This window comes from Geotrypetes seraphini, chromosome 1 (assembly GCF_902459505.1).
Source record: "Geotrypetes seraphini chromosome 1, aGeoSer1.1, whole genome shotgun sequence".
NCBI classification, from domain to species: domain Eukaryota; kingdom Metazoa; phylum Chordata; class Amphibia; order Gymnophiona; family Dermophiidae; genus Geotrypetes; species Geotrypetes seraphini.
The window spans coordinates 469,953,232-470,097,410 of NC_047084.1; the positions used below are offsets into that span (position 1 = coordinate 469,953,232).

The 144,179-nt window shown below is 43.2% G+C and overlaps 1 protein-coding gene, 1 non-coding gene and 1 pseudogene across 2 annotated transcripts; 2 read left to right on the plus strand and 1 right to left on the minus strand.

Annotated features, from left to right (window-relative positions):
- The first annotated feature begins 14,382 nt into the window (after positions 1 to 14,382).
- On the plus strand, positions 14,383 to 99,232 carry LOC117350303 (rho-associated protein kinase 2-like). The gene is made up of 14 exons (XM_033924545.1): positions 14,383 to 14,412; positions 16,696 to 16,809; positions 17,881 to 17,913; positions 26,937 to 27,061; positions 27,739 to 27,816; positions 35,141 to 35,263; positions 45,446 to 45,538; positions 61,199 to 61,402; positions 76,117 to 76,256; positions 81,376 to 81,500; positions 89,517 to 89,596; positions 92,003 to 92,068; positions 95,584 to 95,706; positions 98,925 to 99,232. Exons 2-13 carry the CDS (start codon positions 16,794 to 16,796, stop codon positions 95,689 to 95,691), a joined length of 1,191 nt encoding a protein of 396 aa, XP_033780436.1. The 5' UTR covers positions 14,383 to 14,412; positions 16,696 to 16,793; the 3' UTR covers positions 95,692 to 95,706; positions 98,925 to 99,232.
- TRNAE-UUC lies at positions 38,703 to 38,774 on the plus strand. The gene has a single exon. It is a non-coding gene; the product is annotated as a tRNA-Glu (tRNA).
- Positions 99,233 to 138,543: 39,311 nt separating the features above from the next.
- The window catches only part of LOC117368800, a 7,983-nt pseudogene continuing 2,347 nt past the window's right edge, over positions 138,544 to 144,179 (minus strand).

Sequence of the window (144,179 nt, forward strand, 5' to 3'; positions counted from 1 at the left end):
CCCCATTTTTGATCACAGAAATGTCCACATTGAAAATATTCAAATCCAGACCATTTAGACTTGGGAGTGGCCAATCATTGCGATGGACTTACCACACAGATGTCAACAGAGCAGTGGGACAACTTAGAGGGCACTACTGTGAACTTCACATAAAGGGTGCCAGATGTACATCTTACGATAAACCCCGTATAATACATATGGTGAGCCCTCCAAAACTCCCCCAAAACCTACTATACCCACCTGGCTATCACCCCGATAGCCCTTATGGTTGCAGGTGGCACCTATATGGAAGGGTTTTGGTGTCCTCACACTTTCTACATAAATATAGTGGTTAGAATGACTCATGGGCCTGGGTACTTTTCTCTATGGTTCACTAGTCCACCCACCAGGTTACTTAAGACAGCTGTGTGATGCTCTACTAGGCTTTCCTGTACCAAGTGCTGCTGTTCTAGAGACAGGTATACTCTTTCAATTCAGATTTTTGGGGTGTAGGAGTGACCAGTGGGGAATTGTGGGGCGTCATACCTTAATGTATCCAGAGGTCATCTGGTTAGTTTGGGTCCCTTTGTGGCACATAGACACTTCTAAATAGATCTAGCTCAGACCGTCTAAGTTCCATTAAGGATGTCTTGGAAATGGTTCGATTATCACCACAAAACATCCAAGTTAAGCACTCCCATAACACACCTCCCAACACGCCCCCTGAAACTCTGGACGCATAGCGAGCAAAACGCCTTGCTAGACATCCAGAAAAATGGCTTCGAAAATTGGCACTTGGATGTCCCGGCAATTAGTATGTCCAAGTGCCGACTTATGACAGTTTTTGATTTATGAGCCCCATAGTTTGTACTTTCCTTAACAGTCATGTGTGCGGTAAATTGTGGAGAACTGAGAACCAGGAAGACGTATTTGAAATGACCATAACTAGTTCCTATTTCTATTACCAGCCCCAAATGGAAATGCTGCAGATTAGAGAATGACACGGTGACAAAATTCATCACCGTTCTCGTCCCCGTGGATAACCGCGGGAAATAATCCCATGTCATTTTTTAGTGTCTATTTCAGCCTCAGTCCTTCTACACCAGCATTCTTCAAAGCAAAGCTTGAGGGTCAGTGATTGTGGTCATTCATATTCTGATTCCTCCCTCTCTCCTTAAAGAATGACATGAAGATGGTTTCCCGCGGTTATCCGTGGGGACGGGAACGGTGATGGATTTTGTCACCGTGTCATTCTCTACTGCAGACTTCTGGCCCACCATTCTCCTATATCCTGACAATCACTGCCATTGTTCCTGTATATGTTTCCATTGCTTTAGCAACAATGAAATATCAGTTCTTAATTTGTTCAGCTGTAATTTCTTATTATGTCCTTCCCTCATTTATTGAATTACCTGTAAACTGTGCCGAGCTCTATCTTTATGGAGATGATGTGGTATACAAACTTAAGGTTTAGCTTAGTTTAGTTTAGTGTGTCACACCTTTGAACATTGTCTGTCAGATAAGTCACAACAGCAAAAAGATAGATAACTACTCGGTTAGATATAAACAATAATTGAAGAATGGCGTGAGTTACTTTGAGGCATAATGGTATATTTTAAAAATATTGAAAAGAAATACAATTCTGTGATAACTGTTTTAGTGTTCAAAGTTTTTATTAAGTTTCATAATACACAATACAAAGGAAACAAACTGTTTTAAGCAACTTGTTTTCTCACTTTCCTTTCAAGCTGTGCATTTTACTGCCAGTAATAAAGCATGCAATAGGACCGCTTTCTGTGCCACAGATGCACTCTAGAAATTGCGCTGCAGGTTATAAGTAGTAGCTTTGCTCAGATTTGATGAGTAGGTGTTGAATTACATCACTGCCAGGAAGTTCAAGAATTCAGGATGGGCGCACCTCCCCCAGTTTGGCCTGAATACAGGTTTGAATCTGTGAATCCCTACAGGAGGGAGGAGGAATAGGGCAAATCAAAAGGCGGTGAAAAATTGAATGTTAGATTGGTGAAAGTTTTCTCTGATCCGTTTTAGATTTAAATTCATTGAACATCTGATTCTATTTATTTGCTTTGGTGGCATTAGTTGGATTTCTCCTGCCCTTTTACTGTTTGTTAATGTTTCCTTGAGTTAACTTTTGTTAACAGGTTCGAGTCCCTCAGGGGAATGACCCGGTATATAAGACTAAGGATTGGATTGGATTGGAGATCATAATTATGTCAATATTCAAATTTCTGAGCTATTCAAACGAATCTCAGATTATGTGAATCTTCAGACACTAAGGCCCATATAAGACCAAAATACTATTTAAAAGTGGATTTAAAACAAAATTAAAGGCACCTAACAAAATGATGCCAGAATAACGGAATAACTTTCAGTTTTTGGTGGGCTCACACCTTCCACCACAAGTGTAGTAGTTAGTATGGGATATAGGCCTAGGTCCCCTTTTCTGTAGTCCACGGCACTAATCACCAGGCTACTCCAGACACCTGCTTGCTGCTCTACTAGGACTGGATATAGCATCTGCAGCTGGCATACAGGCAGGTATGTACTGTTTCACGGCAGCAGGATTGTGAGGCCCATGAAGTCTGCTTGGAATCAGAACCACGAGAAGATTACTGCAGCTAAGGGTCCTGGTTTTCATTCATTTGCCTTGCCTTTAGTATGAAGTCTAATTGAATATAGTGTGGTGCAATTTCAGCTAAGCATGGATTGTGCATGATTACTACTGAACTAATTCGCTCTATGAAATCCAGTTTATGTGATGATTTAAGATTTGAATATAAAGGTTAATGGACAAAATGGGGGGGTTTTGTTTTGTTTTTCTCCACTTTGGTTTTCTCTTTCCTTTAATGTTGTGTAGTTTTGAGGGGTGATTCCTTGAGCGGTGGGCTTTTAAGAGAGGTTCTGAGGTATGTATGGAGCATGTGTAGAAGTTATTGGTAGTCTTTGTGCCCCCTCTTCATTATTAAATTGGTAGTGGAAATCACCCATTATTATACTGTTGCCCAATTTGCCAACTTTCCTAATCTCTGAAAACATTTCTTCATCTGTCTGCTCATTCTATCCCAGGGGATGGTAATCGGGGCCGGATTTAGATGAAAAGAGGCCCTAGGCTATTCCACTTATGAGGCCCTTTCACCTCCCATTTTTAAGTTTTTTAAATTGCATGAGAGATAATAAAATACATCATTACTGTGATATATATCAATATGTTAAATGAAACATGTTGTTATTGGTACTAACCTTTATAAAAAATGTGACACAAATAATAAATAAAAAAAGTCGAGAACACTTATTTGGACATTTATTCTCAGCACCATATATAGTACTTGTAACAATAACTAATCAAACATAACACACAACATTGCCCCTTCCTATGTCCATAGTGCCCCCAGTGCGCCCTTCCTCACCTAACCCCCCTCCGATGCCCGCCTGCCTCCCATCCCCCTTCCATTGAACACCCCCCAATGCCATCCTGCCTGCCTGCCTTCCATTAAACCCCCCACCCTCCCTCCGATGCCAGTCTGGGCCGCCCTGTCCTGACGGATCCACGTTTTGCCTCTCTCCCCGTGAGGCTGGGCTTTGCCCAGCTGTTTCTGGACTGATGTCTTTCCCTCCCCGATCCTCCTCCCAGGGCGAGAAAAAGAAAGGGAGAAGCCGAGTCGGCGCCCCGTTGCGGCCGGAGCCGGTTCCGATCCCGAAGCGTAGAATTTCTCCTTATTTTCGGTTCAGTGTTTTAGTGTTCACTGTTTTTAGAATAGTGTCATTTTAATTTTGCTAACAATTTGAATGTAGGCCCCTCTTGATCTTGAGGCCCTAGGCTGAAGCCTAGTTAGCCTATAGGAAAATCCGGCCCTGATGGTAATATAACCCTATCTTTATAGTCCTTCCCTTCATACATGGAATTTCTATGCATAAGGATTCCACACTGCTATCTGTGTCGTGCAGCATGTTTATTTTCTTTAATTAAGTTCCCTTTGTAACATGTAGCGCAAACCCTCCCCCCCCGCTCCAATTTGAACTACTCTATCATTGTAATATAATTTGTAACCAGGTAACAGTGTCCCATTGATCGTCCTTCTTTTACTAGGTCTCAGAGATGCCTATTATATCTACATCATCATTCAGTGCTATACTGTATACTCTAACTCTCCTACTTTATTTTTTAGACTTCTAGCATTTGTATACTGTACAGACACTTCAAATTGCATTTTTTTCCTTGTATTTACAGGCTGCTGAGAAGATGACAGGGATAACTTGACATCCTTACTCTGCTTCCCACTTAAGCACTATTGACTTTCTTTTACTATTTTTGAAACCTCTCTATTGGGACTCCCTAAATGTTCTGATTCAACAGTATCCTTCAAGGATACTCCACACTGAACCATCTGCTCCTGGGCAACTGTTGGCTTTCCCCCCATCTTAGTTTAAAAGCTGCTCTATTTCCTTTTTAAATGTTAGCACCAGCAGCCTGGTTCCATCCTGCTTAAGGTGGAGTCCATCTTTTCAGAATAGGCTCCCCCCCTTTCCCAGAAGGTAACCCTGCACTATCATCTCAACCATGCATTGAGACTTCTGCCTGCCTCTTGGGTCCTGCTTGTGGAAAGGGGAACATTTCTGAAAATGCTACCCTGGAGGATCTGGATTTCAGCTTTCTACCTAAGAGCCTAAATTTGGTTTCCAGAACCTACCTACTATATTTTCTTATGCCATTAGTACCTACATGTACCAAGACAGCTGGGAACCTCCCCAGCACTATCTAATATCTTATCTATGTGACATGTGATTTCTGCTACCTTCGTACCAGACAAGCAAGTGACCAGGCAGTCGTCATATCCACCAGCCACCCTACTATCTACATGCCTAATGCAGACTAAGCCAGACTCTGCCTGCCTGCCAGAGATTATCTCTAGCAGAAAGTTCAAGTTTAAAAACTATAGGGGGCTTTTACTCTATAGAAAATAGTTAAGTAAAGCTTGCTCTTTTAAGATCTAAAACTATCTTTACAAAGGAAACTACAGTTTAGCATTTATCCCCCAAATTAGTAAAGCTTAGAGCAAAATAATGTATACTTACCCAGAGAAATATCCTCTCCTCTCTGAGAAATATATCCTCTCCTTTCCTCTCAAATATGTCCTCTGCTCCTTTCCTTTCCTTTCCTCTCCACTCCTCTCAGAAAGGCAGGTCTATCTTGGGCCACTAGTCCTTAGCTAGCCAGCCACTGAATATTGACTTGGCCAACTAAGCCTGTGGTGGCGAACCTTGACCTGGATATTCAATGTTGGTGGACAGATACAGCCCTGGCATTGAATATCTGGGATTGCTGTGGACCACAGAGAGGTAGCCAAGCTGCCTCTTATGGTCTCAGTATCAGGCAGCATAAATAAGATAAAGTTTTTCCTTTTGAACTTTTAATTATAAATGATTGTAAAACAGTGATAGCTTCAGAGATGCAATATAATGCAATACAATATAACATTTATTTGTATACTGTAAATACCTCAACAAAGTTCATTGCAGTTTAAACATTAAAAGAAGTGGAGACAATGTCCAGAATTACAATCTTAAAATCGAGATTGAATTTACTTCTCCCTTATCACATGTTCAATAAACAAATAAGTTTTCAAAGCCTTCTTAAAACTTTTATAATAATTTTCTGAAGTCATATGGTTGTGATTTTTGATTCTAACTTACACACACAACTTCTGGTTCTGAAAGCTTTTCTCAAACTGTGGCCCTCTTTTATTAAGCCATGGTAGAGATTTCTACCTTGGCCCGAGGCACTAAATGCTCGAATGCTGCTCTGATGTTCATAAGAATTCTTTGAGCATCAGAGCATTTAGTGCTCCGGGCCACAGTAGAAACCTCTACTGTGGCTTAGTAAAAAGGGATGGTGGACTTTTAAGGAGGTTAAGATGTCCCTCTCTGAAAGTGACTTTTCTGTTATACATTACTGTGTTCTATTCACTGAAAATGCTTCAAAGAATACATAATGCTACAGAACACCCATCGACTAGCTTAGGTTATAGAGAACATCTTACTGTAGCCTTGGTACAAATGCTTTGGCTAATGCAAACCTGCACAAGGAAATTAAAAAAAATAAAAAAATAAAAAAATCAAATGTTTGATCAAAAGGGTGTTCTTTCATAGCCTAATACTGGGTCAAAATGGTTCTCCCATTTCAATCATAGCAAATGTAGAAACTCTGTCTACAGTAAGGGAACAGCCATGAGAACTGCAAACAAAATGAAACTGAAAAATGTAATCTTTATGCAATAAAAGTCTTAATAAAACATATTAATGGCAGATTGCAATGATACATTTATCTAAATCTCGATTTAAAGCTCTAGAAGTTCATGGACCAACCAAGAAATTGCCTTTAATTATATGGCATTGATGGTAACTTTTACACGGTCCATGTTTCTAACATTGTTTGCTTTATGGTTCAGACTGACTTGAATAATTATCTACTGCAGGCATTTCCAGTTGGCATCAAAGTTGGTAGTGGCATAGTTTGATAGAACTCCTGACACAGGCATTGCTTGCCAAAATGCAGCTATGTTGAGTCTTCACATTCTGTGCTACAGACTTTAGTTGATATATTGAATATTGAGTCATCATGTTCTCCGCCATAAACATTGATTGATATATTTAACAATACATACTTTTGGGTTTTTAAGTAGATCCTTTGTTTTACGTCACTCTGTTTTGCTACCATGTTTTGCCCTGACATGGGCTTCCTCAGAGTGAAAGTGTAAATGGTACAAGGCAGCTGATGTAAATCCAAAATGCAAATCCCAGACTGCTTCAAAACTTTGCAAAGACAATGAAGGCTCCACTGTGAGGGGGTAATTCTTTATAGATTGCCTAAAGATAGGTGTTGGGATGATGTTTATGTTTACATTTATTTAAAACTTGATATACTGCCTACCCTTTGTTAGATCAGAGCGGTTCAAATTACTTTAACAATGTATATTAAAAGAACAGGAATTCTGTAAATAATAGGAAAGACTTAAGTCAATCACACTCAGATCCCTTCTCATAACCTCCTTTCTATACATTCAGGGCCTGATTCTCTTTAGGACGTTGATCTCGGTGGACTTGTAAGAGGCAGCTGCTGATCGCATGTCAATCATGCATCGGCGTCCTAAAGAGAATCGTGTCTACATCGCTGAACAGACGCCTTAAATGTAGGCCAGCATTGTACAGGCCTACATTTAAGGCATCTGTCTCATGCCTATGGAGATGCATAGGGACGCTTAAGCATGCCTAAGGCCACTTCTGGGTGAAACCACATCCACACCCTGCCTTAAGCATTTAAGAGAAAAGTGGTCAAGAAAATGATCTGACCAAGCTGCAGGCATAATAGAAAGATTAGAAATATTAGAAGAGAAAGAGGAATGAGTAATGACCACATCAAACAAGTGCCCTGCTGAATGAGTCGACCCAGGAACCAACTGCTGAGGAGAACAATCATCAAGGAAAGTCAGAAGACCATGAGTAAGTTAATTAGAGAAATCATCGAGATGGATATTTAAGTCACCCAAGAGAAGAAGAGGTGAAGTAAAAAGCGTGTTTGTCACGTTGCAGGTCTTCGCAATCCTCCTGCGTCTTCACTACTCTGAATAACTTTGTATCGTCTGCAAATTTAAACACCTCACTTGTCGTACCAATTTCCAGGTCATTTATAAATATGTTGAAGAGCACGGGTCCATGCACCGAACCCTGCACCACTCCGCTCGTGACGCTTTTCCAGTCCGAGTATTGTCCATTTATCCCCACTCTCTGTTTCCTATCCGTATACTATAAACTGCGCCTAACTTTAAGAGTTGTTTATAGGCTAGCACTCAGCATTATTTTCATTGCCAATTTTATTAGGTGCCATATATCGAAACTAGTCCTAAATATAAATTTGTGTGTTCAAGTTTACAGAATTAGAGGGTAAATGCATGGTTTGATACAAAGGGGTTATGCCTATGTACCCCCTATGCAGTCAGAATTTTCTCATTAAGAAAGTTTTTTGATTGTCTAACCCATGGAAAGTAAGGGGTTAATATTTGATGTGTAGTGTCAATGTTAGTTGATAATTTTCCTCTTTCTTGACTGATTTCCCCTGTGAAGTGGACTAAAAGATGATATTTATGTACGAGAATTGCCTTGATTTTGTTTTCTTAGAATTAATTATTGCTGTTTGAAATATCACCCTTTTGGGAATGGCAATAGAAAAAGGGGATGGGGGCTTGATATACTGCCTTTCTGTGGTTAAAATCAAAGCAGTTTACATATTATATTCAGGTTCTTATTTTGTACCTGCAGCAAGGGAGAATTAAGTGACTTGTCCAGGGTCATAAGGAGCTGCAGTGGGAGCTGAACCCAGTTCCTCAGGCTACTGCACTAACTATTAACAACACAGCTCTCTTTATTGCTTTATGGAAATGGAATGTCACTCTCCTGATAATATCTACATTTGGAACAGAAGAAGGAAGAACATGATGCAGATTCCTGGTGTGTAATTAATGGAACGAACTGTGACAAGCATTTGGCCGTACTTCAGTTACTTCCCTGTCTCAGTCAAACAAGCTAAAAAGCAGACATTTTAAGCATGGCAGAATCGGAACAAATACAACAAAGGAAGCTAGCACCAGAAAATGAAATCCTCTGCCTTAGGAAAGTTCAACACATGATTTTTAAGGATGTACGTTCATTAGTTTCTTTTTAAAAACACAACAATTGCCATACTGAGACGGACCGAAGCTCCATCAAGCCCAGTGACCTATTTCCAACAGTGGTCAACCCAGGTCCCAAACCCCTAGCTAGATCCCAAGTAGTAAAACAGATTTTATGCTGCTTATCCTAGGAATAAGCAGTGGATTTCCCCAGCCACCTCAATAATGGCCTATGGGCTTTTTGTTTAGGAAATTATCCAAGCCTTTTTTAAACCCTGCTAAGCTAACTGATTCCACCACATTCTCCGTCAACGAATTCCAGGGTTTAATTGCACATTGGGTGAAGAAATATTTTCTCTGGCTTGTTTCAAATCTACTACTTAGTAGCTTCATTGCATGCTCCCTAGGCCTAGTATTTTTGGAAAGAGTGAACAAGCGATTCACATCTACCCTTTCCACTCCACTCAGTATTTTATAGACCTATCATATCACCCCTGAGCTGTCTCTTCTCCAAGCTGAAGAGCCCTGGCCTCTCCTCATAGGGAAGTCATCCCAAACCTTTCTTCTCTGTACCTTTTCTAATTACACTATTTCATTTTTGAGATATTGCAACCAGAACTGCACACAGTATTCATGTTGCAGCCGTACCATAGATTGATAAAAGGGCATTATAACATTTTCATCTTTGTTTTCCATTCCTTTCCTGATAATTCCTAACATTCTACAGTGGAACGTTGGTTTAAGAGCATAATTCATTCCAGAAGCATGCTCGTTAATCAAGTTACTCGTATATCAAAGCGAGTTTCCCCATAGGATGTAAGGGAAACTCACTTGATTTGTTCCACCTCCTCCTCCTCCTTCCTGTGGCCACCGGCGCTGCTGTAGCTTACCCCCCCCCCCCCCAAGGTCACTGGCACTGCTCCCCCCCCCCGCGATCTGGCATACCCACGCTCACATCCCCCCCTCCCTCCCCCCTCCGCCACGATCTGGCATCCCCCACTCACCCACCCACCCAAACACATTGTCTTACCCCCATCTGGCACCGGCACCAACACCAACGCACAGGATGTGCCAGTGCCCGAAGATCTGCTCTCTTCCTCTGTTCTCGGAGAGAGCGAGAACTAGAAGGCCTTGAGCATGCCCAGATGCTCAAGGCCCAGCACAAGGAAGAGAGCAGATCTTCGGGCACCAGCACCGGCATGTCCTGAGCATTGGTGCTGGTACCAGATGGGGGTAAGACAATGTGTTTGGGTGGGTGGGTGAGTGGGGAATGCCAGATTGTGGCGGGGGGGGGGGTACACATAAATCGAGTCAAGCTTGGTTTCTGAGGTGCCGATTTTGCAAATATTTTGTTCATCTTGCAAAACACTCGCAAACCAGTGCACTCGTAAACCGAGGTTTGACTGTATTTGCTTTCTTAGCCACCACCGCACATTGGTCCGAGGGTTTAAATGTATCCTGAACAATGACACCTAGATTCAGTGCCATAGTAAGGTGGGGAGGGGGAAGTCCGCCCCAGGTGCCATCTTGCTCGGGGCACTGGCACCCCTTCACCTCTCCGCTCCCTTCCCGCAAGCACGACCCCTTTCCTTCCCCGTACCTTTTCAACTTCGGCACAAGCAGCCACCAACTTGTTGCTCACGTCCGCTTTGGCGCGCTCTCTGATGGCACTTCTGGGAAACATGCTCTATTTAGTGTTGCCATGAAAAACATTTGCGCCGTTTAGTGTGCCAAAGCGAAAAACGTTTGAGAGATACTGCCATAGGAATTACCTTAACAGCTGCACACTAATATGCTTCAGAGCACAGAATGCTTTCTGGAATGCAGGGAGCGTTTGTGCGATCAGCTATTCCTAATTTCTGTCTACTGTCTCACTCTACAGAAAAAGGAGAATTATAAAAGACAGAAACAAAAAAAAAAGGACCGTCTCAAAGAGAGGGTTGGGGCAATGGGAGGTTCAGATGAAAGACAAGTACGGTAAGTGGGAGGGACAGAAAATGCAGGGAAGCAAAGGCTGTAAACTATAGATAACATCTACTAGCTTTCTCTCCATGTAACACAACTTTTTGATTAGTAAGAATTGTTTATAATTTCGTATAACATCCAGGTGGAATTACAATCATTACTACAGAAAGTGGCTATGTGAAAGTTGATACTAGTAATTATTTTCCTTGCACAACAGCTCCCTCTGCTGTATGATCTTATTAGAGTACGCAGGAAGATGGAGGTGATTATATTTTATTACGTGAAAGATCACAAAAGATAATTTCTTAAAATTATAGGTCATCTGGTGTCAGATGCTCTAAAATCGCCATTAAAATCCTGTGGGTTGCTGTGGAGCCGATAAAATGTCTGATTTGAAAATGGCGATCGATGTTGAACCAATTTTGCTTGCTACTGTAATCCCATCTGATCAGCCGTTGGAAAAATTACTGACATATGTGCAGAGCCGGCAGGGGAAGCTCTAACAGCTGAGCGGCAGAGGAAACCCCCGAAGCAGCCTCCTGCTGCTCAGCTGTTCAGGACAGAAAGACTTTTTTTTCCATTGAGCACAAATGTTGTTTGTACGTTCCGGTTCAGCAGGAACTTGTCTAAATTTGTCTTGAATCCCTGGAGGGTGTTTTCCCCTATAACAGCCTCCGGAAGAGTGTTCCAGTTTTCCACCACTCTCTGGGTGAAGAACTTCTTTACGTTTGTACGGAATCTATCCCCTTTTAACTTTAGAGAGTGCCCTCTCGTTCTCTCTACCTTGGAGAGGGTGAACAACCTGTCCTTATCTACTAAGTCTATCCCCTTCAGTATCTTGAATGTCTCGATCATGTCCCCTCTTAGTCTCCTCTTTTCAAGGGAGAAGAGGCCCAGTTTCTCTAATTTCTCGCTGTACAGCAACTCCTCCAGCCCCCTAACCATTTTAGTTGCGCTTCTCTGAACCCTTTCGAGTAGTACTTCTTCATGTACGGCAACCAGTGCTGGACGCAGTATTCCAGGTGGGGGCGTACCATGGCCTGGTACAGTGGCATGATAACCTTCTCTGATCTGTTCGTGATCCCCTTCCTAATCATTCCTAGCATTCTGTTTGCCCTTTTCGCCACCGCCACAGCTTAGCACAAGAATTATTCTTCAGTTGTCAATGAAAATATTCTAACAGTTTTGATGAAACAATGTTAGGTCAAAAAAGCAGCAAATTAATCCCCCCCCCCCCCCTTTTTTTTTTTTTTTTTTTTTATGAAGCCGCATTAAAGTTTTTTTATCACTGGCTATGGCGATTAAAGCTCTGACACTCATAGAATTCCTATGAGCATCAGAGCTATTACCACCGCTGCCGATGATTAAAAAAAAAAAAACCCTAATGTGGCTTAATAAAAGGGGAAGGGGGATTGTTATGGATTAAAAATCTGAGAAATCTACTAAAGGATCTCCTCTCATTTTCTGAATTTTATTTCAGAGACTTGGGAAAAAACTGTGGTTCAATCATACTCACAAGCAACTGGAAGCATTAATAGAAATGCAGTGAATCCCAGTTCACCGGCTGTTTCTTTTGCTGATCTACCAGGCAGTGTCAATAACCGCTTGGATGAAACAGAACCCCAAGCACCTTGTGTTATCAAAACCATCGCCATTGATGAAGAAACCAAAAAGAGTAAGCAGTTATTGTAGATCTAAATGAGTGGGGCTTACTCAAGCTAGTATTCTGACTGTGAATAGATGTTTTTAATAGCTGAGAAACACCCCTGGCCCGGATTCTCTATAGGGTGCTGATATTAGCGGCGGCCTAAAAAGCAGCCGCTGATGTCAATCGCATGACGGCGCTCTAAAGAGAATTGTGCCTCTGTGAATGATAGGCGCCAGAAATTATAGGCCAGGATTTACCAGGCCTAAATTTCTGGCTAGAGAATGATACGGGGAGAGATTTTCCCATCCCGGAGAGTTCTTTTCCTGTCCCTGCCCCATTCCTGCATGCCCTGTCCTCATCTGCACAAGCCTCAAACACTTTAAAATCATAAGTGTTCGATGCTTGTGTGGTTAAGGTAGAGCTTACAGGAATGGGACAGGGACAGGGACAGCGACAAAACTTGTGGGGATGACACTTTATTTTATTTTAAAAATGAAAAAACAATCAAATAGAATGCTCCTTAAATCCTCTACAGCAGGGGTGTCTAACCTTTTGACTTCCCTGGGCCGCATTGGCTGAAAAAAAATGTTTCTGGGCCCACACAAACGCGCAAATGTGCAGCAAGACAGAGGAAGAAGCCGGTAAGGCGGTAAACACCTAGGGGCAGCAGAGGAAAACACTGCATTGCCCTTGACCGGGGCGCACAAAATAATTCACTGGGCCGCATGCAGCCCTCGGGCCACAGGTTGGACACCCCTGCTCTACAGTATCATGCATTCAGGTACCACATAACAATGGGAAAGAAGTACCACAGGTTTAATTTTTAAGAAAGTGGAGAAAAGACCTCAGTGTCATGGTGGATTTATTAAAAGATTCAATCCTCCATACAGAACAGCTTCAAAAAGGATTTTGAAGATGCAGACACATCCTCGGTCTAGAAAAACTCCACTCTATGCAATTGTTCCCCACTTGAGTAAAAATGTTGATCATATGAATAGCATAATAACTCTAATGGCTATATAACTTAAGTCCTCTCAAAACTCAAAGCAAAGAAAGAAACAAAAACTTATCTGCAGCAGGAATTTCTTCCACAAGTTATGTGAGCAGGGTGCAGCAAAGAGGTGTTCACACAGAGTCCAAATGTATCCAAATCCAACCTATACTCATCAACAGACCCCCTTCAGCAAACTTCCAACTGAAGGCCTTGAGCATGCGCAGATGCTCAAGGCCCAGCCCAGGCAAGAGGCAGGATCTTCAGGCACCGGCATCAGCACGTCCTGTGGGTTGGTGCTGTATGCCGGTGCCAGATCGGGGTAAGGGCTTCTGCGTTCGTGAGCGGGTGGAGGGGGGGCAATGGCGGTTCTCTGAGGTGGGTGGGATGGAAGGGTGCCAGTGGCCTCGGGGGTGGGGGGTGAGGTGAAGCAGTGCCGGTGGCCTCGGGGGGGAGGGAGGGGGAATGAATCAAGTGAGTTTCCCTTACTTCCTATGGGGAAACTCGCTTTGATATATGAGCATTTTGGTTTACGATTATGCTTCTGGAACGAATTATGCTCGTAAACCAAGCTTCCAGTGTATGTGTAAGCTTGAAGTCTTTTGGTGGTCCTCAGAGTTTTGTCTTATTCACACTGCGGCCTTTCACATGAAAAAAGTTGGAGACCACCTTCCTACTGCATGGCCTTGGGGCACCAAGATGAAGGCCCCCAATTATAGAATTGCACCAATATTGGTTAAATGTTGTTCACAAAAAGTTTGGTCCCATTTCAAGAATGCTGCTGGCTACTCTTTAACTTCTGTAAATACATATTGATCATATATTGAGTTATAATAATAACTAGTATTTAAGCCCGTTATATTAACGGGTGCTAGAATAGATGTGTAGACTTTTAGCACAATGGGTCGCGGAGGCGTTTCTTTCTTTCTTACTTTATGTTTTTTATCTCTCTCCCTGCCCCCCTTTCTTTCTGTCTCTGTCCCCCTGTGTGTCTCTTTCTCTTCCCTGGCCTCCTGTCTTACTGTCTCTCTCCCTGGCTGTCTGTCAGTCTTTCTTTGTTTCCGTATCTTCTCCCTTTGCAAGTGTGGGGCAGTTGTAGGCGCGCAAGCGCAATCCTTCCAGCCACGGACATACGGAACATGCAGGTAGGAATGCGCATGCACCGCTTAGGGTTTTATTATGTAGTCATTAAGCCCGTTACATTAACGGGTGCTAGAATATATGTCTGTCTGTCTGTCTCCCTCCCGCTGACTCTCTCTCTCTCCCTAGCCCCCTTTCTCTGTCTGTCTTTCTGTCCCTCTCCCTGCCCCTGTGTCTTTCTTTCTTTCTGTCTCCCTCCCTCCCGCTATCTGTCTGTCATTTTTCCCCATTTCCCTGTGCAGCAGCATTTCCATCCCACTTCCCTATGCAGCATTTCCATCCCACTTCCCTCCTATCCCTCCCCTTTCCTATGCAGAAGCAGCAGCGGTATTTCCCTTCCCCTCCAAGTCCCTGTATAGCAGTAGCAGCATTTTCCCCACTCCCCTTTCCCTTCTCTTACCGCGATCTGCTCTTCTCTTACCTGCTCTGTTCGGCCCCTCCTCCTTCTTTTACTGCCGTTGTTCTGCTGATCTGGCCTGCTCCTGACCCTCCCACCGCCGACAAACCTCCGGGCTCCAGCCGCATAGGCAGCTCTTTAAACACGCTGCTTCACGGCCTTCTACTGCCGATTTCCTCTCCTGCGTCTGTCTCCGATGATGTCATCGGAAACGCGGCAGAGGAAATCGGCAGTAGAAGGGCGCGAAGCAGCATGTTTATAGTGCTGCCTACACTGCTGGAGCCGGGAGGTTTGTGGAGGGTCAATGGGCGGAGCGGGGCTGCTCTCCACCACTCGGTTGCTGCCACTGCCCCACAGGGCCGCGAGTGTGGGGCAGTTGTAGTCGCGCATGCGCACTTCTTTCAGGCCACAGACATATGTAACCCGCAAGTGGAAGTGCGCATGCGCGGCTTAGGGTTTTATTAAAGAGATAATAATTTTATTTTTATATACTGCCCTACCACATAGTTCTAGGCGGTTCACATACAGTACTAAAAGTATACAAACAGTGAATAAAAATACAAAATCTAAGAACAACTAGGATTATACAATAATTAAATAAAATGCATTCACGAAAATAGATAGATATTCCTTAAAAAAAGTTCAACTGTAAAATCAATGTGCAAATTTCCCATCAATATTCTGAAACATCAGTTTACAAACCTTTCAAATAAATCAGTTTTAAATAGTTTCCTAAAAGATATGTATGAATAGGCCTGAGAAAGAATAGAACTTAACCATGAATCCATTTTACCTGCCTGAAAACCAAGCAATTTATCAAAGAATCTCTTGTAACGACAAGGCTTAATAATCGGGAACACAAATAAGTATTGCCTTCGAGTTATTCTTTTAGGTTTATATCTTTCAAAACATAGAGACAGGTAATTAGGAGCCAAACCAAACAGTACTTTAAAACTGGTGCAACCAAACTTTAAACAGCCTCAAAAGGCAGCCAGTGCAACTGTTTGTAGGATGAAGTAACATGGTCATATCTTTTCAGCCCAAAAATTAAACGGACTGCCGTATTTTGTATGTCTCAGTCTTTTTGGAAGCTTTTTTGGGGATCCCATGTAGATTATATTACAATAATCTAGAATGGACAAGATGGATGATTGTACCAATAATCTAAATGATGCCTTATCAAAGAATTTTTTTATCGTCCAAAGTTTCCACAAAATTGTATAACATTTCTTAACTAGTGAGTTTGTGTGATCTTCCAATGTTAAATGACGATCCAATGACACCCAAAATTCTAATAGAAGCAAAAATTTGAAAAGTTTGTCCATTCAAGTATAGTTCTTTTTCTTTTATAGTATCAGAAGGACTGGCTAGAAAAAAAATTGATTTTTCCGGATTCAATTTAAGTTTTGCCCTCTTAGTCCACTGCTCGATATGGATTAATAATGAAGAAATTCAATTTATTATTTCCCCTGTGAAGGACATAAGTGGGAGTACTATGATAATATCATCAGCATAAATAAAACATTGACTCCCAAGCTATGCAATAATTTTCCCAGTGGAACCAAATATATATTAAATAAAGTAGGCGACAGCGGAGAACCCTGGGGTACCCCACAAGAATTACTCCAGGAAAAAGTATGTATCCATTTGCTGGTACTATTAACGCAGTCACTCCCTGATCTTATATAATTACTTTTGTAATTTTGACTTTGTTCCGTGAGCACTTCCACATGTGTGCATACATCTGCAGGTAGGTACTTCACAGAAAATTCCTATGTGCTATGCACCTTTATCTTTCTTCTTTAAGAAACCCACTGTTCTGTTTCAGAAAATGTAAAGAAAGTTCATGTAAACTGATAAGCTCCTGACTTTTAAAAATATTTTTTGACAGCCCAAGTTCCAGAAGAAGAATCTTGGCTCAAGAAACTTGGAAGTTATAAGAACAGACTATCTTACCTGAAACATTTTATTGGCTTGAAAGAAAAACCTATGAGTACAGAAAGAGGTATTTCAGAACAAGTACCAACAAATACTGGACACAAAATCCTAGGCTCTCACATACAGTACTCGCAGGAATTTGACAAATTCACAGGCCCTTTTACTAAAGTTTAGCATGCAATAATGGACATTAATGTGCGTTAAGTGTCGTGTAGCCCATAAGTATAAGAACTTAAAAATAACCCAGTATCCTATTTCCATAGAGGACAATCCAGGTCACTAGTACCTGGCAAAACCCCCAAATAGTAGCAACAATCCATGTTACCGATTCAGGGCAAGTAGTGGCTTCCCCCATGTCTTTCTCAATAACAGACTATGGACTTTTCCTCCAGGAAATTGTCCAAATCTTTCTTAAAACCAGCTTTGTTAACCGCTCATACCATATCCTCTGGTAATGCGTTCCCGAGCTTAACTATTTTCTGAGTGAAAAAATATTTCCTCCTATTAGTTTTAAAAGTATTTCCCTGTAACTTCATCGAGTGTCCCCTAGTCTTTGCAATTTCTGATGGAGCAAAAAAATCAGCTCACTTGTGACCATTCTACACCACTCAGGGTTTTGTAGACTTCAATCACATCTCCCTTCAGCTGCCTCTCTTTCAAGCTGAAGAGCACTAACCCCTTTAGTCTTTCCTAGGGTTACCATATGGCTTTAGAAAAGGGAGGATGGATTGAGACATCCGAGTTTTACTTCTTCTGAAAGCAATGGAAGTAAGGAGGACAGACAGAGACATCTGGGCTTTACTTCCATTGAAAGCAATGGAAGTAAAATCTGGATGTCTCAAGCCATCCTCCTTTTCCTGGTCCTATTCCCTAGTCAAATGTCGGTCCTTGAGGGTCACAAACAAGTCGAGTTTTCAGGATTTCCCCAATGAATATGTATGAAAGCAGTTCATGCAAATAGATCTCATGAATATTCATTGGAGAAACCCAACTGGATTGCGGCCCTCGAGGACTGATATTTGACACTCCTGCCCTAGTCTTTCCTCATGTGAGAGGAGTTACATCCCCATTTAGCATCTTGGCTACTCTTCATTAAACTTTTTCTAATTCTGCTTTTTTATTATTATTTTTTTTTTAGATATGGCAACCAGAATTGAATGCGATATTCAAGGTGAGGTCACACCGTGAAGTGATATAGAGGCATTATAACATTCTTACCATCCCTTTTAAAATAATTCCTAGCATCTTATTTGCTTTTTTGGCCACTGCCACCGCACATTGAGCAGAAGGTTTCAGCGTATTGTCTATGATGACACCTAGCTCTTTTTCTTTTTCACTGATACCTAAGGTGAACCATTTGGGTTATTTTTCCCAGTGTGCATCACTTTGCATTTGTTCACATTAAATTTCATCTGCCTTCTATGGTCTGTGACCCATAAATATAATACAATAATGAATTTATAATATGTGCATCTATTGGGCAGATTGGATAGACCATTCAGGTTTTTATCTGTTTTTCATACCAATAGGATGCACACTAAGCGTCAATAAATGAGCCTGTTACTTTCTTCTTTGAAGCATAGAGAGTACTGTACTACTACTACTAATCATTCTATAAGTGCTACCACACAGTGGCTTAGTAAGGGGGGGGCTGTCCACCCTGGGCGCCATCATGGTGTAGGCGCTGGCACCTCTCCTCCTCTTTGCCCCACCTCTTCCCTCTCCTCCCCCCTCCCACCATGTGCCCCCCCCTTTCAATTTTCCCGTACCTCTATTTGTTCACTGCCAGGAGCAACAACTTTAATGTGCTCCTCACGACCGCGCTGGCTCCCACCGAGATCACTTCCGAGTGCGCACATAAGAAGTGACATCAGAGGGAGAGCCGACATGATTGCTAAGAGCATGTTGAAGTTGTTACTCGTGCGGTGAACAACTAGAGGTACGGGGGAAGAGAAGCAGGGGGGCACATGTGTGGCGGGAGGCGGAGACAAGGGTGGGGGAGGGACGCCACTACCCCTGGCGCCTCTCACCTTTGCTACGCCACTGCTACCACATGTACGCAGCACTGTACACATTGAGCTCGATTACTAGACTTCAAGAAGCAGCCTGGCTACCTTCTGCAGACTATGGTGATCCTGTATATTTAATGCCAGGGCTGTATCTGACCACCAGCATTGAATTTCTGGGGAAAATGTTTCCATCTTGGACATAGCTGGTCAAGCTGATACTCAGCTGGCTGGCTAAGGCAAAGCAGTGAGGATAGACCTGCTTTTTAGGCAGGCCTATCTAGCTGCTATCCTTAGTTGGCCAGCCGATGAATACTGGCGGTGCCTGGCCATGTCGTGCAAAATAACTGGTCACTAACCAATCCAAGCTAGATATTCAGTGGAAGATAGCCAGCTATCTCCTTCTGAATATATCAACAGATAGCTGACTAAGAAGTACTTAGCCATCCAGGAACCATTCCCAACCAGCTAAGTACCACTAAGTATCATCCATATTATACAAGGGGCCACTGAAAATATATAACCCAAAGAGACCAGGTAAAGACTGAAAAGTGATGCCAAAAGTCCTGAACCCTGTGGTATCCCTTTATATATGAGGCAATGCTGAAAAGTTCTCAGCCCAACCAAGAAGAGAATGACATGGATATGGGTCAATCAAGGATCTGAAACAATGTCAAAACAATAAATTTTGTTTCTGCAAATTGGCACTTAACGAAATAAGATAACACTCTTTTCAGCTATGGTGGCAAAGTAACACTCAGAATTTAGGAAGTTGGTGGCTTGGGCTGAGACCTTTTCAGCACCCCCTTAGAAACATATCCTCTACTCTTTACCTGAATTGACCTGTCCTGCAAATATGAAGTAAACCAATCATATACTGATCCATTAATCCCTATTGTTGTCAATTTTCCTAACAAGAAGCAACTATCAACTGATAATATTCTTGTCTTGATTCATTCTCTAGGATATGCCATGCGATTTTATTTATTGTTACCCTTCCTTCTGTACATTCCCTTTTTGTCTTATTTTCTTCAAAATATTGTAATTCATCCCCCTCTCCTTTTGTATCGTATATACCTATGTTTATTTGTAATAAAATTGTTTTATTTTTGTCCCCTATTTTTAAATTGTTATACACCTTGAAATACTTGACATTGCGTGTACAACAAACTTTTAATAAACTTGAAACTTGAAACTCTTTCCCTCTTTCCTCCTTATACGTAAGTCTTGTTTATGGTTAAATGTGGTATGTTTGTCCCCCCCCCGAAAGTTGTAAGAATTTTAGCTATGTACATCGCTTTGAAGTTTGATTAAGCAATTCATCAAATCCTAAATAAACTTGGAAACTTGGAACAGTGTCAAATGTTAATGACACATCTAGTGACACAACACAAAAAAATGACATTATATCCAAACCCAGTCTCAATTCATCAATAGTAGACACCAACAATGTTTGAACCCTATTGCCTGATCAAACACCATATTGATGACAATCTAATAAGTGCCCTAAATCAACATGATCTTCTAACTGTTGTAAAACTACGTTTTCAATTATCTTCCCAATAAGACACTACCACAATTGGTCTATATGCACAATATACGTTAAATGAATATGTGTAGAATAGTGATTAAGTACCCTATTGGCATTTTGGCAGCTATGTGTACACATAAGCACATAAGTGCTAGTATTCTAGAAAGGTATACACGGTAACTATGAGCACCTTGATTACTGAATTGCCCTCATAGTACTGCTCAATTTAGATATAATTTGAAATATCTATATTAGAATTTCCAAATTATATGAAGAATGTCTTGATAAAATTTAGCCTGTAGACTTGCATGCTCTGATATCTCTCTATTTTTTATACTACTACCACTTATATTATTTGTGGGAATAACATTAGTATATTTAACTCTGTTAAGTGATTTTTCATTTTTCTTTATTTCAAACATTCTGGTATTAGATCGCCACCTGGTGGTTTTTTACAAACATAGCAACATGATGGCAGATAAAGGCCAAATGGCCCATCTAGTCTGTCCATCTGCAATAGGCATTGAAAATATTAAGATTTTAATACAGTATTTAGATGGATCAGAAACTGGTTAGAGGGTAGGAAACAGAGGGTAGGGGTGAAGGGCCACTACTCAGACTGGATGAAGGTCTCGAGTGGTGTTCATCAGGGCTCGGTGCTCGGGCCGCTGCTTTTTAATATATTCATAAATGATCTAGAAACAGGAACGAAGTGTGAGATAATAAAGTTTGCGGACGACACCAAACTATTTACTGGAGCTCGGAAAAGAAGGACTGCGAAGAATTGCAAAGGGACTTGGACAAACTAGGGGAATGGGCAGAGAGATGGCAGATGAAGTTCAATGTTGAGAAGTGTAAAGTATTGCATGTGGGAAGCAGAAACCCGAGGTACAATTATACGATGGGAGGGATGCTATTGAATGAGAATACCCAAGAAAGGGACTTGGGGGTAATGGTGGACATGACAATGAAACCGACGGCACAGTGCGCAGTGGCCGGTAAGAGAGCGAATAGAATGCTAGGTATAATCAAGAAGGGTATTACAACCAGAACGAAAGAAGTTATCCTGCCGCTGTACCGGGCAATGGTGCATTCGCATCTTGAGTACTGCGTCCAATATTGGTCACCGTACCTTAAGAAGGATATTGCGTTACTCGAGAGAGTTCAGAGGAGAGCGACACGACTGATTAAGGGGATGGAAAACCTTTCATACGCTGAGAGACTGGAGAAACTGGGACTCTTTTCCCTGGAGAAGAGGAGACTTAGAGGGGATATGATAGAGACTTACAGGATCATGAAGGGCATAGAGAGAGTAGAGAGGGACAGATTCTTCAAACTTTCAGAAAATAAAAAAACAAGAGGGCATTCAGAAAAGTTGAAAGGGGACAGATTCAAAACAAATGCTAGGAAGTTCTTCTTTACCCAACGTGTGGTGGACACCTGGAATGCTCTTCTAGAGAATGTTATAGGGTTTAAGAAAGGATTCAACAATTTCCTGCTGGAAAAAGGGATAGAGGGGTATAGATAGAGGATTACTGCACAGGTCCTGGACCTGTTGGGCCGCCACGTGAGCGGACTGCTGGGCGCGATGGACCTCAGGTCTGACCCAGCGGAGGCATTTCTTATGTTCTTATGGTTCTTATTTGTGGAACTCGCATCTTTTCAATATACATTTATATAATTTGTAACACAAAATTCATTCTTGTTTTAAAATTAAGATGGACACTTCCACCTAAGTTTGGTTTTTTTATGGTAAGGAAACCAACCTCTTAATATCACTTTATCTGTGTGTCTGCATCTCCTCCCATGAGTTTGTGAGCTCTTCATCGATGTTCAAGCAATTACCTGCCAAATGCAGGTAGTGATTTCATTATGTAGATAGTTTTAAAAAAGGTTTGGACAAATTCCTAGTGGAAAAGTCCTTAGTCTGCTGTTGAGACAGACATGGGATGGTAGCATGGAATGTTGCTACTATTTGGGTTTTTGCCAGGTACTTGTGACTTGGATCGGCCTCCACAAAAACGGGATACTGGACTAGATGGACCATTGGTCTGACCCAGTAAGGCTATTTTTATGTTCTTATGGTTAGTCAGAGTTAGGGTTGCAGTTATTGTACAGCACTCAGTGAGCCCCAGGTTCTTGGTTTTCATGGTCTCCTAATGTTCCCGATACTACTTTTTCCTAGAGAAAAGGCCACCTGAAATCCCAGAAAAATCACCCTGGCATTGGTTGACTGATCATTTCTTTTTTTTTCTTTATTTAAATTTTTACTAATATACATTCATACAGTATGTATATAGGAAAAAGAGATTTAACATATTAATTAAAAAGAAGAAGAAGGAAAAACTAAACAAATTCCATTACAATATCAATCATCTCTCAAATGAAAGTCCACATTATAGGAAAAGCAATTCACATTGGTAGGGCCTTATATTATACAGAAATTTGAAAAACCATAATAAGTGCAGTGTTACTTCTTCGAATAAATGAAAACTAGACCTTATTCCACTGTGGGAGCCCTGGACAGGATTTCTCCTTTAGCCTCAAGAAAAAATGGTAACTGCGGGGGATCAAAGAAAATATATGAATGTTGATCCAACAAGATCAAACATTTACAAGGATGTCTAAGCTGAAACTTAGACTGATCATTTCTAAGCTCTTAGCCATTAGTTACTGTGAGTGATCAGCGGTTGACACCATTTCTTGTGTAGTTTCAATAATCATCTCCAATGTTTAATATATTACCCCAAAATTTTCATTACTGTTGCAAGAAGTGTGGAAACTTTTATACCAAAGAAGAAGATTAGATATTATGAACTGATCAGATCTCCTCTCTTGATTTAAAAAAAAAAAAAAAAAAAAAGACATATAATAAGGTAATTTTAAAAGCCGTATCTGTGGTTTTGACTGCATTTTACTCGGAGGAATATGTTTTTTGAAACTTGCCCACATGTTTCAGGACAAAACTATATATGTTCTTGCCCCAAAAGTATACATTTACCTGCGTTAAGTGGAGGCAGTTTGGGAAGTGAGGTTAGGGCAGGGATTGCAACACCACTTGTAATTTTGCATTTTGAAAGCTTTGTAAACGGCACCCAAAATTAGGTGGGCACCTACGCCTAACTTAAGTGGTTTAATCGGCGCACTAAATGGTGTGCCGTTTAAAAACCAATTAAAACGCAATTTAAAAAACAGAGGCGCCTAAGGGTGCCTCCAAAAAGGCTGCCATTATCCTGCTTACGGAGGTACTTTATGATGCTTAATGCCACTATAGGCGTGGCTAATGCTGGAAGTGGCATTAGGGGCCAGATTCTATAAATGGTGCCTAAGCACACCTACATTGTAGGCACTGCTCCACATGATTATAGAATCACACCTAGTAGTGGCTAATTGGACTTAGGCATCGCTAGGCGCCTTTGAGGTAAGCACCGGTATATTAGACCAGGTTTTACTTGGCCTAATTTACTGGCACCTAACTTGCCTAAGTCAATCATGTCTATTTGCTGATTCTAATTATGCCTACTTTTCAGGTAGGCATCACTAGGCATAGAAGGGCACCTTGACTTAGGCCTCCCTAGGTTCTGCTCTGAGTTTCATACAGAACTCTTTGTTGGATTTTTTTTTTTTTTTTTTTAATTTATCAATTAACTTCAACGGAGCAGTCAATTACCACACCATTTAAGCTAATTAACATAATTTGTGCTGTGTTCAGATTTTAGCTAGGTGTTGCTAGACATCCCTGATTAGAGATCCTAATGACGCCTAACGTAGGCACCGCTTAAAGAATCTGGCCCTTCAGTCCTTAATGATCTTCTTCACATCCAATTATTCCTTCAGATGGTTTGTAGAGCAAAATGTGTATTTAACTCCCAAATACCTAACTAAGCATTTGCAGGGGTATGCTAAAAGAAACGTTGCTCCCAAATTAATAGTATCTTGGCGCATAGAAAGAAATTCTTTCCTCCGTTCTTGAGTAGTCTTAGCGACATCAGGGTATATCCATATTTTCTGTTCCCCAAACTGAGGGATAATAGAAATAAAGCCGGTGCTTAGATACATTAAGCCTATTTGTTAATTAAATTCCTACTTAAATTTTCTCTCATAATTTTTGTTTGACCATCCCCCCGTTATAGTGGTCTAAGAAGGGGATAAAGGAATATTCTCGTAAGAATGAATTTGTATTACTTTTTGATAGTTTTACCTCCCTGTGTTTATTGTAGCAAGAATCTGGCCCTTTGTGCCTACTTATGAAGTTTATTTATTTTCTTCATGCTCAGTCCACTTCTGTGCTTCTTATAATGTCTGGGGACGATTTTCAGACTGTAGGGAGCAGCCTGGCTACCTCCTGCGATCGGTGGCAAACCCAGAAATTCAATGCCAGGGTTGTGTCCGACAAGAGACATTGAATTTCTGGTCTATTTTTCACCATGTTTGACATAGCTGGCCAAGCCGATATTCATTGGCTGACCGGCCAAGTCAAAGCACACAAAGATAGTCCTGCTATTTAGGCAGGTCTATCTGGTTACCGAACTTAGCCAATCCGCTGATGAATATTGCCAGTGACCAGCTATATCATGCCACATAGCTGAGCACTGGGATATCTGCCAAACAGGATTCTTAACTGGAGATAGCTGGCGATCTCCCACTGAATATTGGCTGATAGCTAGCCATATGTTATGTCCGGGAGCTGTTCTGTGCGATGCATGAGAAAACTTCTTTAAAACATATTAAACGGCACCTTACTTCCAGGTTGCCTTTGGTTTATCTGGGGATTAGCATAGATAGCTTATTAATGAGGTTTTTAGAAGGTGTTTTAATATATATGGTCTTGTGTGTATGAACTTTAATTTAATGAAGTTCCTTTCATTTTTTCCCCTATTAATATATACTGTATACCTCAGTGATCTTATATAAAGCCAGGTGTAGTTATAGCAAATGTAATGAACTATAAATTACAGCAGACCCTCAATATTCGCAGAGGTTAGGGGCAGAGCCGGCCCGCGAATATTGAAAAATCGCAAATAATTTTTTAGGGCCGGCTATGACCCACCCCGCCTCCCTCCTGTGTCCCAGACCTTCCCCAGACTTTACCTGGTGGTCTAGCGGCGACGCGGGGCAGGATCGATCGTCCTTCGCTCCTGCCCCATGCAGAGCCATCATCAAAATGGCTGCCATGAGTTCCCGTTTTAGTCTACAACAGGAACTCATGGCAGCCATTTTGATGACGGCTCTGCACGGGGCAGGAGCGTAGGACGATCGATCCTGCCTCGCGTCGCCTCTAGACCACCAGGTAAAGTCTAGGGAAGGTCCGGTGCAGAGTTTAAAACAAAAATTGCGAATAACCGATTCCGCGGGTACTGAAATCACAGATTCGGAGGGGTGACGGTATACAAAAATAGCACTTATGTGCCCTGCTGACACACATGTATTCTCTATATTTACATGCGCAGTGTGGATGTCCAGTTACAGACTTATCCTTCACATGACTTAGCATTTCACTGAAATGAAAATGTAAAATATTTGTGTACTTTTTATAAAATGTGCAGTACTTAAATAGAAATGTGAACATGTTTATTTGTGACCCCATGTTAAAGCTATATGTCTCTAGTGAGACCTCATTTAGAATATTGTGTACAATTCTGCAGGCCGCACCTTCAAAAAGATATTAAAAAATGGAGTCGGTCCAGAGGAAGGCTATTACAATCGTGTGTGGTCTTTGTCATTAGGCATATAAGGACAAACTTAAAGATCGCAATATGTATACTTTAGACTAGAGAAAAAGGTGGGAGAGGGGAGATATGATAGAGACATTTAAATTTAAAAATTATATAGAAATGTTATTAGCCAAGTGGTGGGGGTAGGAGAGAATGGGAGTCTCCCTGACGCAGCCACTTGTTGTCGAAACAAGAGCCTTGTTGGACATTAACAGCTAGTTCCTTATCTTCACTCCAACGTTGAGTTTGCTATAGCAGGAAGATCGACAAGCTGGATCGGGCATTATGTTCTGATTGCTGACACCTATGAAGATAAATGGATTGTGCCTCTTGTTCTTTTTCCTTTGTCCTGTGCACAGTGCACAGTGATGGGATGATTTCCCATTTTGAAAAATTGCATTTTGAAAGTTTGTGGAGTTTTTTGCCCATGATACAGAATTAGAACGGCTAAACAACTCATTGGGTTGCCGTCTGCATATTATATAAAGTTGAGGCTTTTTCTCCACTTAAATTTTATGATTTTTCAGTGGGTACCCCCCACCACTTGGCTAATAACATTTCTATATAATTTCTGAATTTATATTGTGTTATTAGTAGTAGTATTCTTGAGAGACATTGAAATACCTACGTGGTGTAAATGCAGATGAGTCGAGTCTCTTTCATTTGAAAGGAAGCTCTGGAATGAGAGGACTTAGAATGAAGTTGAGAGGTGATAGGCTCAGGAATAATTTAAGGAAATACTTTTGTACAGAAAGGGTGATAGATGCATGGAACAGTCTCCCGGAAAATTTGGTGGAGACAGAGACTGTGTCTGAATTCAAGAAAGTCTGGGATAGGCATGTGGGGTCTCTTAGAGAGAGAAAGATAAAATGGTTACTGAGGATGGGCAGACTGGATGGGCCATTTGACCTTTATCTACCATCATGTTTCTATTTTCTTCCAGATCTGCAGAACACCAACAGAACCTGTTTTGATGACAGTCAGAAGCCTTTGGAGACACCTGAGTTTTGTGCTAAAGGAGGCCAGCCGTACATTCCTTACGAGCTGGCTAAACTGTACATAACCAAGGTAAAAGTCAAAAGCAAGACTTCAATACTGGAGAGATGTTTTTGTTCATACAAAGAAAATACAAAGCTGAAGTGCACAATTCAGAGCATGTCAAAACAAAGAAACCATAATAAGAACATAAGATTTACCATACTGGGACAGATCGAAGGTCCATCAAGCGCAGTATTCTGTTTCCTAGCTAGATCCCAGGTAGTAAAACAGATTTTATGCTGCTTATCCTAGGAATAAGCAGTGGATTTCCTCACGCCATCTCAACAATAGCTTATGGACTTCTCTTTTAGGAAATTATATAAGCCTTTTTTAAACCCTGCTAAGCTAATGTTTCACCACATTCTCTCTCAACAAATTCCAGAGTTGAATTACATGTTGTGTGAAGAAATATTTTCTCCGGTTTGTTTTAAATCTACTCCAGTCCTAGTATGTTAAAAATCATTCTAGTACTCCAACCTGGAACTAACACAGACATCATAGACAATACAAAGTAGGAATAAGAAGTCAGCTCCCCTCTCAGGATCAATATTCAACATGAAAGTTTATTTACATTCAGAAAAAGACCCGACACATTACCATGTTTTGGCAAAAAATTACTTGCCTCAAGGGTCAACAAGAATCCCTACAAAATATAAACAAAACACAATTTGTTGATCAGTAAGTTCTCTGTTTCTACTATTTTTCAGATAGTGGAAGACATGCAACAGATGAAACTCAGATACAAAAAAATCATTGAGGAACTGGAATTAATAAATGAAGACCAGGTACATTTCTTTGAGAAGATGATAGGTTGTTGACTTCTTGAAAACAATACAGTTTTTAAGCAACAATAGAAAACTAATTCTGGATTCAGATGATGAAGTTCAACTTTTATAAGTTTTCCATGCAAACTCTTTATTTAAGGAATGTGAAGATATAATACAGAAACTAATATGTACTGTATTTATTTATTTATTGGAATTTATTAACTACCTTTCTGAAGGTACAGATAAAGATGGCATGTCTGATCTAACTCCAACTCATCTGCTAAGCACCAATATCTGTTTTATCATTCCCTCTGTAATTCCCCCGCCTGAGCACTGTTTATAGATAACGTGACCATTTATTTTTTTCCTCAAAACGGGACACTTCTTCCCCTACTCCCATGCACCCTGCTTCCCTGACCCAGCAACATCAAGGCGCATGCAGCGACTGCACTGCACAAGCGCCAGGCCTACAAGCCTTCTCTCCCAGCATTTCACATTTGAAATTGCTGCTCCCGGTGGTTCCTGGAGGAAATCACTGCTCCAAGCATTGTACGGAGCAAATCGCAGGTCGGGTTATGCATGGTTTATTATCTTTTTCAGGTCTATTTTACCGAAAAATCACGAATAATATGCAAAAAGTTCTTTGCAGTTTTTCGGTATTCATCCCCCGCGAATACGGAGGGAGAAATGTACAACTGCTCTTTGGCATGCACAGATTTCCCAGATGTATGTGTGTTCTGATCAATGGCAACCCCATGGGGACAATAAGTAAAAGAAATTTATTTTTTATTTTTTTATTTATTTATTAATTTTCCAAATAATACACAAGAAATCCTCTTGTTATAGTAAATCAGAGTATTCAAATCTAAATTTTTAACCAGAATAATACCTAAATCAGAAAAGAGAATAACAAAAATTATAAATGATAAATCAATATTAAATTTTCAAATAGGTATATAATTTGTTACCAAACTTAAACTCTTATATGTCCTCAAAATCGAGAGTATAGAGAAACAATGTAAGATAAGATAGAAGACATTCCCGGCTAAATATTTATAATGCAGCCTTTAATAAGGAAACTAAGATATTTTCTTCATATCTAAGAAACTTTGAAGTTGCTCCGGTGTGAAAAAAACATATTTGGTCCCGACATATCTAATAAGACATTTACATGGATAATTTAACTGGAAGGTAGCTTTTATCTCTTCCCTCATATCTAAAAACAACTTTCTACGACCTGAGTAGATTTAGGGGTCCTTTTACAAAGGCGCGGTAGCGGTTTAACGCACAGAATACCGCACATTAAACCACCTGCCGCGCTAGTACCTAACGCCTCCATTGACGAGGCGTTAGGATTTTAGGCTGCCACGGGGGTTAGCGTGTGATGAAATTTCCGACGCGCTAACTCCTGTAGCGCACCTTGATAAAAGGAGCCCTTAGTAACATCTGGGAATATCCATATTTTTTGACCAAAAAATTGAGTATTAGAATTACGGAAGAACATTCTCATTAAAACATTTAAATCCTGCTCAAAAACAAAAGAAAAGAACAAGCTCCGATCCCGTATAGGGAGGAGCGGGGCCAAATCGGCCGAAGCCGGAGCGGAAAAGATGGGAGGGGGAGGGGGAGGGGGAAGGGAGGAGAAGGAAAGACCAATCAACGATGGAAGCGGGGTTGGGGGGGGTTAGGGGAAGAGTGGGAAGCGGAAGGGAAGTCGCCCTTTCCAGACGGCGATCCTGAAAATTGAGTATTAGAATTACGGAAGAGCATTCTCATTAAAGCATTTAAATCCTGCTCAAAAACAAAAGAAATTAACAATGTCCCTCGGTATTCAACTACTTCTTGTGTGGTTTTCAGTATATCTGTGATATTATTAAAGTCAATCTATTATAAACCGTCAGCATGAGTGCTTTGAGATGGTAGTTCAGTCTTCTTCCTTGGAAGATAATATATTCTATTTATAGGAGGAATAGCTTCAGATGTATATTTTAAGTTTTCCATTAAATATTTTTTAAACATATCCAAAGGGGTAAATGTAGAAGACAGGAAAATTCAACACTCTCAGGTTAAACCTTCCATTGCAATTTTCAAAATATTCAATTTTTCTTTGAAGAAACATTCTCTCTTTTACGAAGGTACCTGAGAGTTTCTGTATAGAGGTAATCTCTGCGTTCATTTGATCAAATTTAAGATTAGTCTTAGTTTGCACAGACGCTGATAAAGTATCAATTTTACCAAGTATAGCCGAAATATCACCTGCTGACTTCATGGATGCCACTTCTAACTTCTGAAGAACAGTCCATAAGTTTTCAAGTCTTCCGTACTTGCGCACGCCACGTCCTCTGATGCTGGATTCGGTGGTAACCGGGCTGCTGGAGGGGACAACGAGGTCTCAGGTCCCAAGACTCTGGCGGCTCCCTCCGCCAGAGTAACCGCTGGGTTTCCACCCTCCATACTAGCCGGCGAGCTAGTGAGAAATCTGTCCAACGATGCTGGTCGGGGCGAAGAGGGATCCACCCTGAAAAAGCCCTTGCGTTTTGTATGAGGCATCACAAAACTCAGAGGAATAGACAATTTGCACAGGTAAAATCGCAAGAATATGCGGAGCAGATCAATCTCACTGCTACCACGCCACCACCATTTTGTTTCTCCCGTAAAAGAAATTTATTTATGCCCACAAAGCAAGCAGAAAGTACAGGGGAGCAAAAGAAGCATTCACAGCTAACATAGGAATACTCAATACTACCAAGCGTGTCATCATATGACCCAATGTGTTTCTGGTAACCTGGGGGGAATCCATATTGCAGCTGCTCAGGCACCAAACATACTGCTTGCATTAGGTCTGCCCCAGGCTGCACTCCAATGTGAAACCAGTCCTCAGCCTGTTTTATCTGGCACAAAGAGTTGCATCCTCAGTCATAGGAGCCAGCTCTGTCAGTGCCAATGGGTACTGAACCCCCCCTCCCCCTCCCCCTCCAATATTGGACAAGCTTCTTCATTGTCCCCCCTCCCCTTTATACAAAACCGTAGTGTGGTGTTTTTTTTTTTAGCGTCGACAGCAGTGGTAGCAGCTCCGATGCTCTTAGGAATTCTATGAGCTCCGGAGCTGTTACCGCCGTGGCCAGCATGGAAAACCGCGTTACGGCTTTTGTAAAAAGGGTGTGTGTGTATGGAGCAAGGGTACTGTACTTGGTGCCCACAGTCATTTTAAAATATTGGCACCTATTTCCTCAGTGTTGGTGTTGCGCCATCTCCTTCACAGAAGCTTCAGTTCTCAGGCTGTTCTCAAGCGTCAGACGGTACCAGGGTGAACGCAGCTGATTTTTCACATTCCAAACAGCTTTTCACCGAACTCCAGGTCTACTGATAATATGCTGCCAAGCTAGCTAGTGAATTTCCACTGTGAAAAAGACTCTGTTTGTTTCCCACACAGTGCATAAGTGAAAACCCCTCTCAACTCCAACTCTTGGCTTGACTCCATTCGATCTGGGGAAACATATATGGGTACTGGCTGTGCACATATAAATTCGCTCGCACATCAGGCAAGCGACTTCATAAAAGATTGTTTATATGGGTAAAGTACCAGATTTTATGATTGTGGCAAGAGTGAATGAAGATTTTGGGCCTGAGAGATTGTGCGTAAATGATCATTTAATTGTGGTTAAAAAAGAGATAGCAGTTTTTAGCGCGCACGCAGAATTGCCATGCACACTAGATGCTAATGCCAGCATCGAGCTGGCGTTAGTTCTAGCCACGTAGCACGGGTTTAGCGTGCGCTAAAATTCTGTGCATGCTAAAAAATGCTATCGCAGCTTAGTAAAAGGAGCCCTGTGTTGTTGGGCTTGATACTTGAAGCAAAGTTGACAATCAGTGCGCAAGTTGCAAAGGTTGTTCAGGTGGCTTACTTTGCGCTGAGAATGTTGTGCTAATTGAGGCTGGTGCTCACAGGATGAGATTTTCAGCAAGTATTACAAAGTATGTTGTTGTCAACATTGGATGATTGTAATGCCCAGTATTTGGGTATTGCAGCAACTTGAGGACGGTCTTTACAGATTGTTCCAAAATTCTGCAGCTTGCACATTGATGGAAGCATCACGGTTTGATCATACAGTATATCACCTATTTTAAAAAAGCTACATTGGCTCCCAGTACAATTTGGAATACAGTATAAGACTTTGAAATTGATCCATCAGGGGATATACAGTAAATTGCTTGGTTATTTCAATGACATCTTGCAAATATATAGGCCGGCACACACATTGAGATCAGAGAGTTCCATGTTGTTAGAAGTAAGTGGAAGAGGAATCAGGCATCTTCAAGGTGATGAGTAGAAAAGTTGTAATGGAGAGCTGTAGAAAATCCGACCGATGGGAACGGGCGGAAACTAAAGACTGGGGATTAGGGGGAAGCAGGGGGAAATGGGTAGGGCTCGAGCATGCCCAGTGGGGCCCGGGCACTGCACGTGCTCAGAGAAAAAAAAAAAAAAATCTCTCTGAGCTATTAGAGAGCTTATCCGCAAATTGGAAGCTGTTGGGACAACACCCATATGTGGCTGATTCATCCTGCTTGTCCTAGGAGAAAGATATATTATGTTGATACTGCAGTTTTCTTTTTCAGTGGCTGGTCCTCTTTTGTGGAATGGTTTGCCTGGGATATTACGTTTTTGTGAAAATGTGTTTGGGTTTAGGAAGCTGTTGAAAACCCACTTTTTTTTATCCAGGCATTTGCTTGAAAAGTGGAATTTTTAGTATTTAGAATGATTCTGACATGGTTTCTGGGACATTTGATGAATTTATTTGTTTTGTTCTTTATGTTTAGTGACTTTCGATGTTCTTATTGTAAGCCATCTAGGTTCAGGTGGATAAGAAATATATATATATTTTTTAAAATTTTTATTAATTTTCAAAGCTAATACAAAGTGCCATGAATTATACAGACATTAATAACAAAATAAGCACTTAAATTCCATTAATAACAATGCAGAAGATAAATATCCCTCCCCTCCCATCCAACAATTTAATCAAGAAATGAACCAGAAAGATATCACCTACCCACCCCGTCCTGGATATGTATAAAAATAAGCAAAAAAAATTAAACAAAGACAACTATGTTGAACGGGCTCCAAACCAATTTAAATAATTTGCTTTGCCCCAATATATCAGCATTCATCTTTTCGTATTTGTAACCTAAACATAAACAGGCCCACCAAAACAGAAAGTTGAGGCGGTCACAATTTTTCCAATTGCGGGTTGTAATTTGCATAGCGATCCCTGTCATTATTAGTTAAAGCCTGCCTTTGTAGCGATCCATGGGAGGCTTGACGTGCAGCAATGCTACACATATAATTGCCTCGTACGTCAAAGGGATTGTTGATTCCAGTATGAGGTTAATCTGTCCCCATATTGACTTCCAGAAGTTGTACAGCGTCAGCGTCTATGAGGCAAACATGTTTTTTTTCTGTTACATAGATCTTTTTGGACCCCTGTTAGGTTACATAAGTTAGACAGTTCTAAATCTAATAGATGCTGGCACTGTCCTCTAGACATTGGGACACTGGATCATCTGTTGTTCTATTGTCCTTTGATACTCCACTTCTGGATAAGAAATATTTTAAATAAATCAATAAAATTTTCCCCTGAAAAATTTTCTTTAGAGATTACCCTCCCAGTTTGCACGTTAAGGATTTTGGGGTGGCCTGGTTACTTTACTCCACTAAGCAGTTAGGCCCTGATTCTATAAATGGCACCTTGCTCCTAGGTGCTGTTGAGAGTGATTGTTAATCATCCTCTAGGTGCCATTTATAGAATCGTACCTTGTTGCACCCAAGTGTTCTTAGACGTTAAAACCTTAGGCAAACTGCCACTTAAGCCAGAATTTTCTCAGCCTAAATGAGTGCGTCTAAGTGAAATCATGCCCTAATACACTCTGAATCTGCCTCTAACCACACCTATTTGCCAGGAAGCACCTCAGTGTAGATGGCTACCTTAAAGTGATAGGTGCCTACTGAATTAAGTGCCTACCAACTAATTCATTTTTTAAAATGCTTTTTAAATTTGTTTTTATTGTCACTTTCAATTATCAGATTATGCCAATTAAAAAAATTAAGTTAGGTGCCTAGATCGGCTAGGCGTGCCGATATAGTTACCTCACTTCATGCGCTGTTTATAGAATCTGGGCCATAGTGCTGGTATTAGCATGTGATGGCTGTTACTGTGGACCCAGGCTAATGAAGACGGTACACTAAAACCATTTAGGGTAGTAAAAATCCCATGCTAGCTGCTTAGCATTAATAGAGTCAAAATCCAGGTGGATCATGAATGGAGATGGGGCATGGCCAATTCTGATGGCTGGTGTGCAGGACATTATCACATGCGAGCTATTTATTTAAAAATTTATATTCCGCTGCATCCACAATTCTGAGCGGATTACAGTTTTATATAGGATGTATCAACTGATAGAATGACTGCACTTAATGCTATGCCAAGATGTGGAGTTGTGCAGCTGCACTACTGGTAGTCTGGTAGTGCAGCCTAGGCCCTTAAGAAAATCTGACTTCACCCTGAAGTAATTCCCCAAACAGTACCCCTTTACCGAATTTTCCATCTGCATAGCATCTCTCCTCTCAAGATCCACCTCTGCTCCTGTCTTGTAGCCACTAGGGCTCAAAATAGAAGCTATGACCCCTGACATTAGTTTCCTGGCAATCAATCTTTATAGAACAGATTGACCCCTAGCATTAGTACCACAAGACTACCACCAGGGATCACAGCCATCATTTTGAACCCTGGCAGCTGGTAGGTGGGAGCAGAGAAGGCCCACGTTTAACCCATCCACTAAGCTACCAGGAAGATCCCAGGTAGGTCTTAGAAAGAGGGACAGGGATAGGCATTGGAAGGCTTCTGTTTAGGAGGGTTTGTGTTTGTAGGGGTCTTTGAAGGAGGGATCCTGTGTGGGGAGGATAGTGATTCAGGGAATTTGGGTTGTGCTGCTGTAGCAGAAACTCTTTTTCATTTTTATTTTCTTTCTACTAGGGCCCATGTGGTAAGGGGATAATTTTATTAACTAGGCTCTACCATTTACATGCCCCTTAGAATAATGGCATAGACATTCTTATGTGCACAGATGCCATAAGCATGCCACTTAAGCACTATAATGCAAATACCCACTGAGCTATGTGGGAGTCAGGGAGGTGAACATTGACCTCTTTATAACCAACAATATTGAAACATTCTTCTTCTCCCTTTTCAGATTGATCCTGTAATAGTCAGTAATATCTAAGTTGATCCTTCAGAGCTATTTGTTTCTTTCTTATACTTTTTTTTTTTTTAACTTGTTCACACAGGAACGGGACATGATGGTTCTAAGAAGTCACTACAGTAGCAAAATGGACATTCTGCAGTCCAAAGTGAAGGCTTACCAGGAGCAGATAGATAACAAAAATAGCTACTTGGAAGGTATCATTAAGGTAAGATAGAATTCCAAACATAATTAATATAAGGCAAGATGAAATCTAAGTTGGGTTACCCTGGCTGCTAGAGGACTACTGTCACTGATCCTCTTTCCAAAAGCACAGAATAGGAGTTAATTGGTTGGTGGAGCTTCTCTGACACCAACCCACAAATGTCTCTGCTCAGTGTGGGTAAAGGTATGTATATAGAAACAAACATCGTTGGTTTGATGGCAGCCTATGTTTGGTTCACTTCACATGAACATTAATAGGTTGTGGGTCTGAGCACTAATTAATTAATGAATATATTATGTATGATTATGAAGCTGTGATGTAGGTTTATTTATAGAAACAAAGAAATATAGCAAAATGAAAGCATATAAAGACCATATGACCTATCCAGTCTGCCTAATCATGATGTCTACTATCCCTTCCTCTCCCTTGGAGACCTTATGTGCTTGTCTCATGCTTTCTTCAATTCAGATACAGTCTTTATCTCCACCACTTCCACTGGGAGGCTGTTCTACACTCTTTCCAAAAAGAAATATTTCCTTGGGTTACTCCTGAGTCTGTCCCCTTTCACCTTCATCTTAAGCCCTCTCATTCTAGGACTTGCATTATGTGCATTTAAGCCACAGAGGTAACATGGTAACATACTAACATAGTAAATGACGACAGATAAAGACCTGAATGGTCCATCCAGTCTGCCCCATTAGTTATTCTCATTAAAAACACATGATTAAATTAACTTGTCTCTTCTTTGATATTTCTAGGCCATAGACTAAAGTCCACCTGGTATTGTCCTAGGTTCCAACTGCTGAAGTTGCCATCTAAGCTCACTCCAGCCTAGCCAACCATCCCGTTGTTTGCAGGATATCTACTGTAAAGTCTGGCAAGTAACGTTATCATGTTCCAAGTTAGTGGAGTTCCCATTGATGCCCTCCCCAGCTCATCCTACATTGAATCACCATATATGAGACGAACTGTACAAGTCTGTTCAATACTGACCTTAGTTCTTTAATTTATACCATTTGTTTTCTAATTAGAGATCACTATGTTTATCCCATTCTTTTATGAATCCCATCACTGTTTTCCTCTCCACCTCCCTCAGGGTGGCATTCCAGGCATCAACCACCCTCTCCATGAAAAATAATTTCTTAACATTACTCCTAAGTCTTCCTCTCTGCAACTCAAGTTGTGCCCTCTAGTTTTGCCATTTTCCCTTCTCTAGAAAAAATTTGGTTCTATATTAATACCTTTCAAGTATTTAAATGTCTTTATCATATCTCCCCTGTCCCTTCTCTCTTCTAGAGTATACAGTACATGTTTAGGTCTTCCAATCTCTTCTCATACTTCCTTTGGTTCAAACCCCTTAGTTATTTCCCACCTTTCTTTCAAAGCACACACGGTGCTTTTTTATATATTTTTTGTAGGAAAAAAAGATATCTGCACTCATACTGGGCAACCTTATGAGTGGGGTTACTATGTATGGCTCTGCCTCTACAGTAGCCACACCCTCTCCCTCCCTTCAACCCTTCCGCCCTCTGCTCTCCCACATCCCTCTTCCATTTCTCCAATATATCACCCTTCTAACCCCCACCTCCACCTAGTCCAACATCTTTCCATTCTGCCTCCTGTTCACATAAACTAGCTCTCTCTCTCACTCACCCACCCCTATCTCTGGCATATAATTCCTCCCCTGCCATTCTCAAACCTCTTCCTCCGGGCCTAACCTTTTTTTTTGGTGTTTCAAAAGTCGTCTTCAACAGTGGTGAGCAAGTTGAAAAGCTGTCGGCACATACTGTCACATAAAAGTCCCCAGTATACCTATTGAGATCTTTAAACCTGCCCCAGACACTTTATGACAAAGACCATCAACCATTTTACTAACCATCATCTGATCCAGCTCCATACTCTATTTCTTTTTGAAGATATGGTCTTCAGAATTGTACACAGTACTCTAAATGAGGTCTTACCAGAGACTTACGAGTTACGGAGTCCTTTTTCCTGCTGGCCATTCTCCCTGTACACCCAAACATATTCCATTGTCACTTGGTCTACTTGTTTGACCATCTTAAGGTCATCACATATGTACATGTTTATTGCATACAGTTTTAGCTATCAAGTGGGCAAATTTATAATCTCATTTCCAAGAAGGAAGCACTACTTTACCTGTGGTAATGACTTTGAAAATTACCTTCTATAACAGAAGTTATACACATACGGGCTTTGATTCTACAAATGGCGCCTAGTATAAGTGCCTAGCTAATTTCCATGAGGAACTTAATTGGCATGATAATTGAAAACACCATTAAAAGCAAATTTAAAAAATGATTAACTTAAGTTCCACACGGAAATTGGCAAGGCACCTATACGAAAAGTAGGCATGGTTAAGGGCAGAGTTTGGACATGGAAAGCGTTAGGCACCGATATTTTAACCAGGAAAACCCTGGCCTAATAATCCGGCCCCTAATGATGCTTGACTTGATTTATGTGCCATAGGTGCGATTCACAAATGGTGCCTAAATTTTATTAACATGCGGAAGGCACCATTTTCCTAGGTGCCTATCAATTTTGACACCATTGATAGGTACCATAGACAGGGCCTGATATTTATCTGCAGTTGTCAGCTGTTAAATAAAACGTTGGCTGCAGTGATTAAAATAGAACCAGCAGATAACTGCTGATGCTGAATATCCGGTTTCATTGGCAAATGGAAGTACTAAACAGCTAGGCCTAGATTCTAAAAACATTTCAACGTATTTTCCATGATGACTCCCAAAATCTTTTATATAATGGGAACTCCTAATGTGGAACTTAGCATCATTATTTGCCCTGAAGGTGACAAATGATTTGGTATCTAAAGATGAACCAACTAGGCTTAAGAACGAAATACAAACTGCAGTTTGTGGAGACTATAAATTGTGCTTTCCCCATTGCTGCTCCACAGCTTTGGAATAATTTACCAGGGTATCTCCATTTCAGTGCATCATTGCAGCACTTCAGGAAAGCATTATAAATGCATTGGTTCCTACATGCTTTTCCTTGTAGCCGATTGCACGACTTAATTGTTGTGTAGGTTGGAGTGGATATTGTAGATGATGTGCTTTGTGAGCCGCTTTGATAAAAGAGGCATATAAATATAGAAAATAAATAAACTAAACCATAATTGTTTAGCACACCCCTATTGAAAAGAATTACTGGGCAGCTTGGATGTGCCAGATAATATTTTTTTCTCCCATTAGTTATTATATTACTTCAGTTACTGCTGGAACCTCTCCCAGGCTTGCCCCAGAGATACAACTGAGAAGACAGAGGTCAACAAGCAAAGACTTCCAGCAGTTCCCCCTTGCCTGGCAGGTGTGCCTTGATAAGTTCTCCATGCCCTAACATAAATCATATTTTCAATCATAAAATACATATATATGTATAAAATATATATGTTTTCAAGCATCTGTCCCATATGGTCTAGTGGTTAGGATTCCTGGTTTTCACCCAGGCGGCCTGGGTTCAATTCCCGGTATGGGAAAGGTTTATCTTCTCCTGCTTACCTGTGCTGTCCTACCCTGCGGAAAGAAGGGGAAATCTCAGCTCCCTCTCTCTCCTTTTAGCATCAAGTTTGGTTAATATACATGTCTTTCTCTACTACCCCTGCAATGAACTATAAGGCATATAGATAAACAGGATGCATGATGTTAAGCGCCTGTGTTCTCCACCCTATTCCACCAAGAACTTGAAGGCAGGGAAGTGTCTGTACTACCTTTGGTGTCTTGCTTGGAAGAAGGTCCATCTTTTCAAGCAGCAACTAAGATCTTATTGCAAGAGACTGTGAGTAGCTTGACTCAAGTGAGAAGTAAGACTGCTTCCTGTAGTGAGAGTTAAGAATAAGGACATAAGAATAGCCTTACTGGGTCAGACCAGTGGTCCATCAAGCTGACAGTTGCCCGTTCTCACGGTGGCCAATCCAGATCCCTAATAGCTGGCCAAAACCCAAGAAGTAGTAACATTCCATGCTACTGATCCACAGCAAGCAGTGGCTTCCCCCATGTCTTTCTCAATAGCAGACTAAAAGAAACTAATATCTCCCCTTCTTTCCTCAGGGTAGGACAACACTGGTAAATAGGAGAAGATAAACCTTTACCATACTGGGAGTAGAGCCCAGGCCGCCTGGGTGAAAACCAGCGATCCTAATCACTAGACCATATGGGACAGTTAGGTTATTGAAAAATCAGCTGTTTTGTCATTAGAGTCACTTTGGGATATTATGCATGGCATTTATATCTCCATGCAGTCTATAAATTTAAAGAATACTAAAGATATTAAAATGACTTTAGAAGTGGTCCTAACCCAGGCTCAGGTATCTGCTCAGCAGTTCTCTTTGATAGACGTTTTGGATACTAAGATTTAGGAATCGGAAAGTTTGGAGGCAATATCCTTAAGGATAAGATCTATACACATTGGTGTTTGCAATATTTAGAGAATCATATTAAAAGACATGTTTATGTTTATTTAAGATTTAATAAACCGCTCCTGCATTTTACTGACCTAAGTGGTTTACAATGTATCAAACTAAAATGAAATTAGGGACTCCTTTTACTAAGCTGCGCTAACGGTTTTAGCACATGCTACAATGCCGCGCGCGCTAGAAGCTAATGCCTCCATAGAGCTGGCGTTAGTATTTGCCATGTAACGCGGGGGTCAGTGCGCGCTAAAAAACGCTACTGCAGCTTAGTAAAAGGAGCCCTATCTTATTTGTCCTGAAGGCTCACAATCTAGCTAAAATACCTGATTAAAATAAAATTATGTAATACATTTCCAAGTAGAGAATGACACGGGGAAAAAATCTGTCCCCGTCACCGCCCCGTCACCGGCCCACCATCCTCTGCACCGCCCCGTCACCGCCGATCCCTTCACCGCCCCGTCACCGTCATCCCTTTCACCGCCCCGTCACCGCCACTGCCATCCCATTCACCGCCCCGTCACCGTCCCCGCTGCATCCATATAAGCCTTTTTCCTTTCACTCCCTCCTTCAATTTGAGCCGGGAACACTAGCGATCGCACGGTCCCCGCGGCCACTACCTGCCTGCCCGGTCGATCCTGGTGTTTGGCCGGCTCTCTCCCTTCTCCTCACCTTGGTTTGTGGGTTTTCTTTTTCGGCAACCTGCGCGCTTTCCCAGGGAGCCGCACACGCGCGGCTGCTCAGTGTTCGATCTTCTGCTCTGCTGCAACTTCCTGTTTCCGGTTGCGTCAGAGCAGAAGATCGAGGCTGAGCAGCGGCGGGTGTGCGTGGCTCTCTGGTAGCGTGCGGGTCGCCGAGGAGGAGGATCTGCGGACTGGGGTGAGGAGAGGGGAGAGAGCTGGCTGGACACTGGAATCGATTGGGCGGGCGGGTGTGAGCTGCGGGGACCGCGCGATCCTTCATGCCTCACTGCGGGGGACAAGACCATTCACCGCCCCGCGGGCGGTGAATGGCCTTGTCCCCGTCGCCGCAGCGACTGCTAGTTTTCTTCCCCGTTTTCGGCGGGTGACCCGCGGCTAAAATGCGGTGGCCGCGGGTAAACCGCCACCGTGTCATTCTCTATTTCCAAGATCAAAAATCAAAGAAATAGAAATAATGAAAGAAGATAAAAAATTAAAAATAAAACATATTTAAAAGATAGAAAAGTCTCAAAGGCAGCTTGATAGTAAGTTCAGTCTGCAGAGCCAGGTCAACCGGCCACCACCAAAGAAGCAGGAGCAGGAACCATGCCAATGAAGACCACCATGACACCAGTCACCGGACAGGCAAGGCCAGGCGCCACTGACAGCAGAGCCCTGAAGTGAAGTTCAGTTTCCCTTCCATGTGTCCAACAATGCAGCTGCAGGAGTGCAAGTCCGCTAATGAGAGAGGGCAGGCCACAGGAGATCTTCCGACGGCTGACATCAATCCACTGCTGGTGACTACATCGGGGCCGTGCTGCTTTGTGCCAATGGCTTCCCCCTTCTGCTGCTGCACAAGAGCCCGGACAGGGAAAGCTGTGCTGAACCAGCTGATAGAATCCCCCGGAAAAGCAGCAGTTAGGAGAGATGAGAGTAAACACAGTTCCCTCAGAACCTGGTGTGCTTTCTCTCAAGCGACTACTCAACTTTCCTAAGTCTCCACTTATTTTACCAGTTGATATGGTTAAAAAATATCTGTTTGAGATTCTAAAGATGTCAGGAGACTTTTTCCCCCAATACAATAGCCCAGTATATTCCGGGCTCCAGAAGATCTGAAGATTTACCCCTTCAGGGCCAAGGAGAATGGGATAAAATGAATCTCACATCATTTTTTTTGAAACATCCCTGGAAGTGATTACATAGAGAGCTACGTACCTTGGTAGTTTCTTCTGCTCTGGAACCGGACTGTGTTTCTGTGCTGAAACTTTCCTTAGACATTTAGATTTTTTATTTTTGGGCTCAAAAGTCTGGGTATTTCCTGATCTTGCAAGAGAAACACAGATGAGATGTAGGGGTATCCTGGCTGTTTCTTTGATTTCCTTGTTCATGTCTCATAATTTTTGAGTATAAGCAATTTCAGTTTTTTGAGCCCAAGTAAGTGGAAGATTTTCTTAATGCTAAGGAAGATATGAATGTCATTGTGTAACCCTTATACTTGCTGCTTGAGGGAAGGGAAAGGGACTTGTATACTACCTTTTTGTACTTACACAGCCACACTCAAAATGGTTTAAATATATCTAGGTACTTATTTTGTACACTTCTTTCTTGTGGCGCCGTATGCCTGGAACAGGTTGCCTGAATCATTACATCGTGCTCCATCCCTGGCAGTGTTCAAATCCAAGCTAAAGGCCCACTTTTTTGAAACTGCTTTCTACTCTTAACTCCCCCTCACTGCTGTTAGATATCTATACCCACTATAACCTCCCCAACCCTGAAATGTCCTGTCTAAATTAGATTGTAAGCTCTTCTGAGTAGGGACTGTCTATTGTATGTTAAGCACTGCATATGCCTTTCAGTGCTATAGAAATAATAAATAGTAGTACCTGGGACAATGGAAGATTAAGTGACTTGCTAAGGGTCACAGGGAGCGACTCTAGGATTCAACCCCACAACCTCTGGGTACAGAGACAGCAGCTTTACTACTAGGCCATTCCTTAGCTCCTTGCAATGTATAAATTTGAAGAACTATTAAGAATATTAAAATAATTTCAGATGTGGTCCTAACCCAGGCTCAGGTATCTGCTCAGCAGTTCTCTAAGATAGAAATTTTGGCTAGAGAGAAAGAAATGGGGTTGTCTCTTCAAAAAATGTTTCTTTTTCCTGATTCTTAGATCAAATTTTCTTTTGTATTGTGGGTTGCAATTGTAATTATTTATTTCCACTAAGTGTATCATCTTTTACTTTTTTTTTCTTTTTTTGCTATTGTTTCTATTATATCCCAGGTGGATGGTGATATGTTAAGCATTTAAATTTTCAATTAAAAAAAATTGTCCCAAAAATATTTTACTTTCTGCCTAGGTCACCTGTTATAACATTATCCTTAAAGCTACTTTTGCTATTTAAAAGTTGAGCAACACTGATCTAGCTATTTTGCAAACTATGAAAAATACACGTGGAGGGGCATAATCAAAAAAAGGTCTAAGTCCATTTTGGGCCTAAGTCACTAGTCATCCAAAATCAGACATGTAAAAAATCCATTTTCGAAAAATACGACCAAAATATTTGTTTCCCCGAAAATTGTCTAACTGTACATCCAGCCGTTTGATTGTCTAGACCAGGGGTGCCCACACTTTTTGGGCTTGAGAGCTACTTTTAAAATGACCAAGTCAAAATGATCTACCAACAATAAAAATGCTAAACATATATATATTTATTTATATATATATATATATATATATATATATATATACACACACCGAGTGTACTTTGTATTTATGTTCAAATATTTTTTTATTATACAGCCCCCCTCCCCTGAAGGCCTGACCCCCCCCCTGAAGGTCTGCACATTCCCCCTCAAAGGTTGACTCCCCCCCTGAAGGCCTGCACTACCCCTTGAAGGACTGCACCCCCCCCCCCCGAAGGCCTACCCTCCCCACATCCATTTACCTAATTCCAGCAGAGAGCAGTCTGCAGAGAGGATCGCTGGTACTTTAGCAATCCTTGCAGGTTGCCATAGGCCTCAGGAGCTGTCTTCCCTCTGCCCCAAGCCTGTCTCTGACTTAAAGGAGGAGCAGGACCACGGCAGAGGGAAGACAGCTCCTGAGGCCTATGGCAACCTGTAAGAATTGCTAAAGTACCACCTGCCACCGGCCGTCTCCCATTTGTCCCCTTTGGAGATCCCCACAGGAATAAGGAAGTTAAATTAATAGAATACTTAGGCACAGAAAAACAAAGAAATACCTCCAACAACTGCCCCATAAGAACTGCCTGTCACAATGCTCATTAGTTGAACTGAATAAAAGACAAGTGGATTTAGAAGGGGGACGATCCGCCCGGGTGCACGGCTTGGAGGGGTGCACAGCCGGCCAGGTCCGGGTCATCCTGCCTTTTTTTTTCCCCGGTCCGCGCTCGGGACTCGCACCTGCCTGGTCCTGCGCCGACGCTCTAATGGTGCCGTCAACTCCCGCGAGCCTCGCGATAACCAACAGCACCATTTGGGCGGCAGGTGCGAGCCCCGTGCGCAGACCGGTGGAAAGGAAGGGCAGGAGGACCCGGACGGCTGTGCATCCCTCCAAGCCGTGCACCCGGGGCGGGGGCGGAGCGCCCCACCTCGGTACGCCACTGATTGGGAGGCCGATTTTGGGGGTTTTAAAATTGTATATCGGGCAGCATTAGGCCTCGCTCTTACCTTCATTACAGGCGCTTCTATTTCTTGTGATGCGCTGAGCTCCGTCCCCCACCGACCTTCACCCCACCCTTCCAGCACTCTGATTGGCCAGCGTTCTTTAAGAGGCGGGCCAGTCAGGAGGGGAAAAAAAGAGAAGGGAAGAAGGGAACCTGCTGTGCAATCGACTGGGGTCGCCTGAGCGAACGACCTGTCGATCGCGATCGACGCGTTGGGCACCCCTGGTCTAGACCGATAAGTCGTCTGTCTTTATACCCCATTTTCGACCAAAAATTTGTGCAACTCAAAAATGCCTAGAAAAAGAACTTTTGGGCCTGGGGCACCAGAGAAGTGGGGTACCTTACAGGGCACTGCTGTGAACTTCACAAAAAGGGTGTCACATAAATATTTCACCACAACTCCCTTATAAGTCATGGTGATCCCCCCCAAAACCCTCCAGAACCTACTAGACCCACCTATCTACCACCCCAATAGCCCTTATGGCTGCAGGTGCCACTTATATGGCAGTACAAAAGGGTTTGGAGGGTTTGGGGGGGTACACATATTTCACCATGAATTCAGAGATTAGAGTGGCTTATGAGCCTATGTCCTCCTCTCCATGGTTCACTAACCCACCCTCAAGACCAATTAAGCCACCTCTGTGCAGCTCTACTAGGCTTTCCTATGCCAGGCTGCCAGGTGCTGATGTTCTGGGGGCAGATATGTAAAGTTGTTATTATGATTTTTATGGTGGTGGGGTCAGTGATCACTGGAGCAGTGTGTGTGGGGTCTGTACTTTGTGTCTGCAGTGGTTATCTTCTTCTTCTATGGACTTAGACCTGGTTTTAGATGTCCTAAGTCACAACGTCCAAGTTCTGTCTAGGCAGTGTTGTAAAACTTTTGGTTATACATGCAGTACGACTAAGTCTAGGACGGCCCACACCCCACCCAAATCCCGCCCTCACCACTCCTCCTAAAATACCTCTTTTAGCTCTGGGCGTACTGCAGCACTGTGAAGGCCTAAGTCATTTTTAGATATGTCTAAAACCCAGTTCAATTATTGGCACTTGGATGACTTGTCTAAGTGCCGATTTAGGCCAGTTTTTAGATGTATTTCCATTTTGATTATGAGCCCCAAATTGCATAATAAATCACTTGGACCCTCTTTTACTAAGCCGTGGTAGAAGTTTCTACCATGGCCTGAAGTGCAGAATGCTCCGAGACTGCTCTGCTGCTCATAGGAATTCTATGAGCGTCGGTGAATTTAGCACTCCGGGCCATGGTAAAAAAACTCTAGAAAAAGAGGGGATTAATTTTACAGAACAAAAGATTACTCCAAGAATTTAGTTTTTTCTGTTGATGCTTCTCATAATTTTTTTTTTTTTCTTCTGTTTTAGAGCCTGCAAGAGGAGAACAGAGATTTGATGAAAGATAAAGTAGGTCTCCTTCATCAAGTCAAAGAATTGCAAGAAAAGTTGGAAAAAGAGAAGGTAACTATCGGCTTTTATTAAACCACGGTAGAAGTTTCTACTGTGGGCTGGCGAGGTAAATGCTCTGATGTTTATAGAATTCCTATGAACATCAGAGCATTTACCTCCCTGGCCTTCAGTAGAAACCTCTACCATGGTTTAGTAAAAGGAACCCTAAAAGTAGTGCTATCAGCAATGTAAAGGTATAAAATTAACACTATAGTCATGATATTAAGTCATTATGGACTCCTTTTACAAAGCGGCAGTAGTGATTCTTTCTTGGCAAATACACCAAAGCCCATTCAGTTCCATTGAGCGAAATAGCTGAGTGGTACTGAAGACTTCATGAATGTGGCAAGGTTGAAGGAGGACACTTTGATCACAAATTATGAATGAATTAAAAAAATTATACTAATGTATTTTCAAAGGTCATATTAAATGTTCAAACGATTACACTGCACAACAAAGTTTTTGCTTCCTGAACACTGCTGGGTGTTTCTTATAGAATTTTGGGTGCTGATCATGAATATTACATCAAAAATTACCCATCACGTACCATTTCAGAGAAATCTTCAATTTTGTCGTGATTTTTTCTTATATTTGGATGCAAACAATTTTTTCTCCCATAAGTGTCTTATCAACAACGGTTTGTGCCGCCTGGGTATGTCCATGCATAAAATCTAGCCAGGTTGGAAGCTGTTTTATGGAAGATGACATCCTGGGCATGTCTGGGCAGGTCTGAACGAGCTTGCGCTGTCTCACCATGCTATAATGGTGGCTTCCATACACCGATCCTGCTCATTTGGTTAATATAGATAGTCCGTGTGTGTATATAGTATCAGTATAGTAAAGTATAGTAGTATAGTAGCTGTAGCAATATAACAGTAAGTAAGCTTGATGCTATAGACGTTTTGGTGTCGGGCAATATGTCTCGTCGGTGTCGTAACAGCCGCGACACATTCTGCTATATCTGTGGGGAATATACACTTACGCCTCAGAGACGTTCGATGACTGCCCTTGTAAAGAAAGCCTATCATCTGTATTTTGGCTGCAAAATAGGTGATCAAGACAAGCAATGGGCGCCTCACATTTGCTGTGCGACATGTGCTGTTAGTCTGAGAGCCTGGCTCAGAGGTACTCGAAAGACGATGCCATTTGCTGTTCCGATGATATGGCGAGAACAGAAAGACCATGTGACGGACTGTTATTTCTGTTTGACTAATGTGTCTAGTTTCTCTGCCAAAAACAAGAAGTCAATTGAATATCCTAATCTGCCTTCAGCAATGAGACCCATGCCACATGATGACAGTCTTCCAGTTCCGAAACCACCAGAGGATTGGACCTTAGACGAACCAGATGAAGAAACTGCAGTGCAGGGTTCTAACAGTGACATTGACCCGGATTTTGAACCATCCTCATCAGGCGATCCACATCTGATAACACAGTCCGAATTGAACGATTTGGTCAGAGATTTGGGTCTGTCAAAAGCAAAAGCTGAGCTGCTAGGTTCGAGACTGCAGGAATGGTGTTTGCTATCACCAGGTACGAAAATTTCTGTGTTTCGAGACCGGCATCATGATATAACCAAATTTTTTGCACAAGTCGACAGTCTCTGTTTCTGTTGTGACATTGAAGGATTGTTCTCGGTCTTTGGTTGTGATCACAACCCGGAAGAGTGGCGTCTTTTCATTGATTTGTCAATGTTAAGCCTGAAAGCTGTTCTGTTGCACAATGGCAACGTTTATCCTTCAGTACCTGTTGGCTATGCAGCACATATGAAAGAAACATATGAGAATATGGAAATGTTACTAAAGTATGTCCAGTATACCAGGTATAACTGGAATATCTGTGGAGACCTCAAAGTCGTTGCTCTGTTACTAGGACTGCAGCTTGGCTATACAAAGTACTGCTGTTTCATCTGCGAATGGGACAGCCGAGACAGAGAGTCGCACTATTCTAGAAAGAACTGGCCACTCCGTAAAAAGTTAGTTCCAGGACAGAAAAATGTAGCACATGAATCGCTTGTTGACCCGACAAAGATATTTTTGCCTCCTCTTCACATTAAACTGGGACTCATGAAGAATTTTGTGAAAGCAATGAACAAGGAAGGGGAAGGTTTTCGTTATTTAAGACAGATGTTCCCAAGAATAACTGATGCCAAGATCAAAGAGGGTATTTTTGTTGGCCCCCAGATCAGACATGTTATGAGTGACAAGCGATTTGAAGATCTGTTAGTTGGGCCGGAAAAAATTGGCTGGAAAGCCTTGAAAGACGTTGTTGACAATTTTCTGGGCAATTACAGAGCCCCAAACTACATTCAGCTGGTAGACAAACTTCTCAAAGCATACAAGAGAATGAAGTGCAATATGTCACTCAAGATTCATTTCCTCCATTCACACTTGGACTTCTTCCCCGCAAATCTCGGTGCTGTGAGTGACGAGCACGGTGAAAGGTTTCATCAAGACATAGCTACGATGGAGAAATGATACCAGGGCAATTGGAATCCGTCAATGCTTGCCGACTATTGTTGGATGCTACAACGTGATGCACCAGACACTGAATATAAAAGAAACTCGGGAGCAAAACACTTTTAATTCTGTTTCATTTAGTCGCTTGTGCGAAACGTAAACTTGACTATATATTTTATTGTCAGTAAACATAAAAATGTCTATTTCTCATAGTTCTTACATGATGCAGTAAAACCAAAACCATATTTGAGCATACCAAGTTGGTACCTGTCATAATCACCAAAAACTTTTCAGGAATCAAGACTTAACCAAAAAATTGTTGTGCAGTGTTATTAATACTTTATTTTGACACTACGTAAGCAATTCCTATTTTTCCGGACACCATGTAGTGTTAAGTCAGCATTTGCAAACCAACATTTAGGCAAGACAGCTTACGTTATGTCAATGGCTTGTGAAAATGACTAGGCACAAAGAAGAGGCAAGAGAGATGTCAATACCAACCAACAGTTACATTTATTATAAGAAGTATTTTCTTTCTTTCTCTCGCTTTAATTTACATTCTGGATCCCTTTGAGGACTCGAGAAGATTTAAGTTAATTATTTCTTATTGCTTTGCAAGGATTGATGAATATAATCTTGTTTTCTATGTCTTGAACCTTCTTTCTGTACAAGTTAATCTTGAATGTATAATTTGAAAACAAAAATAAAAAAACAAACAAAAACATTTATTCAAAACATCAATAAATAAATCAGCAAGCGTCCTGATCTCCAAAGATCATATGAGGTCCCAAAAGTGGAATCCTAGGAAAGTCCCAACCAGGATCCGGGTTTCGGCAAACTGACATCACATTCCTCAGGGGACAACAAATAAACCACAGACATCAAAGTATTGCTGATTACATTACGGGCACAGATCGCACTGATGTTCAGGCCACCACATTCTGTACTCGGCACTTTGTCACACAGGTTTAGTTTGTAGTGGACACAACATTGAAAGCATCAGCACAGTGTGCGACAGCCTCAAAGAAAGTGAACAGAATGTTAGGTATCATCAAAAAGGGGATCACGACCAGGACGAAGGAAGTCATTTTGCCGCTGTATCGGGCGATGGTGCGCCCACATCTGGAGTACTGTGTCCAGTACTGGTCGCCGTACCTCAAAAAGGACATGGCGGTACTTGAGGGAGTCCAGAGAAGAGCGACAAAGCTGATAAAAGGTATGGAAAACTTCTCATACGCTGACAGATTGGAAATGCTGGGGCTATTCTCCCTGGAAAAGCGGAGACTTAGAGGAGACATGATAGAAACCTTCAAAATCATGAAGGGCATAGAGAAGGTAGGCAGGGACAAATTCTTCAGGCTGTGGGGAGCCACAAGTACAAGGGAGCGCTCGGAGAAATTGAAAAAGGACAGGTTTAGAACAAATGCTAGGAAGTTCTTTTTCACTCAGAGGGTGGTGGACACATGGAACGCGCTCCCAGAGGCTGTGATAGGCCAGAGCACGCTACAGGGGTTCAAGGAGGGTCTAGATAGGTTCCTAAAAGAAAAGGGGATTGAGGGGTACAGATAGAAGTAGAGGTAGGTTATAAGAATAGTCAGAAACCACTTCACAGGTCATGGACCTGATGGGCCGCCGCGGGAGCGGACCGCTGGGCACGATGGACCTCTGGTCTGACCCAGTGGAGGCAACTTCTTATGTTCTTATGTACCCTTATCTGTATCGATGGCATCCCATGTATAACCACACATCTCTGGAGAGAGCAGACTCTGGGCCTCAGCTTCTACAGGCAGGAGCAGAAGGAGGTGCTGAAACACTGCAAAAAAAGCAGCAGCAGCAGCACCAGCTGCTGTTGTTCTTTGGTGAAAATGACTGCAACTAAGGGCTCCTTTCTCTAAGGTGCGCTAGCGTTTTTAGCGCATGCAGGATATTACCGCATGCTATGCGGCTAGAACTAACGCCAGCTCAATGCTGGCATTAAGGTCTAAAGCACGTGGCAATTCAGCGTGCGCTATTCTGCGCGTTAATGCCGTAACGCGCCTTAGTAAAAGGAGCCCTAAATGTTTAAGTCGTTTCGCAAAACGTATAGTATTCTAGAATCTTAGGGCTCCTCTTACTAAGGTGCACTAGCGTTTTTTAGCGCACGCAAGATATTACCGTGCGCTACACCGTGTGCTATGCGGCTAGAACTAACGCCAGCTCAATGCTGGCGTTAAGGTCTAGCGCGTGTGGCAATTCAGCACGTGCTATTCTGCGCGTTAATGCCCTAACACACCTTAGTAAAAGGAGCCCTAAATGTTTAAGTCGTTTCACAAAACTTATAGTATTCTAGAATCTTAGGGCTCCTCTTACTATGGCGCGCTAGCAGTTTTAGCGTGCGCTTAGCATGCGCTACAATGCCCTGCACGCTAAACGCTAATGCCTCCATAGAGCTTGCGTTAGTATTTTTCGTTTAGCGCGTGGTTTGCGTGCGCTAATCTTTTGCGCGTGCTAAAAACGCTAGCGCACCTTAGTAAAAGGGGCCCTTAGTATATAAGTATCCTTGCAAGACGGGGTTGTGGCAGTAAACAACTGGTAAGCTGCTTCTGGCTGAAGGCTGAACTAACCCAGGATGTTCAAGGCTGAGCTCCTAGCATTAAATGGCTGATATTCAGACTGGTGCCAGGCAGTGGCGTACCTAGCATATGTGGCACCCGGGGCCCATCATTTTTTGACACCCCCCATCTGTATGAAAAATATGATTTTTAGTAACAATCCACATGTCACATAAGAGTGTACCTAGGAAAAGGCAGCATCAGACATACTGCAGTGAGCAGTACAACATCAATACACCCATTGTAAAACTAAATAAGCCAGACTAGTACAGATCAATCCTACACCGTCAATCCTAACAGAAAACCGTGTCTTTTCAAACACACAAAACACAGAAAACACCTTCGCCTAGTATGTAACCACAAACTAACCCCTCCCCCTTTTACAAAACTGTAGTGTGGTTTTTAGCCATGGTGGTAATAGCTCAGATGCCAATGCTAAAAAACGCTCTACAGTTTTGTAAATGGGGAGATAGAATAAAAATATGTAGACAAAGATTAAACTGAAGCACCAAGAAGCTGGACTCTGCATACAATGCAACACCACAGAAACAGCGATGCATCTCCCCTAAAGCAAAAAAAAACAAAAAAACCCAAACCAGAATTTTTTTCTACCTTGTCTTCTCTGGTTTCTGCTTTCCTCATCTTCTTGTCACTCTCTTCCTATCATCCACTGTCTACCCTCTCTCTGCCCCTTCTATATGGCATCTTCTCTCTTTCTATTCACTTTCCAGAAACTTTATGCCTCCCCCTTCCTTCTCTCCCACACCCCATGATCTGGCATTTCACTCTCTCCTCTCCCTTCCCTCCCCCCACTTCCATCAGCATCTGCCCCCTTTCTCACCCTTCACCATGCTTCCATACCACCCTGACCCCCTTTCTCACTCTTCACCATGCTTCCATACCACCCTGACCCCCTTTCTCATCCTTCACCATGCTTCCATACCACCCTGACCCCCTTTCTCACCCTTCACCATGCTTCCATACCACCCTGACCCGCTTTCTCACCCTTCACCACATTTCCATACCACCCTGACCCCTTTTCTCACCCTTCACCACACTTCCATACCACCCTGACTCCCTTTCTCACCCTTCACCACGCTTCCATACCACCCTGACCCCCTTTTTCTCCTTCCACCACCCTGCTATGCTTCTTTCTCTCTCCATCAAAATCAGCAAGGTCCCGCGATGACTATTTCTGCTGCCTCTGCTCCGGAAGAGATAAGTGACATCAGAGAGGGGCTGGGCCGACAGACGTAGGGAGTTGCGGCAAGGTCCCGCGATGACTGCGGCTGCCGGTCCACCCCCCTCCGATGTCACTTACCTCTTCCGAAGCAGCGGCAGCAGAAGTAGTCATCGCGGGACCTTCGTGCACTTCAGCACGGCTGCCGACTCTGCTCTGGAATAAATACGGCAGCCGCGCTGAGGTGCCGTTGTCAGCAGCGCGGGAGCTTCCGGATCCGGCCGGCTGTGCACCCCCTTGAAGCGTGCACCCGGGGTGGACTTCCCCCCCCCCCTTGGTATGCCACTGTTAATTTGGCTTCATAAAGTTAGAATAGCAGTTTTGCTGTTCTACCTTTATGTGGTTACTTATCTGGTTAGCGGACTGAAAATTTCTTCTAACAGCTAAGTTTCTGCTCTGTCCCTAACTCCACCCCCAGTACTGCCCACAAACTATCTAGTTTCAGCATAGGCAGTTAGACGGGATGTCCTGTGGCACTATGTGAATATTCCTGAATAGTCCCACATAAGCGGTTTAAATGGCCAGGAGTCTCTCCTGGCTGTTTAAATGACTTTGAATGACAATCCCAGGGTATTCCTACTAGTTGGTGCAGTAGACAGTGTTGTTGGTGTCAGGTTTTCAAGAGCATGCTGCTGCCTCTTTTGTCTTTGGATCTTTTTTCCTCACACCACTGGGTATAATCTAGTTCCACTGCATGTCCTGGGATCGATAGGATGGAATGTTGCTACTATTTGGGGTTTTGCCAGGTATTTGGATTGGCTGGGATTCAAGATTTCCTCTTTAAAAAAAAGAGGACAGCTGGCCTTGCTCCGCTCCAGCACCAGCTCCATCCCATTCCACCCCCATCCCTGCCCTCAGACGAACTTCGTATCTCCTTACTTAAGCACGGGGCCTCGTCTGATGATGTCACGTGCATGAGCACATGTGTGTGATGTCATCATGTTAACGCCTGCACATGCACAGAGGCCCTACCGATGTGGCCCCGAGCTCAGGGCCTTCCAAAACCCAGACAAACTGCCAGGTTTTGGAAATACCTCCGGGCATCTGGACAGTCCTCTATAAAGAGGTCATATCTGGGTTTTCCTGGACATCTGGTAACCCTAGGATTGGAAACGGGATATAGGGCTAGATGGACCATTGCTCTAACCCAGTAAGGCTATTCTTATGTTCTTATGTTATGTTCCTCCTATAGGCTGGGTTTAATAAGTGCTCTATGCAAACTTACCATATACTGTATACTCTCATGCCGATTTCAGGGCACAGATTTTCCTACAAAGGCTTGCATGACTAGATTTGAGGCTAACTCCTGGGTCACACTTAGAAAAAAAAAAAAAAATGAACATACCTCGCACTGTGAAAGTACCAAATGGTGCATTAGAATATGAAGACGTTAAGGAAAAGAGTTACATGTAGATGCCATTAAGGATATTCTACTTCTGAATGCAAGAGATGAGTGATTAGCTTCTACCAGGTATATTCAACTCTGGAGCTCTATTACCATGCTGATGTGAAATCCCAGTCCCTTGGATTTTGTAAAGGACAAACTGAAAGAATAACCTAAAATCTCCAAAGAAACCTGAAAAAAAAATAATGTACAAACTGATGAATATGAGTACAGTTGCCTTTCCAGCAATGATTTCAGAGCTACTAAAAATTAATTATTTAATGATACACTGCCACCTTTTGGTTATAATCTGTATAGAACGTTTCATATGAGCAGAACAGCTTATAGAAAAATAGAAACAGAAAAATGAAGGCAGATAAAGACCATATGGTCTGTTCAGTCTGCCTACGATTATTCATGTCATCTACTACCCCTTCCTCTCCCTTAGAGATCTTATGTATTTTTCCCAACCTTTCCTAAACTCAGATACAGTTTTCATCTCCACCACCTTCACTGGAAGAATGTTTCATGAAGTCACACCCTTTCCATGAAGAAGTGTTTCCTCAGATTACTTCTGAGTTAATCCCCTTTTACCTTCATCCTATGCCTCCTCATTTCAGAGCTTTCTTTCAATTCAAAGAGACTCATCTTCTGTGCATTTATGCCATATAAGTATTTAAATGTCTCTATTATATCTCAATGAAGGCTCTCGACAAAGTACTCAAAGGTAAGGGAATAACACTCCAAACGAAGATCAGAGTTGTCCACACACTCATTTTCTCAGTGATCAGTTATGGATGCGAAAGCTGGACACGACAGAAAGAAGATGGACTCATTTGAACTTTGGTGCTGGAGAAGGATTTTATTTGAGCCATGGACCGCCAAAGAACTAACAAATCGATTCTGGAAGAGATCAAATTGGCTATGTCACTCGAAGCCCAAATGATGAAGTTATGACTGTCTTATTTTGGAGAAGAATATCATGTTTGGGAAGATCAAAGGAATCAGGTGAAGAGGGTGGCCTGCAATCAGATGGCTAGACATGTTGAAAACAACCACGGGGATGACGCTGGAGGATCTTGCTGGACTAGCACAAAACCAGTTTCTTTTTTGATCTGTAATTCATCAAGTCACTAGGACTTGAACATGAGTCGATGGCACCTAGCACATTTCAAATCTCCCCTCTCCTGCTTGAACTTTAAGTCTGTTCCCATACACTTTATGATGAAGAGCCCTGACCATTTTAGTAGCCTTCCTCTGGACCAACTCCATCCTGTTCCACTTCTTTTTTTAAGGTGCAGTCTCCAGAATTGTACACAATATTCTAGCTTTTGCCATCACCTTTTCTATCTGTTTGGTCACCTTAAGATACACTCAAGTCCTATTCTTTTTTCATGAACAAAAAGACCTTCACCCCCTAAACTATATTATTCCCTTGGGGTTTTGCAGCTTGATAAAAGCCATCCTAAATCACTTTGGATATTGACACTAAAGAATTTTACCCGTTATATTCAGCTATGCCAACCTGACTATATTTGTGAATATAGCGAAGTTACTTACCTGTAATGGGAGTTCTCTGTGGACAGCAGGATAAGTCAGCCACACTTTTGGTGATGTCATCTACGTTCCGAATTCGGAATTGCTCTCCCAGAGCTCAGGTGAGGCTTTTGGGAGCCTCATCTGAGCATGTGCAAGTAGCCCTATATATATATACCTGTGCTGGCCTTCACTAATCCAGTGATTTCCCTAGCTTGAGTCTTATTGCAGTGTCACCCATGGGGGAGGAGGGAGGGTCAGTGTGGCTGACTTATCCTGCTGTCCATGGAGAACTCCTGTTACAGGTAAGTAACTTCGCTTTCTCCATGGACAAGCAGTATAAGTCAGCCCCACTTTTGGTGACTCTCCAGCTGCGGGATCCAGAGGGTGTAAAAGGATGGGTTCCCCATAGGGGATGGTCCCTTCTGCATCCCTGCTACCTCGCTGTGGAGGGGTGAGGCTGCATAGATATCAGGTGCGGGACAGAGACAAAACCCCAATTACTGAGACCAGTCCGAGGTTATGCATTGCAAACAATAGGAACTTTATTTTGGTCCTTAGAACTGGACCAACACTCCCTTTTTTTTTTTTTTTTTTAATCTACCGACATGGTAGAGTATGTATCTCAATAAAAGATAACGATTATAACTAATAAACATCACCAACGTGGTGTTTGAGTAACACTTTTTTTTTTGTGCAAAAGGCAAACTGCGCATAATGTGCTAACGTGCAAACTGTGCAAATTGTGTCAACATGGCAGAATATAAGCTGTCTAACAGTCTCTTCTATCTGATTCAGGCTAATAGTCCTGTTCAGCTAGTTCAGGTATTGGTGTCCTTTGCTGCGTCTGTTTTGGTCACCATTCGTAATATGTTGAGGCCAAAGTCATTGGAGGTCTGCAGTGGGCGATCCAGGCAATCGTGTCTGGTGAAGGTGTGTGGGGTAGACCATGTGGCTGCTCTGCAAATATCCTGAAGTGGCGTGTTGCTGAGGTTGCTAATGTTGCTAATGTTGCAGCTCTGGCTCTTAGTTGGTGTGCTGTGGTCTTTTCCTCAAGGGACAATCCTTCCTGCTTGTAGCAGGCGGCAATGCAATTTGAGATCCAGTTGGATATAGTGCGTTTCCCTACTGGTGCTCCTGGCTTGTTGGGGGTCAAAGGAGACGAATAGTTGTGCTGCCTTTTGCCAGGGTTGCATTCGTTGAATGTATAACCAAAGTGCATGGGTGCAGTCCAAAGTGTGTAGGAGTTGTTCCATGCTGTTGGTATGTGGTCCCAGATAGAAGGAGGGGAGCACTATCGATTAGTTTACGTGGAAAAGCGAGACTACCTTTGGTAGGAACTTTGGGTGAGTTCTCAGCACTGCGTGATCATGAAGGATCTGTGTGCATGGTGGGTATGTCACCAGGACCTGTAGCTCGCTGATGCACCTTGCTGATGTAATGGCAATTAGAAAGATTACTTTCCAGGTGAGGAATTTGATTGGCGCATTCTCTAATGGCTCGAATGGGTGCGCTGTTAACCTGCGGAGGATGATGCCCAGGTCCCATGGCTGGCGGAAGGCGGTGTACTGGAGAGTGCAGGTTGATAAGTCCTTTCATGAACTTAGACACTAGTGGGTGTGTGGCTAGGGTCCTGTCCTCGATGTGGTTGTGGAACTCTGATATAGCGCTGATATAGCGTTCTGAGGTCTGTCAGGGATAAGTTGAGTAGGTACTGGAGTACTGCTGGGACCTGGCAGGTGAGTGGGTCTTCTCCTTTCGAGGCACACCATGTGTGGAATCTTTTCCACTTGAGTCTGTATGATTTTCTAGTTGCCGGGCACCTGGCTGCTAGCAGTACCTCAGTCACCCCGGTTGACATGTGGAAGGGGTCCAAGATTAGCCTTTCAACATCCATGCTGTCGGTGCTAGTGTTTTCAGTCTGGGATGTAGAGTTTGCCCTGGTCTTGGGTAATGAGGTCTGGTCGCAGCGGCAGGCTGATTGGCGACCATGCCGACAGTTGATGTAGGAAGGGGAACCATACTTGTCTCAGCCAGTAGGGCGCAATGAAGATCACTGTGGCTGCCTCCTGCCTGATCTTCTGTAGCGCTCTGTTGATGAGTGGTATGGGGGGAAAGGCGTAGAGCAGGCATTTCCCCCAATGTATGGAGAAAGCGTCCCTGGTTTGGCTGTATTGTGCCGGTCTTTTGGAACAGAATTGAGGGCACTTCTTGTTGTCCTCTGCGGCGAAGAGGTCTCTTGTTGGGAGGCCCCATTTTTGGAAGAGATCCTGGGCTACCTCCGGATGGAGGGACCATTCGTGGGGGTCCAGCTTTCTGCTGAGGCTGTCCACCAGGGCATTATTCAGGCCAGGGAGGTAGGTGGCGTGGATGAGAGTATTGGTTGATATGGCGAATGTCCAGATTTTCTGGGCTTCCTTGCAGAGGGTGAGTGAGCCCGTGCCTCCCTGCTTGTTGATATAGAACATTGCCACCTGATTGTCTGTCTGGATCAGTAAGGTCTTGTTGGAGATCCAGGGGGCAAAGGTTTGTATGGCTTTCCCAATTGCCCTGAGTTCCAGCAGGTTGATGTGTTGTTTGGCCTCTGATGGTGACCAGGGGCCCTTGGTTCTCAGATAGAGGAGGTGGGCTCCCCACCCCTGTTTTGAGGCATCTGTGGTGAGTGTCAGTTGGTGTTGTGGCTACTGGAAAGCCTTGCCCCTGTATAAATTATGTTGTTGTGTCCACCACTTGAGATTGTTGCAGATTTTTTGGTCCCTTGTGACTCTGTGAGACAAGGGCTGTGTGTGTTGGTTCCAATTCTTTCTGAGGAACCACTGGAGGGGTCGCATGTGGAATTTGGCGAGTGGGACAATGTGTATGTAGGCTGCTTGATGGCTCAGAAGGCCATTGTTCTTGCTGTGACTGTGTGTCTCTCTATTTGCTGAACCAGTTTTTGTATTGCTTGTCCCCTTGAGTGGGGCAGAAAAGCTGCATTCAGGGGTGTGCAGATCCTTGCCCCTATGAATTCTATTGATTGTATTGGTTGTAGCACTGATTTTTTGGGTGTTTATGAGGAACACCAGGGATTGCAGGAGTGACATCATTGTATTGACTGCTGCTGCCGTTTGCCAGGCTGATGGGCCCACCAGCAGCCAGTCGTCCAGGTAAGGAAACGCGCATATGGCGCTCTTGCGGAGGTGGGCCGCTGCTATGGCGACACATTTTGTAAAGACTCTCGGTGCAGAGGAGAGTCCGAAGGGTAGGACCCAGTATTGGAAGTGCTGAGTTAGGGTCCTGAATCGTAGGAACTTTCTTTGGAAGGAATGCATAAAGATGTGTGAATACGCATCTTGAAGGTCTAGAGAGGCCAGCCAGTCGTCTTTTTGAATTAATAGTAGGATTGTCTCTAGGGAGTGCATACGGAATTTTTCCTTGACTACTTGCTTGTTCAGGCCTCGTAGGTCTAGGATGGGTCTGAACCCCCTCCCCCCCCCCCGTCTTCTTGGGGATGAGAAAATAATGGGAGTAGAATCCCTGGTTGTGCTGTGACCTGGGTACTGGCTCTATTGCTCTTGCTTGGAGGAGAGCTTATATCTCTCTGGAGATGAGTTCAGGCTGCGGTTCCCTGCAGCTTCTTTTTGGTGGGTTGGATGGTGGGTGGGTGCGGAATCTGATGCGATATCCGTTTTTTATGATTTGCAGCACCCATTTGTCTGTTGTTATCCTTTCCCAGGCCTTATGGAAAACAGAGAGGTGGCCCCCTATTGGGGTGGGGGTGCGTTGTTGATGAGTCAAAAACTGGGCCCTGCCTTCGTGCCGGTGGAAGTGGCTGGCTTGTGCTTTTTTCATTCTCTCCGGTGCTGCCTTTGCTGGTAAGGGGCGTTGGGCTGTTGTGCTTTCTGTCTGTGTGATGGCCATCTGGTCTGGCTGTCATACCGCCTTACATTGGTGTTGTGTTGGCGGTACTGGTTGATGTTGTGCCGTCTTGGTGCCGCGGCTTTTACAAGGACGTCTGAAGAGAGGGTTTGGAGAGTAGTGCAATGTTCCTTCATTTGGTCCACCGCTTCCATCACTGTCTCCGAATAAGTTCTCCCCTGAGCATGGTGCGTCTGCGATACGCTTATGGGTATCCTCTCGGAGCCCCGAGGCTCGTAGCCATACCAGGCATCTGGCTGCTATGGCTACTCCAGCTGTGCGGGTCGAGATTTTGAATGTGTCAAAGGTTGCTTTTATCATATGTTTTCCACATTCTTCCATATCCTGCAGTATGTGAGCTATGCAGGCTTTTCCCTCCAGGTGTAGCGTGTCCAGGGTTTCCTCTACTCTCCTCCGGAGGGCATCGTTGTACAGGATAAGGTGGAATAAGTGAGTATCAATTTTTGCATTTAGCATGGAGCCAAGGTAGACCTTTTTAGTGGTGGAATCCAGGGTCCTGTGTTCCTTGCCCAGGGGGTCGTTGGCATGAGGGCGATTGCTCTTAGCTTTTTTGAGTGCAGATTCTACTATGATAGATTGGTGAGGGAGCTGTGGTTTGTCAAAGCCTGGTGCCTCACTGATCTGGTATTTTTGGTCTAGTTTCTTGGACACAGCGGTGCCTGACATTGGGGTCTTCCAGATCTCGTCCCGACGATCTAGTAGCAGCTTGTGAGCTGGTAGTGCCACTGTGGCTTTTTGTACTTTCAGATATTTTAGCAGTCCCGGTGCTTCGTTTGTCACCTCTGACTCCGGTGTTGGAGCAAGTGCTAGTTGGGTGGCCACCTTCTGGAGGAAATTGGGATAGGTGAGGTCTTCTGCGGGAGTGTCAAACTGTGATGTCCCAGTCGCATGCTCTGTGTCTGGGGTCTCCCTGGTTGCTGATGTATGTGGGCTGCTTTTTGTTGAAGCGTAGCTTTGCTGGTAGCACTCACTGTGGTCGGAGGAGTAGCCGCCTGTGGTCGGTGAGTGTGATGCCGCTGTCTCTGCTCCATGCCTCCCTGCCGGTGATGGTTGTCGCACTTGTTCTGCATTTGGTGCTGGACTTCCTGTCAGCTGTTGTGAGATGAATCTGCTGAATAGATTGAGTAGTTGTTGGTGGTCCATGGTGGCGGCTGGTTGGTCGGGGGCACTGGCGATGTGTGGGTGGTCCTCCCATTGGCGAGACCTGCCCCTGCTCCTGGCTCCGTGGTGGTGTCTGTGCCGTCTCGGTGAGACTGAAGAGGCAGAGGAGGAGGAGGAGGAGGAAGTTGTCCTGTATCGCTTCCTTCTTTTTCCACTTTTGCAGCTTTGGTGCTTGTTGTTTCTTGTGTCTTGGCTGTTAAGATGGGCAGAGTCAGTGGTCCTGCTTAAAAAAGCACTGTCTTTTGGCTGTGGTACATTTTGGTGTAGCTGTGCCTTTAAGGGGGCGGATCCCGGCGGGCTGACGTCATCAGGAGCTGGAGTCAGGGCAGCTGTTGGCTTCAGGCTGCAAGCAGCATGGCGCCATGCTGTGTCGGCGCATTCCAATGTCGGCGCACTGGAAGAAGCAGGTGGAGGGGATAGGAGACCCTCGGCTGCTGCCATTGCGGTTTGTGGTCCCGCGGATGGCCCGATCCTCGGGGCAGCCAACGAGGAGACTTTCAGCAGGCACGACAGCGGCCCGATCCTCGGGGCAGCTGTCGGGGAGGCTTTTAGCAGGCCGGACAGCTTCAGGAGCAGTCTGCCTTGCTGTTGTTGGGCATCTTCAGGCTGCAGGTAAGTCAGGTCTGCGGCTTGGAGTCCTGGGGAAGCTCTTGTTGAAGTTGGGTGTGCCGGAGGGTTTTTTTGTGCATTTTTTGACTGGGTTTTTTCCTTCCTCCGTTGGTCTTCTCTGTAGGGATTGGAGCCGGTTTCTTCGAGCCCTCGGAGACATTTTTAGGCATTGAGGGCAGGCAGTCATGAGGTGAGCTTCCCCAAGGCAATGGACACACACCTCGTGGGGGTCCGTGGAGTTCATTTTCCTTTTGCAGTCCGGACATTTCTTGAAACCCGGTTTTGTTGCAGGATTCTCTGTTCTTTCTGCCATCGTTTTCTTTTCTTTTCTTTTTGAAAGGAAAGCATGATCCGTCCGTTTGGGAGGGCGGATGAACTAAACTGGATTAGTGAGGGCCAGCACAGATATATATAGGGCTACCTGCACATGCTCAGATGAAGCTCCCAAAAGCCTCACCTGAGCTCTGGGAGAGCAATTCCGAATTGGGAACGTAGATGACGTCACCAAAAGTGGGGCTGACATACTGCTTATCTATGGAGAACTCAATAGTGTTAACCAGTCAAGTTATCAGGTTACCTTTAATTGGATTTGGCATTGCTAAATATGAGACACTTGGTTTCTGAAGCACCACCTAGTGTTATAAAATACATAATACAAAAGATGTAAGCAAATATAATATTTTCATAACTCTTACAGGTGAAAATGGCAGCATTTAAGCTAAAGTGCACATTTTACAGTTATTCACATGTATTAATTATTTTGAAACATTTTAGCTAACTGGTGAAATGGAGAATCAGGAAGCTTTAATGCAAAATACCAATCTGGTAAAAGCCCATATCACTTTGGAAAAAGTGATAAAGTCTATGCACCAAAAAGAAAAAGATATGTCTGAACTTCTGCAGTATGAAAGTACCTGCAATAGAGGGCCTAATCCTCAAATCACAGTTAATACATTACTACAAACTGCTTTGAGAAAGGTAAGCCTTTATTATTGCTTTTCATGACTCATATTTTTGCTGTTTATTCTCAAGTCGTCTTGTGAAAATGTAGTTACATGTTAATAAACATGATAAAAAAAACTAACCTTACGAGGGGCTGCTAAAAAGTTCTCAGCCCAACCAACAATAATAATAATAATAATAATAACTTTATTCTTATATACCGCCAACAATCTTGCGACTTCTAGGCGGTTTACAATAAAGAGAAGTGGTTTACAATAGAGAGAAACTGTAAATACAATAAAGAGAAACTGTACATACAGCGAATTAACGGGTATAGCATTGTACATCTGGTAATTCCAACATTAATAATATTAACAACAGTTTGTGTGCTACAAGACCAGGAAGTGCCATGCTGCTAACACAAAATTTAGAAATATTCCATGAATTGAATGGTGTGTTCATGGTTAGTGATTAGGGTTGGGGTTTATACTTTACAGGGTCGGGTATGTGGTGGTATTATGAGGGGGGCTGATGTTCTGGTTCGCTACCTAGGTATTTCAAGAACAGGTAGGTTTTTAGGTGTTTCCTGAATTCGCCATAGTTGTTTGTGTGTGCAATTAGTTTTTCTAAGTCTTTACCCCATGTGGCTGCCTGGTACGATAGCAGTTGTTGATGGTATCTCTTATATTTACACCCTCTAGCTGGAGGGGAGACAAATTTCAGGTGTGTTTTTCTTTTATGTCTGTTGGTTGGGAATGAGAAGAGGTCTGTAATATATTTAGGGGCTAGACCGTTTAATACCTTGAAGCAGAGACATCCTAGCTTGAACTTCGTGCGTGCCTTCATCGGCAGCCAGTGTAGGAGTCTGTAGGAAGGGGTTATATGGTCGGACTTCTTCAACCCGAGAATCATCCTGACTGCTGCGTTTTGTATCAGTTGTAGTCTTTGTATTTGCTTCTGGGGGATTGTCAGATGGGTGATGTTGCAATAATCTAGGTGGCTTAGTATTAGGGATTGTACTAGGATTCTGAAGGCTGAAGTGTGGAAGTACGCCTTAATGGACCTAAGTTTCCAGAGAGTGAAAAACCCTCTTTTGATTAGGGAGTCTATATGGTCTTTCATGGTTAGTTCTTGGTCTAGTGTTACTCCTAGAATCTTCATCGTTGGTTGAATAGGGTAGTTAAGATTGTTAATGTGTAGTGATTTTGTCGTGTTATGTACATGTGGCGAGGCTATAAAGAATTTAGTTTTCTCTGCATTGAGCTTTAGTTTGAAATCTGTGGTCCATTGTTCCATCATGTTTAGCGCTTCAGTTGCTGTGGGGGTGACTTCGGAGGGCGAGGTAGTAAACGGGATAATGGGGCAGTCTCCATTGAGGGCTATACATTTAGAGGGAAATTCTAGAAACGGCACCTAAGTTAAGAAACAAACGCCGTTTAAAATGGCAAAAAAAACAGAACTGTTAAAGCATCTACCAGCACCTAAATAATATGTGCCAGAATTGTGCCTATGAACGCCACTTTGGATGTGGCTAATGCCAGAAGTGGCGTTAGGTGTCCTAAAGCACCTATGCAGGCAAGATTCACGGCATAGATAGGCGCCAGAAATGTAGGCCTGGAAAACCCTGGCCTCGATTTCCAGCACCTATCTTTAATGGAGGCGTGAGTCTCTATAGGGCACCATCGGTGATTGACACATGATTGGCGGCTGCTGATATTGGTGCCCTATAGAAAAGCCGGGCCTTCGTGCAGTGATTTTCAACTTTTTCTGTTCCACCGGAAAATACGGTACAAAAAAAATGGACATTTGCTGGACTAAGTGTCTAGCCCTCGTTCTAGACCAGTGGTTCCCAAACCTGTCCTGGGGGACCCCCAGCCAGTCAGGTTTTCAAGATATCCCTAATGAATATGCATGAGAGAGATTTGCATACCTGTCACTTCCATTATATGCAAATCTCTCTCATGCGTATTCATTAGGGATATCTTGAAAACCTGACTGGCTGGGGGTCCCCCAGGACAGGTTTGGGAACCACTGTTTTAGACTGTCCCAACTTTGCTGGCTGGGCTGACACCTATTCAGTGGCCCCTTGTATACTTAATAAACATTGTAACAATTTGTGTTAGAGGAAGTATAAGTTCATGAATTCAGGTCCTTGAGGGGCTGATATGACAATCTGTGTTAGATAGAGTACAGTTTATTGCTTCGAGTTTAGCACTGAATTTTGTGTACTGAGGTAACTTGTAACATAGAAAAGGATGGGTTGATCTGAGCCAGAGCCCCAACTGGAGAAGGATTCCAGGCTCCGAGAGGGAAGCTTTTCAGCCTCCCAGGGATCTGGTTCCAACCAGCCCATTGCTGGTCTTATATCTTATGTACTATACTGTATAGTAGGTTCTTAATCTAATCAAAATTGGTATTTATAAACCATTTTCTCCCTACAAATAGGTTCTCAGTGGCTCACAATAAAAATTATATTCATAGGATAAAATTAATCACAAACATATAATCATCCAATTTTTAACTCATAAACTTTTCAAATAAATACATATGTCTTCAGACCTTTCTGAAAGAGCATATATGAAGATTGACTTTTCAACAACTAAAGAAACGAATTCCAAATTTATCCAGACTGATAAGAGAAAGAGTTTATGAGATTTTTTTTTTTTAGTCTAATTCATTTAAACGAAGGTGCAATTATATCTAGTCCATGAGACGTTTGACTGGAATTTGTTCTAATTAGAAAAGATTTTAGTTGAAAAACTGTGATGACGTCAATCCATAAAAATATCTTAAAACTAAAATATCTTAAAAATGCTATTCGTGCTTGGAATGATATCCAATGAAGCACTCTGAACAAAGGTGACACTTAAGTGAACTTACCCTGTCTATATATCATTTGAGTAGCTATATTCTGCAATAGTTGTATTCTATTCTTTATTTTGACAGTAATACCTGAATACAAAATACCACAATAATCTAACTGGGACAAAATCAAACTCTGTTTCAGTTTAAATAAAACATTTTTTAAACAGATAATCAACCTAAGCCCCAAGAGCAGGGGTCTCCAAAGTCCCTCCTTGAATCCAGTCGGGTTTTCAGGATTTCCCCAATGAATATGCATGAGATCTATGTGCATGCACTGCTTTCAATGCATATTCATTGGGGAAATCCTGAAAATCAGACTGGATTCGAGGGACTTTGGAGACCCCTGCCCAAGAGACAATGAGGAGTCTAAGATACCTCCCTATACCTTAGAGCAGTGGTTCCCAACCCTGTCCTGGAGGACCACCAGGCCAATCAGGTTTTCAGGATAACCCTAATGAATATGCATGAAACAGATTTGCATGCCTGTCACTTCCATTATATGCAAATCTCTCTCATGCATATTCATTAGGGCTATCCTGATAACCCGATTGGCCTGGTGGTCCTCCAGGACAGGGTTGGGAACCACTGCCTTAGAGAACCTTTCTACCTTTAGATTATCATTTTGACTGAGTGGCATAACGTTGGGTATGAATTCCAATTGATTGGAAAACCATAGTATCCTCATTTTGGTTGCATTTAACTTTAGTTTAAATATTAAACCCCATTGTTTCAACTTTCCTATACACGCTAGTAACTTAGCCTGAATATAAATCATGGCTTTGTTACGATTGGCCCAATAGGAGCCAGTCCAGCTTGGTTTGCATATTTCTGCCTGCCTCTGGGCTTGTTCCCTGCTGCTTCATTGTATCCTGTCTTGAGATTATACTGGCTCTTGGTTTATCCAAACTCCTTGACCCAAAGCTCAATGTTAGTTCATGACTGATTCTGATTCCTGACGCCTCGGCATTCTTACTTCCTCTCATATTCCTCAAACTTTCCCATGTATTTTCTACTCATTTTTTTTTTGTTGTTGTTGTTTAAGTTAAAGTAAAAATAAATTTGCCTTGTACAATTCCTATTTCATGCATAGTCTGTGACAAGTATGCCAGTAGTCAAGTCTTAGTGGTCTCTATCTCAGTGGCTGCCCATGCCTTGACCATGGACTTCATGACATAGGGATGTACACTAAGAGTGAAAATTATCAAGGTGGGGTAAAAGATGGGCTTTTATCATACCTTAGTTTAATCTAATCTAATGTTCTATTTGTGCGTTGCTCAAACCTATAAATGCTCAAGGTGCTTAAAGAGAGGAGAGAGGGGAGAGGATGGAGAGGGATGGGATGAGAGTCACCAACCTGTGGTACCACATGTTGCTGGCTTCCATGGGAAATGAATAACCTGTTTGCGTGTGAGCCACCTTGCAAACATCATTATTCTATTGGCCTAGGAGAACTGGGCTGTCAAGCCTGATGCTCTCAGGCTGTGTCTTAAAAGGGCTAGCCATGACTAAATTGTGAAGCCTCTGTCACTCACTGCTTATCCAACTGCCCCCTATAGGCCGCCTCCTTACAGGCTCCCAAAGTCAAGTCCTCCCAAAGAGCAACCTTCCTTCCAGCTGGAAGTATACTTAAGTGGCAGTAGCCTCACTGGAATTGAAAGTACCCTCACTGGAAGTATCATTCTCCCCCCCCCCCTCATGCCACAAATTAAAAGGCCCATTCTTAAACAATGGAAGGGCCCCTCTGGGCCTACCTTAGAATATCCTTGGGGTCTGTATTACTATTTAAAAAGGCTTCACTTTAGACCTTCAGTCACTTTCCGCACTGGACAGAATGCCAGGAAATCAAAATAGTATACAAATTAAGTTTTATTACATATATACAATATTTCTAGCCATAATCATTGATTAAGTACAGAGTTTGAATCAATACGTTACCGGTTATTACATCATCACGGTTATTACGTCATCACTCTGTCGGGGGACCACGATCAGGAGGCTTATTCAGAATGTCATCACACAGCTCGTCAGCAGTGGAAAAAATGTCCCTTGCTTTTCTTTCTAGGGGAAACAGTATTTATCCCCCTATCCTTGTGGATTGAGCTAACTGAATGCCGGGGTGATGTTTATCAATCAGTATGTGTTAGAAACTCCTAGCCTGCCTCGTGAGCTAATTTCCCATCCCCTTCCTTGTGGAGGATGTTTACCAATCTGACTACACATCCCCCCTTTATGTATTGAGCTAACTGAATGCTTGTGGATTGAGCTAGAAACTCCTAGCCTGCCTCATGAGCTGATTTCCCATCCCCTTCCTTGTGGAGGATGTTTACCAATCAGTATGTGTTAAAAACTCCTAGCCTGTCTGAGCTGACAATGACCTGCTCTCATAATTATCAGTAGGTGCTGAAAATTCCTGGCCTTGCTCTTCTCATAGTACTTGTGTTTCCCTGTAACAGCTATCATGGATCCTAGGCAGTGTCATTCAATATTAATAATCATTTCATATCATCCGTTTCACATTCGTGTCACATTTGGTCCTTATTGAGTGATACTGCCACAGGATACCATCGTGGGCCGTGTTGATTTACAGCATAGTCCATAAACCACATAACAATTCCACAAGGACAGAACAAGTACTATTATGGTTAGTATAATTACTAATCTGGTGATGCTTTTGTTCAAATTCCTTATGGACTGATTTATCATACGAGATCCTAGTATTATAGCTTTTAACTTTCCCAACTTTAAATCCCAATTTGGAACGGAAAAGTTGTTCTCCCAGAATACATTTGTTCTAAATCCTATATCAGGTGTTCAAACATAAGTTTGATTCTGCCAAAGAAGTGTTGACATATTGTGTAAGCATCCTACAAACGGTACTATCATTATATTGATAAGTTACCGGTAATAAGGTCCATACACACACATTTACAGTATTTTGTAATAAACATGGTTCATACAAATACGCCCTTGCAATGTGGAGTCACAAAATGTTAAATAAACATTCCTATGCAGTGAGTATCATTACATTGTACTTCTGGTGCTTGAAATTGTTTATTAAACACGGTCCTCCATATCTGCTCATTTCTAGTGTGTTCATTGCTTTTAATTTCTGTAATCCATGTATGGTCTCTTGTTGTCACATTTGCAATGATACATCTGGAGTTAGCGCTGCAAGTGAAGTTATCTTGCTTCCGATTCATTGAAGAATGCTTCCATCTCCATGACGTAACGACCCCTTCTTTAATTGTGATACGTCGCCCGGGGCAGCGCCTCTTACCCCATACCATATTCCAAGGATTCCAAGGCACACGCATATCTGCAAGTTTCAGAAAACATTATTACTCTCTCAAATAACATTTCTCCTGAGGGACATATTCCCATTTTTCCACTCCCGGTTTCATTACAAGGAGGGCCTTATCTTTCCCGATTGCAATCACCTCCGCGGGTTCCGGAGGTCCTTTAGGATTGCTAATCCAGATTTTGGGCTCCTACGTTTACGGTATTTGTAGCTCCAAACTCCCCTTCCCCTCTTACAGTCAACTGAGAAGAAGGGGTTATTTCCCTAATTGGCACGATATAGATTGGTATCAATAACAATTGAGCTACTCGTTCCCCCTTCGCAATTATTACATCATTTTCTCCTAAATTTATCAATATGACTTTAACCTCCCCTTGATAATCAGCATCAATTACTCCCCCTAAAGTGATAATTCCTTAAGGGCATACCATAATACTGAATAATCATGTCTAAAGTCCTTAGAGTGCTCCATTGTGACGCAGAGGCACAAGGGAATGCTAATAATAATCTACAGCAGTACACATATATTTACATTTACGACTTTCGGGTAACGGTCCTATGAAATCCATTTGCCAAATCTGGGCTGGCGAATCGCCCCCTGCCCATGTGCCCCATTACCTTATGTGGTACTTCCCTTTCTTGATATGTTGACACACCGGACATTTTCCGATTACATGTTTGATCACATCTATCGTCAAAGGAATCTCTCATTCCTGAGCCCACCTGTAAGTAGCTTTTTCTCCAAGATGTCCACTTTTCTGATGTGTCCAAATGGCTGTACCTTCCAACCATTCTTCCACCTTAGGAATTTCATTAGTAGTTGTTACAGAAATGGTAGCTGCGGCATCTGCTTGGGAATTAAATAATCGTTCCATTGAATCAACAGGCATATGTGCATCTACATGAAATACTGACACTATTGTCTCCTGTACAATTTTTTCTATGTCTTGCCACAATTCTTTACCCCACAGTTCTACAGCTGTCTGTATGGCTAGTTTAGCATTTCCAAAAGCAACCTGCTGTTCTTCTCCCCACATAAACTCATATTTTTTACGAGTTACCTTGTACTTTGTTTGGAGTGGGAAAATCTAATATTTTTCGTTTTGCTTTCTCAATGATTTCCCCATATCCTCTATTCCACTGAATTCCTAAAAATTTTACCGACGTTGCCGGTCCTTGTATTTTTGTTGGATTTATTTCCCATCCCTTCTTTTTCATATGGTCAATTAATAAATCCAACTGCCCTTTCTTAGTTTGTACCTCAAGCTGAATTTAGAGTCTGACTTCTTTCCCTTATCCTGCATCTCCAAAATTGAGTCCACAGGAAAGTGATAGGAGTCCGGCAGGGCTGCTTCTCTCCTTCTTTTTCATTATCTGACTGTCTGTTTTAATTAAATTACCTCCATTGTTCTTAACAGCATAGATCTACCCTGCACAAATTCTTTCAAACTTAAATCAACATACGCAAGCTTTCTTTGTTTCCTGAACAGCAAAACAACTTTCAATTAACTTCAAGTATCTTATATTGGCTGATCGGAACTCTAAATAACATAAGGCTGGTAAAGTTTTATCCATAAACCCTTTGGTTCCTTGCTTACATTATTAATTTCATTACAAGTTCCTACATTTAAATCCATAATTTGTTAATATTTAAGCATATTTTAAATATCGATACCTGTTTTTGCAACATTCGTAGAATTGCAGACAGACCCCATGCTGTCTCTCTTCTTTTTTCCTCCCCCTTCCCCCTCCCCTCTGCCTGATAGTGAACAAAGGAGAAACTCAAAAAGCCCGCCGTCAAGCTCACATGATAGCATCGAAGGAGGAAAAAGGTGGGGGTGAAAATCCCTCCCTTTGCAGTTCGCTCTTTCAAACAAAGGAACTTTTACTCCAACATCCTATTTACTCGACTGCGCCTTTTCTTATATTTTGTGGCAGCAATATGAACTGCTAATACCCAGCTCCTTCGAGCCAAAGCAACTACATCACCCGATTTATCGGGGCATTTTTCTAAACTACATCACCCGATTTATCGGGGCATTTTTCTAAACTTGTACAAGATGAAGTGGTTCTGCCCTTCCCAGAACCCAGAGCAACTACATCACCCGATTTATCGGGGCATTTTTATTTCTCTAAACTACATCACCCGATTTATCGGGGTATTTTTTTTTTTCTAAACTACATCACCCGATTTATCGGGGCAAATTTTTTTTTCTAAACTACATCACCCGATTTATCGGGGCATTTTTTCTAAAGCTTGTACAAGATCAAGTGGTTCTGCCCTTCCCAGAACCCAGAGCAACTACATCACCCGATTTATCGGGGCATTTTTCTAAACTACATCACCCGATTTATCGGGGCATATTTCTAAACTTGTACAAGATCAATTGGTTCTGCACTTCCCAGAACCTTTTCCCATGACTCTGCTAATCCATGATTATTGGCTAGTTCTTGTGCTATTAAATTATACGGTGCCTCGATCCAGCTGGGCACCTCTGTAGGTTCTTTTGAGGATTTCTCTCTCTTCCTGAACATTCCTGTATCACAAGAGCGCTCAGGTTTTCTTTAGAGAAATCCTGCCGACTACGCCAATTAATGTATTACTATTTAAAAAGGCTTCACTTTAGACCTTCAGTCACTTTCTGCACTGGACAGAATGCCAGGAAATCAAAATAGTATACAAATTAAGTTTTATTACATATATACAATATTTCTAGCCATAATCATTGATTAAGTACAGAGTTTGAATCAATACGTTACCGGTTATTACATCATCACGGTTATTACGTCATCACTCTGTCGGGGGACCACGATCAGGAGGCTTATTCAGAATGTCATCACACAGCTCGTCAGCAGTGGAAAAAATGTCCCTTGCTTTTCTTTCTAGGGGAAACAGTATTTATCCCCCTATCCTTGTGGATTGAGCTAACTGAATGCCGGGGTGATGTTTATCAATCAGTATGTGTTAGAAACTCCTAGCCTGCCTCGTGAGCTAATTTCCCATCCCCTTCCTTGTGGAGGATGTTTACCAATCTGACTACACATCCCCCCTTTATGTATTGAGCTAACTGAATGCTTGTGGATTGAGCTAGAAACTCCTAGCCTGCCTCATGAGCTGATTTCCCATCCCCTTCCTTGTGGAGGATGTTTACCAATCAGTATGTGTTAGAAACTCCTAGCCTGTCTGAGCTGACAATGACCTGCTCTCATAATTATCAGTAGGTGCTGAAAATTCCTGGCCTTGCTCTTCTCATAGTACTTGTGTTTCCCTGTAACAGCTATCATGGATCCTAGGCAGTGTCATTCAATATTAATAATCATTTCATACCATCCGTTTCACATTCGTGTCACAGGGTCTAGTGAGGGTCCATGCTGGAGTGATTTCCATGCTCTCCTGCCCCCACTGGTGCCAGCATTTAACAAAAAAGACAATTAAAATCAACCTTCTTATCAGGTCAACCCAAAAGGATAAATCTTTTCCTAGTCAGATATCCACTAACAAAGAATTCTGAAGTCTTTTATCAGCCACTCATAATGTTCAATGGCATGTACCGTATTTTCGCGGATATAACGCGCACCATTGTAAAACGCGCACAGGGGTATAGCGCGCAGAAATCACGATGATATGTACAAAAACTTTTCTATACCGCGCTCAGGCATATAACGCGCATGCTGCCCGACTCTCCTCTGGCCACCCCGACTCTCCTTTCGCTCTCCCCGACTCTCCTCTGGCCACCCCGACTCTCCTTTCGCCCTCCCCGACTCTCATCTGGTTGCCCCGACTCACCCTGACTTTCGGTGCACTGCCCCGACTCTCCTCTGGTTGCCCCGACTCACCGTTCACCCGCCCTGACTTTCGGTGCACTGCCCCGCCTCTCCGTGCCTGTCCCCCTTGAAGTCCTGTCCCCCCTTGAAGGTCTGCCTGTCCCCCCTTAAAGTCCTGTCCCCCTTGAAGGTCTGCCTGTCCCCCTTGAAGATCTGCCTGTCCCCCCTTGAAGTCCTGTCCCCATCCTGAAAGCCTGATGCCCCCCCTCGACGTCCGATTCTTCTCCCCCCTCGGCAGGACCACTCGCACCCCCACCCCGAAGGACCGCCGACTCCCCGACAATATTGGGCCAGGAGGGAGCCCAAATCCTCCTGGCCACGGCGACCCCCTAACCCCACCCCGCACTACATTACGGGCAGGAGGGATCCCAGGCCCTCCTGCCCTCGACGCAAACCCCCTCCCCCCAACGACCGCCACCCCCCCAAGAACCTCCGCCCGTCCCCCAGCCGACCCGCGACCCCCCTGGCCGACCCCCACGACACCCCCACCCGCCTTCCCCGTACTTTGTGTAGTTGGGCCAGAAGGGAGCCCAAACCCTCCTGGCCACGGCGACCCCCTAACCCCACCCCGCACTACATTACGGGCAGGAGGGATCCCAGGCCCTCCTGCCCTCGACGCAAACCCCCCTCCCTCCAACGACCGCCCCCCCCCAAGAACCTCCGACCGACCCGCGACCCCCCTGGCCGACCCCCCCACCCCCCTTCCCCGTACCTTTGGAAGTTGGCCGGACAGACGGGAGCCAAACCCGCCTGTCCGGCAGGCAGCCAACGAAGGAATGAGGCCGGATTGGCCCATCCGTCCTAAAGCTCCGCCTACTGGTGGGGCCTAAGGCGCGTGGGCCAATCAGAATAGGCCCTGGAGCCTTAGGTCCCACCTGGGGGCGCGGCCTGAGACACATGGTCGGGTTTGGCCCATGTGCCTCAGGCCGCGCCCCCAGGTGGGACCTAAGGCTCCAGGGCCTATTCTGATTGGCCCACGCGCCTTAGGCCCCACCAGTAGGCGGAGCTTTAGGACGGATGGGCCAATCCGTCCTCATTCCTTCGTTGGCTGCCTGCCGGACAGGCGGGTTTGGCTCCCGTCTGTCCGGCCAACTTCCAAAGGTACGGGGAAGGGGGGTGGGGGGGTCGGCCAGGGGGGTCGCGGGTCGGTCGGAGGTTCTTGGGGGGGGGGGGCGGTCGTTGGAGGGAGGGGGGTTTGCGTCGAGGGCAGGAGGGCCTGGGATCCCTCCTGCCCGTAATGTAGTGCGGGGTGGGGTTAGGGGGTCGCCGTGGCCAGGAGGGTTTGGGCTCCCTTCTGGCCCAACTACACAAAGTACGGGGAAGGTGGGTGGGGGTGTCGTGGGGGTCGGCCAGGGGGGTCGCGGGTCGGCTGGGGGACGGTCGGAGGTTCTTGGGGGGGGGGGCGGTCGTTGGGGGGAGGGGGTTTGCGTCGAGGGCAGGAGGGCCTGGGATCCCTCCTGCCCGTAATGTAGTGCGGGGGGGGGTTAGGGGGTCGCCGTGGCCAGGAGGGTTTGGGCTCCCTCCTGGCCCGATATTGTTGGGGAGTCGGCGGTCCTTCGGGGTGAGGGTGCGAGTGGTCCTGCCGGGGGGGGGATGTATCGGACGTCGGGGAGTCGGCCGGGCAAGAGGGCTTGGGCTCCCTCTTGCTCCGATCGTGGATGCGGGTGCGGGTGGGAGCGCGTGCGAGCGGTCGTTCGGGGTGGGGGTGCGAGCGGTCCTGCTGGGGGGGTGAATCGGGCGTCGGGCGGGGTGGGAACTATGTTTAAAAACTTTTGTATACCGCGCTCAGGCATATAACGCGCGAGGGGTATGCGCGGTACGTAAAATCACGTATAACGCGCGCGTTATATCCGCGAAAATACGGTAATATCCAGCTGAGCCTATCTAACAGCTGGAATACTCAGTTAGTCAGTGTCAAATAAATGTAGCAAAAATGGACAAAAAAGAGGCAACAAAATTATTTTTAATTATATAGGCCCTAGGGATATGCCTGTATTAATGTGCAATCAGTTTGGGTGCTCACACATTAGCACATGTAAATAAATATGTATGTGTAAAAAGTTCTAACGTGTTTAAAAAAAATTGTTAAAACAAATGTGTGAAGTGAACCAAAAACACTTAAAAAACCCAGGAAAGAAGCCACATGACAAGAGCTTTTTATTTTATTTTTTTGCTGTGCAGATCACTAATAGTAATGCTATACTTCAAAATTTTAAAGATCATAGTTAATGCTGTAGATTGAACCAACCACACTGCTAGCAACCAATATATGGAATAATAAAACCCTAAGCATGCATGCGCACTTAGGGATTCGTGTTCCCTGCCGCTGTGGTGTGTGATGTGACATATCCGCTCCCCGAGATGTTCATGTTAGAGTGAAACCCCAGCCTAAAACCTGTGCCCGAGACCAGGGAGTGATCGAGAATGAACAGGCAGGGGATACCAAAAGCAGAGCTGCCTATCCTGAGCCATCTGAACCTGATCAGGAGCCAGAATACAAGTCAGGTCCAGGGCCCAGTAAAAACCCCAGCTACATTAAGAGGTTTAATCAGGCTCCCAGATGTATTCTGCCCGGTAACCTGGGGGGAGCTCAAGAGCACGAAAGTTAGGCACACAAACACCTAGTACAGGGTGTGGCCCAAAGACTCTTAAACAGCTCTCCAAGGCAGTAAGAGGGGCTGCACACGAGGACCTGGCAGAGAAGGTTCTCCGGGCCAGGCAAAGGCCAGACCTCGCTCAAGAACCCATGGAGTGTGAGGATTCCATTGCTCAGGAACCAGCAGAGCAACTGGGTATTCCAGAAAATATGGACACGGATGAATGGACAATGCCTGAAGCTGACATCGAGGAAGCCATGGATGTGAGCTTGGCAGCTTCTCACTAAGTACTGCAGGTACGGAGGTGAATAAGAATTTAGTGGTGAAGATTGATAGAAACTATTTTTGTTTGGTGTGTAAAGCCAAGCTCAGAGCAGTGCTGCACCAGCTTGATTACAGTGCTGCACTCCAGCTGTGCAAAAGCCCAGAGAAACTGAAGAAAGTTTTCTGGTTTGTGAAGCAGTTTCCCTGTTAGCTTTCTAAGTTCCAAGGACTTACAGAATTGGGGTAGGAGCCCCGAAGATCTGAGGGTTGGGATTCAGAGGGAGCTTGTTAAAGCTGAGTAATAAAAGGGGAACCAGCAATTCTGTGGCCCAACAGTGGGAAGGACTGAAACTGATTATTGCTGGAATAACAAGAGCCTGCAGTAGGAATTTTATTTTTTTTTTCTCGATTAAAGTTGGCTCTACAATGTGAAATGTAATGCTTGGTGAAGAAACCGGATTTTTTGGATTTAAAGTCCAGGACTCAAGAGTATTCTTGAGGACTTCTTTTTGGGACTAGTTTTGTGTGTTCTTACTGAGACTGTGGTTCAGGGCAGGGTGGAACCCTAGAACCTTGACTGTGAACTTATCTAACCTAAACACTGCTGTTCTTTCATTGAACTGTTTGAAAGATAAAAATCTGTTTTTCTTTGGAGAAAAAGGAAGCTTATGCGCTAGTGCTTCTTTATATGATTTTTTTTTGGTTTCCTAATCGTTGGGGTTTTGGAGACAAATTAAACTTTGGACATTGTTTTGATTTGACTTGGCTCGCTGTGCTTTATTGTTGCAAAGCCCAAAGTATTGGGACACCAGTGAGGTTTTCCACTTTGGGAGCCACGCCAGGGTTGTGCTGCTGCCTGTCAGGGGTCTTTTCCTTGCTTCTAGAGACCCCGGCAGGTGACAGTGATCCGTGGCCAGATTCTATTTTAGAACGCGGCGGCAGGGAGCACTCTGGAGCTTCCCCCCCTCCCGCCCTCACTCAATGCGAAACAAACTGCTGTCACCACCGCCGTTCCTTCTGCTCCCCTCTTTGGAGTGTGCAGTGCAGGCCATGCATGTGGACCCGGAGGCGCACCGAGAGTGTAACGGGGTTCCTGGGCAGCTGAGCGCTGTCTTCGGGAGGCCGCAGCCTCAGCAACCGCCAGTCTTCCTCCCAGCTCGCGTTCAGAGCCTTTCCGGCACCACGAATTTCGTGTCCAATCCGCCCCCAGCAACAGGTTGAGTGCCACTTTGGCCTCGGGGCCCAAAAAGTGCAGGTCCAGGGCGCTGCCGCCGCCCAGCAGCAAGGGGACGCAAAGGCAGGCGAAGAGGAACAGCGGCAGCCTCTCTTCCATGCTTCCTGGAAGCAGCCTGTATTTTGCTGGCTCTGCCGGTGACTTGCCGACCTGCATACCGGCGGGGAGCGGACAATGTAAGGATGACGCCCGACCCACGGAAGGGGAGGGGGAGAAGAGGGTATGAAATCGAGGGAAGAGCAAGGGAGAGGGCCGATCTTTTACCTGAGGGGCCAGAACTGGGAGGTGAGAGATAATGCATCTTAACAGGTAGGGAGAGACCTTGATCAAAGGGAAGATGATGAAATGGGGCAGATGAACTGGAGGGGGAGAGAGAAAGGGGGCTGCTTTGGTGGAGGGGTGTGCTGGGAGGCAGACAGTTTTGCTTGGGGGGGAAGACAGAAGGGGGCCACGGAGAGACAATCAGGGAGGAACTGGAGGGGGAGAGGAAAAGGGGGCTGCTTTCTAGCACCCGTTAATGTAATGGGCTTAAACACTAGTATGGAATAAAACTATAAAGGCATATGAACGTATTTTATTGTAGAACTGGAAAATCTCTTGAAAAACAGGGCATATCTTACTATCTGATCAGCAGCGTTCTAGTGAAACATGCTCTTTATTCTCCTAGATTCATCTTATGTACTGTGAAGTGCCTGAGGAACAGCAGTTTGTCAACCATCTTTTCAAGAAGAATGATGCTGAAATAGCTGATTGGAAGAAAACATTTAATAAAACAATTGCTGGAAATATACTTTTGGACCATGACAGGTACTGTTTACTAGAGAAAAATACCATTCCATCCAATATTCAGCCTGCAGCAGGAAGTGTTCTTTTACGAGGGGCCGCTGAAAAGTTCTCAGCCCAACCAAGAAGAGAATGATGTGGAGCCATGAAACGTACAAGTCTTTCCACACTTTTCTTGACACTTTTTGTTTCAATGATATGAAATAAAACAAAAGTGTGGAATAACATGTTAAGTTTCATGACTCCACATCATTCTCTTCTTGGTTGGGCTGAGAACTTTTCAGTGACCCCTCGTAAACATTGACCAATGCTGGCTGAACAAGGTCTGAATATTCAGTTTTGGGCCATATACAAGCAACAGCACAGAATATTAGGGTCTTTGGCTGCTGCTGGAAGCTATTCTGGAAGAAAGAGGGAACAGCAAGATTTTGGCAGAATGAGCGAAGACTGTGAGAAATAACATATGGGGTTAGGTACTTGGAGGGAAAAAGTGGCATGCTAATGAACTGCACATTAAAAGCATACGCCAAAGCACGAATTTGCACTAAAACCAGACTAAACATATGTACAGAACTGAAAATGTCATAATCCTCATGTTCTGCATCTCTTTTACCCTTCTCCCCACCACAGCAAGCCATTAGTGTTTGAATTAGTACATAAGTCTCCCAGTCATGTGTTTATGGTTTATTTTATTTACTATAATGCCCTTTCTTATGCAATAACAGAGCAGTTCACAAAATTTATAAAACATGCAATAAAAATAACTATGTTCCAAAAAGGAAAAAAAAGAAGAAAATTTTTTTTCCTTTCTTTTTTCTCTCCCCCCCCCCTTTTTAAATAAAATTAAAAACTATTAACATTAAAAATAAAATAAAATTATAGGCTACAGTTCTGGTAAATCCTAACCATATCAGAGACCTCCATATCCTAACCATATCGGAGAGAAAGCCTGTTCCAAAAGATATGTTAACTGTTACTGCCCTCTAATCCTTGCAGTAACTGTTAATTAAACTTTAACATAGTAATACAGGGACCCTTTTACTAATCAGCAGTAAACACTGATACGTGCTTACTGCTTGCCTATAATTGGCGCAAGCATCCATGCACTAACTGTAAGCTCGGTGCATGCTACCCATGTGCTAAAAAATATATTTTATTCTACAAGGCGGGGGTGGTGGTGGTATGTTTGGAGGAGGAGAATAGGTATGGCCTGCGCTAATCAGCACGTGATAATTACGATTACAGAGAGAGCCCTTACTACCTACAAAATAGGTGACATAAAGGTCTCATGAGCTAATGGCTATTTCAAAATTAGCATGTGGCAATTAATAGGGAAAGCTAAATTGCGGCCGTTTTAGAGCCACGCTAAAAAATGGCCTCAGTGGGTGGTTATAAAAAAATCAGTCAGCTCTTCTTCAGTACACAATTCTATGTGAAGAGACACTGTATAGCAAAATATTAAAAAGTAGATTCATCACATTAAATTATAACTTTTTCTAATCATGGGCTCCAGCGGCTACCTTCGGAGCCCACATAGACGGTTCAAGAAGTTATTGTAGCATATATCTTCATAAGTCCATATTTATATAAGTTTTTCATAAATATTTTTTGTATTTGCCAATTTTGTTCAAATACTTTATCCTTAATCTTTTATCTGTACTTTCATGGTTTTTATTCCAACTTATTAGGTTAATCAGTAGTCATCTTACTAATGCCCCCAATGATCTTAAAAGGGAACTCCTGACATGATATCATGTTTCGCCCTTAGGCTGTCTTAAGGTTTTTTCCCTACAAACAGCAAAACATTTACATTAACTTCATGTCACTTAATATAATCCATTAATAAAGTTACAATAACCCACTGATTCCCACTTTTAATATTCTCACCTCCTTGTACATGCCACTCATCATCAGAAGCCTTTCTCTTATCTGAAAATGGTGGTGGCATCTTTCACTGCATTTAAACTACTCAGCTGATCAGAAGACAACCAATCAGAACACACATTCACACCAACGTCATCCATTCGATCAGAGCATTCAGACCGAAAGGAGAAAATGTATTCAATTAAAAATCCACCTCTGTTCCCAATAAGATAGCCTTCTTTCATTGCCACCACTACACCACTACAATAACTTCTTGAACTGTCTATGTATGCTCCGAAGGTAGCTATGAGGTTATAAAAATAGCACAGGCCATTTCATAGGCAGCAGAATGCTGTTTGGTTTGGGGAAGCCTGGGAGCTCCGTCCTAGCCCCAGTGGAATCCTGTAGCACAGCCCATCACCAGCTCCCAACTCCACCCCCTACCTCCTCCCGACGTTGTACTTTAAATCTTCAGGGCAGCTGCCTTGGAAGATTTAAAGTACAACGTTGGGAAACAGAAGGGAGGGTGGCCACTAACCGGTGACCACCAATTTTTGGGGAGGCCATGGCTCCTGTTCTGACGCCTAGTACAGCTTAGTAAAAGGATAACAGATAAAGTCCATCATAGCCCATCCAATCTGCCCAGAAAAGTGACCAGGGCTGTACCTGTGGCTCTATGTGGGTCATCTTCTCCTCCCTTTGACTTTAGGCTTATAACTGATGCTTGATGTATTTAAACCCCTCCCAATGCCCTTTTTTCTCTTTTAAGTGGGAAAGTTATTTAAGTTTTACTTCAAATGAAAATGCTTTATACTTTTATTCCATCTTATTTGTTTACAATGGTTAATATACCATCAATTGCACCATTGGGTTGCTCAGCAGTTTACACAATCAATGAAGAAGAGGAAATAGAGGGAGGCCTGGAACAGGATGAGAAGAAAAGTAGGAGAAAGAGAATGTTGGGTGGATGAAGAAGAAAGGAAACGCAGGAAAGAAGGAGCTGATTGGCAAGTCACAGGACAAATGGAGGGGACTGTACAGAGAGGTAAAATAGCGAAATAAAGGATATTTATAGATCTAGAGGAGACATTTAAGTCGGTCAAAGGTAAGTTGGAAGAGCCAGCATTTGGATTTCTTCTTGAATTTGAGGAAAACCAGGTCCAGACTGATTTCAAGGAGTAGAGAGTTCAGCAATATGGTCCAATGTAAGGGAAAGCGAGTCACTGAGAAATCTCAAGGCAGATGGATAACGAGAAGATCACTTGCTTTGAAGAGTGTTGAGAGCAGGATGGAACAGAGAGGATTACTAAGTTGCAAGGTCCACAGCACCATGTGCAAGACCTTTATGAATAGAATAATAATTTTATATTTAACACTTGTACCTACCAGATGTAGATTAGAATGTAGCAGCTACTCTATCAACTGGAATTAAGGACACACTGGAATTCTCACAAAAGCTTTTTTTTAGGCACCTGGTTCAGGAGCTCGTGCATTGTAATGTAACATTAGACCTGTTAATAAAAATTGAAGATAGTGTCATTGAGATCATGTTGGAGGACAACCATTGATCAAGGAAGCTGTGACAGCACAATAGATACAAATAGGCAGACTGGGTAGGTCATGTAACATGTAAATAATGACAGATAACAACCTGCATAGTCCTTCTAGTCTGCTTAACAGTCACATTCATTATCAAGGCAATGTTGAAGCAACAATTCAGCATATTATTACATTTTTACTTCCACTGGTTTGGAGCGTGCAAATCCTGCCTGAATCGCGGTGGGACATGTTGGTGGGTTGAATGCCAGGGAAGACAACATAGCATCTTGCCCCAAAGGACTAGAGGCTCCTTCCACCAACATCACAGCAGGGCTTCCCCTAGTCATTTCTTGTGGGCATCAGATGGCATAGCGGTCCATTGATTGCTGGACCTTCATGCCAGTGAAGGTAGGTTCTTCAGGGAAAAAGGAAATCATCTCCAGCTCCAACCCCAGCCCCCTTAACCTGTTTGTGTGTCAGGACGGCATCTGCACATGCATGGATGCGATGACGTTGCATGCATGGGTGTGATGCGATGATTTTGCGTGTGTGCGCGTGACGTCACCGCGTTGCTATCCCGACATCAGAAGTTTTTCAAAACCCGGACAAAGTGTCCGGATCCCTGGACATGTCCTCAAAAGGAGGACATGGCCGGAGAAATCCAGACATCTGGGAACCCTATCTCCTGCTCATCCTAAATCAAATTGCCGTATACGAGACACAGACTGTGCAAGTCTGCCCACCACCAGCCTGAGGTTATCTGCAGAACTTTGTCTAGATACATTTAGCCAGATAAATTCGGTGGCACTTTCCACTTGACTATCCAGGTACAGATTAATGTAGAAAGAAATGTATTTCATTTTACCACCCTTTAGATTTCTGAATATGGATTTCTAAAATGTCATATTAAATGTCTCTTTAGCCAATTTGTGATTTTAAATATAAGTCAAAATCACCTCTGTGTTCAGCTGCGTACATATAGCAGGTCAGAAAGAATCTCAATCACTGGCTTGTACCAAAGAATGTACTATAATTTTTAATGTTATAAATATTTTTTAAAATAAGTTATTTAAATAGATTTTAAATTCTAAACGTGTCTAACATTTAGAAAAATCCCACTTTCAACGATGGTGCATAAACTGAAAAACAGCACTTATCTGTGAAATAGTGAAAACAGCAGTTTATGCACTATCGTCGAAAGTGGGATTTTTCTGAACGATAGACACGTTTAGAATTTAAAATCAATTTAAATAACTTATTTAAAAAAATATTTATAACATTTAAAATTATAGTACATTCTTTGGTACAAGCCAGTGATTGAGATTCTGACCTGCTATATGTACGCAGCTGAACACTGCTTGAATGTAAGGTCTCTGAGGCTTGTCTCGAAAAAGCTTTGTACTATTTCAGTTGCTAATCACAGAGGTGATTTTGACTTAGATTTACTACAGTACACCTCTTTTGTATTTGACTTTTTTTGGTTTTACCAATTTGTGATTTCCCATCCTTTCAGCAGCCTACTCACTCAGCACTGAAACCACTAGGCATTGTACTTTTTCCCCTAATATATAAGTGCATGTTTGTTTCTTGGAATTTATTAACCATCTTTATGGGGAGGCTCACCCAAAACGGTGTTATAGTTTGACAAAAAAAATTTAGGAGGATAATGATTGCCGTGATGATGATTTTCTTTCTGTTTTCTAAATGAGTTTACCAAATGGGTTGCTGTGATCCTTTGCAGAAGCCTTGTAAATACTAAGAATGATTTAGAAAGCACAGAATATGAGAAACTCGTGCTGGATTGCATCAGAACAGGAGAAATCCCAGAATGGATCCTCAGGAATAGTTTATATAGTTCCATTACAGGTGAGATTACTTGAATTCACGACTATTGGGTTTGGCAGATTAAATGATGTTTTGAAGAATGCATAGCAAAGACATAAGAAATATCATGCTGAGGCAGATCAATGGAACTCAGAGTCGAGCATCCTGTCTCCAACAATAACCAATCAGGGTTGCTTGGAATAATCCAGAACTCAGGATATGAATGGAGGTTGTAGGGTGGTAGATGTGGGGGTAATGTCAGGAAATACTTTTTTCACAGATGGGTCAGTGAACCCCTGGATCACCCTTCCAGGATAGATGGTGGAGTCAAAAACATTGAAGGAATTCAGAAAATATGGGATAAGCCCATGGGTTGCCTAAATAGGAGGATGGAATCAGAACATGGCAGTTAAGGAATTATGTTGAACAAGAGAAGTTGTCAGTGCCAGACAGGCTTCTAGGGTCTGTGCCCTACAAATGGCAAAACACAGGTGAAGATTTATTTGATTTTCTATACCATCCTCCCCAGGGAATTTATTCAGGTAATGTACCTGGGACAACAGGCGATTAAATGACTTGCCTAGGATCCCAAGGAGCAGCATGGATTTGAATCCACCACCTCAGGGTGCTGAGGCTGTTCCTTTAACTGCTGCGCCACACATTCCTTAAAAATCAAGTGTGAATATTATATCACTTTATTATCATACTAGTCTTATAGCCCGTTACATTAACAGGTGCTAGAATATATGTGTGTGTCTGTCTTTATTTCTTTCTCTCTCCTTAGCCGCTTTCTGTATTTCTGTCTTTCTTTTCCTTGGCTGTCCACCACCACCCCTTGCCTGCTTCCCCTGTCTATTCTCCCTTCCTTTTACCTCCCCTGTGTCCACCACCACCCCTTCACTGCTCTCCTTATCCAGCAGCAGCCCTTCTCCCTTTGTTTTACCTCCCCTCTGTCCAGCAGCACCTTTTTCCTTCTCCCCCTGTCCAGCAGTAGGCCTCCCTTCCTTTTTCTTCACCCCTCCCTGTCCATCAGCACCTCTTTCCTGCTCCCCCTGTCCAGCAGTAGGCCTCCCTTCCTTTTTCTTCCCCCCCTCCTCCTTCTTATCCCTATGATACACTTACCTTGCTCTGCCCCCCTCCTCCTTCTTATCCCTATGATACACTTACCTTGCTCTGCCCCTGATCAGAGGTTCCATCCACCGATAGCCGCCTCAAGGCCCACCCAGTTGCACCCATTGGGAAAATTCCCTCTGCCGCATCCCACACCCCTCCTGACGCGACTTCCTTTTTCCGGCCTGACTGCCGCTGCCGAAGATAAACTTAAAGGTAGGACCGGATGGTGGATTGAGAGCCAGAAAGCCAGAGAACTTCTCTCGATCCCCGCCTGCATGTAAGGGAGCCTGAGCTGGCAAGACCGCGAGAGAGGAGCTTACACGGACCGAACAGCCCGGGCCCCGACCATCCGCTTCCCCTCCCCCTCCCAGCTGGAAATCACCTTCAGAGGCGTGGAAGGAGTCGAAGAGGAAAAAAAAAAGCCGCCACCGAGATGGTAATTGCAAGTGTTCCAGAGCCAGCAAGCCCGCTGCGAGCTTGTTTAACTTTCCGGCGGCTCTTCTCATGATCGCTGCCTGTGTTGGAAGCCTTCTCCGACGCAGGAGCGACTCATGTGAGGAGCCGCTGCAGCGTCTTTTAAGTTAAAAAGAAACTTCGGCTAGTAGGGCCATATTGCGCGAGGTGGAGAGCAAGGAGGCATGTCTGGCGCGCATGCGCACTCTTACCGCCACAGTCCGACAGATCAGGGATAAGGGAAGCACGCGGTGAGAGTGCGCATGCGCGCTTAGCATTTTATTATTATAGATGCTATGAGTGAGGGTACTGTGCATCTCGAGGGGGAGGGGAAAACATCTTAATACTGAGATTAGGAAGTTATAAAATATTGTCCCGAGACTGCATCATATTAGACATGCTGTGGCCCAGGGCAGAAATTAAGGAGGGGTCCCCAATGCCTCTCCTCCCTGCCCCCTGCCTCCCCCCCCATTTCACCATCCATCATTACTACCACACATGCCAGTGCTCATGTATGACAGACACTGAAAAACAAAAGGGTTATTAGCAGTGGTATGTCGTGTGTAGGGAAGCTACCTGAGCCTTTTGTTGGAAAATATTTTGATCCTGTGGACTCTTAGGCAACGGAGCGCTGTTCTTACCCTTGTAATGTATAGATCATGCAACATTTATGGAGGTGTTTCTTATTGGGCCTTCTGTAGTGCAATTGTTTTCTCATAGTTGTACAGTGTTTTTATTATATTCAGTAATAAAACTTTTTGAACTGAAAAAAATGTGTTCTTCTCTTTTTAAATTAACCTTTATAAAATATATTAATTATTTTACTAAAGAGGTTGAAGTGTTACTCTGTTTTGTTTGTTTGTTTTTAGTCTATACTGGCAGTCGTAGGAAAATTATTGTCCATAGTTAATCCTTAAATCTTGAGGCATGTCTCTCCCTTTTCCCTTCAGAAATCCTACCCATTACATAAATACACTCATTACAGCAATCTAGCACTAAGCTGGGGATCTGAGATGAATGAAAGAACATAAGAAGTTGCCTCCACTGGGTCAGACCGAGGTCCATCTCGCCCAGCGGTCCGCTCCCGCGGCGGCCCATCAGGTCCGCGACCTGTGAAGTGGTTTCTGACCACTTCTATAACCTACCTCAAGTTCTATCTGTACCCCTCTATCCCCTTTTCCTCCAGGAACCTATCCAAACCCTCCTTGAACCCCTGTACAGATTTCTGGCCTATCACATCCTCCGGAAGCGCGTTCCATGTGTCCACCACCCTCTGGATAAAAAAGAACTTCCTAGCATTTGTTCTAAACCTGTCCCCCTTCAATTTCTCCGAGTGACCCCTAGTGTTTGTGGCTCCCCTCAGTTTGAAGAATCTGTCCTTATTCACTTTCTCTATGCCCTTTAGGATTTTGAAGGTTTCTATCATGTCCCCTCTAAGTCTCCTTTTCTCCAGGGAGAACAGCCCCAGCATTTTTAACCTGTCAGCGTATGAAAAATTTTCCATACCTTTTATCAATTTAGTCGCCCTCCTCTGCACTCCCTCTAGTACCGCCATGTCCTTCTTGAGGTACGTCGACCAGTATTGAACACAGTACTCCAGGTGCGGGCGCACCATTGCGCGATACAGCGGTATGATGACTTCTTTCGTCCTGGTTGTGATACCTTTTTTGATGATGCCCAGCATTCTGTTTGCTTTCTTTGAGGCTGTCGCACACTGCGCCGATGGTTTCAGTGATGTGTCGACCATCACCCCCAGGTCCCTCTCAAGGTTACTCACCCCTAGCAGTGTTCCCCCCATTTTGTAGCTGAACATCGGGTTCTTTTTCCCTACATGCATGACCTTGCATTTCTCTACGTTAAAACTCATTTGCCACTTTTTTGCCCAGTCTTCCAGTCTCGTTAGGTCCCTTTGCAGGTCTTCACAGTCTTCCGTGTTTCTGCTGCAGAGTTTGGTGTCATCAGCAAATTTGATAACCTCACATTTTGTCCCCGTCTCCAGATCGTTAATAAATATATTGAACAGTAGAGGTCCCAGCACCGACCCCTGTGGAACTCCGCTCGTGACCCATTGCCAGTCTGAGTATTGGCCCTTTACTCCAACCCTCTGTTTCCTGCCTGCCAACCAGTGTTTGATCCATCGGTAGATATCCCCCTTGCACCCCGTGGTTCCACAGCTTTTTAAGTAGCCGTTCGTAAGGTACCTTGTCGAAGGCTTTTTGGAAGTCAAGGTAAATGATGTCTATGGATTCCCCCTTATCCATCTGGCTGTTTATTCCCTCAAAGAAGTACAGCAAGTTCATGAGGCATGGCCTTCCCTGGCAGAAGCCATGCTGGCTCGCCTTCAGTTGTCCATTGTTTTCTATGTGTTCGCAGATTGTGTCCTTTACCATTGCTTCCATCATCTTTCCCGGAACCGAGGTCAAGCTCACAGGCCTGTAGTTTCCCGGGTCACCCCTTGATCCCTTCTTAAAGATGGGCGTGACATTTGCTATTTTCCAGTCCTCTGGGATCTCCCCAGTTTTTAGGGAGAGGTTACATATTTGGCGAAGTGTCTCTGCTATTTCGTTTCTCAGTTCTTTTAGTACCCTTGGGTGGAAGCCGTCCGGGCCCGGTGATTTGTCGCTCTTCAGTCTGTCTATCTGTCTGAGGACATCCTCTTTGCTTACCTCTAGTTGTATCAGCCTTTCGTCGTGTTCTCCGTTTATAATCACCTCGGGTTCTGGGATATTGGATGTGTCCTCTCTGGTGAAGACTGACGAGAAGAATTTGTTCAACCTGTCAGCTATCTCTCTTTCCTCCTTTATTGCTCCTTTCCTGTCTCCGTCGTCCAGTGGTCCCACTTCCTCTTTGGCTGGTTGTTTCCCTTTTACATACCTGAAGAAGGGTTTGAAGTTTCTTGCTTCTCCTGCCAGTCTTTCCTCATTTTCTCTCTTTGCTTTCTTGACCTCTCGATGGCATTCTTTCTGGTGTCTTTTGTGCTCTTCCTGGTTTTCCTTTGTTGGTTCCTTTTTCCATTTCTTGAAGGATGATTTCTTGTCACTTATCGCCTTTTTAACTGCAGTTGTTATCCATGCTGGGTTTCTAGTTCGATTTTTTTTTGCACCCTTTCCTAAACCTTGGGACACACAGGTCTTGTGCCTCGAGCACTGTGCCTTTAAGCAGTGTCCAGGCTTCTTTTACGGTCTTCATCTTTCCTGAGCTGTTGCTGAGCTTTTTTCCTACCATTTTCCTCATGTCCTTGTAGTTTCCTTTTCTGAAGTTGAGTGCTGTCGTTGTGGTTCTATTCACCTTTGATGTTCCCATGTTTAATTTGTACTGGATCATGTTGTGATCGCTGTTCCCTAATGGTGCTGTTACCACCACTTCCTTTGCGGGTCCCTCTAGCCCGTTGAGGATTAGGTCTAGAGTGGCATCCCCTCACGTTGGTTCCGTGACCAGCTGCTCCATGAAACAGTCCCTTATTGCCTCTAGGAATTTAGTTTCTCTCGTGCAATTTGAGAGCCCAATGTCCCAGTCTATTCCCGGATAGTTGAAATCCCCCATAACCACCACCCTTCCACTTTTGCACACCTGCCTCAGTTTGGCCTCCAGGTCCAGGTCGCTTGCTTCTGGCTGTCCTGGTGGGCGATAGTACAGTCCCAATTTGATGTCAGCTCCTTCCCCTCCTGTCAGCTTAACCCATAGTGACTACAGACTGTCTGCCCTTATTGTTGTTTCTGTTCTGGATGAAGGAATGGAGTCCTTTATATACAGTGCTATTCCTCCCCCCTTCTTGTGTGCCCTGTCCCTCCTGTAGAGTTTGTACCCTGGCAGGGCCACATCCCATTTGTTGTCCTCTGTCCACCATGTCTCTGTGATTCCTATTATGTCTAGGTCCTTATTTCTGGCTATAACTTCTAGCTCCCCCATTTTAGTCCTTAGGCTCCTAGCATTTGTATATAGGGAGGCTTTTACTATGTTTTCTACTGAATAGCTTTTGAGACTCTGGTCTTTCATATACCCTAATTGGCATTTGGCACTATTGTAAACCTTTCTGATCTGGAACATTTTGCTCAGATCATCTGGTCCACAGAAGCTCCTTCCAACTAGAGAGTGGCACAGGAACAAAGATCAAGCTCTGTCCTCTCACTGAATTTTCATCCCCAACCCTTCACCGTCCCCGCAATGAGCACATTTACAATCCCTGTCCCCTCACCATTCCCACAGTCTTCATTTTCTTCCGTGCATCTCCCTGCTCAAAGCAGAAAGATGATTTTATACAATTTTATGGGCCTAAGGCATTGAAAATTTTAAGCCAGACCCTCACCAAATATAGAACACAGAGTCACAAATTAGAGACAAAAATAAGTAGACAAAAATTGAACTGGGAATCCCAAAAAGTTAAACTCAGTAAGTAATACTGGAGAAAAACAGAAATGCAGTTCCTTTTCTGTTGAGCACAGTACAAAAATATCTGCTATATACATTTCCCAAAGCTAACATATTGTATTTCAGTCAATATATTAAAAAAATATATATATATATATATAACCTATGTTGTCTGAAGATTTATTTTTCCATCAAGTCAGTTCCAGTTTCTCAATTTTTCTGCTTTTCTGTCTTCTGTATTTTTAATCTCTCTCTCCTCCACCCCCATGTGCAACATTTCTCCCTCTCTCTCTCACTGTTCACCATCTCTCTCTCTCTCTCTCTCTCTCTCTCATTCCCTCCCTTGCTACAACCAAGTCCAGCATTTCTCCACCTCTTATCCACTGGCCTCTGTATAGCATCTTTTATCTCTCCCCACCAGCCCCATGCCCAACATTTTTCCTTCTATCAAACCTCTCTAACATCATGCTACATTTCTTCCTCTCTTCCTTTCACCGCAATGTCCAACATTACTCCATCTTGCATCCCTTCTTTCTCCACCACAACATTCAATATTTTTCCCTCACTCCTCTCCACCACTAGCATATCCAACAATTCTCCCTCTTTCCTTATTTCCTCATGTGCACCATCTCTTTCCCTCTCTCTCCACACACCTATGTCCAATCATTCTCCCTTTTTCTTCCCTTCCCCATCAGCACATCTCTCTTCCCTCCCTCCCCCCAGTCTATATAGCATCTCTTTCCCTGAAGAAAGAGGTTGTGCTATCGGATCCCACTGGTGAGGGGGTTGGGAAGGGAGGGAAGAGCAGGTGCTCACAGGCTGGGGGGCTAAAATGACAGGAAGGGCAGATGCTGCATGTGCTGGGGGGTTGTTGTGAAGGCAAAGAAGGACAAATGCTCACAAGCTGAGGGGTTGAGAAGGAAAGGAAGGACAGATGCTCATGGGCTGGGGGTGAGAAGGCAGGGAAAGATAGATGCTGCATATGCTGGGGGGGGGTTGGGAAGGCAGGGAAGGACAGATGCTGGAAGGTGGGAAGGCAAGGACATATGCTGCATGGGCTGAGGAGGTGGGAAGAGAGGGAAAGAGAGATGGTGCACAGGAGTAGGAAGGGAGGTAGCCTGGTGCCGCCAGCCTGCCCTGGAAGCCTTCATTCAGCTGCCACCTATGCAGAAATTGGAAGTCACTGCAGAATGAACACTTCTGGAATAGGCTAATGGCAGCAGGCTCATATTGTTGCCAATGTTGGCTGCTCGAAGATTCAAAATTGCAGTGGTCAGGGAGGAGGTAGGTGAGGGAGTTGGGAGAGCCATAACTTAGTCTTCTGAAGGTGGTAGGAAGTTATACATCATATAACTTCCTACCACCAATTTTTTGGGGGCCATAGCTCCTGTGTCCCCCCAGTTCTGACACATTGCCTGTGATAGTTCAGCATAGGAGGGACAGCAGTAGTGGCAAGCTTTGGAAGTATAGTTTAGTCTTTCCCTCATAAGTCTAGCTGAGCCTCACTACAGAAAGGGTACAAATCAAGATTAAATAGCATTGATGATAACACTGGTCCTCATAGGACACCTAGCCAAATTTTGCAACATATTGAAAACTCCTCTCCAATTTGAATCTGTTGTAATCCCCCCTACCCCCACCTTGCAGATAAGAAGAAGATCATTAAATTACATTTTGACCCATTCCACACATTCAAAATCCATCTGATAGAGGAGAATGTATAACAGAATTGCATGCTTCAGATATATATATATATATATATAAAAGAAACCCAATTACAATACCCATTGTCTTTCATAGGAAATGAAACCAGAAGTTATATGTGGATACCAATAAAATTTCTGTACTATATAAATAATGATAATGAACATGTTGCACTATACTAAAGAGCAGATATGTTACCCCCCCCCCTTTTACAAAAGCGTAGCATGGTTATTAGTACCAGCCATGGCGGTAATAGCTCCAACAATCATAGGAATTCTACGCTTTTGTAAAATAGGGGTTAGTCAATAAAAAACAAATACATTATAAAACACTGGATTCCCATGTCAACACACACCATCATAATATTTTAAAATACTTGTAAAAGATATGCTGACTAACCAGAAATTCATGTCCTGCCAGAATCTGACTGTGACACTAAGAATGATCAGAGGAGCAACCCTCCAGAAAACGACAAGGAAATATTCAAGGAAGAAACTCAGGTAATGAGCTAGCATTGTAGACCTAGAGTAAGACAAAAACACATGAAGCAATTCATAAATAGTTTGAAGAATAATTTCCTTTAATTGAGGAATATTTGGGGTACGCCATTGTGTGTACATGTGTTCATTTACATTACATGCCCACTGACTCTGCGAGGGTGATGACAATCTCAAAATGGCAGCCAGGAAGCCTCATCATTTTCCTTGCCTGGCTGACATTAGAGCAGGGCTGCCCAATTCCGGTCCTTGAGATCTACAGGCAGGCCAGGTTTTCAGGATGTCCACAATGAATATGCATGAGAGAGATTTGCCTGCACTGCCTTCCCTTTGACATCACTTCCTATGCATGGTCCTTGGAAGTGACCAACTTCAACTAGAGGTATGGGTGAAGGGAAGGGGGCATGTATTGAGGGGAGGAATGGGAAGAGGCAGGGGAGCGGAGAGGAGGATGGGTGCCGGTACACCCACCAACATGGCGCTCAGGGCGGACTGCTCCCCCTCGCCCTCCCCCTAACTATGCCACTGAGGCAAAGTCTGCAAGTCTCCATGGAACTTGCCTGTCCCTAGTGATTGAAAATACAATATAAGCATATAAGTGGTTGCAGTTGAAGCAGGCCATTCAGAAGGGGTTTCCTGACTGGCGAAATTTAAATAATCAGTATAGCTTGCTGGGCCTATGCTTCCAGACAGATTTGCTAGGGCATCAGGCTGCCAAGTGGTATAAATTAATATCTGAATATTTGAACAAGAAGCCTAAAACTAGTCTAAAAGATATTTGGAGCATTGAGATAAAGCAGCAGATTTCTGCCACTCAATGGCCACGGATTTGGTCTTGGAGGATGAGATGTACAGCGTCTGCATCTAGGAGACAAACATGTTTTTTTTCTGTTACATAGAGTTTTTTGGACCCCAATTCGTTTGCAGAAGTTAGACAGTTCAAAATATAATAGATGCTGGCACTGTCATCTTGAAATAGGGACACTGGATCATTTGTTGTTTTATTGTCCTTTGATTGATACTCATCTTTTGGAAATCAATATGGGGACAAGTTAATTTGATTGTGTGGAGTCTTCGATTTCGTTATCTTATGAGGTGATTATCTGTGATACATTGTTGTCACCTAAACCTCCAAGACAAGTGAGCGCTAAGACAAGTGAGCGCAAGACATTTGAGCGCAAGGCAATTCAGCACAAATGATTTTTAGTAACAAGCGCGAGCGGGACAACTGAGCGCAAGACATCTGAGCGCCAGGAAGTGAGTGCAATACAACTGAGTGCCGGCAAGTGAGCGCGAGACAACTGAGCGAGAGACATCTGAGCGCCGGCAAGTGAGCACAAGACATCTGAGCGCGAGACAACTGAGCGAAAGACATCTGAGCACCGGCAAGTGAGCTTATACATGTTGTAATGATTAAATTATTAAATTATTATAGTGATAAAAAATGCATTTGCACACCACAGTATCGGCGCGCGTTTGACCCAGGTGCTTTTGTCCCATTACCAGCCAGTAGCGTGCAGGATCTTATAGTGCAGGGGTGCTTTCAATGCATATTCAATGCTTTCAATGCATATAGTGCTTTCAATGCATGTTCATTTCCCCAAAGAAATTGCATTGAAAGACGTGCATGCACATAGATCTCGTATTCATTGGGGACTTTGAGACCTGTTATAGTGTAAGGTAAATGGGCATAGTGGGTGTTTTCAATGGGTTCATAGTCAAATGGATGGAAGACATATTGTGCTTTCCATATTTTGTTCTGATGCCCCTAGTCTGATGCCTGCACCAAAAATATAAAAATTTGGAAGTAGTGTTGCTCTCACCAAAGGCAAGTAAAATCCGCGCAAGACAAATATCTGTTATAGAGCAAGTTCTAGCAAAACCAGAGCTTTACGTATAACGGGCACGGTCAGGCAGCGAAAGGAAGGCGGGCTGTTCTGAGCACATATATAAAGAGGAAACGTAACCATAGTATCGAAAATGCATTCCTGTGACTTATATTCAAAGCACAAAGAGGCAAGGGAACCATACTGATAACGTGGTGACGTGATCACATGTTGACGTGCTGAACGTGCGTGTGCCCTTCGCCATGCACCATTTTAAGGCGTGCTGAGTTATCCTTGGGCTCAATTGTCTTGCGCGCTGTTATCCTTGTGCGCTGTTATCTTTGCGCTGACTTGTCTTGGCGGTTTTGTCGGCACGCTGTTGTCTTACGCGCATTTGACCTGTCACCGTTACTTCTCTACCTCTCCCCTGAAAGTGAAACTAGAAAGGAAAATCAGACTTTGACGGGAAGATTCTCATAACTTAATGTTGGATTTAATGCAGTCACTAAACCTGTTCCAGTTGATTTAGTGTGCATGTATTTTAGCGGCAGATTATCAAAACGGATTACCGTTGTCTTTTCAGAGCTTCTTAGCAGTCTCTGATTCTGCCATGCAGATGGGTTCATCAATGCATAAACAAATACTCTGGGTGAGTCTTCATTATTGCCAAGTGATTCTTCAAGCATGGCATTGACTTTTGGTGACAAAAAACAGCGACTGCTCCAAGGGTGCCGGCACTTTGAAAAGTGTTTCTCAGGCATCAGTGCCTGAGCACTGATTGGCTCAGGCACTGACAGGAAAGTAAGGAGGTTTGATTGCTAGACACCCCCTCCCCCCGCAAATTAAAATAAAAAAGAGACCCCGGAATCGAAGATCAATAAGAGGGATGCCTACTCCTTCCTGCCGCAGCCACACACTCCTGACAATAAAAAACCTGCCCTCCCCACCCCCATCCCCGGGCAGCAGGAGGGGTGCCCATTCCCTCCCGCAAGATTAATTTGTCAAGGGTCCCTAGGCACACAAGTACACTGGTCCCCCTGCCCCGCCCCACCCCACCATGCTCCCAGGCGGAAACAGGAATCTGTGTCAGAGGAAAGCTTTGGGCAAGCAGCACCGCTTACACAATTACAGTTCCCATTGCTTTTCTTACCTGCGTTGCTTGCTTGTCTTACTTTCCGTCGATGGGGGGGTTGCCGATTGGGGTGGGGCCTGCGTTGGTGATCGATGCTGGAGGGGCCCATCACCGTTTGGAAAAAACAATGTTGATGCCTTCCTTCATCGGGCCCCCTGACCATTACCAGCCCTAGGCACGTGCCTACTTGGCCTATTGGTTAATCCTGCCCTGCTGCCACCCACTCTAGAAAATCAAGCACCTCCTCCCTGGCAACAGGAGAGATGCCAACAACACACAAAAGAAAGGTTCTGAGAAACTATAGATGCTGTTTAAAAAGTAAGCTAGAAGAAGTTAACTGCGCTCACTTCCTGGAGATGAGCAAATTAATCTCTTACGTGTATTGTTGCTTTTCTGCATGAATCACTCTTGTTGTCTCTGATGACATTTCACAGTAAGTGCACCATTACAGAAAAAAAAATAAGAAAACAGAAAATGTAGCCTTTGTTGAGGGGCCATTAGATGCACTAAAATATACTTTTTTGTTGTTAACCAAGAGTACTGACTAGCATTTAGACTAACTGTTAGGGCAAATGGTATAAAATGTCAAGAAATTTGAAAAGATTGCTCATGTACTTACTAATTCAAATTCCATCCCTAGCTAAAATTATGTAGGATTGATAAGTTTTCTATAGAAAAATAGATTATGTCCTTTAACTGGAGGCAGTAAACTATCATATCTATTTCTGCCAATTACCAGTTCTGCAACATCTGTTAATATACTGAACAATGTCATTTTATTTCCACCATAATAAATGTAATTAACTGATGGAAGACCCACTGGTTAATAACGCAAAACCACTTCTGTGTTTGCATCATTACAAACAAGAAAAAGAAGAACCAGTCTTCGCAATCCCAAAAAAAAAAAGCAGAAAGCCACGGTGAAGCTGAGAACGGGGTTAAACTTTGACAAAATCAAAGATGACCTTTTCTGCAGGACTCACAAAGCTTTATTTCCTTTTGACGTCAGAGTGATTACTCCAGCAGCTACCACTAGAGTGGCTTTGTAAAAGGGGGAGGGGAGTTTAATTTGTGGTTTTGTATTTGATAAAGAGGTTTTTTTTTCTGTGTCCTGCATGTGTGACTGAGGTCAGGAGTTCTGGTGGGGATGGAAGTCAAGAAACTTTGGTTGGTGTTATGACTCCAAATAGGAAGATATTTGTCACCTGTCCTTCAGCTCTTTTGGACTCATAAGAACATAAGAATAACCTTACTGGGTCAGACCAATGGTCCATCTAACCCAGTATCCCGTCTTTGCGGAGGCCAATCCAAGTCACAAGTCTACCATCCCATGTCTGTCTCAACAGCAAACTATGAACTTTTCCTCCAGGAACTTGTCCAAAGCTTTTTAATAAACCAGCTGCATTAACTGCTCTTACTACATCCCCTGGCAACGCGTTCCAGATCTTAACTATTCTCTGAGTGTAAAAATATTTCCTCCTATTGGTTTTAAAAAGTATTTCCCTATAACTTTGAGTTGTCCCCCTAGTCTTTGTAAATCTTGATGCAGTAAAAAATTGATCCACTTGTACCCATTCTACACTACTCAGGATTTTATAGACTTCAATCGTATCTCCCCTCAGCCATCTCTTTTCCAAGCTGAAGAGCCCTGATCTCTCTAGTCTTTCCTCATATGAGAGGAGTTCCATCCCCTTTATCATCTTGGTCGCTGTTCTTTAAACTTTTTCTAGTGTGGCTATATCTTTTTTGAGTTAAGGAGACCAGAGCTAAATGCAATACTCAAGGTGAAGTTGCATCATTGACTCAAAATGACCTCAACTTAAAAATTAGTGAAGACCACTGCCCTAGATGGCTTTATCTCGTTCCATATTCCCTTAAAAATGTCCCCATTCTGAACCCTCCCAAACTTCCTAGCAATTTAGGTGAACTGCAGAGAAAAACATCTCAATTTTAAATTTACATTTTAAATTGCAATAGAAATTGCAAAACACCCCAATAACTTCAACACAGATAAAGGTTTCTTCATAAATAAAGCAAAGACACTTAGCACAAAAAGGACTGGGGCTGAGGATAAGCACCTTCTTCCTCCATTTCAAAAGATTGAATCTCTTTTTTTTTTTTTTTCAGAATTTAATAGTGGGACCACAGACTCACTCACCAGAATTTAAAATTGGTTCCACCAATGCTCCCGCCAATATTCAACATTCAAACTTGGATTTCCAATTAACTTTCCCGCCAAAATTCAAATTCATGACCACCAGACTTCCCTGTTCTCAATGAGGTCAGCCCAACAAACTTTCTTGCCAAAAAATTCAAACTTCTTGACCCACAGACTTCCCTGTTCTCAATCAGGTTCATGGACCCACTCTATATAAAGACACACTACAGACCTCACAGCTTACCCTGAAGAATGCCACAGCATGATGGCTGAAACATTGGTTCTACCTACCCAGACACGGCAAGACCCGGAAAAATGCTACAGTCAAAATGAAAGATGTTTGACATTTAAACTCATCCAGCTCAATTCTTAGCACAGTCACCATGCTAATTAAAATGCCAGGACCGATGCTTAAAGTAATGTGTACATTCAGCATTGCTACAAGTACGAGCAATAGGGTTGTCCAGAAAAACTTAAACCCAGTCTTTTACTAAGGTACGCTATGCTTTTTAGTGTGCGCTAAATAGTAGCCTGCATTAAACACATGCTAAACGCTAATGCGTGCATGTTATCCTATGGATGCGTTAGCGTTTAGTGTACGTGTTGATTTAGCGCGCGATAAACGCACGCTAAAACGCTTAGTGCACCTTAATAAAAGAAGGCCAAAGTTGGAAAAGCTGCACAAATTTAAGTTTTCCTATGAATTTGATTGTGCTTGATCAGAAAATAATTTTTTTTAAAATTTTATAGTCCATCCTGCATAGAGTGTAAGTAGTTTATAAAAAAAATCATTTCTGCTTCACTCATGGAAATGGCTTGAAAGTTGCCGTAAATGTATATTAGTTCAGGTATATTTTTCTCTTTTCTAAAACAGAAGCAACATTCGCCTAACTCTTTGACAATCAATGGTAAGAATGATGATGGTGAATGGAATCAACAATCATTTGACCCCTGGATTTTTTCCAAACCACTTTTCTACTGATCACACCTTATTGAAGTAAGTTGCAGAAAAGTTGAAATGATTGGATAAAATTCCATAAACTTACACATAAAAGGAATCATGAGATCCATTTACTCAGCTCAATAAGCTGTTTTAATGCAAAAACTGTGACATTAACATTCACCGTAGGCCCATAATAATAGATCAGTGCCTTATCACCGCTCTACCTAGAGGCTATTCCATTCATCCACTACTCTTTCCATAAAGAAGCATGTCCTTAGATTACTCTTGAATCTGTCCCCTTTCAACTTCATTCTATGCCTCCTCATTCCCAATCTTCCTTTCAGCTGAAAGAGACTCTCCTGTGCATTTATGCTTTAGAGATATTTCGTAAAAGTCTCTATCCCCACTCTCCTGCCTTTCTTCCAAAGTATACATATTGAGATCTTAAGTCTGTCAATCAGAAGAATATTCAAAACTAATTGTGGAACAATATCAATAACTACAAATTTCCACAAAATAATCATCAATTTTATAGACTATAGAAACAGCCTTCACTATTGTTAAATGGAGAAGGAAAAAGCCTTAGACCCCAGTCCTATAAAAACCTAACTTTCAGATATTAATAGATAGCTCACTTTCACTGGCTTTTACAAAGCTTTGGTAGAGGTTTCTACTTCAGGCTAGCGAGATAAATGCTCCAACGCTGATAGAATTCCTATGAGCATCAGAGCATTTATCTTGCCAGCCCACAGTAGAAACCTCTACTGCAGCTTTGTAAAAGGGACCCTTTATCAACTAGAAAACGTAAATTATCATTTTCAGATAATAATTTACATGCTTTTGCAGTCTGTGAATGTATCTAATATAATAAAATGCTAGGCTGCGCATGCGCACTCCCATCTGCGTACGTCCGTTTTCCGTGAGATGTAGCGACCCGCAGGTAGGAGTGCGCATGCGCGCTTACGTCACCAGCCGCCGATGCCTCCACAAGCCGGGACCGCAGCCAGCCGCCGATCTCTGTTCCTCCAGCGGGCGGGTGGGCGAGTGAGCGAGCGGGCGGGTGGGCGGGGGGGGTGTCTCGGAGGAGAGGGATCGCCGTCGCTCAGCGCCCCCACCAAGGAGCCCAGCAACTTTCCGCCCCGGCTCTTAAACTGACCCGAGTCCTTTGCCGCACCCCCCTTCCCTTCCCGCGGGCCCGACTACCTACCCGGCGATTCAAGCAGCGTGTGCAGCAGTCTTCACACGCTGCTTCGGGGTCTTCTACTGCCCTGATTTGCTCTGCCGCGTCTCTGATGATGTCATCAGAGACGTGCCAGAGTAAATCAGGGCAGTAGAAGGACCCAAAGCAGCGTGTGAAGACTGCTGCACACGCTGCTTGAATCGCCATGTGTAGTCGGGCCCACGGGAAGGGAAAGGGGGGTAGAGGAAACGCTAATGCTGCTGTACAGGGAACTGGTGTGGGGGTGGGAAATGGAGGGGGAGGGAATGCTGCTTTGGACAGACAGACAGAGGGAGGAAGGGAGACAGAAAGAAAAGAAGAAAGACACAGGGGCAGGTGCACAGGGAACTGGTGTGGGGGGAGGGAAATGGAGGGGGAGGGAATGCTGCTTCGGACAGACAGACAGAGGGAGGAAGGGAGATAGAAAGAAAAGAAGAAAGACACAGGGGCAGGGAGATACACAGAAAGACAAAGGGGACCAGGGACAGAGACAGACAAAAAGAAAGACAGCAGGAGTCACGTCAGGAGGGGTGCGGGATGCGGCAGAGGGAACTTTTCCAATGGGTGCTACTGGGCGGCTGTCGGGAACCTCTGATCAGGGGCAGAGCAAGGTAAGTGTATCATAGGGATAAGAAGGAGGGGGGTGGAGAGAAAAAGGAAGGGTCGCCTACTGCTGGACAGGGGGAGAAGGAAAGAGGTGCTGATGGACAGGGGGGCTGAAGAAAAAGGAACGGAGGACTAATGTTGGACAGAGGGAGAAGGAAAGAGGTGCTGCTGGACAGGGGGGAGGTAAAACAAAGGGAGAAGGGCTGCTGCTGCATAAGGAGAGCAATGAAGGGGTGGTGGTAGACACAGGGGAAGTAAAAGGAAGGGAGAATGGACAGGGGGAGCAGGCAAGAGGTGGTGATGGACAGCCAAGGAAAAAGAAAGACAGAAAGAAAGAAAGCGGCTAAGGAGAGAGAGAGAAAGAAATAAAGACAGACACACACATATATTCTAGCACCCGTTAATGTAACAGGCTATAAGACTAGTCTGATATAAATTATTATCAGACGATAATGTCTTTTTAAAAATTTTAATGAGAAAATATTTTCATGGGAATGTTTTTTCAGCCGATGAAGTGAGCTACTAGTTAATGTCCAAAAAGTAAAAGTCTCTGGCTTTTTCCTTCTACATTTAACAGCAGTGAAGGCTATTTCTGTAGTCTATACAATTTATAACTGCTTTGTGGAAATTTATGGTTGATGAAGACCACTCTAAACAAAAAAAAAACAAGGAGAATCAAACAGAGAGAATCAAACAGAGGGAGAAAACAAGTGGGGGGTGGGATTGAACACATCAACTTTGAAACTAACAGATTTTATTCATATAAACTCAAGTCAAAATTAAATACATGGATAAAGAATTCTTTGCCTTTGGTGATCCGACACAGTCCGTGTTTCGGCATCCAATCGGAAGCCTGCCTCAGGAGCATGGGAGTCGATCCACTAGATGGTGCTATTGTGCTGGAAATACAAACTCCAAACTTGTGCATACAGTTTTACGGAGTAGAACTTAAGCCTCGTGAAATAAACTTCAAACACTGATCGTGAGAAGTCTCAATAAACTCTCCCCACTTGTTTTCTCCTTCTGATGAAGACCACTCACCATTTCAATAGACATGCTCTAGATCAACTCCATCTTATTTATATCCTTTTGAAGGTGCAGTTCCCAGAATTGTATATAGTACACTCTAAATGAGGTCTCACCAGAGGTTTATAGCGTGCACTATCACCTTTTTTGTCCTGCTAGCAATTCTTCTCGCTATATATCTAAGCATCCATCGTGCTTTCACCATTGCCTTTTCTACTGGTTTGGCCATCTTTAGATTTAACATACATGAAGAGCAAATAATGGAGGATTTTACCTTTTAACAAGCATTAAGTGGTAAAAATCTTGCTGTAGGTTATCCTCTTAAAGCAAGTTAGAAACTAGTTAGTTAGTTTTGTGGAAGGAAAGTATTAACACAGATGAAGGAATCTAAAGCTGAGCAATTTATTTCTTTTTTTTACAGGAAACTCCTTAATGTTTGCCACAAAACATGAAATTTAAAGAGAAGTGGATTGTCCAAGATTTTTCTTTGTCTTCTACGATGAAGGAGAGAGGGCTAGCAAGTCTTATATTTAAATACTGTTCCTTTAATATCACTCACCAAGTTACAGGCAAGGAATGAAGATAAATTATTCAAAATAACCTGCTAAATAATATATTATTTTAGCAAATATGTATGCACCCAATAATAATGTAACTTTATTTTATTTATGGATACTCTAGGCCAGTCCTCGCCATGCTTCCATGTTTTCCACAGCTTCTTTCAATTGCTTGATGTTTATTCTTATGTCATTCTCGAAAATGATAGGAGGTTTGTGCCAGAAGATATATGAGGAGAGACTGGAAGCCCTGAATATGTATACCCTAGAAGAAAGGAGGGACAGGGGAGACATGATTCAGACGTTCAAATACTTGAAAGGTATTAACGTAGAACAAAATCTTTTCCAGAGAAAGGAAAATGGTAAAACCAGAGGACATAATTTGAGGTTCAGGAGTGGTAGATTCAAGAGCAATGTTAGGAAATTCTACTTTACGGAGAGGGTGGTGGATGCCTGGCATGCACTCCCAAGAGAGGTGGTGAAGAGGAAAAAGGTGACGGAGTTCAAAGAAGCGTGGGATGAACACAGAGGATCTAGAATCAAAGAATAATAGTAAATATTGAAGAACTAAGGCCAGTACTGGGCAGACTTGCACGGTATGTGTCTGTATATGGCCTTTTGGTTGAGGATGGTCTGGGGAGGGCTTCAAAGGCTGGGAGGATGTAGATGGGCTGGAGTGAGCTTTGACGGAGACTTTAGCAGTTGGAACCCAAGCATAGTACCGGGTAGAGCTTTGGATTCTTGCCCAGAAATAGCTAAGAAGAAAAAAAAAAAAATTTAAAAATTGAATCAGGTTGGGCAGACTGTATGGACCATTTGGGTCTTTATCTGCCATCATCTACTATGTTATGTTACTATGTTTTATTTATTTTGTTTAACACATTCATATACTGCCTAAAATCTTTCTCCAGCATAGCACGTTATTGCACAGAGAAAAAAGACAGAGACAAACAAAATACATAGGCATATACTTTCCTAATTGATGTTGATTCTAGATTTCCATAAGGTTACCTGAAAGAGAAGAAAAAAAACACTTCAGAAAGAATCTATTCTTTACATTATTGAACCAAAGTTATTGTTCAGACATACTATGTGGTAAATGAAATTTGACACTGATACTTATCTGAAGTTCCTTGGCTGCTGTTTTTCAAGTTGCTGTAAAACAAGATTTGTAGTTCCCAAGTTTAGATTAGATAGGTTAGCTTCATAAGGAAATCTTAAAATAATTTCTTATTTGGAAGAATTCAGCTGAATTCCGCTTAACTAACCCTTTTTGACTGGCATATAAGTGGCTCCTGCAGCCATAAAGGCTATTGGGGTGGTAGATAAGTAGGTCTAGGGGATTCTGGAGGTGGTTTTGGGGGCTCACTGTCACCTATAAGGGAGCTGCAATGAGGAGAAGCCATGGCACTCTTTTTGTGAAGTTCACAGCAGTGCCCTGTAAGGTACCCCACTATTTAGGTGGCACTATTTAGGTAAAGTACCCCTCTCACGTCCAACAGGGCTTGTTCTAGGCGTTTTGGACTTGGACGGAAAGTTGGATGGAAATGTGGTATAAAGATGGATGATTTAGCGGCTTGGATGATCAGATCAGCAGGACGTATAATTAGACGATATTCGAAAGCCATAAAAAGTCTCTTTTGAAAATGTGTCTTAGGCTCTTTTTAACTTTGGACGGCTTGCGAGATGGACGTAAACGGACTTAGACGTCCCTTTCGATTATACCCCTCCACGTGGTTTACATTCAGGTACTCAAGCATTTTTCCCTATCTATCCTGATGGGCTCACACTCAAGTATTTAATATTCTGAATTTAGGAACAGGATGTGGAGACTATATGTACCCATACAGTTTGCCTAGCAGCCCACCTAAAATTTGAGGTCTGACTAGGCCTTTGGTTCTGTCTCTTTGAGTTTCTGATCCTCACACCAATCATCCAAGTAACTCCTAGCACAAATTATCTCCCCTGACCCCCATGGACCTACCATAAAGTCCCTGGAGGTGTAGTGGGTCAGCAGTCAGGAGAGATCCCAAGTTGTTTCTGCCCTTGTTGTAACCTCCATGCCCCTAGTAGTAGTCTCATTGTACTACCTCTAGGGAATTATGGTAAAGAAACATGAATAGTAACATGAGATTACCGTTAAGAGGTACCATGTTGTCTCGAAGACCAACAAAGGCAGGAATGACTTGGGATTGCTTCTGCTTTCTGACTCGCTACATCTCCAGGGACTTTGTGGTAAACCCATGGACATTGGGTGAGTGGGAAGTTTGTGGGTCTGGAACCTATTATTGGAGCGGTTGGGCTGAAAATTGTAGAGCCTAGAACTTATGTTGGGGGAGTTGGGCATACAAACAGAGGATAGAACATGCAGCAGAGGGGTTGAGCTGATAATTGGGAAACCTGGAACCTTTGTCGGGGGGAGGGGGGGAAGGTTGGGCTAAGGCAAAAGGGACCTGGAATCTGTATGGGTTGGGTTACCATATGGCTCCAGAAAAAGGACGGATTGAAACATGCAGGTTTTACTTCCATTAAAAGCAATGGAAGTAAGGAGGACAGATTGAGACATCTGGGTTGAACATCAATAGAGTGTTTTATCAAAAGAATTGTAATGTTTTGCAAAAGAAAACAGAAACATTATATTTGATGAAGGCCTAATTTTCTACGAAGGTTCTTCAATAACTTGATTAGTCAGGACTGATAAGTTATTAGATAGCAGCTTCTGTTTTATTTCTGGAGTTTTTTTTTCTTTTTTTGTCTTGAATCCAAAAAATGGAAGTTATCACTGCTGCCTGGGTGAGGTGTAGCAGCCATGTTTTTGTTATACTTTCCATAATTTGTTGGATGAGGAAAAGCTTTAATAAAGATAAAAATAAAAAATACTGAGTGAAATGGGTAGATGTGCATTTCTTATTTACTTTTTTGAAAAATAGAAGTACTAGGGAGCATGCAATGAAGTTATTAAGTAGTACATTTAAAAGAAATTGATAAAAACATCTCTTCACTAAGGCCCAGATTCTGTAAATGGTGCCAACGATTGTATGTCAGTCACACAACTGCACTGATTATAGAATTGCGGCTTCATGAAAGGCAGGAGCGGGAACTGTAGGCCTGGATTTTCAAGGCCTACATTTCTGGCACCTACCTTTCATGTGAATCAAGGCTACTGAGGCACTTTATAATACCTAACACCACTTCTTGCATTAGGAGTCGTAAAGCACCTTTGTAGCTGCGATACAGGCACTATTTTTTAGACATCGGTAGGCGCCTACAATTTTTTTTTTTTTTTAACAGCTTATTAATTGGTTTTAAATGGCATTTTCTACTTAGGTGTTGGTAGGGCGCCTACTGATACATAACTTAAGGCATCATTTATTTATAATGTATAATTAAGCTCTAGAATTCATTGTCAGAGAATGTGGCAACAGGGGTTAGCGTAACAGGGTGAACAAGGTATAGACAAATTGATAAAAGTCCATAAATCATTATTACAATGGACTTGGGATAAGCAGCAGAAAATCTCTCTTCCTCTTTTGGGATTATCACACACATGTGGTCTCGATTGGCCATCACTGGAGATAGGATTCTGGACTTCATGGTCTGTCCCAGTATGCTGATGCTTATGTGCTTATGTTTTTACTTTACTGCAGCTGCTTTTTGCTGCCCGCAAGAAGCTGCCGCCTTAGGCAAGTATCTAGTCTTGCCTAATTGTTGGGCTACCCATGCTTCGTCCTCTTCTTATCCCCTTCTTTTAAGCATTCTCTCTCTTTCTGGCTCTGTTTCACTTCTCTTTCTTTCCTTTCTCTCTCTTTTATGCTTTGTTGTCTGCTCTATGTCTCTCACTCTTCTAAGTGTTCCTTTAAAGATGTCTGGGGTAGTTATTAGTCAATCATATTACACTTCTGCTTGTCAGAGCATGGCGCCTTCTTTGCTTCATTTCACTTCCAAAGTGGCTAGCAACAGCCAGATCTGGTTAGAAGATAATGAGGTTAATAATAATTTAAGGAGCCGGCATTTTACTTCTGAGTTACCTGTCAGATCTCTTTTGTTTTGAAAAAACTAAAATATTAGAGAGAGTGAATTAAGGCTTTCTTGACTCTTCTTTATGCCAATAACGTTCATTAGAACCACAGAAGGAAAATACAGAAGGAAGTGGGATTTTGTAACAGGTCATCTGACTTTGCAGCAGGCATATACATAAGTTACATCACAGTTATCAAAAGGAAAAATAAATGCATGCTTTTCCTATAAATTTAGACCACTCTGAGTCTAAAATGCTTATTTTGGAGGTCCTATTTATGATTTTTTTCATGGAAATGCTGACATTTCCACATGTACGGTAAATGACGTCCATGTGTAAACTGCAGTTTTAGAGGTGCCAGGATTTACACATAGATGCTCCAGCTACATTCAGATTTCATTGTGTAGAAAGATGTGCTTAGGGGATGTGGTATGGGCGATGTAGAGTTCTGAACATCAACATGCAGGCAGAACATTTAAATGTTGGCATTTACAGCTGCTATAAGGCAGATATAAGCACCAATTTCACTCATCTTTTGGAATTTTTCACACTTTCATGGTGACTGGAGGAGATCTGATTGTGACTTGCTTGACTGTCATCTCCATCCACCATAGTCTGTCTTTGCTGACCCTTTATTCCCTTCCATAGAAATATGATGGCAGATAAAAGTAAAATGGCCCATCTGCATCATCCACTATCTCCTCCTTTCCTTAAGAGATCTCACGTACCTGTCTCATGCTTTCTTGAATTCAGACACAGTCTTTGTCTCCACCATCTCTACTGGGAGACCATTCCATGCATCTATCACCCTTTCTGTAAAAAAAGTGTTTCCTTGGATTACTCTTGAGCCTATCACCTCTTAACTTCATCCTATACCCTCTCATTCCGAAACTTCCTTTCAAATGAAAGAAATTTGCCTCATGTGTATTTATGCCACATAGCTAGTTAAACGTCTCTATCAAATCTCTCCTCTACCACCTTTCCTTCAAAGCATATGTATTGAGATCTTTAAGTCTGTCCCCATATGTCTTATGATGAAGACCTCTGACCATTTTTGTAGTATTCCTCAGGACCAACTCCATCCTGTTTATATCTTTTGAAGATACGGTCTCCAGAACTGTACACAATATTCTAAATGAGGTCTCACCAGAGTATTATACAGGGGCATCAATACTGACCATACCTCTCCCTAAGTACCCTAGCATCCTTATAGCTTTCGCTATTACCTTTTCAACCTATTTGACAATCTTAAGATCATCACATACTATCATACCCAAGTCCTGCTCCTCTTTCATGCTCAAAAGTTCTTCACCCTATAAACTGTACCATTCTTTGGGGTTTATGCAGCTCAAATGCATGACCTTGAATTTCTTAGCATTAAATCTTAGCTGCCACATTTCAGACCATTCTTCAAGCTTCACTAGGTACTTCCTCGTGTCAGCTATCAGTGGTGTCTACTCTATTGCAGATTTTGGTATCATCCACAAAGAGGCAAATCTTATCTGACAGTTTTTCAGCAATATTGCTTTTAAAAATATTAAAAAGAACAGACCCAAGAACCCAACCTTGAGGCACACCACTGGTAACATCCCTTTCCGCAGAGCGATCTCCATTGACCACTACTGTCTGTCACCTTCCACTGTGTTATCACTGTTTCCTTAACCCAGTGGTCTCCAACCTTTCTCATGTAAAGGGTCCCAGTGTGAATATGGGAAAGCTCTGAGGGCCACCAAAACTTTTCAAACTTACACATACTACTGAGGACCTGTTCTGATCTTACAGTTTAGAAGACTGTTGAAGACACAACTATATGTTGAGGCTTTTCTCTGAAACTTTGCTAGTAGATATATTTAATAAGAAACCTGAACTGTGATTATTACACTAAATTTAGTGAGGATGGACAATACATAAATTCCTCCAGTTTTTAATGGTATTTTAAGTGGACTAAACTATTATGTGATTGCACTGTAACTGAAAGTATTCTGTAATTGTACTGTCTTTGAACCACTGTGAATGTTCTAATTGTTAACCGCTTAGTTAATAATAATAATAATAATATATCAGAATAATGATAATATCTTATGCCGCAAAAGTCAAAAAACAACAAAATAAAGCTTTGCAAGAATTAGAAATGAAGATTGCCAAATATGAACGTCAACATCAAGCTGATACTGGAGATATGGTTGTATTAGAGGCATTGAAGAAACACATATTTCAATATAATACAATATTGAGTAATAGAGCTGGGCTGGTCACTTTCATGAACTCTTCCCCACTACGAACCAAAACCAGAACCTGCAGACGATCAGACCAATGGTTCGACGACGAATTACTCCTACTCAAGAGACAATGTAGACGTCTGGAAAGAAAATGGAGAAAAACCAACCTAGATCATACGAAAGCCGCCTGGAAAAAAATTAACAAACAATACAAACTTCTATTAAAAGAAAAGAGAAAAAAACATTACACCAACCTAATAGGCACGGAAACCCAAGACACCAAAAAACTATTCCAAATATTAAAAGATCTAAATAACACCATACCCTATTTGACCACTAACAATAACCCCTTCCCTTAGCCTCCCTCCTAGCAGAACACTTCAAGAATAAAATTACAAACACCAGAGCTACTTTCAATAGTAACCCAGCCCACCTAATTGAAGTCACAATACTTCCCACAGAAAATGAATCTTGTGCTGCAGACAGAACCTGGTTCCAATTCCCTAAGATACACTGGACCGAATTCAACAAACTCTACAATAAGTACAGCCACGCATCCTGTGAACTCAACCACTGCCCGCCATATCTACTGTCATCAGCGAGCACTAAGTTCGGTACCTTACTCCTACACTGGATACAAACCATGCTCAAAGACGGCATTTTCCTGACTGACCTCAGCGAAATCATCATCACCCCAATCCTAAAAGACCCAAAAGGACTAACAGACCACCCATCCAACTACAGACCAATTGCCTCAATACCTCTATATATCAAACTAACAGAAGGATTAGTAGCCAAACTCTTCACCAACTATCTTGAGGACCATAACTTACTCCATTCCACGCAATCCGGCTTTAGAACTAACTTCAGCACAGAGACACTACTAGGCTCCCTTATCGACACAGCAAGACAACACTTCAGCATTGGAAAAAAAAATGCTGCTCATATAGTTGGATCTGATGGCGGCATTTGACTTGGTAGACCATAACATCCTACTGCAAATCTTGGACTCAATAGGCATCTCAGATAAAGTATACTCATGGTTTGAAGGTTTCTTAAAATCCAGAACATACAAAGTAAAATCAGACAAAGAAAAATCCAAACCTTGGTCCAACCCCTGCGGCGTTCCACAAGGATCCCCACTGTCCCCTACTCTCTTCAACCTATATATGGCCTCTCTCGGCGTTTACCTGAACAAACAAGGCCTAACCTCTTATAGCTATGCTGATGACATCACTATCCTCATTCCTTTTGATCAACCAAAGCTCTTAATGGCAGACACAGTACACCGAACTCTAGTTACAATTACGACTTGGATGAAAGACCACAAACTGAAACTCAACCCAGACAAAACTAAATTCCTCCTCCTAGAAAATAACAAAATCCCAACCATAACCAACTTAGAAATCAACTCTATCAACTACCCTTTGCAAACCGCCCTAAAACTACTAGGTATGACTATTGACAAACGCTGTACCATGCAACCACAAATAAACAAAACAATACAGAAATCTTTCGCAGAAATGAGAAACCTTAGACAAGTCCGAAAATTCTTTAAAAAAAACACAATTTCAGCTCCTAGTACAATCTCTAATTTTAAGTATCCTAGACTACTGCAACATCCTCTACCTCCCCTGCCCTGCAATAATGATTAAACAATTACAGACAATTCAGAATACAGCTCTGAGACTCGTCTACTCATTGAAGAAACATGACCACATTACTGAGGCATTCATCAACTCACATTGGTTTCCAATCCAGAAAAGAATGCAATTTAAATTCTACTATATACTATTTAAAACTATAAATGGAGACAGCCCAATCTACCTAAACGACCGCCTCATCCAAACTACCTCTACCAGGCATAGAAAAACACATATTCCATTCACTTACTCCCCAATCAAAGAAGTAAAATGGAAAAAACTATACGACGGCCTACTAGCCACTCAAGCAGCAAAAATAGATAACCAAATCTCCAACCTATTGATAACAACCCCAAACTACAAGATGTTCAGAAAGGAAGTAAAATCTATACTCTTCAAGAAATCCCTTAATAAAGCTTAATACCATGAATACCCCTTCTTACCATCCCCTCCCCAACCCCTGATCCTTCTTATCCCTCTCTTGGAAACGATCTCTGATCTAACTTTGTAACCCTTCTTTCATAACTCTTTTTGTAATCTGCTTTGAATCGAAAGGTAATGGCGGAATAGAAATTTGTAATGTAATGTAATGTAATAATACAATATTGAGTAATAGAGCTGGGCTGGTCACTTTCATGAACTCTGCTACATATTGCTCTGATCAGAATAAAGTTGGCAGTTTATTGAAACTACTGCTATTGGCTATCAATACCTGGACAAAGTAACCAGAAGTATAAAAATAAAATACAACTTTATTTTTCTGACATTCTTGGAAGTGTGTGGCTTTCTTTTTCCCTTTGCCTGATTTACCTGAGAACATTGAACCTATTGTTTTACCTTAGGCGGTTGCCTAAGAAGGCCTGAAGGACTCCCTGGTTAAAGGATACACGCTGGGAACAGTCAAGGTCACTTGGAACACAGCTCGCGGCAGTGATCAGGAGCTCGTGGGATGTGACAGTGGCCAGTCTCATTTGCTCTCACTCTTTCTGTCTGGTATCAACACTTCAGTTAATTAGGAAAAATCCAGACAAACAACCCTGAATCTGCTACTTTTTTTTTTTCTGTCACAGGACAATCCAAAACTGAAAGGAACACACAAAAGTATGTGGTTTCATTGTCCGAGGAAGACAGCAAGCCAGTGGGGTTTTCCTTATCAAAGCCAATCACTTTCCATCTCCTAATCTGCCTGGCTTTAAAAGTTTTGCAAAAGGCAGCTCTTAGAACGCTATGATTTTTGCTTCTTTTTTTGTTATTTTCATTCACCATTTGCAAGAGTAAGTAAAGTGAAGGGCGAAGATTCATGGTTCACATGTCAAAATGACAATATATATATTATGTGGTCAACAGAATGAGTGCAGGTATCGTAGTTGAATGCAGTTTACGTTCCCTCCCCCTTCCATATGAATCATCAAGTTTGTTCTAATTCAGCACAGATTGTTTGCTTGCAGGGTCTCTTCATCTAACTAGCATTCTATAAATAGGGAACTGAAGTAGCAATTTGAGCTGTGCTTATTGCAGTTGATTGTGTATATATAGGCTGATTATACCTCGGTTTGTTACTGTGATGCTGCTGACAGACCTTAGGGTGATATCTGTGGTGGAACCAGAAAAGAAAAGAATCTGAGAAGTCAGGCTTCGGGTAGAAAGGTAAGGCCTTGGCTACTGCTTTCTCTATTAACCAAGTGTCAAGCTTATAAAAATGAGCTATGCAGTGCTTCCTATAAGACAAGAATGTAGAATGCTTTGGTTTTAATCATATCAAACCAACACGTTTGATTGTTACACTCTCCTTCTACTGTTAATATCTATGCCGCAACTGGCATTTACTTTTCTAGGAATTCCGTGAAAATGATGATTTCTAACCTCTCTAACTAAGTTTCACACTTTTGGGTCAGTGAACTTCCGAAAAACAAATGACATTTATTGTCCTTCTGAAACTTTAATATTGCCATTCAACAGAGAGAGTTTAGAAAAATGTTGATATGAAAAGTAGGTATGCATCTACCCTATACAGTATATCCAAAATCAATATATTATTCAAATTATCACACGTAGGACCCTCTTCACGCTGGAGTTTAAAACTCGAACAAAATAGGACCGAAGAAAACTCTTGGCAAAGATTCCTGGTTCTCACCATACCCAACAATCTTGCAATAAAACTAGAGCAAGAACAGCATGTGACATTGAAAACAGACTGTGCAAAAATCTGAATTGGGTAAATGTGTTACAGCTCAAGGCCAAGGCGATGCTTAATTGCATTGTCTGGAATATTTCACCACTATTAGTTGATACATTTGGGCAGCCAGGTACAGGACATTGAGAAATTATTCTACAACAGCAGGGGTACACCCAGACTCCATTATAGAATATTACCCTTGAATTCTATATATCTCTGGAATCCAAAGTTACCTGCCCAATTAAGGGCGCAATGTCAAGATGCACACACAAAAAGAATTGGATATTGAGCTTGAACCATCATTAATTGGGTGCTAGCATTCATTATTGATGTTAATTGGGGCTCATTAAAATTTGCACGCACATCTGGATCTACACTATTCTATAAGGCGGTGCACCTAATTTCTATGGTGTGTGTCTCAAAAGGGGATATGGCCACGGGCATGTTAGGGGCAGCCCAAAAATTGCACACAGAGTTTCAGAATACTGTGTAACCATGCCTGACGCGGGCACTGGTCTTTATACCAGGTTCTAGCAGGTGCAAAACTGGCACCTAAAAGTTAGGCACAGGATCTGCACTAAAGGCCTGATTCACTATAGTGCATGCTAGCCAATGGCAACGCATGCTTTGTTTGTTTTTAAATTAGGCAGGTTATACTAACGCACCTACTTTGGGCATACGAAGGTGCATAGCGAAGCCTAAGTACGCGTAAGGCAGGCAGAGGTATGGTTTGTGTCGTAAGCTGCATTACGTGTGCTAAGGCATCGCTATGCGTCTCTGAAAGCGCGAAGTAGGCATATGAAATGTGGGCCTGCATAATGCTAGCCTATATTTCACACACCTATACAAAATTGTAGGTGTGATTCTACTATGTGCACCTAGCGGTTGATTGACAACCGCGCACCTGTACGCCTACAATGTAGGCACGCCAAGGCGTGCTATAGAGAATAAGGCCCTAAATGCTGTTGTATATAAGGCATGCACCCTTTATAGAATAGTGCTTAGTGGCACTATTTATCAAATTCCTCCTTAATGTAAGTTGGCAAAAAATTAGTGCATATTTAGGTGCACACACTTATGCCAAGGGTAAACGGGCAAGCCTATGTGTGGCCCTTACTTGCATAATTTACAGTATTCTGTAAGTTGTACGCATAAATGGGAGATATACCCATGTCATCCGTGCCTATACCTACCTGCATTTGCACGCTAAGGCAATTGTGCATGCATATTTATTGTTTATTGAAAGCTTTTATACCGCTACTAATGATTGTGTAGTCAATTCAGAGCGGTTTACATTAGCTTCCATTATGGTGTTGCGATACATGAGTTTGTACAGTATTTACACATTATCTTCACCCTATAAAGGTGTCTTTTAGGTTACTATATTTACCCTATATGTACATTTATCCTACATAGTCATGCTATAATATATTCATTTTATGTATATACATTATACATCTATTGTCTGTGTTTTATTTATCATATATTTCACATATGTGACTTTTCCTGCTTTTGTCCTGTCGTGTTACAGGCGGGGTTAGGCTATTATTTCCTCCTTATTGCTACTTCCCCCTGAATGTTTATTAGTCAAAGTGGTCTATGAAAAGGATGGTCTTTATTATAGAATACCTCTGTGCATACAACTCACACTTCCATATGTACAGTATGGGGCTCATAATCGAAAGAAAAAAACGTCCAAAAACCGGCCTAAGTCGGCACTTGGACGAACATTTCTCAAAAATGTCCAAGCGCTGAAAATAAAAACGGGTTTTGGACATATTTCTAAACGACCTAGGCCTTCATAGTGCCGCTCAAAGTCCAAAGTTAAAAGGGGTGTTTCGGGAGGCGTGTCGAGGGCGGGAGTTAGGCGGGACATGGGCCAGCTTAGACTTAGTCGTACAGCATGTAAAACCGAAAGTTTTACAACAGAGCTTAGATGGAACTTGGACATTGTGACTTAGACCATGTAAAACATGGAATGGGACGATTTATCGTGGCTGTTTCATTGCAGAGCATTTCACCACGGCTGTGATGAAACATCCACGATACATAGTCCTCTCCATGACGGACATGATAAATCGTGTTTCTCTTTCTTCCTCCCCACCACCACTGATGCCTCTCCTCTCCACACCCCCTCCCCACACACACACACACTAGTGCCTCTCCTTCTTGCCATACCACCCACCGGTGCCTATCCTCCTCTTTATCCTCCGTATACCTCTTGAAAAGTTCACCATAAGAATTGCCATACTGGGATAGACCAAAAGCCCATCAAGCCCAGTATCCTGTTTCCAACAGTGGCCAACCCAGGTCCCAAGTACCTAGATAGATTCCAAGTAGTAAAACAGATTTTATGCAGCTTATCCTAGGAATAAACAGTGGATTTTCCCAAGCCATCTCAATAATGGCCTATGGACTTCTTTTATATGAAATTATCCAAACCTTTTTTAAACCCCGCTAAGCTAACTGATTCTACCACATTCTCCTTCAACAAATTCCAGAGTTTAATTACACATTGTGTGAAGAAATATTTTCTCCAGTTTGTTTGAAATCTACTACTTCATAGCTTCATCGCATGCCCCCTAGTCCTAATATTTTGGAAAGAGTAAACAAGTGATTCACATCTACCCTTTCCATGCATTATTTTATAGACCTCTATAATATCACACCTGAGCTATCTCTTCTCCAAGCTGAAAAGTCCTAGCTGCTATAACCTTTCCTCATAGGGAAGTCATCCCATCCCCTTTATCATTTTTGACGCCCTTCTCTGTACCTTTTCTAACTCTGCTGTATCTTTTTTGAGATATGGTGACCAGAATTGCACACATAGAGTGTTACAAGGGCATTACAACATTTTCATCTTTGTTTTCCATTTCTTTCCTGATAATTCCTAACATTACATTTGCTTTCTTAGCTGCTGCCGCACATTGATCTGAGGGTTTCAACATATCCTCAGCAATGACACCTAGCTCCTATTCCTTGGCGGTGCTTCCTAAACATGGAACCCTACATCACATAGCTATAGTTCAGGTTCTTCTTTCTCACATGCATCACTTTGCACTTGCTAACATCCAACGTCATCTGCCATTTTGATGCCCAGTCTCCCAGTTCTTTTGCAATTTTTCACACATACCTGAAAAATTAAATGTGGCTTACAGAATAGTAATTTTGTTGGACGATTGGTTTAAGCATGCATTAGCAATCAATGGCTATAATAATAAAACCACTCTGAACTATTGGCATGCTATTGTGGAAACGTTGCTTGTATGTGTTATTGTGTTAGCATGAGTGCCAACTGCCCATATGTGGTTGGTATGGTGACAAATTGTCAACTGTATTTCTTGTAATACCAGTTGCTTAATCAAGAAGGAGGGTAATGTGTACAGAGTAGCAGGTACAGTTCTGGATGCCTTTTTAGGCAGAATGGATGCCATCATTTAATATAGGGTTGATATTCAAAGCGATTTAACTAGCCAGGAAAGGCGGGTTAATTCACTCGTGCAGGGCTATCCATTGATAAGCAATAGAGAATGGCATGGGGACAAATTTTCCCCTTCCCCGTGGGAACTCATTTTCCCATCCCATCCTGGCGAGTTCTTTTCCAGTCCCTGCCCCATTCCTGCAAGCTCATCTGCATAAGCCTCAAACACTTTAAATTCATAGGTAGCAACATTCTAGAGCTCAGATTGTGATGTCATAATGCCACATTCCACCAATGCCTAAGCTCAGTCCTCATCTGCATAAGCCTCAAACACTTTAAATTCATAGGTAGCAACATTCTAGAGCTCAGATTGTGATGTCATAATGCCACATTCCACCAATGCCTAAGCTCAGTCCTCATCTGCACAAGCCTCAAACACTTTAAAATCATAAGTGTCCAAAGCTTGGGCGGTTAAGGCAGGGAATGCAGGATTGAGACAGGGACAGCGACAAATTGAGTTCCTGCGTGGACGGGGGAAAATTTGGCCCCATATCATTCTCTAATATGCAATCACACTTAGCTGGATAGTGTCACTGAATACCAGTACTAACTGCCAAACTGTAAGCCAGCTATTTTGTGGGGGGTCTGGGGGGCTGAGTCAGCACATATGCAATTAGGTGTCAATATTCAGCACTCACCGCATAAGTTATCTGGCAAATAGAACTGTTTGATGCAGTCCGATCTAATATTAACCAACAATCTAATTTTAAATGTTTCAAAAAAAGACCTAAAGACCTATCATTTCATGAGCTTGTTACTAATAATTCCTAAATATTGTAACACTGGTTTTTAACTTCTATCTCCATAATTAATTATGCAAACCACTATGAACTTCATGGAAGTACTGGTGTGCTCCTAGCTGGCCCTGCACTGATCCTTGCCTCAAGTTCTCATGGCAGCCTATCAAGGAGCGGCGCAGTGCCAGCCGGGAGCATGAAAAGCTCGCTCCTGCATGCTGGTCCGGATGCAACGCTGGCTACTACCTTTACAATCTTCAGGATTTCAGCACGAGATACACACTGGACCACCAGGGAACAGGTACGCGAGGGAGGAAAGGAGGGAGGGTGGTAATTATTAGTGTCGGCTGGGGCAGGAGACGGGAGGGATCCCTCCTGTCCCGGCCTACCACTAGGTGGTTTAAGTTAAGGGGAATGGTTACCGGTAATCTGCTGGCTAGGTTAGAGGGCAGAGGGTAGTACGGGACAATCAAGCCATTGTGACATCACTGATGAGGTTGGCTCATTTTTAGGGGGGAAAAGGGTACAGGGAAGGAAGGTAGGTCAGTGTTTAGAGCCTGGCAGGAAGGGGGGCTTGGTTCACAGCCTGGTAGGAAATGGGACTGAGTGCAGGGCAGGGAGGGAAGGGGGCTGGGTGCAGAACTTAGCAGGGAGGGGGGATGAATGCAGAACCTGGCAGGGCAGGACACTTGAATATTAAGCCGCCCGACTTATATTCGAGTCAATCATTTTTCCTCCTTTTGGGGGGGAAATGGGGGTCTCGACTTATGTTTAGATCGACTTATATTCGAGTATATACGGTAGCTGGCCGCATAAAGCTGGATGTTCAATGGCAGTGTCAGGACATGGCCCAGCACTGAATGTCCAGGGATAACGCTGGTCGTGGTAAAAAAAAAAAAAAAAAAAAATGCTGACTGCCACTGGATGACCATTCACCCAATATTACTATCTAATGCAACTTAGCATCAAAGAGGGCTCTTAATCTTAATAATCAATATAGCTTGGAGTTCTTATGCTTTCAGGTGGACTTCCTGGGGCACCAGGCCACCCAGTGATATAAATTGTTAAATGGATTTATCAAAAAGAAACCAAAGACTGGTCTGAGAGACGTTTGGAGCACTGAGACTAAGCATCAAATTAATGCGTCTCAATGGCCATAAATTTGGACTTGGAGGATGAGATGTACAGTGTCTGCATCTATGAGACAAATTTGTTTTTTTCTGTTACACAGAGCATTATGGACCCCTGTTCGGTTACAAAAATTAGATAGCTCTAAGTCTAATAGATGTTGGCACTGTCATCTCGAAGCAGGGACTTTAGATCATTTATTATTCTATTGTCCATTTATTATGGCTTTTTGGAAAGCAATTTGGGGCCTAATTAATAGTTTATTAGAAAATCATGTGGCATTATCATATGATACAGTATTATTTGGCATGACTATGAGGGCAAAGAGTCAGATATCTTCGAATAATAATAAGCTTTTGCTTATAATGACAGGGGTTGCCATACAACAAATTATTTATAACTGGAAGAACTGAAGTAGACTGAATTATAATTTTTGGTGGAACTCATTGTGTCTTATATACAAAATGGAAAGAGTAATAGCTACACAGCAGGGGTATTTAAGGAAATTTCAAGATGTGTGGGAGCCGTTAACAAAATATTGTAATGAATAGATGCCATTTTCCCCTTAAATTTATAAGTTCAATATTCGGGGGGGGGGGGGGATTTTAGTGTATCATCTTCTATATAGGATATTAAATATTTGTTAGGAAAGGGTGGAAAGGGAGGGAGATAAGATTATATGATTTGTATTATTGCTGAATATTAAGTGATATATTTAATGTTAAAATGTTTTAACTTGTTGTCACACTTATTGTAAGTTTGAAAATGAATAAAGATTATATATATAAAGAGGGCTCTTAATTTTAGAAAATTTGTTATGTGAATAATTTGGAGAGTTCAACCTATATCATACACTCAAAACTTTACATGCTTTAAGTCCAAATTAACTTTTTGAATATTAAGGGTCTGATATTCAAATCCATATAGAAACATGTTGGCAGATAAAGACCAAATGGCCCATCCAGTGTGCCCATCCTCAGCATCCACTATCTCCTCCTCTCCCTATTGGCTAAGGCTTGTCCCACACTTTCTTGAATTCAGACACAGTCTCTGTCTCCACCACCTCTACCGGGAGAGTATTCCACAAATCTACCCCTCTTTTGGTTTAAAAGAAAAAAGTGTTTCCTTCAAAGGAGCTTAACTGGGCAGGAGAAGCTAAGTTTCCTATATGGGCACCACTCTGAATGTTAGCTAGTTCCAGGTTAACTTCTGGGTCAACACTTCTATCCAGATATTCAGTGCGGGGAGTGGCGTATATCCCAGCATTAAGGCCCTGATTCTACAAAGTGCGTCCCGATTTTAGGCAGCTGTAGGCGTCCTACAGCTGTCTAATCAGCCAATCGGGATGCACGTTTTTTAAAAAAATGCTCCCCAGGCAGGCCGCCTATATTGAAGGCACCTCCGGGAGCCTAGGGAGGCCCGCAAGACGCCTAAGCTTGCCTAAAGGCCTTAGGCGGGCCTTAGGCGAACCTAGGCGGCCCTACACGTCTCCCTAGTAGAGGAAGAGACGTTTAAAATGTAGGCCAGCAAAATGCTGGTCTACATTGTAAGTAGACACGGCCGCTAAACTGATCGCGCCAAGGGATCTCCCTGCTGCAATAAGTATAGCGGCCGCGGCCGCCTGTCCCATCACCGGCAGGAAGATGCCCAACTCCTCCAGTCGGAACCCCGAACCCCGGACCCCCCTCCCCCCAAACTCGTAATCGCCGACAGGAGGATGCCCAACTATACAGAATCAGGGCCTAAATATCCAGGGTTAGTTCAGCCCATGACTGTGAGGGACTTACAAGCTGCTTTCTGCTGCAGGCTGACTATTACCCCCCCCCCCTTAAGGGTCCAATATTCAAAGGAATTTATGAGGCCAGTGGTGGTGCTGAATTCATAAAACCTTTTATTTTTTTGAAATGTCACCACTATTATATTCATAATGTTTGGCTTATTAGTTACTAGAAGGGCAATTCTAAAACCTTAGCTGCCACATCTATCTGTGCATTAAGCTATCAGATTCTATAAATGGTGGTCAAAATTTTATGCTGAAAAAATCTGCGCTAAATGGTATTCTATAATGCCCAGTGCCAGGATCCATGCTCACATTTGGGCATGAAGAGTTACATCAACTGAAACTAGATGTACAGTATATCCTGGCTCACAAGCTGGGCACAGATCTGCACTATTCTGTAACACTGTGCGTATTTTAAAGGGATATTCCTGCCTAAACCCACCTCTCCCCTTCCCTCGTTCTCTGTCTTTGTGGACAACACACCCATCCTTCTTATTTTCTCTGCTTGTAATCTCAGGGTCATCTTTGACTCTTCTTTCTCCTTCACCGCCTGGATACAACATATCGCTCATATCTGCCGCTTCTTCCTCTATAATAGTACCAAAATCCGACCCTTCCTCGCTGAGAACACTACCAAAACACTTATCCAAAACCTCATCACCTCGCACTTAGACTACTGCAACTCGCTACTCTCAGGCCTTCCACTTAGCCATCTCGCTCCCATCCAGAATTCAGCTGCACGACTTAAATTCCGGGAGGACCGCTTTGCTCACGTTACTGCTCTCCTAAAGTCACTTCATTGGCTTCCCATCCATTTCCGAATACAATTCTAACTCCTCTTACTGACCTACAAATGCCCCTCACTATCTCTCTTCACACACCGCTGTTGGATCAGTAGCAGTATTGTATGCTGCTGTGCAAAAGGAACTAGGTTCAACCAACCAGATTTCCTGAATAATATCGTAATTCCGTATACCCCATCCAGAACACTCAGATCTCAGTCACAAAATCTTCTTACCGTTCTATCACTTCGTATCTTTAGCTCTACTCGTACAACAAATTTCACACTTACTGGCCCGACCCTTTGGAATTCATTACCCCCTGAATTATGCGATGAAATTTCTACAGGGACTCTCACGTATCATGCTGCCATCTCTTTATATATATCCATCTCAGTCCCACATAAGGAATCCCCCTCATGGCGGCTAAACAACGCCTTACTGCTAGACGAGGAAATTATTGAAAAAATCAATTCTTTCACTGCGGAGTTTTTTGAAAATAATTCTAAAGATCCTGAAATTTGCCCTTCCATTGTCTGGGAAGCATACAAAGTAACTCTTAGAGGTGAATTGATTAAAATTGCCTCTTGGAAAAAGAAACAGTCCATGAGAAAGGAAAAAGATTTAGAAAACTCCATCAAAACCTTAGAATTACAACATATGTCTAATCACATACATGACCCAAATACTTTCCAACGTATTCAAAATCTTAAATATGAATATAATACTTTAGTTTCATATATAGCTAGGCGTGATATTTTTATCTCTAACTCTGGTCATTACATGGGAGATAATATAATGGGTCGTCCTTTGGCCAGATACCTTAAAAATAAATCTAAAAGACTACATATAACGGCTATTCAGAATCCATCAGGTCAATTAGTCAAAACCAGATCTCTAATTTCCTCTCAATTTGAAAAATTCTATACTTCTTTATACCAATCCGAATCTACCACTCCTGAAGCAGATATAGACTCATTTCTTACCTCCTTAACTCATCCGACCATTCCAGAATCTGTTAAATTGGAACTTGATTCTCCAATAACTATATTAGAAATTGAAACTGCCATATCTTCCTTACCTGCTGGGAAAGCCCCTGGCCCAGACGGCTTCACGAACAAATTCTTTAAGCAATTTCGCACCCTACTAGCTCCTCATCTCCTTAAATATTATGACTTCCTCCACTCCACTCCGGACAAGCAATTCAATTTCACCGAGGCCACCATTGTAGTAATCCCCAAACCTGACAGAGATGACACTTTAGTTAAAAACTTTCGCCCCATCTCTCTCCTCAATTTAGACTACAAGATAATGGCAAAATTACTTGCATTAAGACTTACCAAAATAATCCCATTGCTTATACATAAAGATCAAACAGGGTTCATTAAACAAAGATATATAGGAGACAACCTGCGCCTATTTCACTATATTAACGCTCATGCTAAAACAATGTCAGACCCTGTAATAGGCCTAGCTATTGATGCTGAAAAAGCCTTTGACCGAGTGGAGTGGCCTTTCCTTTTCCGTGTCCTGAAGTGGTATAATTTTGGCCCATTTTTTACAAACTGGATAAAAACGCTATATCATCAACCCACAGCTCGTATTAGGATTAACAATTCTTTATCCAATAAATTTCCCCTCCATAGAGGTACTCGACAAGGCTGTCCTCTCTCACCATTGCTATTTAATTTAGTGTTGGAGCCACTCCTTTCAGCTATACGACAAAGTCCCTCAATTAAAGGTATTCCCTCCTCTGATCGAGATTTCAAATTAGCAGCTTATGCTGATGATGTTTTACTTTTTCTGAGGGACCCTTTACTCTCCCTTCCCAATCTTATTCATATTATCACTCAATACTCCCTCCTTTCCGGATACTCTGTTAATTGGGAGAAATCAGAGATCTTCCCTCTAAATGATAATATACTTCCATCAGATTTGGCTCATTTTCCTTTCTCATGGTCACATGAAGCTGTGAAATACTTGGGGATTTTAATACATAAAGATTCGGTTCATGCTCAAGATCTTAATATATCTAAAGTCAAAAATCTAGTTCTAAACACTACATCTCGATGGACTCCACTTTTTTTATCCTGGTGGGGTAGAATTGCATCCATCAAAATGACTCTGGCCCCTCAAATTAATTATATCCTTTCTATGCTCCCTCTGTTATGCCGGAAATCATTATTTCATTGGCTAAATATGAAAATATCTGAATTCATTTGGAACAAGAAAAAACCTCGAATTGCTCTCGCCAAACTGAAAGCCTCTAAGATCAACGGTGGTCTTAACTTTCCTGATTTCTATCACTATTATATTGCTTCATTAGCCAAATATGGAGCTTACTGGCTCACTAACTCCTCCACTAAAAATCTTCCCACTCAAGATCTTCCTGCCTGGTTTGAAATGGAATGTTTTTTATGTACGCCTTTACACATCTCATGCTTACTAACGGTGTCAATACCAAGGCACTTAAAGAGATACTCTTTATTGGGTGCAACGCAGCATGCTCTTTATCTTATAGATACATTGACTGAAATCTCAGTTAATGTTAGTCCACTCATGTCCCTTTGGAACAATCCCAAAATTCAAAATCACGACAAATCTCTATCATGGAAAAGGTGGCAGCGGGCAGGTATATGGTTTGTCCATCAATTGTCTACCCTCAACTCATTAATTCCATTTGATATACTGTGCTTTACATACTCGCTGCCTCCTTCTACTTATTCACAATGGCGTTCTCTCACTGGAGTGTTGCCTTCTTTGCATATACGATTTGACTATATGACTTCCAAAAATACTATTTACAACTGGTCTTCTCTGTCTCTATTAAAAGGCAAGGCGATATCATCCTTCTACAGTATTTTAAGAGATCACTCCTTCACTTTTTCACCTCACTCTATGAAGCACTGGGACGCTATACTTACCACTCCGCTTTCTGACATTGATTGGGAGCTTTTCTGGTCATCAACAAATCGCCCGCTTTTATCTTCTAGAGTATCACAATCAATGTACTTTCTTATGTGGCAGGCAATATGGACCCCACTTCGCATGTGGAAAGCTAACTTAAAGCAAGACTCTGTTTGCTGGAACTGTTTGAAAGAGGAAGGAACTCTTGATCATATGTTATTTCATTGTACTCTAGTCCGCTCTTTTTGGACCTACGTCTGGAACACCATACAATCTATTACTAACTGCTCAGAAGAAATCTCTATAGACATTGTAATCCTTCGCTCTCAACACCCATGTTTCACACAATCAAATTGTCCACCTAAACTCATTGATACCATGTTGGTGACTGCTCTCATGCACATTCTAAAAAATTGGAAATCACCTTCGCTATTAGATTATACCTTTTGGTGGAACTCTCTGAGTATGTATCATAGATTTGAATCCTATGCATATGAGAAGAGAGTTACATTCCGAACCTGCATGAACTTGAAATACAACAAATCTCCATGGTCATTCTTAGATTCCTATGTACGCTCATCTTCTTAGACACTCCTGTCATCCTTTTCTTCTCCTCTCTTCTCTCTTTCATTTTTCTTTCCTTTTTCTTTACTGCTCTCTCTCATCTTTATCTTATATATCCCTTACATACATTTTTAATAATTGGAGCCTTTGCTCCTATACAGTTAAACATAGATTTATATATTTTATATACAGAAAGCTTTATTTTGTTTCTATGTACTTTAAATGATTCTTGTATCCTTTAAAATACTTAATAAAAATTATTGAACTGGAAATTTCTACAGGGAAAATTTAAGGAAAAACTTAAAACATTCCTCTTCAAAGATGCATTCAATCTTTAATACCCCTTCCGCTTAAACGTTTCGAGACCTTCTTGCTCTGACCTTCAAATGAGATCCCTTTCCCACCCCCCTTTTTGTATTTCCCCTCCATGGCTTGCTTTACTATTTTAAGATGTATTTCCTACCTCCAACCCTATTTTTCCAGTTAGTCCTGTTGGTCTGATGTTCGTCGCCCTTTTTATTTATTTTATTATGTAAAACCGCTTAGAAGTATGATAGGCAGTATATCAAATTTTTATTAAACTTGAAACTTGCAAGTCTTGCTTTCCATTCTGCAAAGTTAGATGGAGCTGGGATGCCGCAACATTTATTCCCCTTGGTGGAATGACTCTCAGCTGTCATTGAACAATATCCCTGATGGACAATGATAGGATGCCTGTGTAATGAATATTAGAGTGATGATCTCTCTCCCCTGGACAAGGACCCTTGCAGCACTACAATTACGATTCCAAGTAGAAATGAGAGAGCACTTTTAAAATAGGGGGAAACACCAGGTAGTCGCAAATGAAGGCGAATGGAGTTATAGCCCAATAAAGGCTGGTCAGGGTTTGGATTAGACAAGCAAGGGTCTAGGGCAGAATCTAGGAAGGGGGTTCCAAACCCTACTTTTAGGCTTTGCCATCTTCAGATGGAGGCAGGTTTGGATCCCCTCCCCCCTGTAGCAAGGGTGGGGCAGGGCAATTCCCCTGACTTCTATCCTCTAATGCTGGCCTTGAGGCTGGTTCGGTGTAATCTGAAACCTTGAAGAACTAGGAAGAAGCTGATGTCTAAAATATTAACCCCCACATCTCCCATTGAAATGTGACTGGGACTGAGCTGAATTGTTTCACTCTTACATTGTTCAATACAAAACATTTTGTTATCTACACAAGTACAAATTCTTTACCTTGTAGCAGATTTTTGAGTTTTATTTCTTGCAAGACTTTGCTGCTCTCACTTGGTTTTTTTGTTTTTTGTTTTTTCATTTTTCTTTCCATTTGAAAGCAGATAGCAACATCTTAGTTCCCTGACTCCTCAAAGTACAGCATGTAAGCTTCCAGTTTCTCACCACTCTCTTGGCCAGAAGATTTACAACAGCGTAGCTAAGCAAAACAAACACAGGAAGCCTAATCGAAATTCTGCATGTATCTCCTCAGTAAAGGCAATGATACAGGTTTCTCACTTAGCCATCTCTTTCTCTTCGTGGTTGAGCAGAGATCTTTTCAGCACCCCTCATATCTTTTTGAGCCTACTTATTACAATTATTCAGTTTTGGCATTCAAGCTTATTGCTATGCAGGTGATATCCTTTTAGTTACTAACGTTTCTTTGGCAACTTTTGATCTTACAAATCTGCAGACATGCTTGGAATCAATTGTCACATGGCTTAAGGAATTTAAATTGGTCTCAAATGTTGATATAATAATAGCATGGTGGGTAACAGGACAGAAGGATCATTTAAATCACTCTTCCTCTCCCATTTTAGTTGTGAAACCCATCCCAGTAGTGTGTGGCACAGTGGTTAGAACTACAGCCTCAGCACCCTGAGGGTGTGGGTTCAAATCCCCTGCTTCTCCTTGTGACCCTGGGTGAGTCACTTAATCCACCATTGCCCTGGGTACATTAGAAAGAATGTGAGCCTACCAGGACAGATAGTGAAATATGCTTGAGCACCTGAATGTAAACCACTTAGACACTAAGTGGTATATAAATAATTATTATTATTATTTAGAGTTATTTTTTTATTATAAATTATATTTTTCCACACTCACACTCTACACCCCTCTTCTTTCCCATTTTCCCTTCCTCCATTCCAGTCCAACAGAAGAAATTTCTCACTCCCTAGGCCTAAAACCCTCTTCTCTCCCGCAAGTACAGGCTCTCCTTCTCTTTCCCCTTCCTCACGGTCCTTCTACCTTACCGCTTGCCTTGATCACACAATGCAAGAACAATTAAAGCAGGGCTGATTCAGGGACATAAGTATAGCCTTATTGGGTCAGACAAATGGTCCATCTAGCTCAGTAGCCCATCTTCCTCTGATGGAACGTTGTGTTTCCATGGGAGCAGAAAACCTCCGAGGGACGATCAAGGCCCCGGGTCAGCCCTACTTTAATCGCTCCAGTGTCGCACATTTATTTCTGGAGGTCACATTTGCAATCAAGGTAGGGTTACCAGATTTCTTCCTTAAAAAAGAGGACATGTGGTCCCGCCCCGTTCCGCTGCCAATCACGTCCTGTTCCGGCCCCAGCCCTGCCCCAAATGGACCTTATGTCTCCTTCCCCGAGCTCTGTGACATATCTAGAAGGCCTCTGCACATGTGTGGATGTTAACGCAATGACATCACGCTCATGCATGTCATGTCATCACATCAACATCTGCGCATGCTCATAGGCCCTCCAGACACGGCCCTGAGCTTTGAAAACCCAGACTAACTGCCAACAACTATCTTCCTACTTGGGGCTATGACACCAATAAAGCTTTAAGACATTCATTCCTACCAAAACACCTGGCCTTGGTCACATATGCAGAACACAGATAAACCTTATGCAAATACAGGACCACAAACTAAAAGTCCTAATATACACAAACAAAATGCTAAGATGCCAGGCTCTGCATGCAGTATAACACCAGAGAAATAGAAAGAAATGCATTTCTTTCTCAACAGTGCAAAATATAGACAACAGATATAAATTCTGAAAACTGACACATTTCAATTACTAAATTGAAAATAAAATCACTTTTCCTACCTTTGTTGGCTGGTGATTTTATTTTTCGAATCATCTTTTCCCAGTCTCTTAACTCTGTTTCCAGGGCCTTCTTATCCATTTGCTGTTTTTCTCTCCTTTACTTTCTGCCACGTTGGGACCCCCGTACCACCTAAGATAAGTGAATTCCATCCTTCTATTGGTCAGTTTAAAATCATGTTAGTCTAGAGAAAATTAATATAGCTTGGATTGCATATGTCAACCATATGCGATGATTGGATAAACAAACTCCTCTAGGAGGGTAAACAAGCCCTCAAATAGAATCCCACATCTCTGAGCATACACAGAAGCAAATCAATCTTTGAAAATTTTTTTGAAATTGGTTCAATTGAATAGGAGATACATTGTATATTTATCATTTGTTGGTATACTTTGGGTATACTGTTTTTGATCTCCTTTGGTTTACTTATGATACCCTGATTTGATTATTGTTGATTTAGTCTACATCCATCTTTGGCATTAACTTTTAACATTCAGCTTTCTTCCATTTTTTTCTACTTCCTCCTCAAATCTGTCTACTTTTCCATGTCTTCCCTTCCCATCTATCCATGTGCACTATCTCTTCCCTCTCTCTGCCCTTCCCCAGCATCAATGTGTGCCATCTCTATCCTTCTTTCTTCTCCCCTATTCCCATCTATCCATCTCTCTTCCCTTCCCCACTCTTTCCATCCCTGTGCACCATGTCCTCTCTCTCTCTCTCTCTCTCTCCCTTTTCTCTCCATCTCTGTGCATCACCTCCTCCCTCTCTTTCCCTCGCCTATGAACTGACATTTATCTTCCCCCTTTCCCCCTCCTAATGCCTGAGATCTTTATCTTCTCCTTTCCAGAGTCTGGCATCTCTCTTTCCTCCTTCCTTTCTCTCCTCATCCCTCCTCCCTTTGTGATTTGGCATCTTTCTCACCCCTCTCCCAGTGATCTGATATCTCTCTCCTTCCCCCCTCCCGTAGTCTGCTATCTCTATGTCCCCTTCCTTTTCTTCCTCTGGAGTCTTACATATTTCCTTCCCTTTCCTCCCCATTCCCATGGTCCAGCATCTCTCTTACGCTCTCCATGCTATCCCTTTCTCCCCCTCCCTGGTGCTTGCTCACCCAGTGCTGCTGTAACTCTTTGGCCATTGGCAGCATGAGTGAAATAAACACGCTGCCTTCAGGCGACCCGGAGGCTTTCTCTCTGCTACTACTTCTTGCTTATGCAGTAACAGGAAGCAGTAGCAAAGAGAAAGCTTCTGGGTCACCGAAGGCAGCATGCTTACTTCACTAACACTGCCGACGGCCCAAAGAGATACAGCAGCGCCGAGTAAGCAAGCACTGGATCCTGTGAGGGGGGAAGAAGGGAGGACTCTAGCTAGGTGCCAGTGGGGGAGGAGGACTCTGGATAGGTGTGCAAGCTGCTTGTACGGTTACCAGATGTCTGGTTTCCCCAGACAAAAGTTATAAAACTAAAAAGCCACCCGGACTCCCAACACAGTCCTCAAAAAGAGGACATGTCCAGGAAACCCCAGACACCTGGTAACAGCCTCTCCAAGCCTCTTATACAGGGCATCTATGCATACATTGGTACCTGTTTTCTTAACTTAAATGTAAGCCTTTCAAGTGGAAAAAAAAAAATTGAAAGGCTTATATATAAAGGCGCAGAATAACGGCACCAAGGTGTGGTTCACACCCCGATTTGCTTTGGCTTGTGCACAAAAGCTATGCTTATTACAAAACTTTTGTGTGCATGTGCCAGACATGTTCTTTCCCATAGTTTGCATATCATTTGAATGCCATTAGCTCTGAGGATTGGAGGGATATGTTTTTGCGTTGTTCCTGCAGTATAGGCAGTTTTCACTTTATCATCGGAGTTTTGAGCATCAAGATCCAAAATAAGAATTCCTAATGGCCACAGTGAATCTCAAAGCCCCTTCCCCCACCCCCACCCCCCAAAAAAATACTTAGTGGCTGAAGTGGACCCTGCACAACTCTTTCTCCAACTCAATACTCACTTGCTCCTTCCTTTGACACTGTCATCTTACAAAATGGCAGCACCTCAGTAATAGCAATTCATTCAAAGCACCATTAGGTATAAACCTGCCATTTCTGAGAACATTATTCTTAACTGGCAGGCTGACCCTTAGCAGTACATCATAACTAATGAGGGGTGCAGGGAAGGAAGGGATACCTAAAGCAATGGAGGACTAAGGGCTCCTTTTACTAAGGCGCGCTAGCGATTTTAGCCCGCGCAAACCACGTGCTAAATGTAAAATACTAACGCAAGCTCTATGGAGGTGTTAGCGTTTAGCACGCACGGCATTGTAGCACGTGCTAAAACCGCTAGCGCACCTTAGTAAAAGGAGCCCTAAGTAACGAGTCCAAGATTACAAGGCGTGGGAGTGGGAGTGGAATTTGAGCCTGACTTCTCTAGTTTTGAGGCCAGTACATGAGCCATGAGGCTATTCCTTTACCATGTTATTCAGCAGGTCTAAACCAGATAGATAAGTTATCCATTTAAAGGCTTACAATTGTAGCTGGATAGATAAGGCCCAATATTCAGTAGCACTTATCTACATGCATTATCCAATATGCAGAACTGCTGTTCACCGAGGTTGGCCACTGACTTTCAGCTGCATTTCCAGATAATGCCACTGAAAATCATTACTGACTGCCCAGTAGATAGTCAAATCAGTAATAAAGTGAAAAAAATTAACCAACAATAATAAGATCCGCACAAGGTTAATTAACTGGAGATAAATTACCGTATTTTCACGCATATAACGCGCGCGTTATACGCGTTTTTACCTACCGCGCATACCCCTCGCGCGTTATACGCGTGAGCGCGGTATACAAAAATTTTTTTACATAGTTCCCACCCCGCCCGACGCCCGATTCACCCCCCCCAGCAGGACCGCTCGCATCCCCACCCCGAACGACCGCTCGCACGCGCTCCCACCCGCACCCGCATCCACGATCGGAGCAAGAGGGAGCCCAAGCCCTCTTGCCCAGCCGACTCCCCAACTCCCCGACAATATCGGGCCAGGAGGGAGCCCAAACCCTCCTGGCCACGGCGACCCCCTACCCCCAACCCGCACTACATTACGGGCAGGAGGGATCCCAGGTCCTCCTGCCCTCGACGCAAACCCCCCTCCCTCCAACGACCGCCCCCCCCAAGAACCTCCGACCGCCCCCCCAGCCGACCCGCGACCCCCCTGGCCGACCCCCACGACACCCCCACCCCCCTTCCCCGTACCTTTGGTAGTTGGCCGGACAGACGGGAGCCAAACCCGCCTGTCCGGCAGGCAGCCAACGACGGAATGAGGCCGGATTGGCCCATCCGTCCCAAAGCTCCGCCTACTGGTGGGGCCTAAGGCGCGTGGGCCAATCAGAATAGGCCCTGGAGCCTTAAGTCCCACCTGGGGGCGCGGCCTGAGGCACATGGGCCCAACCCGACCATGCGCCTCAGGCCGCGCCCCCAGGTGGGACCTAAGGCTCCAGGGCCTATTCTGATTGGCCCACGTGCCTTAGGCCCCACCAGTAGGCGGAGCTTTGGGACGGATGGGCCAATCCGGCCTCATTCCGTCGTTGGCTGCCTGCCGGACAGGTGGGTTTGGCTCCCGTCTGTCCGGCCAACTACCAAAGGTACGGGGAAGGGGGGTGGGGGTGTCGTGGGGGTCGGCCAGGGGGGTCGCGGGTCGGCTGGGGTGGCGGTCGGAGGTTCTTGGGGGGGGCGGTCGTTGGAGGGAGGGGGGTGTGCGTCGAGGGCAGGAGGGCCTGGGATCCCTCCTGCCCGTAATGTAGTGCGGGGTGGGGGTAGGGGGTCGCCGTGGCCAGGAGGGTTTGGGCTCCCTTCTGGCCCGATATTGTCGGGGAGTCGGCGGTCCTTCGGGGTGGGGGTGCGAGTGGTCCTGCCGGGGGGGGGGGATGTATCGGACGTCGGGGGGGGGCATCAGGCTTTCAGGATGGGGACAGACCTTCAAGGGGGACAGGCAGACCTTCAAGGGGGGACAGGACTTTCAAGGAGAGTTGGGGTGGCCAGAGGAGAGTCGGGGCGGGCGAAAGGACAGTCGGGCTGCATGCGCGGTATACCCGTGAGCACGGTATACAAAAGTTTTTGTACATAAAATCGTGGTTTCTGCGCGCTATACCCGTGTGCGCGTTTTACATGGGTGCGCGTTATCTGCGTGAAAATACGGTACTTAGTTGGTGAAGGAAAGAATCTCAGAATTGCCACTCCAAGGATCATAATATCATCCAAAAAGAAATTGTGGCATGAGTATCTTTCATTGATCCAAAACCTTCAAATATTAGAGGACTTTCTTTATCAAGTCGCTTGGTTTAATAAATTATTAGTTTAATAAATTATTGCTTCTCAAACTTTATCTAAATCCTTCTTCTTTTTTGTGAGCTATTTAGAAAAATTTTTTTGCCTTTTTCTTTTTGTCTTTTTCTTATTATGTGCATGTAACACCAGAAAAAAAACACACTTTTTTAAGTCTTAGCTAGAATTAACAGTTCTAGACATGTAGTGCTGCAATTCAATGCTAGCTAGACATATATAGCAGTGAATCAAATGCTAAAGATAAATATCTTTGATGATATAGAATCACAACCAGCATTAGTAGTTGTATATATGAACACTTATCTTTTGCTTAGACTTCTGTGTCAAATGGCACTATGAAAAGCTGCCGCTATAGCCCCATTCAGTATACATCTAACGGGGACCCGTTTCGCCACTTGCAAGTGGCTTCCTCAGGGTTTACAGATTGGGCTACAACTCAATCTTGGAAGCTTGTCTGTCCCACTTCTCAGTCCTCATTCCAAAAGTGGTTTGGTTGCTGGCTTCCCTTTCAGCTGGCTGGAACACTTTTGGAATGAGGACCGAGAAGTGGGACAGACAAGCTTCCAAGATTGAGTTGTAGCCCAATCTGCAGTGGGCAAGAGCGAGCTTTCCGCGCTCCTGCCCCTCTGCTAACCCGGTCGGTGGTGGCTGCCGCACGATCGGGTTTCTTCAGCCACTGAGCAGCACTGAGCAGGAGCTTGATTTGTGAGAATTCACGGGAGCCAGTCAGGAAACCGCTTGGAGCCAAGCAGGAGCGCCAAAGCGTGCTCCTGCTCGGTGCCGCTCAGCAGCTGAAGAAACCCGATCTTGCAGACAGCCACCACCAACCGGGTTAGCAGCAGGGCCGGAGGGCGGAAAGCTCGCTCCTGCCCGCTGCACCTCTGGACCACCAGAGATTCCAGCGGCAGAGGAGGTAGGACGGACATGGTGCAGATTATCGGCGTTTAAAATGCGCCTCTTATTTTAAGTTTATTTTGAGGGGAAAAAAAGTGTGTCTTATACATCGGCAAATACGGTAAGTTATTCCGCTGAAAGGACTCAGGGGAACTGTAAATTGTTGTAGAAGCATGTAGCATGATTAGAGCCAGTCCAACCGTTAGTCAGACTAGGCACCTACCTAGGGCTGCAGAAATCCAGGGTGCAGCATCAGAGCAGCAATTTGATTCATTAAACAAGACTTGGCATCCTGCTGTCTTTGAAACAGGAAGCTCAGACGGGGTCAGGATACAGCAGGCCTTGCTCATGTACCCTGTGACCGTACTCTCATAACAGAACATAAATTTCTAATCTCACAATAGAATACAAAATATTTACTCAGCCCTCTCAAAGAGTTATTTGCTTCTGCCTATTTTCAGGTTTCTGAAAGGATGAACAAGCGCCCTAATGGTTGATTTTCCTTGCTTCCTTTCTCATATTCTATCACATTATTTTAAAGTTTCAAAATGAAAGTAATGTGCCAAAACCAATTAGGGACGAGGCTGTCCCACACAGTCTCAGATAAGTTTTTTTTTCTCAATTTTTATTTTTGTCAATCTGAAAAGCTTTTCGGAAAGTCTAAAGTTTGACTACGAAGAAATTAGCATGTGGCCAGATGACGATGTGGTAGCGAGCCACTGACTGCTAATGCTAAAGGTTTGCTAGCAGTGAGAAAGCGTAAGGGCATTTCCTAACTGAATCTGTAGTAAAGTTTTCAAATGGTGGAGTTTATGCTTGTGGTCACACTACAGTCAATTAAGGCAATTGACCTTAGTTTCATCTGGTGAAATCAACTGTTTGCTGTGTTTCAAGCCAGGGCCAGGGTAAGGACACTGCGCATCGTAAGGGAACCTTGAGCCTCATAGCCAAGCCACCACCCCATCCCCCCACCCCCGCCACCATTCAAATTAACCATCCCCCTGCCTCCAAGACATCAGATTTTAAAACATTAAACTTTATTGTATATACTGTATGTATGTATGTGCATGGATATCGGTATCACACAGGCAAACAGAAGAACACCTTGCCTTGAGATATAAGCAGACAAGCAAAAAGGCAAGGAGACATCTTTTCAACCAATGATCGAGTCTTTATTCAAAACAAGTAGTCCCAATAAGGATCCCAGTTTCGACATTTGGTAGACGCCTTCCTCAGGGAACTCTTGGCTGGTGGACGCCGAGTCCAAAACGCACTTGTATGAAAACGACATTTACCCGGATACAAATGCTAGCTGAAAATTGCCCACTTTTTTTGCAGGTAAAAATATGCCTTCGTGGTTATTTGTATTTATTGGTTATTGAACGCTTCTGTACCGCTACTAATGACTGGGGAGTCAATTCAGAGCAGTTTACATGAGCTTCTGTAATGGTGTTACAATGTATGGTAATACAACAGATAGTACTCATTGATGGTTTAGTATACCGTTTATATGCACAATATTTCCCTATACAGTGCTCCCCCGAAATTCGTGGGGGTTCTGTTACTGGAACCCCTGCAAATTTTGAAAAACTGTGAATATGGTTTTCAGGCAGGAGAGACAGGAGAGGGCAGCTGGAGAGGCAGGAGAGGGCAGCCGGAGCGCCAGCGAGTGAAGGAAATCACTCGCTGTATGCTCCGACTGCCTCTTCCTGTACTAGGTTGATTGGTAAGGCCCGACTTTAGTACAGGAAAAGGCGGTCAGAGCATACAGCGAGTGATTTCCTTCACTTGCCAGCGCTCCAGCTGCCCTCTCCTGCCTCTCCAGCTGCTCTCTCCTGCCTCCCCTGCCCGGTCATTCACGGTAGGAAAATACCGCGAATGACTGGGACCGCAAACCGCCGACCGCGAATTCACAGGGAAGCACTGCATACTGTATACACTAGGAAATGCTATAGTCACCCTGTATATACATCTAATCTAATCTAATCTAATCTTCCATTTGTGAGTAGCAACATACCTATACAGGCACAAGGTGACAGATCAAAGAGGGAGGGGAAGAGAACGTGGAGAAATAAGAGGAGGAACTTAGACGTAGGGGATGCTATACAGAAACTAAGATAGTTAGTTGTCAAAAAGGTGAGTCTTCAGTTTTTTTCTGGATCTAGAGTATTTTGTCTCTTTCCTGATAGCATCTGGTAGGTCATTCCAGATTTTTACACCCAGATAGGTTAACATAGAGTGGAAAATTTGTTTGTAGTGGAGGTATTTTGTGGACGGTAGGTTTAGTTGGACTCTGTTAAGGATTCTTTTTGATGTTGTCCAAACATTTGGAATAATTGGATGAGAGGGGCTGCTGAGCTTCCATATAGGATCTGGTGTAGGATACATGACGATTTGAAGATTATTCGGGATGATGTTGGGAGCCAATGTAGTTGCTTGATGAAGGTTGTGATTGAGTCAAATTTCTTTAATTTGTAGATTAGTCTAACGGCTGTGTTCTAGATGAGTTGTAGTTTGTGGATAACAGCGATGTTGATGCCAAGATAGCATCTATTTTGCTTTGACTGTAAATGTTCTTTGCTTCCTCCCCCCCCCCCCCCCCCCAGAAGCTGCTGCCTCAGGCATCTACCAAGTTTTATCTAGTGGTAGTTTATGTTCTTCAATGCCTCTAAAATGTAATTTTCTCATGCACACTGTATACGATCTCACTTTACCGCCCTATACCTAATAACCCTATACTTAATAGAAAGTTCTAGAATTTCTCTTTATTCTTTAAATTCCTGTATTCTTTCCAAGTTAAAAACCATTATCTTGACCATTCCTGGATTCTTCTGGATTTATTTTTTGAAGAGGAAGGAAGAGAGATTGAGAGAACGTTACATAGTACAAGCAATTTTGAACCATGGTATAAACTTCATTGAACTTTGCAGTGAATTGCTGATATTCAAATAGAAGCAGTTGCCACATGGTAAGCATAAATTTTAATTTGTTATATAAAACTAGCAAAGCAGTTGCATAAATAATAAAAGGCCTAAGTTTCGCCATAAGATTAAAAAAAATATGCAAACATTAACTTGCACGAAATGTTTTGTGCAACCTTTGCTCTCAGAGGCTTTTTATTTCAAGATCTTACCAACGCTCCAAAGCACTCATTACATAAGATTTTATTGCAAAGTTCTTCTTGGCCTAGATAATTCTGCACTGTGTTTCAGTTTAGTCTTTTCATCACAGGGAAGATAATATTTAAACCTGTTTCAGTGAGTAAAATATGCATGCTGGTTCATAAGCCACCCATTTCTACCTGCTTTAGATGCAGCCATTTCTTGAAGACTGGATTAGGTTAGGTTGGATTAGTAGCGTAGCTGGGACTCAGTAAGTCTTGGGTGGGAGGACCAAGATGGACCCCCCCCCTGTGCCCCTCCCAGAATCCAGCACTTCTCCCCTCCCCCCCCCTTCCCCATGCCCAGCTGCTTACTCGCCCGCAGAGTCCTCCAGATACTACAGAGGCAAACTCTAACTCTTTGGCCAGTGGGGCCCTTCCACTGTCACATCCCAGAACTCTGGTGCAAATTCCTGTGAGCAGGACATGGCAGAGGAAAAGGCTCCACCAGCCAGATAAGCAACTTTTAGCGATTTCTCTACTGCTATAGCATCTGGATGACCCAGCAGGTGGGTAAACAGCTGGGCACGGGAGGGAGGGGGGTAGAGGCGCACAGAAGGGAGGATTCATCTACAGGCAGCCCCTATCATTAGACAGCTCTGGCATTTTGTCAATGGTAACTGTGCCCCTGGTTGAGGTAAAGAATATTGATTGCAGTTACTCATTTTCAAAACTATGAACATTATTTTCCCACAGGGGGAGAAAAGCTGGTGTAAATCTCTGCAGATATTTTATCTTAGAGCAATAAACAAAGCAACAATGCAAACATAGTTTTGATATGATTTATTAGTACAAATGGACCAGGCCAAGGACAAAGGGAGATCATAGCCAGCCAGGGTTACCACATCTATGTAAGCACAGTTCATTCAGCAGGGGCCAGCCACATTTGTGGGACACCTCCAGGAGCAGTAGAAGGAAGGGATCATAATATCATGGGGTCCAAGCCACCCCCTCCCTCCCTTTTTCTGTGGCTGCTTACATTACTACCACCACTCCCACTGTCTTACCTCTGGTTTGCAGCAGCAATTAGGTTTACAGTACTCCCACGATATTCACGGGGGTTCCATTCCAGGAATCCCCGCAAATCTTGAAAAACCGCAAACACGTTTTTTTGTGGGGGAGACTGGAGAGGGCAGCGGGAGAGTCAGGAGAGAGCAGCTGGAGCGCTGTCGAGTGAAGGAAATCACATGTTGTATGCTCCGACCGCCTCTTCCTGCACTTGCTGTCGAGTGAAGGAAATCACTTGCTGTGTCCTCCAACCGCCTCTTCCTTACCAATCAGAAGCTGCGTGTCAAAGCAGCTCCTGATGGGTAATGCCCGACTTTAGTGCAGGAAGAGGCTGTCGGAGCATACGTCGAGTGATTTCCTTCACTCACTGGTGCTCTGGCTGCTCTCTCCTGCTGTCCTCTCCTGGTTGGCAGTTCAGAGTCAGAAAATACTGTGAATGACCGGGACCGTGAACCATTGACCACGAATGACTGGGAGAGCACTGTATCAGAGGTCTGAGAAAACCCAGACATGTTTTCTTTTCAGAGGACTGTCTGGGCGTCTGGAGGGATTCAAAAAACCTGGCACTTTGTCCGGGTTTCGGAAGTCCCCAAGCTCTGGGCCATGTCTGGAGGCCCTCTGCTCGTGCTTGGACGTCAAAGCGATGTCATCATACATACATGCGTGTGATGTCATCACGTGAACCTCCGTGCATGCGCAGAGGCCCTCCAGACCTCCAGGAAGGAGACAGCAGGTTGGGTTGGGGGGCGGGGCTGGGAGGCAGAATGGAGCAGGGCCAGGTATTCTCTTTTTTTTTTAAAGAGGAAATTCGGCAACCCTAGCAGCAATCGAATAAACAACAGTAAATTGCACTGGGGAGCCTTTGAGCCCAGTGCCCGCAAAGGTCCTGTCAGTCCCACTCCTCTGATGCAGTGGGATACGAGAGGCGGGACTAGCAGGGCCTTTGTGAGCACATGGAGTTCAAAGGCTTCATAATGCTGTCGCTCGTGCTTCTTTGAGTGTCGCTACAGATCCAAAGGTATAACAGTTTTAGCAGTGATGGCAAGATAGAAGGGAGAAGGGATTTACCCCGACCCCTTATATAGCAGCTGTACCTGTAGTGGTAGTACATTGAGGCTATCATTAGTGGTCACCTGGTGCCAGAAGAAGCTGTAGCTACTTGGGATTGCTAGGGTTCCCAACCCACTAAGCATCAGGAAGTTAGCAGGAATGTCTGGTAGGAGCCTAAGGGAGTTTGGGGAATGCCTCGGGTGATAGGGCAGGTTTTAGGATGGATGGGAATGGCTTGGGTGCCTTCAGGGTGGGAGGAATATCATTGGGGGATCTTTGGGGTGAGGGTGTCATTCGGGAGGTGGGGGGGTCTTCAAGGAGGAGGAATTTCTTTACATTCCCATGACATATAAATATCCCAACTATTGCACATTGTCTCTGACATAATAAGGTTTTACTCCCATTTATGTAGAACTTGAAGAGATAAAGACATTGTTCTTGTAAGTTTCATTTGTATGCTTACCTTAGGAAGGGAGACGGAACATCTAGGGGGAAGTTATCAAGCTGTGTTAGTTCTCGATGTTGCATTATTTACCCCATAACCTATATCAAAAGACACTAATGTAACTTACAGTAAATTACCATAACATTGCAGTAACTAAGGGCTACATAGTAATGAGATTTGCAGCATTTATGTATTATTAGGAGTTCACTCAAGGCGGTGTACAGCAAGAATAAGTCAAATATAAGCAGTAGACAATTACAGCAGTACAAAAAAATCCAACAGAGCTGCAATGAAGTATCGCGTAGAAGAATAAAGGCAAAAATTGCAGTGGTGATGTACAAGATGCCAAGTCTTTAATTGAACGATCATAAAAAAAATAGTATTTAATAAACAATCATAAAAAATAAATAATAAATATAATCATATACCAGTTTGTATCCAAAAGGATTGATGAACCCAGACCCGACACGGTCTGTGTTTCGAAGAAACACTCCTTCCTCAGGGGTCCTAATAGTATCATATGCAGGAAACCTGATGGATAACAACTGGAATCGGCAGTGAACAGCCAAACAAACTGTGAGACTGCCAAGCTGCGGCATGATGCAGCTGGATCATCTCTTAAGGGGGCCAGCAACCTGCCCAAATTGTAGGCTTCTGTGTTCCCCCCTCCAAAAGACATGGGCAGGTATGGAATAGCCAGTATTGTGGTGACTGTATAATTGTAGGCATATAAATGGCATGTACATAATTGTCTCTGTGATATCACTGAATTTCTAAACAAGATTATTCATGTACTTAGAAAACAGTCCATAAAAATTATTCCCATGTACAGTATTTATATATTCTCATGGTGTGCAAAAATATACAGTAGATATATGAAACAGAGAAAAATGAAGGCAGATAAACACCATATGGCCCATCTAGCCTGCCTAACTATACCATCCATTATCCCCTCCTCTCCCTAAGAGATCCCAGATACTTGTTCCAGGCTTTCTTGAATTCAGATACACATTTTGTCTCCACCACCTCCACCATGAGGTCATTCCAGGCATTTATCACCCTTTCCATGAAAAAGCATTTTTTGAGGTTTCACATTCATCCTATGCCCCCGCATTCCAGAGCTTTCTTTCAAATGAAAGAGACTCGTCTCATGTGCATTTATGCCACATAGATATTTAATAATAATAATAATAACAACTTTATTTTTGTATACCACAATACAGTTCTAAGTGGTTCACAATAAAAGAGACAACTGACAAGCAGCGAATTTACAGACAGCAAGGGAGATACAACAATGTAATTATGAAGTTACAAATTTATCAAAAATATAAAGCATTACGGATCTTCTAAAGAATTGGTAGGAAAAAAGCTTTCAAAATAGTTTCATTTAACCAATCATTCATTTTACCAGCTTGAAATGAGAGTCCTATCCAGAAATCTCTTGTAAAGACAGCCTTTCGATGTAGGGAAGGAAAACAAATATCGCCCCTCTCTTGCCTTTCCTTTAAAGCAGGGGTCTCAAAGCCCCTCCTTGAGGGCCACAATCCAGTCAGGTTTTCAGGATTTCCGCAATGAATATGCATGAGATCTATGTGCATGCACTGCTTTCAATGCATATTCACTGGGGAAATCCTGAAAACCGACTGGATTGCGGCCCTCAAGGAGGGACTTTGAGATCCCTGCTTTAAAGCATATGTGACCCCCCCCCCTCCCAAAGAATGCCTCTGCTACAGTGCAGGGAGCACCGGATTCTTTGGGGAGTCACTGAGTGTGTGCTTGTGGATAGCAGAACATTGTAGGAGGAGCTGGAGGCCCCTTTGCCTGAGTGGGAGGGGGAACAGTATACACTTCTCCCTCCGTATTCGCTGTGATAGGGGATTAACAGAACTGCAAATACTGAAAAACCATGAATAACTTTTTTATATGTTATTTGCTGTTTTCTGTTAAAAACCATTGTGAATATGGTGAAACCGTGAGTAACATGGTGGGAGACCTGGCCTGTTTCTGAAAGAGAGGCAAAACATGGTGAACAAACTACTGGGAATCAGCGATTTTCTCTGTAAATGCTTGGAATCAATGATTTCTCTATGCAGGCTGATGTAATTTGGGGGGAGGAGCCAGCAAGCTAAAAACCGTGAATAATTGAAACTGCGAACGCTGAAACCGCGAATACAGAAGGAGAAGTGTAAAAGGGAAGAGAGGAGTAGGATCAAGGCTTTTGGTTTCCTGATTCTCCGTTTCAGAGTCCTAGTACTGAGGGAGACTCAATGTACTGACTGCTCATGGAGAGAAAGTCTGAGAGGGTTTGCTAGAAGAGCAGACAACAAAGTGAGAGGAGAGAAAGTGGTACCTAGCGAGTTTCACTGAGGGAGAATATATGAGATTTTACATTTCTGAGGGGTCACCAGGAGAGGACAGAACAAGGAGTGTGTGGAGACCCATCACCAAAGGGAAATTGTGCGAGTGAAAGACCTGCTTATTGCAGAGCCCGTGTGAAGTGTTTCAGCTTGGCAGGAAAGATCCTGGGCTGGGCTAGTCCTGCGCTGAGATTTACTAAGCTCACCGATCTTGTCCCGACCAGTTTGCGAGCATTCCCCAACCCCGACCTGATTCGCTAACCTTAAGGCCGATCAATCTCTCACCCGATCCGATCCATGCAAATGAGGGGAAATGGCATGCATAAGTAGGAAGGCAGCGATTCACTAAACAGAAGGAACACTGATTGGACTTGCCGAACCAAAATGAAGCGACTGCTGAGGACCAGTTGCTTACTGTCCCTGCCAACTCTCCTGCTCTCTGCTGCCCTGAAATCCCAGTCCCTGCCGACTCTCCTCTCTGCCGCCCTGAAATTCCAGTTTGTCCCTGCCAACTCTCTTGCTCTCTGCTGCCCTGAAATCCCAGTAAATCCCCATATATTCTGCAAAAAGCGCAGTGTAGTGCGAGCCCGTGGTTTTAACCCGCAGGCTAAAAGCGTGTTATGTTCCACAATCTGGCTGCAAACGTGTTCTGTTCCATATAATCTGGCTGCACCTAGGCCAAATTTAAATGATTACTTATTAATGTTCACTCGTAGGGTCAGCTAAACTACAGACACCACTCCTCCTTTGACCTCGCTTGTGCTAAGAGCTAGCGCATGCGCAAATCATAACTACAACCAACAAGGATGATCTGCGCCTGTGTCTCGATCGCTCTACAGCGATCCATGAGACTGCAGGGCATGCGTCCGATCACATCAATTGCATGCTGAAGCTGTTGTGAATCAGTCACTTGGCAAGATTCAGCCACGGATCGCCCAACAACAGTGAGTTTAGTGAATCTAGGCCTAAGTGCGGTGATTGAACCCTGGGATTGTGATCCTTTGGCCTACCGGAGTAAGTCTAGCACCAGCCTGCGCCCAGCTCATAGACTTTAAGACCGTTCTAAATAAATTCTTTCTGTAAGCCCTGTTCGCGGGTGCCTGACCCAATGAGCTAGCCAGAGCCCATGAACTGTGAGTGGGCGAGACCAGGGTTACATATACATAGTAAGATATTTATGTCTGTCCCTGTATGCCTTATGAGAAAGACCACTGAACATTTTAGTAGCTTTCCTCTGGAGCAACTCCATCCTGTTTATATCTTTTTGAAGGTACGGTATCTAGAATTGTCCTACTACTACTATTTATTATTTCTAAAGCGCTGAAAGGCGTGCTCAGCGCTGTACATTTTAGCATACAATAGGCGGTCCCTGCTCAGAAGAGCTTAAGATCTAATTTAGACAGGACATTTTGAAGTTGGAGAGATTATGGTAGAGGAAATGATACAGTAGGTATAGGTATCTGACAGCCGTGAATGGGAGTTAGGAGTTGAAAACCGATTTTAAAAAGTGGGCTTTTAGCTTGAAGGGAGCACGACGTATTGATTCAGGCAGCCTGTTCTAGGCATACGGCGCCGCAAGAAAGAAGGGACAGAGTCTGGAGTTGGCAATGGAAGAGAAGGGTATAGATAAGAGGGGCTTGCCTGACAAACGGAGATCACGGGGAAGAGCATAGGGGCAGATAAGTGAAGAGAGATATGGGGGGGGGGGAAGTTTCAGAGCGAACGCACTTGTAAGTCAGCAAGAGTAGTTTAAACTGTATTCGGAGATGGATGGGGAGCCAATGAAGCGACTTGAGGAGAGGGGTAAAGTGAGAATAGCAGCTCTCATGGAATATGAGTTGCGCAGCAGCATTTTGAACGGATTGAAGAGGCGAGGGGTGGGCACGTGGGAGGCCCGAGAGAAGTACGTTGCAGTAGTCTAAGCGTGAGGTGACGAGAGCATGGACAAGGGTTTAGGTCATGTGTTCAGAGAGAAGAGGACGGATTTTGGTAATATTATAGAGGAGGATGCGACAGGATTTGGCAGTCTGTTGGATCTGAGCAGAGAAGGAGAGAGAGGAGACAAAGATCACCCCAAGATTGTGAGCCGATGAGATAAGGATGAGGATAGCATTATCCACCAAAATAGAGAACGGAGGGAGGGGGGGGAGGAGTTTAGACAGAAAGATAAGGAGTTCAGTTTTAGCCATATTCAGTTTGAGATGGCGGTGAGACATCCAAGTGGCAATGTCAGATAGGCAGGCTGAAATTTGGGCCTAAACTCCCGTAGAGATATCCGGCGTGGAAAGGTAGATCTGGGAGTCATCAGCATGGAGGTGATATTGAAAACCATGAGAGGAGATCAGTGTACCAAGAGAGCAGGTATATATGGAGAAGAGGAGAGGGCCCAGGACAGAGCCTTGGGGTTCGCCGATAGACAGCAGGATGGCGACAGGCAGCTGAGGAGGATCCACCGTAACACAAGCTGAAGGTACGATGAGAGAGATAGGAAGAAAACCAGGAGAGAGCAAAATCCTGGAATCCCAGCGAGGACAACATGTCAAGGAGGAGGCGGTGATCAACAGTGTCAAAGGCAGCAGACAGATCAAGAAGAATGAGGCCAGGAGCAGGTCATTAGAGACTTTAGCAAAGGCAGTTTCAATAGAGTGAAGAGGGCGAAAGCCCGATTGAAGTGGGTCAAGAATATTATGAGAGGAAAGGAAGTCCAGGCAAAGGTGGTGAACAGCGCATTCAAGTAGTTTGGATAGGAAGGGGAGAAGGGAGATAAGGCGGTAGTTGGAGGGGGACGTAGGCTTTTTAAGTAAGGGCATAACTACATCATGTTTGAAGACATCAGGAACCGTAGCAGTGGAGAGTGAAAGGTTGAGGATGTGACAGATTGGAGGTATCACAGCAGGAGCGATGGATCCGAGAAGGCAGGTAGGAATCAGATCAGAGGAACAGGTGGTGGATTTGGAGGAGGCGAGCAGTTTCCTCTTCCGTAATTTCAGAAAAGGAAGAAAGGGTTGTCGAACGGACGTCGGCAAAGCGGACAGTCAGAGGGGGCGGTGGGTGAGGCGACGTAGAGGAGAATTCAAGGTGGATCTTGTGAATCTTGTCGTGGAAGAACTCTGCCATCGTCTGTGAAGAGAGCAAAGAGGGGATAGGAGGCTGGGGCACTTTGAGTAGAGAGTCGAACATGGCAATGAGACGGCAAGGGTTATCACTAAGAGAGTTGGTTAAATGGATGTAATAGTCCTGTTTGGCAAGCGAGAGGGTAGATTGGAAGGATGTCAGAATGAATTTGACATGAACGAAGTCAGCTAGCGTTCAGGATTTAAGCCAAAGATGTTCAGCAGCTTAAGCACAGGAGCACAGGTAATGGATTTGGGGAGTCAACCAGGACTGGGATTTGGCACGTTGTACAGGATGGGAAACGGAAGGGGCAAGAGTATCAATAGAAGATGAGAGAATGGAGTTATAGGAAAGGACACCTTCATCGGTAGACTTCTTTGACATAGTAGTAGAAAGGAGAGATGAGACAGCTGTAGAGAGAGTGTCAGGGTAAATACCTTGAATGTTCACTGTCAGACCATAATCTTTTGACAATCGTGAGGGCCAGGTGTTGAGGAATGACTATGAGGGTACCCGCTGTGCTTGCATTTGAAGTATCAGTGTATCCACCCCCCTTTCAGGACAGACTGGCCCAAAATAGTGCATGCCCAAGTCTGTTCCTGAGAAGTGTACTGGGGTGTAAGGGTGTCCAGAAAAGGAATGATGGTGTACAGAGGAGCCGAAGGAGGGGGCAGAGGCTGGCAGCTCAGGCTGTGTGGTCAGCAAGGGCATTGCCACGTGAGACGAGATCAGTGACACGATGGTGGGCTCGACAGTGCTTAACTGCAATATGGGAGGGCAATTTGATGGCCTCGAGGAGGTCAAGAATGAGGGGAGCATGATGGATCAGGCAGCCAGAGGCTGTAATGAAATCTCAATGTTTCCAGATGGCCCTATGGGAATGCAAGGTAAAGAAAGCATATTTGGAGTCAGTTTAGATGTTGCAAGACTAAAGAGGCAGAATATCTCAGGGCAGAAGTGAGGGCATACAGCTCAGCTGCTTGGGCGGAAGGGCCAGAGGGCAGGGGCCTGAGTCAGAAGTTTTTGAGGGCATCATACAGAGGGCGGACAATAGTAGAGAAATCAGGGATCCAGATACGACAGTATCCGACAATACCAAGGAAGGTGCGCAGGGCTTTGCGATTGTCAGGAACAGGGAAACTACAGACAGCCTGGACCCGGGTGTAGGAAGGGACCTGGTACCCTGAGAAATGTGAAAGCCAAGGTAGGTGACACGAGGAAGGCATACTTGGAATCAGTGTAAATATGGCCACAGGAAAATTTAAAAGGCAGACCCACTATCTGTATCAGGTTCCTACCCCAAAGAGCTGACTTGTAAATATTAAGTAAAATTCAGCTCTGGGTCCACCCACTTAGCAGGGTAGTCTGACACAAGCGCTCTCTAAAGCAGCAGTCCCTTCACTATCATCTGACTGGCAAAAATATTTACTTCCATACAAAAGCAGTCCTAAAAATTACATTCTTATACCTAAAAGTTACATTCTTATACTAAGCTTACATTCTTATATATAAGCTTACATGATTTATAAAAAGAAATACAAAACAAAGATTGGAATATACAGTAAAACTTTGGGTTGCAAATAACTTGGTTTGCAAGTGCTCTACAAGACAAGCAAAACATTTGATTAAATTTTAACTTGCTATATCAGCAACGTCTTGCAATACAAGTACATACAGGCGTGCAATACAAGTACATACAGTATACAACGTATAGTACATACAGGCGTGCAATACAAGTACATACAGTATACAACGTCTTGCAATACAAGTACATACAGTATACAAGCATCACATTATCGCAACTGAGCCAGTGATTCCTCTCTATATGACGCTGCAGGAGTGCAGTAACTGTTCCAAATGAGCAAGGGCTTGCAATACAAGTATGTATATTTTTGTACACGAGTGCCCTGGACTACAAACATGCTTCTGGAACAAATTATGCTCGCCAACCAAGGTCTTACTGTACTCACAATTTTAAACTTTTTTTTTTTTACAATCAACATACATCTCAGTAGAGACTTACTCCCCCTCCCTACAGAATTTCACAGAGGAGAGAGAGTTACTTAAAGATCAAAGAGATCAAATTACAGATGTAGTACTTTTCAGAATTATTTCCTTAGGTTTAAAAGAGAGGCAGTCCTTAAATTTGGACAAGGAACTTCTTTTTAGCATGGAATATAAATTCCAGAAATCATAGTTTTTGGTTACATTCATTTCTGAATATACATAAACATTTTATAACATAGCCAAAAACTTTAAATCTAAACCTACTTATCTGTTTCAGGAGAAACTGCATTTGAAATGCTGAAAACTTCATGGCCCTTATCAGTACAACTGACAGTTTCAAATTACACTGATACATTTGGACAGACAGAACTCATAAGGAACCCGGAATACTGAAAGACTTGGGAATCAGATGAAGGGAAGAAATTGGCAAGGTCTGAAGCAAGAACATAAGAACATAAGCAGTGCCTCCGCCGGGTCAGACCATAGGTCCATCCTGCCCAGCAGTCCCCTCCCGCGGTGGCCCAAACAGGTCACGACCTGTCTGAATCTCCAGAAAGGGCCCCCTTGCCACCTTGGTTTCTCATTGAAGTCCATCAAAGTCCTAACCCTCCGGTCTTGCACATGCACGACCTAGTTGGCTTTCTATAATTATTACCTGGTTAGCTTTCTATACTTGTGTTACATCCCAGCACCTCTCTCAGTATCCCACGATCCCTTTATCCCTCAGGAATCCGTCCAATCCCTGTTTGAATCCCTGTACCGTACTCTGCCTGATCACTTCCTCCAGTAGCACATTCCAAGTGTCCACGACCCTTTGGGTGAAGAAAAACTTCCTTGCATTTGTTTTGAACCTATCTCCCTTCAGTTTCTCCGAATACCCCCTCGTACTTGTTGTCCCCCTCAGTCTGAAGAATCTGTCCCTATCCACCCTCTCTATGCCCCTCATGATCTTGAAGGTCTCTATAATGTCTCCCCTGAGCCTCATTTTTTCCAGAGAGAAGAGCCCCAACCTATCCAACCTCTCGGCGTGCTGAATAGAGGGGCTATTTTTTAAAGCCCTGGGGTAGACGGGTCCAGGTTACTTGGGAGGTTTGTCCAGTGGAATGGTTTTCCCATTGGAATGCAAAATTGGCTGACTGGAAGAGGAACCGACAGCAAAAGAATGCATAAAAACCTGACAGGTTATGTCCTCTTCCAGGGAGCCAGAGGGGGCCATCCCACACCAAACGTCAGACATTCTAACTGGCACAGATGAATAAGGGTTGATTTGTTAAGTGTAGTCCCATAATCAGAGCCAAATCCCTTTTTAAAATTAGCTAACATTGTATCAAGAAGTCCCCATAGGTAGACTGACATCCCCCCATTGTGCAATGGAGGACAAAAACACTTCCCTGTATTCTTGGCCCTGCCCGTCTCCAGACTAGGGAAACGCAGTACTAACAGGTCCGCACTCGCTTCGTCCTCAAGGACATCTCAGACACTCTCAAACACACAAAACACAACAGACTTCAGTTTAGTTACTCAATCAGAAAATAACAGTTCCTAGAATCCCTCCCCATGACTTCAACGACTGATCAAGTGGCTTACTAGGCAGGAGAAAAGAGACAGGATAGGAATGATCAATTCCTACTTACCAGATGGTAGCCACTCCAGGACAGAATTAAACTCATACAGATTCTTGTACTTTAAACTAAGATTGGATAAGTCAGTTGAAGTGGTCGAATGTCCTGAGGTCTGCCAACCCCCCAAAAGGAAGGCAGCCGGCTAAGCAGACACTTCAGCCGTGGGACCAGAAACAAGTGATCAATCGAGTAACCAGTGGTCAAGAGACCTTCAAGTCCCTGTTCGGAAGCTAAATGAAAGGTCACTTGGACACACAAAGTCATAGGCTTAAAGAAAGTACAAGAGGTTTATTTACAGCATGCTGGACTCTAGTGCAGTGAACAGCCTGCTTACTAGAGTGTTAGAATCAGGAAATGCACGGACTTTTATGCCTTTTTCACTAAACATATGCAAACTAATACATGCAAAAACTACAACTTCTCATTTGTTACTTCTATAACTTTTCTACAATAATTATTGGTCCTAAGCCAGCACTTATGATAGGTTCAGGGCTACAGCTTATAGTCCTATAGGAAACTAGCTCATTTCTTTGCTTATCTAAATCTTACAGTTCTAAATGTTACATGTACAGGAGGGTAGGGTACATCATGGCTCAAACTCTTATCTATTTAGCTTACAATGTGGTAAGGTAGGG

What these genes read in the sequence shown, in the direction of transcription:
- LOC117350303 (XM_033924545.1), top strand. An exon ending in AATTAATAAATGAAGACCAG is followed by an intron (nt 27,817 to 35,140) that starts GTACATTTCTTT and finishes TTGTTCACACAG; the next exon opens with GAACGGGACATGATGGTTCT. An exon ending in TTTATATAGTTCCATTACAG is followed by an intron (nt 81,501 to 89,516) that starts GTGAGATTACTT and finishes ATGTCCTGCCAG; the next exon opens with AATCTGACTGTGACACTAAG.